Source organism: Dermacentor variabilis, chromosome 7, assembly GCF_050947875.1.
Source record: "Dermacentor variabilis isolate Ectoservices chromosome 7, ASM5094787v1, whole genome shotgun sequence".
Lineage (NCBI taxonomy): Eukaryota > Metazoa > Arthropoda > Arachnida > Ixodida > Ixodidae > Dermacentor > Dermacentor variabilis.
This window is the reverse complement of record NC_134574.1, coordinates 153,624,108-153,768,286: the sequence shown is the minus strand read 5'-3', so window position 1 is coordinate 153,768,286 and position 144,179 is coordinate 153,624,108. Positions and strand designations below refer to the sequence as shown.

The 144,179-nt window shown below is 44.0% G+C and overlaps 4 protein-coding genes across 10 annotated transcripts in view; 3 read left to right on the top strand and 1 right to left on the bottom strand.

The window, feature by feature from the left end:
• LOC142588189 (hypoxia-inducible factor 1-alpha-like) overlaps positions 1–23,050 on the top strand; it is a 245,344-nt gene extending 222,294 nt beyond the window's left edge. The window contains exons 7-15 of the mRNA XM_075699711.1: positions 4,099–4,249; positions 6,084–6,364; positions 8,640–8,723; positions 9,281–9,579; positions 10,084–10,226; positions 10,847–11,053; positions 13,326–13,561; positions 15,932–16,032; positions 17,897–23,050. Of these exons, the coding sequence (XP_075555826.1) occupies positions 4,099–4,249; positions 6,084–6,364; positions 8,640–8,723; positions 9,281–9,579; positions 10,084–10,226; positions 10,847–11,053; positions 13,326–13,561; positions 15,932–16,032; positions 17,897–18,067 (1,673 nt within the window). The 3' untranslated portion in view covers positions 18,068–23,050. The remainder of the gene's footprint in view (positions 1–4,098; positions 4,250–6,083; positions 6,365–8,639; positions 8,724–9,280; positions 9,580–10,083; positions 10,227–10,846; positions 11,054–13,325; positions 13,562–15,931; positions 16,033–17,896) is intronic.
• Positions 23,051–29,197: 6,147 nt separating this feature from the next.
• On the top strand, positions 29,198–35,660 carry LOC142588192 (uncharacterized). The gene is made up of 6 exons (XM_075699715.1): positions 29,198–31,111; positions 31,200–31,268; positions 31,401–31,515; positions 31,958–32,227; positions 32,896–33,031; positions 35,251–35,660. The coding sequence occupies exons 1-4, from the start codon at positions 30,764–30,766 to the stop codon at positions 32,014–32,016; spliced, it is 591 nt and encodes a 196-aa protein (XP_075555830.1). The 5' UTR covers positions 29,198–30,763; the 3' UTR covers positions 32,017–32,227; positions 32,896–33,031; positions 35,251–35,660.
• Positions 35,661–46,609: 10,949 nt separating this feature from the next.
• Positions 46,610–52,086, bottom strand: LOC142588187 (uncharacterized). Of its 3 annotated transcripts, none has more exons than XM_075699705.1 (2): positions 51,991–52,086; positions 46,610–51,179 (listed from the first exon to the last, which is right to left on the bottom strand). In XM_075699705.1, the coding sequence occupies exon 2, from the start codon at positions 50,600–50,602 to the stop codon at positions 46,823–46,825; it is 3,780 nt and encodes a 1,259-aa protein (XP_075555820.1). In that variant the 5' UTR covers positions 50,603–51,179; positions 51,991–52,086; the 3' UTR covers positions 46,610–46,822. The 3 variants fall into 3 exon arrangements, with proteins under 3 accessions (XP_075555820.1, XP_075555818.1, XP_075555817.1); XM_075699703.1 differs by lacking the exon at positions 51,991–52,086 and adding an exon at positions 51,828–51,979; XM_075699702.1 differs by lacking the exon at positions 51,991–52,086 and adding an exon at positions 51,658–51,786.
• A 793-nt stretch (positions 52,087–52,879) lies between these two features.
• spri (Src homology 2 domain-containing protein sprint) lies at positions 52,880–108,175 on the top strand. Of its 5 annotated transcripts, none has more exons than XM_075699706.1 (19): positions 52,880–52,967; positions 57,652–57,757; positions 62,392–62,575; positions 64,911–65,051; positions 69,445–69,632; positions 70,034–70,125; positions 71,773–73,271; positions 76,111–76,255; positions 76,332–76,404; positions 77,767–77,869; positions 88,459–88,548; positions 89,501–89,616; positions 90,659–90,734; positions 93,771–93,902; positions 95,676–95,733; positions 97,094–97,335; positions 97,522–97,669; positions 97,763–97,837; positions 99,567–108,175. In XM_075699706.1, exons 1-19 carry the CDS (start codon positions 52,895–52,897, stop codon positions 99,698–99,700), a joined length of 3,675 nt encoding a protein of 1,224 aa, XP_075555821.1. In that variant the 5' UTR covers positions 52,880–52,894; the 3' UTR covers positions 99,701–108,175. The 5 variants fall into 5 exon arrangements, with proteins under 5 accessions (XP_075555821.1, XP_075555825.1, XP_075555823.1 ...); XM_075699708.1 differs by having other exon boundaries at positions 52,953–53,228; positions 62,392–62,453; XM_075699707.1 differs by having other exon boundaries at positions 52,953–53,228.
• The last annotated feature ends 36,004 nt before the right edge of the window (positions 108,176–144,179 follow it).

Sequence of the window (144,179 nt, the reverse complement as noted above, 5' to 3'; positions counted from 1 at the left end):
TTGGTTGGTTTTGTGGGAGGAAGGGGGCTTCCCGCGGGGCTCGGCGGTTTTATTTATTTTTTTTCTCAGCATGCTGAGATGAGCGCGCCGCAATCTCGCCGAAAACACTTTGTTGCGTGGCCTCATCGTGGCGCAGCGATAAGGCGGCGGAGGAGGAGAGGAGGCGTCATATCGGCCGGCCGTCGCAACCCCCTCCCCCTCCTCACCTCCGCGCGGTGCGACGATAAGCCGGCGCTGCTGATAAGGGCCCTCGTTTCTTGGATGATACGGCCCTTCTCCTCCTCTCCCCTCGGTTCTCTAGTACATCATCTCGGAGCCGTTACAAGCGTGTTCAACGGTTCGAAGCGGCGGCACTGGATGCCCGCTGGATAGCATTTTGAAAGTAAAAAAAAAAAAAGTTTACGCTGGGATATAATTGCCGGATCGACTGTTTTGGGTGAGTCCCTCCACCGAAAGGGGCGTTGTGTAAACAAATTTTTTCCCGCTTTCGCATTTTCCCCTTTTACTCGTGAACGGTGGCTTGATGAGATCAACCTGTAATTGATATCCATTCAGGACTCGAAAAATTATATATGTAGAAGTGTCATTAAACCTTCTATTAATGCACCAACGACCTTTGTTTAGCAGATTGTTAACATTCCAGTGAGGCTTTCTTTTTAATTCTTATTTAGCATATATATTTGGAGGCATTGTTTGCTCAAGCGTCTTGCATAGTAAGCATTGTAATGCTGCGCAATCTAAGATATTTAAAACGCTGCTGAAGCTTCAGGAAATGTTAAAGACAATGTATAAAAATATTTCTCTATGTTTAAATCAAAGTATTTCTCACTCCATTTTCATTTGCAGAAGGTATTTTTTTAATTGCAAATGAACGTCCAACTGAACATTGGAATGCGAGAACATTGTGAACAATATTGCAACACGTTTCACCAACATGGCACTGTAATTTCTTGATGCATGTTAGCAATCAAAGTGGTACCAATTATGTGAGCAGCCTGTTTTTCATGCTTTCGAGTGCAGCGACGCAGGGACTGGAGCTTACCTTAAATTTGTACTTGACGTTTTCTTCCAATGGTTCAGCCACCTGAAGTTTTACACTGAATCTTCAGTCCTAATTTTCAGAATTTCCTCAACAGTCGTGGTGCCATAGATCATTTATTAGATACTACTTGTTCATATGGCAATTAGCATGGTGTCCGTTCTACTCCTGTTAGACTTGCTCCTTCTCTCTTCCACAATACTGCTTCAATCATTGTGTCATTTCCTGCCCGTCCTTCTAAAATAGTTCTGGCTGTTTGCAAAATGCTAAATATAGAAGAAGCTTGCTACAAGATGAGTGAAATGAAACAAGAGAAACTCTGAAAACAGCAGCGCTGTATAGGAATGAAAGACTCATATAGAAGGTAATAAATTGCCAGCTAAACAGGTGTAGGCGGCAGCCTTTCAGGGCATTTTGTTTTGAACATTGTCGACGGACATGAATATCCGCGTGCATCAGTCAAGCTATTTTCCGAGTGGGATGGGGGGGCAGGTTTGGTGGGGCGAGGGGGAGCGGGCCGTTGTCTGCAGTATTCAGGTATAGCGACTGTGTGAGGAGCATGGGGAAGTTCAAGAGCTGTGGGCGTTGGAGGCAACGTTTGGTCCCAGCCTTGAAAGCGTGCCAGTCTGTATGGAATGCCTTCTTCCGTTGCCTCCTCCTATTAATGGTCTCCTCTCTGGTGCTCCCTCCTGGCATCCAGCAAGGGGCCACTCACTCCTGCCTGGCAGTGTGTATTTTGGGCTTCGCTTCTGGCCACTGACGCAGTCCAAGCTTTTGCCTCTGCAAGCCATCTGTCTAGCGCTCGGGTCATTTTTTTTTCCCTTTCTTTTTTCTCCGGAGGACATGTTTTCCTTTGTCTTATTCTTGGCTCCTCATTTTTTTTTCTTACGTTCCCTCCCTTCTTTTTTTTTTTTTTCTCTCCTGGCATTGCAGAATGGCTATCGCTGAGTTTCTTGTCTGTGCAAGTTTCAAATTTTTTTTTCTTACTCTTTCTTTTCTTTTTGTTGATTCCAGTTCAGCAGTCGGCGTGTGTGCATTTTTGCCCACACTTCTCGTGGCGTTTTGATGTGGCCTTTGTCCTCGCAAGAAGTGATAAAAATAGGTCTACAAATTGCCACTCTTTCACGGTTGAAAATGGCATTTTGATACTGCACCTTGCATTTCATGACAGTGGAGCCTTCCATGCTGTTGTGGGATTCTGTTGTGTCGGTGGACTGCTTAATTGGCAAAGGGTATAGCACTCAGAAAACGACTTTGAATGTCTTAGTTTTGGCATTAGTCTATTCTTTCTTTTTGATAGATCACTATCACATACACCAAACACATTATGCACACTTGTGCTTAAGCTTTTTAAGAGTTAAGCATTGCAAAGTTCAAGAGGATGGCACAGGCCTAAGAGGACCATTGCTTCTGACATTGTGTTTCAGTTAACTCCAGCGCTTGCCATACTTTGTGCAGTAACCTCAGTGTTGATAAATTGAATAACAGTTGCATGACAGTACCATTATATGCAAACTGATAAATGACCTGTTAATGGTTCTCTTCATCTTGTGCAGATACCAAATGAAATTTTAACAAAGGCAGTGAACAATGTACAGTTGCAGTGTACAGCAACTCCTCAGCCTGACCAGTTATGTGAATTGCATACAAGCCCCACGCTTCTTAGCATAATTGAGACATGCTCACATGCTCCTTAGTGTAAGGTCTGAAAGGTTAATTCTTGTAACTAAAGTTTCAAAGGTATACAAACTCTAGTGTACTAGCTTATTTCAAACACTTCAATAACTTGAGCAGGTAAAGGTGATCAGACACATTAAATAGCCTTGAGGCAGCAAGCACACGGCAGTGGAGTTCTCCAGCTGATGTTACAGCTGAGAAGGTGTCTCTTAAATTTTTCAATGCTAACTACAACAGCTCAAATTATTAACTCAACCCATTGATGCTCTCTCACATTTTCATTGAACACCAACAGAAGTTTAGTCTGTCTTATTTTGCAAGACATGTTTGTTGTGCTTTTTGAAAAAGGCCATAATTTGCATGTCCATTGCAGTTGTATCTAAGCGTTTCTATCTTTTTGTTATTTTGTGTTTGCACGTCTGTGTGACTTTTTTTCTTTTACTATGATTAAGCATTAAAGTCAATTGTTAGTACTCCATTTGGAGAGGAAAGGGTGCGAGGGTTATTTTCTTGCATTTGGGTATAGGACACTATAGCTTACACCTTATATTCTAAATTTATTGGATTCGTGTGCTCATCTAATCATCTGTTGAGCACGAGAGAGAATTCGACAAGCCAGTGCAAACACGTGATGGAAAGAAAAAAAAAAAAACCGGCTCAATAAGGGCAAGTACAAAGGCAAATAACACAATGCCACTGCTAGTACTGCTCACATTCGTCTGTCTTTACCAAGCTGTTGCATAGTTATGCCATATCTTAACATTTTCAATTATATCAATTCTTTTGTTTCACCATGGCTTTTGAGTTAAGCTTTCATTGTAGTTATGTTCTGTTTCATACTTATCAGGCAACAATGTGGAAGCTGTGCAAGTGGCGCAGTCACAGAAGTCTCGCTTCACGCATTTCACAGTGCAGTTGTTTTTAATCTACAACGTTTTATGCAAGGTACCCATTTCACATGTTATAACTACAGCTTGTGGAAGTACAGTTACATCAAATCACATGTCATTTGTGCACCTTTAGGCTTCCAGTTTGAGATGTACTATGTGGCCACTGATCGCAGAGACATGTCACACCTCTTGTTCAGGGGTAAAATAGCTCAGATGTCTAACAAGTTTCATGTAGTAATTACATGCTGTATAAAGGTATGAGACTTAATGCTACGTTGAATTACAAGATGTATATCTACATCTTTCATATGTCATGCACTATGTCTTGGTCACAAGTTCAATCCGTGAGAGAAGTCTCTCTAGGTTTCAAAGCGTTGCCTACTGTGTATCGGAGTACTGCAGGCATTCGTATTACCTGCTGCAGTGTACGGCTGAGCTGAAGTGAACCAATGGATTGCTCACATGTTCATTGCGCATGCATTCTTTGCACAGTGTTTGCCAAAGGCCAGTGCCAGACAGGCCAGTACCGCTTCCTGGCCAAGAATGGTGGCTGCGTGTGGGTGCTGACCCAGGCGACCCTCATCTACGAGAACGGCAGCTGCAGCAAGCCACAATGCGTCGTCTGCGTCAATTATGTGCTGAGGCAAGTGTGCTCCCCCCCCCCCCCCACTGTTCCTTCTTGGCAGTCGATGGCTGCTTGCATTGTGATGTCACTCAAGGCATCCCTGTTGCCCGCTACAGCCATTGTTGCTCGGTGCTTGCAGCTCTGGAAGGGCCTTGTTGTTTTCATTACGGATGCTCGTAGTAGTTCCTGCCTGCCCATGCTTGTTGCAAGTGGAACAGATTGCTGTGTGACCCTAATGTCGAAGGGTTAAAGAAGCCCCTCCTCAATTGCTTTCATGGGTGATGTTACAGCCACAATGTTTAAAATATGTTATTTTTACGATGCATATTGCAAAGATAGTGCCTCCATTCTCACATTTTCTCCCTCCCCACCCCTCTGTCTTTTCAAATGTAGTTCTGCAAGCGGTCACATTTCCACTCAGTCTTTCTGAACTTGTTTTTCAGAATAGGCTAGACACAAAGTTCTTTTATGCACTTGATGACAACGAAATACTTTATTAGGCATAATGTTAAGAGACGGGAAGAGAGCGGTGTGGATCGGAGAGTGAACAAGGATAGCCGATATTTTGGTTCACGTTTAAGGGAACAAAATGGAGCTGGGCAGGCCATGTGATGCATAGGATAGATAACCGGTGGACCATTAATGTTGCAGAATGTAAGCCAAGGGAAGGGGAGCACAATCAAGGATGGCAGAAAATTAGGTGGGGTGATGAAACTAGGAAATTTGCAAGCAGAAGACGGACTAATTGGGATCGCTGGAATTCAACAAATAAGTACATGCGATTTCCCCTATGCTGTTGTCGGTGTCTTTGTTTGACTAATAACAATCGGTGCCTGGGTTTCATTTCTTATCCTTCATATATATATATATATGGGTGGGGTCCAAAAAGATGGTCTGGCTGCAGCCAGCCCCAACCCCCCCGCCCCCTTTCGGAAAAATGAAAACTTTCCACCTATGCAATGGTGCGTACCCATGCTGATGATGATAATAAAATATTTGCTTAACATTTATTTTTGTTAGCATGCTGATAATGCTGATATTTAATTTACAGCATGGGCTGTTAAAACAGCAAAAGTGAACAATGTTAGCGTTTGATGTAATAGCGAAAAGACAGGTCGCAGGATAGGTAAAGTTATCATGGGACATTAGTAGCTTAAATTTCCATATGTGTGCTTGCATTCAGGTGGAAGCAAGAATCGTGGAGAGTCAAGATGCAGGGAGTTTGGCTGGTTATTTCGGCATGATTTGGAGTCCAGCACGTAAAACAGGACAAAGAAGTGTACACCATATGCACAATTTATGTCTATGGTCTCAGCTTTGTCTTGTGTCATAGTCTTCGATAGTCTATGGCCAAAAGTTGTTTAAAGAGTTTACTCTTCAGTGGAGTGAACTAGCAACGGTGACCCTCTGTTTTCATGCTTCTAGAAATGTAGCACCTGCCCTAACCCCACAAAGCCCACCGTATCACTTTTGACAGGCTGATCATGATACTTCAGAAGTCTGATCTAAGCACGGAAAATCTAATACAAAGCCCATAGTAGCATTTTTTATTAACTGATGTGAAGTTTCAGTTGTGGATAGTTTGTAAAATGGATTACTATGTAATTATTTGCTAAATGAATTACTTTATAATTCATATAATTTCATTGTTTCTTTTTTTTTTAAACAGGTGTACTCACATGGCCAGAAGTGAAGGTCATCAAGTTGTTCTAATTTTACTTGTTGTGGAGTGGTGTTTAATGTAATCTCTCTGCACTAGTGCAGCTGAGGGACGTCGCACAATCAGCAGGGCTAGTCCATGCATCAAGTGCCCCTACCGTTGTTCATGTTTCCTTTCCGCCTTCATATGCAGTGGTGCCAGCGAGGGGCATGAAGTGCTCGCGGAGCAGCAACTGACCCCCGCTGTGCAGCCGGAGCCGGGGCCAGAGCCCAAGTTGCAGCCACTGCCGTCCACCCCTGTAGCTCAAGTAGCAGCAGAGGAAGAGGAGGAACAAGAGGAGGAAGAGGAAGAAGAGGAGGAGGAGGGGGAGCCCCTGTGTTTCACCAGCAGCACGAGCAAGATCTTTGCTCCTCTCACAGCGGACATGAGCAAGGGCTTCCTCATATTCCCTGATGAAGAGAGCCCCGCCGCAGGTGGGCCTGTGCACCAGCACTTCGCTTCGTTTTGCTTGGTCATCAAGTGGAACCTGGTGGCTGCTCGTGTATTAAACTGAAGCTTTCTTTGCCTCTTCCTTCTACTTTTCTACTGCTGCTGCTGCTGTCTTGCACACCGTGTTGGGAGGTGGTTCAGGGCATGCATATGCACAGTGGAATCGAGCTGGAGAGGGTAGGCAACACGAGAAACTCATTTGGATATCTGCATCACGTTGCATGAGCACAGTGCCCTCTGAAACTTCCTGGGCGTTGCCACAATAGCCTCTTGATGGCCGTAGTTATCCGTGACCCCCCGCCAAAGCATTGCAGAAACTGCAGCGCTTACCTTTCCACTAACGTGCAACCGTCCAGAAAGGAGATGGATAGAATGGAGGGGAGGAGGTAGAGAGAGCAGGCAGAGAATGGGTAGAAGAATCAACGCAGCCATAAAATAAGTGAATGGCAGCCTTGGCACTCCTCAGTCTTAGTTCCCATACATGGGGCGAAGGTGGGAGAGGGAAGGGGTGACGTGAGAAGGCGAGGAAATGCTACTGCTAGACACAGCAGTGGTAGCGGACAAATTGGATAAATTTAAGGTCAAGCTACAGTACAGTACATTTCTGCTATTTCTGAAAAATAAACGGCATACAAATTTGTCAAGCAGACAACGTATACATGGTGTGCAGACTCAAAGCCGCATTAAAGCTCTGTAGCATCTAGGTAATACTATGGACCCACGTCATGTCAACCCTTCTGTGTCTGTCGTGGTAGCTTTGAGGCTATGGCATTGTGCGAGGTGGCAGATTCAATCCCAATCATGGCAGCCGCATTTCAGCGGGAGCGAAATACAAAAACGCTAGTGCACTTAGGTTTAGGTGCACGTTAAAGAACACTAGGGTGTCAAAATTAATCCTTAGTTTGCCACCATGGCGCGTCTCATAATCCGATTGTGGTTTTGGCACATACAGCCCCATAATTCAATTAATGTTTGACACTTCTGCCGCAATGAAATGTGCCATGTCAGGTACTGACTGCTAGCCTTCTCGTAGGTTATGAACAGTGACGCACATCACTCAAGCAAACACATCTCACTGCGTGTTCTGTATGCTACACAAACAAACAGCAGGGGGTGCACGCAAGGTTTTGGCACGTACAGGCCCATACTTAAATTAAAGTTTAACACTTCTGCCACAGTGCAATGTGCCGTGTGAGACAATGACAGTGCTAATGTGCTAGCCTTCTCGGACGTTATGAACAATGGCACGCAACAATGCCTCAAGCAAACACGTCTCTCTGTGTGTTCTGTGTGCTACGCAGACAAACAGCAGTGTTGCACGCAAAGGAACATTCGCCATCAACTTGCCACTCTCGTATTGCACTTAAACGCTGAAGAAATTAAACATTCACAGTCAGAATCACCGTTCATTATCGTCAATCAAAGCAAACAGCACAGAAAACTTTGCTTATGTCAATTCCCACAGCGTAGAATTCGCATAACTTTTTTACTGCTTTTAGTGGGTCATGTCAGTGTCATGCAGATGATTCGATAACAATGTCTGAATGAGACTTTATCCAACAATGCCTTGATCTGGCAAGGGCATAGGACAAAGAGGAAAAGAAATGTGTACAACAGCAGCGCCTATCCTGTCGTTTGCATTTCTTTGTTTCTTTCTTTGTTCTTTGCACTGTTGGAACACTGTCAGCGATAACTTATTCCCTCCCTTCAGTAGCATATTATGCTGAACTGTCAATAAATTTGTGAAAGTTGCAATAATTTACTCTGAGGTGCTGCAGACTTCATTGAAGAAAAGTCACGGTGGTACAGATGATGCCTTGTGCATCTTCTAGTGAGTCCTCGTAATTACAGAGTGACTAAACATTAGCTTGGCCTACATTCAGTAATTTTCTGTTTTTCCCCAAAAGGAATTGAATCACTGGCTCAAAGCATATGCACAAGTCTTTATTTGCTGCGGTCATTGCAAGAATTGAAAATGCATTTCCTGGATGTCGGTGCGCTGACCAATTTTCCATCACTTGTTCACAGACTGGATGCAACCACGCTACCTGCCTGACATTATAGGCCTAAAGAACAAACATGTTTATGTGGTCGCAGGAGTAACCCTGGTCTTGTCCAACAGATACTGAAGCACACCGGCACATAGACAAAAGGTTACAAGAGGTGCCGGTGTGCGTCAAGATCTTTTCAACGTGAACCTTAAACAACTAGTCCAACTCACCACCTTGTAACTCTGGTCTTTCTGTCTTTCATGTGCAGTGCTGAAAGATGAAGTTGATGACCTGACTCACTTGGCACCACGGGCTGGTGACGACAGCATTCCATTGGAGGGTCTGCCTTCTGGTACGCATTCGCTCCTCACACTGTATAGAAGAACCTGCAGTGAGGATCATACGTCTTTTAGTACAGGCTGCATTTGCAAATAGTTTCGCTTTGTACCGAGAAAAAAAAAGTATTATAAGGTTGCTATGACATTCCATCAATGTTCAGGTAAAGCTGTAAAGGTGAAAACCAAATTAAGGGAAAACGCATTGTTTATGCTGAAGTTACTACTACTAGGTGGCCTACTGTTTGTTTCATAAATGTAAATACTCATTCCCATGAAAAATAGGTATAGGAATCTGAGTGCAGTTATGCTTCCAATGCGGCAGCTAAACAAGTTTTTGATTATATTCAACGCTCTATTCAAGAAAAAGACATTCAACATCCTCACTGCCTCACACAAACAAGCAAAAAATTGAAGTTTGCTTGAAACCCTGTGTCAGTCATCTATCCTTTGTAGTGCATTGCATGTGGGGAACAAATAGCTAGCCTCCTAGTAACTAGTGTTTTTGAACTATGACATCTGTTCCAAGTTCTAGAACCGACCTGATGCATTGACATTCGCATCTCATACGCAGATGTGCTTGGTGACACATTTTCCCTGTCGGACATCTATGGCGATGAACCCAAACTGCTGCCAGACTATGCACTGCTTCCTCCCGAGCCCGAGGAAGACTGCCCGCTGGGTCGGAAGGATCCCTTTCTCAGTTACCGCGAGGACAGCGACCCATTGTCATCGCCAGGATCATGTGGCACACCACCGTCTTCGGATGGCGAAGGACGAAGCAGCAGTTGCTCGGACGTTCCCAGCCTTGAAAGCCCTGTGGACCGGTTTGCTGGTCTCGACCTAAAACCAGAGGGGCATACAGATCTCCAGGTGGGCTGCACAAGTCATTGCATGTTTGATTCTTTGTTTGCATTGTCATCAGCCAAAGGGGCCATTACCAGAGTGGCAACGCAGGGCATAACATGAAATGTTTCACTTTCATCTGAAAGTTGCCTTATCACAGCAGACAAAGGTGGTGCACAAACTTGGTGCAAGCAAGGTGGTAAACGTTTACATTGCAAGCCTCCCCTCCTTCCCCTCCTCTTTGAATAAATCAAAGGAGGCATCGCAACAGATGGTACATCATATAGCAGTGACAGCATAACTAAAGATCATCAATTGACAGCATGGTGTTGATTTGAACCAAGCAAAAGTGCAACTGATGTTTCCAGAGTGCTTTATGATCAGTAACTGTTCAGGGCAGGGACTAGGTTGGACTTCCTCTTGGTGCCTGGCAGGGAAAATAAAAGCGTGTGTCTTGCCCTACTGTTGATTTTGTATGTTACCCTACTGCCACTAATTTGTTTTTGTTTTTTCTTCTTTCTTTCTTCACAGGATGATGACTTTGACATGCGAGCGCCATACATCTCTATGACTGGAGATGACTTTCCCCTGCTCAGTCCTCCCGACTCGGTCATGTGGGGACCCCAAGACTCTCCTACTGGAAGCTCCTCCAGTCGGAGCTCTCTCTGCAACAGGTGCGGATACAGCCGAGAACTGTGGTTTAAAGTGTGTGCTGCCATAACCCTGCTGTACCTACATGGTGTAGTTGCTCTTTCCCTGGACGTAGACACGCCCAGATCCGCTGTTTTGTAGCCAATGCTGTTTCCAATACTGGTCTCTTTCATGCTTCGTTAGTGGTCAGAGCGATGCTCCACCTGTGTTACCAATGGGATCGGCTGGTCGTGAACAGTGGATGACAAGAGTGGCATAGAATCGAGAGGAAGGCATTGCATTGCATGCGGTGTGCACCAGCAAGCCCACTATGTATAGCAAATACCAGCTGCCTTATAAATTGCACCTCCATTTTTATTAACTGGCAGGTTGAAACCCTAGGCTCTGAGCACTTGTTAATAGTGCACCATGACATACGGTAGTGGTTTTCAAAAACACATCCTATGCCCTGTAAAAACCAATCTGGTGTATCTCTAGTTTGCAAACTTTCTGTCAGTGCGATCGTATGTACGAGTCCAGAAATCCTTGCAGAGTACACTTGTTGACGTTGGGTATCTGAACCTTGAGGCAGGCTTTTGTAGCTTCCATCGCTTCAGCCCTTTCTGCCTGCTTGGAGTAAAGAATCTGTGGCCACTGCTTGCAGCCCGACATTCTTCGCCACTTCACCGTCTCCTCCGAGCCCAACATTAGGCTCCCTAGGGCCCAACCCAAAGTCCAGCCTGGCTGCCCTCCTGGCAGCTGAACTCCCACCACCTATAGCGAGGTCACGGGAGTGGACCAAACATCGAGCACGAACGAACCATCCCAGGTCATTAGGAGCCTCTGGGCCACCACGACAAGACTTGGCAAGGTGAGGGGGGCAACTGAAAATGTACACAGAGTCGTTTAGGCATTTTTTCTGTTTTCTGCAAGGTCAATGCTTGGAAATCTAAACCGTGACTTGTGTGGTGCTAACACACTCAAACCTCGCTATGACGAACACAGATATGACAAATTATTGGGTATGATGAAGTGAATCTAAAAATGCTGCTTACTGATATCACTACAATGAACACTATTGGGGGCGAGGACCTGCGGAGTCGCCATCTGTCGGAAGCGCCACCCTTGCATAGTATGAGGGATCACGCAGCGCGTTCCTCATAGGTTTGGCTTACGGCGCTTAATAAAAACACCACGCGGCAGCCCTCCTGTACATTTCTGTAAGTACTCTCAAAACAAGGGAACTTTATTGCTGTCAAAATAATACTCTTGGGCAAACTGAAATCACAGAATCGTTTACAGGCGCCATCTCTTTGTCAAATATGTACAGTGAAAGCCACTGCGCACGGTCGCCGCGATGGAGTCTCCCGAACCAGCTTGCGTGAAAGGTCGGCAATCGCTGAGCGCAAACTATGTGAAATATGTTCTTACAGTGGGCGGTCTGTATAACCAAATGGCGCATAACAGAACGAAGCCTCATTGCATGCAGCGATCGAACGGGCTTGCGGTGACCGCTTGCACGTCTGCATGCATGTCCGCGCACAATGTTTCACTTTCACTGAGATCGTTTTCGCACCGTGCCATGAGCTTTAGGCCGCAGAATATGAGCATTTGGAGTCCACAAGCAACCATTGTTGTGTGGACGTTATCAGAGCTGTTCAAACACAATTTAGTTTTAACAAGGGGCTTCGACGCCTACGGCGACTGTGACGTGCCGTCACGACGATTCAATATTTTTCTTCTTCTAAATTCTTGGACATTGCAATATTATTTCTAAAGTTGCGTCGCACTGTATGCACTCAGCGGGCGATTTCATGCTGCTTCTTTTTCGTAATCCAGTGTGTTAATTCATAACACAAACATGACCATATGCCATGCCTTTGTTTAATGTGCTTCTTACCACTCCCTTTCAATTCCAGTAAACTTGCCAGTGTCTAGCATCAGCAAGTTCATAGGCCAAACCGTCGTGACATTAGCCGGGCAGGGAGCGCGGGCGAACGTCTCAGTGCGCGTTTTCTGCTACTCACCGAACATCGCAGTCCCGGCGTCGTAGCAGAAATATTCCTCGCATCTGTGCTTGCTGCATACCTGAGTTGTAGCCGATGGCTGTTTGCTGGTCCTATGTTTTGTGAGCCAAGCTTCACGCAGCCTCTTGTCCTGCGGCTACTTGTGAATAAGGCTGACACCAGGCTCTGTTGCGTACGTCCGGCACTGTGGCACCGAGGAGTAGTCTACCATGCTGCACGCCTCCAAAGGCAGCCACTACTTACTATAGTGATTTCAAATGTTGTCAAGCGGACACCCAAGGCGGGAAAGCCTCAACACTTAATCAGAATCGCAGCGCAGGTGGAACTTTCGTTTTCAGCTCGCTTCGGCGCTTCCGACGCAGCCGACACGGCCGCTGTGTCCACATGCTCCCTCATGTCACGTCACGCCGACGGTGGCGCCAGCTTTTCCAGTGATGGAGCTCGCCCCCAATACAATTACCAATCCGACTTTAATTTCTCCTGTAGGGGGCGTGGATGTATTTTTTCTTGCAGACTCTCCATTGAGACATGAAAAATGATTCTCATAACATTAACACATTTGCTGTGGAAGAGAAACATGGAATGTGCTTCAGTTTGATAATTCGGCAGTCTTGACTGGCTAGTGCAAGCATTTGCTTGTTACTGAATTCACTTTGATGGTTAATTTTTCTCAGAGGGTATATAGGTATTTCCCTGGAGTATGCATTTGCGTGAGTGATGCATTTTGACATACAAATTAAGTGAAGCTTTAAATTTAGCCAGCTTACATTACTGCACTTTTCACGCAGGCATTCATGTAGCTGCAGCAGTCAACCTAATTAGCAAATGTTACGTACAAGCACAACATGTTAGCTTCAGTTTTGTTTCGACAAGAGCGCTTTGTAGCTAGAGGTAAGGCTGACAAAGTATCAGAGTGCGCTAACATTGCTTGTGTGTACATAAAGCATGACCACTTTGTAAACAGTTATGGCGTAATCTGTGGTAGTCGAAAACGTGCAAGGCTTGTGCATTGAGAGTGTCTGCAACGTAGACAAGAGAAAGTGCTAACTAGAGCCTTACTAGCCTACTGTGCAATGGAGCCTGAGAGTGGACAAGATTTGTGTCACTGTTTTACAGGTCATCACGCTTGACACATCCACACCATCAGCAGCAAACAGCAGTGCGAAATCACCTGACAAGGGGTCTGTCTGGAGCGACTGACTTTCGGCATCATGCGTATGTGACAACAGCGCTGGAGCAGAAGATGGGGATGCCTTCCCCCCCGGACCCACCGCCAAAGCGTGGCTCTTCGGAGCAGGCCCTAGGGGCTGGACAGCTGGCCAGCCCCAAGAGGATGCGGGTCGACCTGCGAGGTAAGTGTCCCTCCTTGCCAGAACTTTCTCGTGGGAATTTTGGAACAGAGAAATCAAAACTTGACATGTAATTCACGCTTTAACCAATTAATGCATGCCAGGAAGAGAGAGAGAGAGATTAAGGGTCAACTGCAATGAAATTTCATTTTGGAAATATTGGTTATAAATGAACACAGTCGAATCTTGTTAATTTGAACACGCTTAATTCGAACTTTCAGTTTTTTCGAGCTGACGCTGTTGTCCCATCAAAGCTATGAGTATTCCAATGGGCGAAAACGCTCGGTAATTCGAACGCGCAAGCATTTGCTACGGTTGATTCGAACGCACTCCGCCCATAGAGGAAAAGCTTAGGAGAGACTTCTCAGCGTCGCGCACGAAGAAAAAAGAAGCCATGGCGAGAATTTGTGCGCAGGCATGTGCAGGCGCGCATTACCGTTTACTTCTGTTCGTGATGGGTTAGTGACTTCTGTTAGTGTCGCAGCGTCGCCATGTACCCCATAGAGTCAGTGTATACGAACATCTGAAATTTCGGACGCAAATAACCTTCGCCAGCTGACTTTCCGGACTTTTTGCCATGACTGCTGTTTCGAAACGGCATTAATCGAAGCCACCACCACCGCCATTTTGATTATCGCACCGCCTCGAGCCGGCGGTCTCGCACGCAGATCCGCTGGCAGCCGTAGCCACATCACAGCAACGCTGGGCCTAGCTACTTCGACGCTTGCACGAGACGTTCATTTGAGCGTTTGCTAAGGTGCTGACTTCTACATTTTCAATATATGCGGCCCGGCCTCTGTTACTGTCTCTACTGCTCGCATGGAAACATCAGTGTCCAAGGTACATGGCCGTAAGTCGCAACAAAGCTATGGTCCAGCACGACTGACTTGGCACGAGTGCCACAGGTGCGAGACAGTCTGTCCGACACAGCGGTCACCAAATGGGACGTCAGTGCCCACTGCTTCACCTATTTCATTGCGCTGGCAGCCACCATCTGAGGGCAAACTCGACCCCACTCTGCAATGCCGGCATGCCTAGGGACAAAAGCATACAAAGCGCTCCAACAAACCTCGTCCGTAATGCCTAGGCAGAGACGTATATTCAAGGAGCAAAAGCCCCCAGATGTTCTCTATCGCGCCCGCTCTTACTCACGCCTGAGCCCGGACGGCTGGCGATCCCTCAAATGAACATCTCATCGACGTTTGCTACCAAGCTTCTTGCTGTTCGGTGCTGTGTTCTTCATTGAAACAATTTGCCACTGTTAGCAACGGCGCCAACTCTGCCTTTGTAATCCTCACCAATGTCTTTGTCACAGGACATGTTTCCTTTTATTATACGTTTGCACCCGCCGACTCCTATCACAGTGCGAGCACCGATACGCCTAATAACTGACTGTAATATATAAATACGTGTGAATAAATCTTGTGGAACTTCCCACTCATGTATTAGTTAGCTCTGTGTGCATGTGCCGCTGCAGGTAAGTCCTCCATTCAGTTAGCTTCCTTCAATTCAAACTTCCTTTAATTCTAACAAATTTTCAGGACCCTTCAAGTTCAAATTATCGACATCTGACTGTAGTATGTATCATTGAGGTAGTCTTGGCAAAGGTGCAGGGCCCAATTTTCTTATTAACAGCTATTAAGTAGTACCTAAGTAGGCGTGTGCATCTGGTGGTCAGCAGCTACAGCGCAAATCCTCAGACCATGGCCTCCAAGATATCTCTTGCTGTGACGATGCTGTTAACTTACTTTTCTAACCATTCGGCACCTTTGTCTTTCTTTTTTAATCATTGGTGTAGAGCGACTTATCGTGCCTCACAACCTGTTTCTTTCTTACTTTCCTTCTTTCTTTAAATCTTTATTGTAGTGTCTTTTCTTTTTAACACTTTTAGCATTGAGAAATTTTAACATTGGGCATTGAGGCTTCTTTTATGAGGGGATTGTGCCGCATACCATCGTCTATGAGCATTCTGCACTGAGTGGCACATGCTTGCCAAAGAGAACTTTCGTCTGGTGTTGGTAAAGACACTTGTTCCAAGCTGTTCCTGCGTACTTGTGGCAGTATCATCCACCCACTTGCTCAAGTATATCGTTCACGAAAGAGAGAATGCGTAGCCCGTAATTAATTAGGCAGACTGTACATAACGTCGATTGAAATTTGCGTAGTGCCCATCATTTTCAGTCTGTATGGCCCCTTGTTTCACAATATGTGGGGCTGTGACCTTAAGCATGATAATTTTGTGTCATAGCTAACCTTCGTTTGCATAACTACTACACTACTCGAGCTTAGGTAGCCGGTCTACTCCCTCTTGCTAGGAATGCACTGTATTTGCTTCCTTCCTGAAGCCTCTATAATATGGGTTTTTCATTTCAGGCTTGCAGCTCCAGAACAAAGACAGCGTGCTGCTTAACTTGCTGGTAAATGGAGAAGACGCCTGCCATGGATACCTGTGCCAAACCTTGCGCTATGACAAGGTCAGTCCTCGACTGCTTGGCAATCGTTCCACATTCAAATGCCGCATTCAGTCACCTGGGCCTTCTCCAGCTGCCTGGCTATTCATGAAGTGTGTGCATATTAGTGTTTGCAAAGGCACAAGTTGAGAATTAACAGTCACTGAGACACATTGGTGTTCAAGCAAAGTCCAGAAACAAGCACTGCTTCTGTAAACATTTGTTTGGTCTTATGACAGAGGTTGTCATGTTGTGCAAAGGGGGGGCATCAGTGGCAACGCACGCAATGCAGCGAGTGACAGTTGGTCAAAGGCACGACGATCCTCCACTCCGCCTGGAAGATGCTATGGCCGTGTTCTTCGGCTCTCTCACACGATGCAGATGATGCTCTGGAGTCAGATCGCCAATATATACATAGCTTTATTAGCACATGATAGCACACCAGAGTATGACAGTCATGGCTTGTGGGCAAAGGCTCTTGCGAGACCAATCGAGTAAATTTGACCGCTTTGCCAGGCTAAACGGGTAGCAATTCACCAAGCTCGAGTTGGCAAATGACTGTCATAACGCATGAGCTGGGGATGAGGCATTGAAACGCAGCACCTCGATACCCACAGTGACTTTTTTTCTGCATAGACAACCATGCCGTCTCTTCTTGGCGCAGCATATTGCTGGATGCTCATGGTACACCGCTTGTCTGCTGGTGTCAGTTGCACTGGCTGTGCTCTTGTAAGCTCAGACTGGTACTAGTATTCAGTTTGTCTGTGCACTTACAGAAGCTGCATTTCTAACGTGGCATAAACTGCCGGCATTGCGCAGTCAAGGTCACACTTCACAGCATTACAACCATGCACGACAGGCAAATGCAAAATGCTTCTACAGCCTAAACCACCACAAAATTTTAAGTAAACTGAAACAGAACACTAAGCAAAAAGCCTGTAAACAAATTTTCTGAGTTGTTGTAGTTGTAAGAGATGTTGAACTGGATGAAAGTATCTGAATTGTCGCACTTTGAAAATAAACTGATTCCAGGGATGAACCTGTTTGCTTTTTTACAAGTAAAGACCAACTTTTTGTTTTAGATTTAGCAACATCAGGCACTTATGTGAATGTTTTATGCAAATGCCAAAACCATTCAAACTGTTCGCTTCAAAATTATTTTACACTAATTACTGTTCGCTTCGACTTTGCTTCGAACCCAAAAATTTATGTTTGCACAAGCCTACAGAGTTTCTAGCTGTGTTTATTTCCATGGCAGCTGGTTTTGGCATATGGCTTCTCTGAGTTTAAAAACTGGCTGGGAGAATAAAAAGAATGTAGTAATTCACTACGTCAAGTTTTTCGGGAAAGCCCAGGCTGTACATTGTTGTCCAGATGTCGAAACATGAAATTCAACTTGCAATATGACCATCTCCTTTCAGTGCTAGTTTGTGTTGGAGGGACTATTACTTTCATGACTCGGAGCGCATGGGATTGCATATTTACAAAGTGTGCCAATCTATGTACAGAACAATCCAGCGATGTGCAGAGCAAGTAAACCTAGATTTGTGTGTGACAGCTGGGTTTAAGGGGCTAGGTTTATGCACGGATGGGGCTACATAGGTACGCAACCCAGTGTCTGTGTCTAGAGCAATCGAATAATGTTGTGCACAGCAAATAAACCTGGATTTGAGAATCGCTGCTGGGACAAAGAGCGGAGTTGGCTACGTGTACACACAGAAACCAGTATTGCAGTGTTCCTTGAGCCTGGTACCAGCCATAGTCAGATCAAGCCTCTTATTCCCAGCAGAACACTGCTTCGTTTCAGTGCTCAAGATAGGAGTGACACACTCCTGACGCTTAAGTTTGGCAGATTTATCATGTCGCCCATGTTGTTTGGTTTCTGCAGAGGTGCCCACCGTTGTCTCCACGTCCCGCTCCTCTCCTGCTTGACGAGCCAATCCCAACTCTGCAGGACCTGAGCCAGCTGGATGCCGAGGTCAATGCCCCAATCCAGCAACTGCTCACTGGCGAGGACCTGCTCAGTGCCCTCGACCAGTCAGTGCCTGCGCTCGTCTGAGCAAGTGGCCTGGACACCCAGCTCCCCCCCCCCCCTCTTTCCCTCCCTCTCTCTGTCCTCCTTCCTTTCTGGCCAACCCTCGGCTGTCGTCTCAAGAGGCCCAGAAGTCAGGGAGCATCTTCTTACATTGTGCCCCATAACTGAGGCAACACGGTCATCGCGATGACGCCGCTTGTGTGGAAACAGCGTGCACGTGCTTGCGCTTTTGGAGAAGTTGCCGAGTGCCCCACATTCCGAAAAAGTGGCGCTAATTCATGGCGGCCAAACAACTTCTGGTGCCCTCCATTCAAGAGCGTTGTGCTGCTGTTGCTGGCCACCTGCGCAGTCTTGTCTTTTGCTGTCCCATCATCTGTGTGCACTGTCTTCTGGCAGCCCATTTCTCTCCTGCACGGCCTTCCATTTCTTCCGTTGCACACAAAGGCATGAGTTCACCAAGAGCGTTGCCACAGGCCTAGGTTTGCTGCATTGGTTGGCGGAACACTTGTCTGGTTGCAGCTGTCCTGCCATGTCACGCCTTCGGCGCTGCCGTCCCGGCAGCCCGAGTTCGTGCGGTCTAATCCCATCCGCTACTTGGAAGACCTTGCCCCCTCCTCTCTTACTGCCGCCTTTACAGTGGCCAGGCTGTCTCGCAAAGTGACACATTCTACTGCCACACACACTCTTTGCCACTGCCTCTGCGCATCTGACAAATGCACCTCATTCGCAGATGCTGTTTCAACATTGGAGGCCGTCTGCCTCGGGACACAGGATCAAAGAGAGCTTTGGCATGTGGACATCTTGCTTTGGCTTTACCATTTCCGTCTCAATCTTTCACCTTCATTTGAGCCTCATGTTGTGGGCAACCGTGTCTGCTTGGTAAAAAGGTGCTTTCATCTTGCCCACTCAGTCTTTTCTCTTTTCGTTCTCTTTTTGATGTTGGATTATGTTCAGTACTGTCTTCGATTTTAGGGCTGAGCTTTCCTTTTAGCTGGGCAGCACGAGGCTGCGGGCTTGTGTAGGCCACATTACGGGTACACAAGCAAACACCTGTACATAGCTTTCTTTGTGCCCTCCTTTCCCGAGTTTCTTCCCCTCCCCCCCCTCCCCCCCGCCGTTTATTTTTCTTTTGTGCCACATGTATCACTTCATCCTAGAGTACAAATCTCACGAGGTCTCTGTGTGCACATATGTAAAACAGTGGTCAGGTGGTTCTCATAATCAGCTGTTCGACTGCACCCCGGTTTGGCGGTGATGTTTTTGACGGGAAGAGCACACTGCCCGAGACGATGACAGCTGCAGTTGTGTTTCGTGCGATTTTGCCGGTGTTGTCGCGAACATTTTCTGTGAGGCTAAACTGATGCTCCTGCTGTCGATTGGCAGTTGTGAAGTACTGAACGATTATCAGACGCTGAGAAAAAAGCAGCTTACAACAATGTGTCCTTGCTTCTTTTGCTGTCAGTGCTGGGCAGATCATGACAGTAGCTTGTGCACATGTGCAAGGGAAAAATACCTTTAAATGCTTAGTATAATTGAGTGCTGCTTTTGAATGTGTGAAATCGTGGTGGTACGATGGACACGCTGTGTCAAATTATGTCACGAGCTCATCAAACGCGAAGTGAATAAATAACAGCTACGCAGTTCCAATAAAAAAATATTTTGCTGTTTGTTTTGCAACCTTTTGTAGGCCGGAATGCGAGATATTTAGTGGCCGCAAGGACCTTTTCTTTTTAATGCTGTAGTTATAGCGAGCAGCAAGTCAGAATGTCACAAGTCACATGAACAGAGTGCTGCTCATTGTTCATTGTGTGCTCATTGTGGTTTTAAGCTATTAAATTGACTGCTGTGGTTTTGTGTGAAGATAGAGAGGAAGGGAGTTAAGCAAGGTGGCTTGTGCAGTTTGGCTTTAGAGACAGGAATGTTTCACTCTCATGTACATGCTGCTTCACTAGTTAATATTAATTGATTAAATCTTTCACCTCTCTTGGCTGTGTTCAGGGATCGAAGCGAGAACCTGCATGCCTCTACTCAGGTAAGGGCTAGTCAGCTAGAGCTCGAAGCATTAAATGATCAATGAATCTAACGAGAGAGAAACCGTAGCCAGTGTTGTGCAAGCACATTAGCTATGCCAGGTATGTAAATAACGAGCGCTGTGATGCTGTGATAGGGTCTGAGCGCTGCGATACGGTCTGCCACTTTGGAGTCAGTTTCTTGAGACGTCGGCAGCCTGCCTTCGTTTCTCGCAGCCAAGAATGCAATCTCCATTCTTCATTCTTCAGTCGTTCTGATCCTCGGCAGTCTTTAAAGTTGCGGCTGAAAGAAAAACAAGCCTAAATGGTGCTGTTCCCTGCTTGTTCAGGAAGTGCTGAGAACATGCAAGGGAGCCGTGCAATCTTGCAAGATTGATTGTAGCTTTGATTACTGTGAGAGTTATTCTCACTGGTCACAACATAAATTTTGAAGTTTCTGTGCATTTTTGACAAGCTCCGCAAGCTTGTCCAAATGCCCACAAGCTTCACTGTGGATACTTATACAAAAGCTGAAGTGATAAAACTGATCTGTCAGCTACACAACGCCCATCCTATTTTCCAAATGCAACATTGCCACTTCTCGGCAAACAACCTGCAATCTGCCTTTTGAATCTTGGCAGCTAGCATTGCACACAAATGCAAATAACATTGCTCTGACAGAAGATAGCCACATGTACCATTGTACCATCAAGGCTTCACTCATTAACATACCTTTAGTGTTTTAAAGTCTAGCTTCTAAGCATGTCGTGTAGAGTCAGAAAAAAAAATACTATTTCACTATAATAGAAGTCGCCATAGCCATGTCATAGCTGGCCTGTTGCTCAGCTGCTAGTCGTTCTTTACTTTTTTTCTCTCTCTCTCCTTTTTTATTTTTGAATCGTTGGTACTTGCGAATATTGGAAACAAATTCTGAGGATTGCACCGTCTGTTGAGCACACTCAACCAAAGTGCCTGGTCTGCGCAGATTCAGCGCGCCGCACAAAACGTCCAAGACTTGCATGCTGTGGCCCCGCATGCCTATTTTTCTCATGCGATGCAACAGTAGACTACCGTTAACTCAACTAACTGTGATTATTGGGCACCAGAGAACCACCTTGACCCAAAAGTATTGTGTGCTGCATTCTTTGTAAAGACCTGAAAGTGTAATGAAAATTTTTGCTGCAAAGTGTGTGCATTATCCCTTTGCACATTCCGCCTTGTATGTTGCTAGCGATGTGTTGTATGTGCTGTTATCTCCGGCATGTTATGAAAATTGTTGATTGCGGAAAAAAAAAGAACTGTATAACAAAGCTTCATTGCTTATGAATGTTTGCACAGTGCTCTGAAATGTTGGTGCACCTAAGCATGGTTACCATCATTGCGACGGATGTGATCACACTCGCAAGAAGTTTAGGACATAGTTTGCTCCATGGTGGCCGTTTGCAAAATGAAACTCAGGCATCGTCTCCAGTTAACTTAGAGCTGCGACAGAAAATGAGAATTTTGCTCTGCTGAAGAGCTTAGTGCTAAACAAAAAGCAAAAGGTTTTCCATTTTTGCATGAGGTTGTAACTTGCACATAACTTACATGGCATCAGCACATTCATTATGCTGTGGCACTGATTTCGTTCCCATTGCAGACCCCAGAAAGCTGTTTATGAGCAGCCTTGCTTTGTTTTGAGCAGAATGAACCATCAGCAACAAGGAGAGTATGCTTGCATTTGTCCGTCAGTTTCGCATCAGTGTTTCATTCAAGTATGAGCCGCTACAGCGCAAATCTTATGCAGCACTTGGTGGAATGCAGTGCTTGACTTATCAGTAGTCTACTGTACTTCTTGATGTGGGCTTGTAGGCTTTGTGCATGCTACAGGAAGCTTTTCAAGCTGGTTATTCTGGGCTCACAGTAACATAAATACCATCTGCGTAAATTGCTGCATTGCAGTGGCGTAGCTAGTAATAACTGCGCCGAAGGAGCTTGTCGGCGGCTGTCCAGATGTCGCAGAAGGCTTGCAGACTGGGCAGTTTGCTTTGCAATCGGGGGCGCGGAATGTTCTTCGACAAGCATGCAAGTGTTCGTGAAGAAAGCCTGGCCTCGGAACCTTTTCTTTTTCTTTTTTTTCATCTGTATTATTTTTTTTCTTAGAGAATGTTGTGTACATAGCCGCACCTTTGTATTGTTCTGTTCTTTCTCGAGCTGCTGCGAGCCCCGCCATTCATTGGAAGGGAACGAGCGTTGTTAGCTGCCACCATATGTTGTGGCAGCAGATTGTTGTTAACATTTCAGGCCCGATTGTGTATCTGGTTCTAATGTTATGTTTTATGTTCAGGATAGCTGGTTTGTTAGGGTGCGCGCCTTCCTCACATTTCTTTCTTCCTCTGGTAGAGTCTTGCCTCTCTCGAAAAATACAAGTGAGAAAAGTATGGCAGCGTGCATCGAAAGTTCTGTCTAGTGAGAGCGAGGAGCCATTTTGTTGGCTAGCAGAGATATAAATATATATATCCATGTGCGTATTCCCGACAGTCTCCATGTTTCAGTGTGCTGGCATAGGCCTTTTTTCTTCGATTGTTTCTTGCCTCGTACATGTAGACTGTCTTGAGCAGTTTTCATTTCTTTGTCATCACCACCGGTTACCGGACATGGCCACCACTGTGCGCATCTCCTTGTTTGTCCACACAGCCATGGCTAAGCTGCCGGATAAAAGTCATTTGGTCTCTCTCCATGTCTCGCATTTTGTTTTACCTCTTGCTTCAGGCAGAGTGATTACTGCTGCTGCTTACAGATGGCATGGACTACATGAAGTGACACTAAATATATATTCTACCATCAAGCAAAATGTTTTGAATGGTATTTTTGTCAGGCTGAAACTTAAGACAGGAAAGCAGAGTTGTTGGACATTGTTAACTGTACGGACACCCACGCATCAATACTCTTGCATTACACAAGCTGTTGTAAAGTACAATGTAGTTACAATGAAAAATAAAAGTATCTTTTCCATTTAGTATGTGCTTGATCAGTTCTTGGGTCTCTGAAAGCAATTGTGAGCGATGAATGTGCTCTTGTAATTTTTATTGTTTGCCTTATTGCTTGTTGATGCTAATTTAATATCGATGCCAGAAATTTGGGCCCCTAGCAGCACAATTGTTTAGCTGTTGTGGCAGCGTGAATTAATTTGTTTGTGCCCTTTAGTTCATTGCAGTAAATGAGTGATATTCACTTGCGAGTGTTTCAGGGAGTGTCCCTCACATTTATACCGGCTTTGGCTTCAGTGGCTTTCAGCTATCTTTGAATAGTTTTACATGTATGGGAAGAGTCCTGTGAAAGGGTGCTCGCACATGTCTTGTGCAAACCTCTGTGAAGAATTCCATTACCATATTTCTTTTGTCAGGGCCCCAAGTGCAGCACAACATACACCACCTCTTATCGCATGCTCAAGGAAACACTAAATTATACACTGTAGCAGGTGCTGCAGTTACAGCAGTAACCAACTTTATGGAACATGTTGCGATTGCAGAATTTAAATTGGTAATAGATACTCCAAGCCAACGTTTCTAGATACTTGGATTACCTTACCTTAGAGATTACCTTACCTTATCTTACCTTGCCTCACAATACCTTAGAGTGCTACAGGAGCAAGACCCCTCAAACATAACTGCATAGCAAGTGGATAGATGCAACAGCCACTGTGTGGGAGCCCTATGGCAGATGACTGCAATGTCTCCCTGCTTATGCTGTGGTGGATGCATACAGAGTTGAGGCAATGAATGAATTTTGAAGAGGTGTGCTACAGGACCTGGGGCCTTATAGCTACCATGCAATAGGAAGCTTTTGCACTCCGTATTACACACATGGCTCCCAACAAAATACAAACCAACACTCGGTAGCCATAAAGCTGTTTATTAATGCTTTGCATGAGGTTTTTGATAACACAGAAATGTGAACATAAACAAAGTTGGATTTCTCAGCAGGCGACAGCGAAGGCAACAAAGTACATAAGATGATACAAAGTTATGCAAAAGAATTGCTACGTCTGCAACAAGTATGCCCAACATGCATACAATCACTACAGTAATTCAAGTAAGAAATGAAGCAATGGCACTTGTTAAAAATCCTTAATGAACAGGTTTCCAAAGTTCTTTACAAGCACATTAAGGTTGTGCTGATGAGAAAAGTTACGCAGACACACACATACATCAGGAGCCCATGGAGCCACCACAGAAATGTCACAGGCATTTTGTAAGGACCACTGAGTGCTAGAGACGTTGCTTCCTGTTGTTGGTGAGCTGACGTCCAAGTACAGTGAAAGTGCTTTTCAAAGGTAGGTGCTTCTTGCTTGTGTGAGCAAGAGCCTGATCCTTATTCATTAGGCCCCGCCACAGGTATCGCACACAGCATACGTATAATGTTTCACAACCAGGTGATCGAAGAAACTCGTTCTTGACTGAAACTTCAAGCAACACTTGCGACATTTGTGGATACTGTCTGTCTGCTGCAAACCAGATGTAAGAGTAGTCATGTTGACCTGGCTTGCAGATTGAGAAGACTTGTGAGGAACACCAGAAGCTGGCACAGAATATCGGTGAGGGGCCAGAGTCAAGATATTGGAGATTGCTCTAGCAATGACGGCTAATGACGGCTGCGTTGGAGCACCTGCGTGCTCCAACGGAGCACCTGCGTGGAAATTGACCTCATGAATGTGTAGCAGATGTGCTGATGAGGCCAGGAAATGGCACTGGCTGCACGAATACTGCTCTTTCTTCAGTGGCCATGGAGTGAGGCAAGTGGTGTCCTTTTGCCGACGCACCAGAGATATGCACCATCTCTGTTCGCAAACCTCTTTCTTTCGTTTCCTTGACCCCTCCACGCTTCTGATGGTTGGCCTGTGCAGGTCTTTCCTTTTAGGAACAACCAGTTTGGCTGCCTTGCCAGGGTGCGCAATCCTGGGGTGCTCACGAATGCACATGGAGTTTGGTCCCCTATAACTACACAAACCGCAAGCAAACAAACGTGAATTGCTCTTTGGTACAGGATGTATGTCACTACAGGAAGGATTCTTGGTACTGCTGGAGACGGGACTATGCTGCTCCTTAGAATGCCATGCAATGACATCGGTGCTGTAGGAGCTGAACTGGCAGCTAGCGCATGTCTTGCGCTGGCTCACGTGGACCATCAAGTGAATAGCACATTCATTTTGTATAGAAGATTCAAACGAGCATCCCTTCCATGGACACTGTTGCGAAGATGATTTCCCCAAAAGCTCTTGCACTTCTTTTGTTGCCATATCAATTAAACAGTCTACCTTTGTCTCCTTACTCTCAAATCTTACTTCTTTCGTTGAGTATTGTCCCACTACACTGTATGTCCTGCGCTGGTGCTGTTCGACTTCTTCTTGGCTAATGAAACACTCGTCACATATAGTACAGTGGTATGGGTAGTACTTCAGATGTGTATACAGGTGAAGTCTTAGTTCCTCGGCACTTTGGAATCGCCCTGGACAGTGGACACACTGATACGGTTTCTCAACTACGATACAGCGAGCTTCTTGTTGAGTGACAAAGTTTGTCACCCAGGACTCAAAGTCTTCATTTTCGCAAGTAGTAAACACTGGGCACTTTTCAGGATGGCTGGATGAAAAGTGCTCACTCAAGTGGGTTCTGCTAGAGGTGGAATAACTGCAGGCATCGCACTGGATAGGCATGTATTGAAACTCGTAATACATGTGATCCTGAAGGTCATCCTTGTTCAGGAATGTTGCTTTACAGAATGGGCAGGACAGGCAGCTCTCTTTGGCAATAGATGCACAGTACTTCTTCAACATGAGCTCCAAAATTTCTGAAATCTTAAGGATAATTTGGTGGGCTGCAACACAATCGTTTGCAATATCAGCCAGGGTCACAGCATGGTCTGGGCAGAAAGGGCAGGTTTTCTTGGCTGGGGCTTGTGGCAACGAATGGCATCCCATGGACATGTCCAGAGGAGCAGCAGATGAACTGGTGCCCAGCTCAGCAAGTTCCTGTGCTGAGCTGGCCCCAATTGCACGCAGTTCTGAAAATCCTTGAAATGTCTGCACGCATTTTTCAAGCTCTTCAACTTGCGGGCTAGTGCGGCAGATAAGTCTTAGGGGACTATCAGGGTGATGTTCACAAAGGTGCTTCAGCATTCGCTTGCACGTGGGCTCAGAATGGTGGCAGATGCCACACTGCACTACATCCATGTCATGAGTGACGCAGTACTGCACTAGTGCCCGTGGGCTAGTAGCAGACGAATCACAAGTAAAACAGATGTACTCTCTGACATTCGGATGGGATGCATTGAGGTGCCATTCAAACACATCGGGGTTTAAACTTTCGAACTCGCAATTTGGAGCACTACAACGGTAATGTACCAGGCTGACGTGCTGCGTATGGGCACCAGCAACATCGGCATGGCGCACGGAGTTTCCGTTCACAAGAAGCAGCAGCTCACGCCCCGCAAGTAACCGCTGGTTGTGCAACAGAATATGAACGGGCTGTAAGGACCTATAGAGACAGCGACCGCACTGGAACGCCATATGCCTGTGCGTTCCTTAACTTGCGTTGCACAGTTTAAGTATAGCACCGAAGATTTGTCGCAGGCAGTAGGCGAGGTCTCCCACTACCTTCAGACTCTGCGACGGTAGGTGGTTAGAGAAATCACTTGCCTGATTGCCGGTGTAGCTTTTGGGAACGGAGGTGCCTGCCTACCACGTACTTGACAACTTGACGTGCTTGTTTTGACGAGCTTGTTCTGCGAGAACCTCTACCCGAGACAGCGCGCTTGAGCGATTCTCCCGCGTTTTTCTATCATTGGCTTCTCCCTCCCGGCGTCCGGACGGACACGCGATCGCGTCGCAAGCCCCTATTGGTCGACCAGTGGCCGCTCTCTCCCCCTAGCTCTGCTCTGCTGGCACCGCGTCAGATCCTTAGAGAAAAAATTGTTCCGCGCCCAGGAGTTCATAACGAAGGGTGCCCTTTGCTCCTGCGACTTGTTCTCGAGCTTGGTGGAGCGCCACCCGGTTAGCGTAGCGCAACGGTCGCGTCCACTCGATCATGTCTTGCGGGTGGGCGCAAGCCGCGAGTGCAACAGGTCACATTGTGCTAGCACAGCGCGGTACGTTGAAGGACGCTGCGGCAGCGCTTGCGACTCTCCGACACAACGCGGCTTCTCCTCTTTGCAGCGCGCAGAAGGCGCTACGGCAGGGTATCGTCCACTGCGACGCCGCGCACCTGGAAAACCATTTATGTTCCATGATGTTTTGGACATCGCATATATAGATATCTCGATTTATTCAAACATTGCAAATACGTACCACGGATAATCTGTTCCAACCATATCACGTTGTTGTAACGTTGCAAGGATATCGCAGCTGCGCATATATGTGACCTCTAACAGATGTTCACTTTAGGCCTGCAGGTGTCTGTAGAACATCTAATGGATATTTTTTCAGTTCACGCTAGCGAGCCATACTTGCAGGTGCCACAGCAGATGTATTATCGAGTGCAAATTCAATATGCTGTTCGCAGCAGGCGCTGTGTGGCAGAGTGTCTCCGCACAAAGCAAGATCAGATACGTCGCGTACGCACATTAATGCACACGCCCGCGACAAGGAAGCGCAGCGTATCCTGGACACGCCGCGTGGCATATTGAGCATATTATACTAATTAAAATTTTAAAAGTAACTTCAATCAGAAAATAGGGAGAGTAGATAAACACATATAAGAGACACAGTCATGATGATTTCCAACTATAGTTTGAACAAATAAAACATAACTCTGTCGTTGGGAAACTGGGGGGAAAAAGGCCTATATATGAGGCGGGACAACTATTCGTGTGTGGTCCGAAAAAGTACTTCTGTCATGTTACGACATACGTTAGACGCCATGTGAACAGCAGCGCAACGCTCCATAGCCACGCGCGTTTCAGAAATTCGGAACAAAAATTATCTGAAAATTTCCTAGGAGCCTTCAGTGTCTAACCTGAGCCTATTCGGTTCCCCCTTTTACTACTGCAAAAATTTACGTGCCACATTGAATGACATTTCATGCGCAGCAAAACTCGGGGAATTCAACATTTTTCAAACATGATGTCGCATAAGAAATTCAGCTAAAACATTTTAATTACGCCCCCTTAACCGATGCTTAAATAAATCCTCAAGAAAACTTGAGAATGCCGCCACCTGATATGACGTAGCGCGTACATATATACGGCATCGATCAGTATGTAATGTCCATAAAGAGTCTCATTCTAAAGTAGAAGGAACGTCAATATGACATCGGCTACTTGATTTATAAAGTACATGTTAGTAGGACGTCCTTTATATGTTATGACGAGACGTGGACGAATGGATCATACCTGGATGTTGATAGGATATCGGTGGTTCACTGGGCAAGCGAGGATCCCATGTCAGGTCGCCTCGTACACTACAGTGATTGAACCAGTGCACAACTTAACAAGCCGTGTTGGCCGTCTTACTCTGCAGCCTTCTCCGCGCTGTGTTGTAGAGTCGACGAGCACTGCTGGCCGTATATGCCCCTTGTGCGCTGCGGAGTGGAGGAGCGTTTTCCGTGTCTGCACTTTCCGTGCATGTCCTGAGAGTGCCTCGATGTTCTCCTCCCCCTGCCACATAGGGAAGAGGACATCGAGGCACCCTATGTCCTGCGGACATCCATTGCACGTCCGAGAGGGAAATTTGGGGGCATGCTGCGTACATTTTACGGACATATGCCGGGGCCTTTTGCACATGTGTTTCCCCTAATATCCGTTATGGTTGCAGCACACACTGCATGACAGCTGATGCAACGGGCAGAGCGCCCACGCATCAAGAACATACATTGTGCGCACACGATACGCCCACATGCACGATTCGAGTGCGGAAGCGCAGCATACTACTCATATTTCCAGGCCTTCCGCCACGCGCAAGTGCCTTATTGAGTGAACAAACTGAAGTTTTCAAGGTAAATTGCGTCAGAAAACTCCAGACATTATTTATATATAGTTTCGGATTGTAATTTGGACGTGCGAGAAAGGATATTTCTTTACGAGGGAACTCGAAGACAGAGCCTAATTGGAAGACAAATTTATTCATGCGTTTGTCAAAAAAAAAAGGGGGGGGGGGGTCCATGTGGGAGAACTTTGGGACATGCATGGTAGCATATCCGAAACAGATCCATGTGCGATATCCTTAATTGGGACATTCTTAATAGGATATCTGAGACGTCCAGGACATCATTCGGATGTCCCATGGACTAGTGCTTTTACTGGCCGTCAAAAGGATATATGTTTGGCACATCGATAATGGCGACTCCCCCTTCGACCGTAGCCAATGTTTCCTTTTTCGACAACGCCGAACATGGCGGCTCCTCCAGCCCAACCAGGAATAGCGCCGACCACTATGCAGTCAGCATCGCGACAATGCCAGATTTGCCAATGTACTCCGGGGCCGACACAGACAATTTCCACTAATAGAAATCAAAGGTCCAGTCTTTGCGGCAGCGCGCAACCATGAAGTAAGCAACGTTGAGCGCCGCAATTTCACGACTCCGTGGGCGAGCATCAGCCAGGCACCGGACAAGCGGTAACCACTACACCGAGTGGCCAGCGTGGGCTACAGCACTTGTATGTATATGCAGATCGTTGTGATATACTGGCACGTACCCACCCTGGAGGACTGGCCAAGAATCAGGTAGGTCAAAGTGCCAAATAAAGGTCAAAATGTTATACGCCGAATGCAATAAGCAACTTCTTTTCTTCCAGCGGGTTTCCTTTGTCGACGCGCTATGCAAACGGCAAGACGAATTCACCACAGATTACGTATACACTCGTATCCACAGCACAGAACACCTATACACAGTATCTCCACAGTATCTCCACAGTATCTCCACAGCATCTCCACAGCATCTGACGTACAACATGCACCAACTGACGGACAACACAGCCAACTGGCTTGTGCAATGACCGCGATTTGATCACGCGAAACCTAGGCAAAACCTATACGCAAAATGAGAGTTACCCTCCACTCGAATTTTCGCGGCATCAAGGGACCAATGTTGTCAAGCGTGATATGCCAAGCCTGCTCGGCTGGCGCGCGCTTAAATCTCTGAGGCTATAACACTATTACGACTATGGTGGTTGATTCACGTTACCTTTACAGTTCCCGCGAGGCGGCTGTCAGTTCGGTATGTAATGCGACATTCCCATGGTTACAAGAACGTTTATAGTACTGTAATATAACGTTTAGAAATACATTTTCGTGTCATATCCTTTTTCACAGTGCTTGAGAGGGAGAGGAAAAACGCTTTAATTCGTAAATCACACCATACATTTTTAACCAATCATAGCGGCACTCATCTTAGGCGTCAAAATATTATTTCGAATAAGAGAGTTTTAGTAATAGCCTGATGTGCTATAATATAGCCCGATGACTACGTAGCAATTTATTATAATTTTTACTGTGGTACTCAACCAATCATAATGAAAAGATCAATGAATTGCATTATATGACAGAATAAAATGCTTCTTGCTACTTCTGTTTGATTCTTAGAAAAAAAATATATACATATGATTGACGTTACTCTTTGCCCCCTTGACACTCTCGCGTTTCAGTGGTTTCGTTATCGCATAGTGTTGCGCAGCTGGTTTATCCGGCTCGCGAAACTCGCAGAAACTGTTCTTTGTTCTATGCTGCAAACAGCAGAGAATGCCACGTCCATGTGATGTCGCGGGATGTCCAAACGGTCCCAGGAATGGTCCAGGCCGCTTGGCCAAGAGCAGTTGCAGCGGCGAATCCAACGTGACTTACCACAGTGTGCCAAGAAGTGAACCCCTGCGTTCGAAGTGGCTAAGTGCCGTCCCTCTGCGACAGTGGGATGGTAAAAAGCCGAAAAATTTCGTAGTATGCTCGCTGCACTTTCGCCCAGAGGATTACGAATGCAATGGTAACGTGAGCAAGTCGTGTGGAGTGCCTTTCCGAGCACTGCTTTCCCGTCGCGCTGTTCCGTCGGTCGTGCCCGAAATACAAGAACCGTTACAGGATGATAAAGCTGCGGTGAGTGCGGCATTTGGTTTTCAATAAGGAAAGGCCTATAAATGTGCAAATACGTGCAGCTGTGACATCAAGGTGCTTTTGTTTTCAGGCTGAACTTGCCGAAATGGAAACCAGCGATTCGATGACCGACACCTCCAACCAGAGCGACGTGACCGAGGTACAGTTACGTAAAGTGTGCGAAAACTGGCTATTTCTGGCGCTGGCGCTCGGAAACTGCACTGACAGAAGTCTCTGCATAAATTGGATGCGCGCCTGACGCGCAGCTTCACAAGTTGTTGGTTATTTTTAGGCGACCCGTGACGTGGGGACACAGGCAAGCCTTTCGTCGAGTACTGCCGGAAAAAGTGGAAGTAGCTTTCGATATGCTAAATATGCGCAAGTTCGTCTGCGCGGCACTAGCATTGGTGAGTGGGCTTGTGATAATCGCACTTTCCGAACTGGGCTTATCAGGCTACCATATACAATATCCTTTCTCTCTTTTTCTTTTCTTACCTTCTTTTTGCATTTATCCATGCTGTTATGTGCACATCTACACTAAATATTAATTCACGAGATGCAGTATTTTTTTTTGTATTTGTTGTTGCTGACGAGAAAAGAACCGAGGAGTATCACAGAAATGGCAAAAGTGTAATGCCATTGTGATTGGTCAGGTTAATGAAGCAAGTGTATTTCATGTAACTGTTGTGTTACTTAATCACTGGTATATTTTATTGGCATAAGCGCCTACTTTTACGACACCTTTACTTTGATCACAGGCAATTTTATTCCTATTTACAGTAATGTTTAAAATCATTCTCACTTTTAATGATCTCTTGATTAGCGTTTTGCAACATGATTTTATTGCAGGAGTTCAAGTTAACACAACAATGAAGAAAACAAAGGAAAAGGGAACGCAGGTTTTATAGGAGAAGGAAGCACATGATGTCAGCTCTGGTCAAGAGGCATTATGGTGCAAAGAGCTGAAGGAGCCAAGCAACGAGGACAGACATCTAGAGAGGAGGCCAGCTTTCTCATCTCACATAATGCCCCGCTGGTAGCATGCAAAGATGACAGGCATGACACGAGGCATGAGCCATACAACTCGACTCGTACCTTGAGTGCAACATTTGCTGATCAGTGAGTAGATTTCACATTGTACAGCATAAGAACCCATGCTCAAAACTGGTGATGCACACTAAAGACCAGCGCGTAAACTTTTCGAAAGCAAAGTAACTTCATTAGAGAATTTCCAAGGATTTGCATAGTTTTTCACATAGAATGAATTTCAACTAGCTATCAAGTTCGGATGTCAACGGTGTCACTGCTGCAACTGCGCTCCTACACTTGCATAACACTTGTTTTGACGAGTCCTACAGTCCCGAGTGAGGGGGCCCAGCTGAGTAGAACTATGGCAAGTCCAAGTCTGTGTAAATTCGGCTGACTAGCCTGTCACGATCTGATGTACTTTGTGTGCGCATACAAGTCTCGTTATATATTTAAGTCTGTGTTATCATCGAGGTTTGCCTTCCTTTTTCCTGTTGTTTTGTCATGTGATAGATGGATTCATGTATTTTTGGTTTGTATTTAAACAAGTGTTTTCTGCAAACAAACTATAGCTGAAGTTCAATGCTTATCCTGTGTAGTTCTTTGTCATCGTTGTTCGAGCTGCCTGCTACCATGCATCAACACAAACATGCCCAATTTTCTATTCGTTTGAGCGTCAGTTTATGTGCTCGTCCCAAGTCACATTGTTATGTTTTGAATAAGTGAGAAGCACAATGATTACCAAGGCGAATTCTTTACAGGTCTGGGATGAGCACCAGGGATCACTGCTGACACGGGTCAATGATACGACCCTGCAGCTTTATGGAGATGGTCACTGTGATGCGGCAGGTCACATTGCTAAGTTCCTCACACACGGAGCAACTTCAAGTGGAGGAGGTAAATCAAGCAAGAAGCAGTTACGATTTATTCTTACCCAGCCTTATTATGGAAGCAAGATTCACCTTTGCCAACTAAAGTATGGCATGCAACCTGAACAGCTCAGTGACTCATTGCAGTAAAGAGGGGGACCTTTCTTTTTTCACTTTAGTAAACTGTTCCTTGCCAAAAAATTTTTTTGTGTATATACATACCAGCAATGTTGTTGGTGCATTCCTGTTTTGAATAGTGAAGAAGTACTGGCGAGAGCTCCCAAATGGAAAAAAGAGGGCCTTGTAAGAGGTCTCAGATTTCTTTGAGCAAGGCACGACTGTGAGCTCATTGACAACAGACTGCCACTCGAGCATTAAGAAACACATCTTGCTCCAATGTCCAGAGATTCTTCACTACTTTGATGTGTGGCATGCTACAAAAGGCACAAATAAATTCCTGTCGCTCACCTACAATAGATGGCCTGTGATTAACCTAGTGCTCTTACTGAAAATGACATGTAACTGTATAAGTGACATGTAACTGTATTATGGATTGTTATTCAATAAGTATGCAGCACCAAGGAAACTGTAAATTAGTGCTAAAATCAATGCACAACACAAGACAACATAAGCTAAATTTTTAATGCGAGTAGCATTGTTTGGGAACTTCACACACTTTTAGGGGATTATGCTTCTTCCTGTCGGTCAGGCTGCATGTCTGTTTCCACATCAACTTAGGTCACTGGGTAGTCCATGATGTGATGGGTATGGCATTGAACTGATGTGGCGACAAAACGGTCTAAAACCAACCATTGGATTAACTCGAATCACTGAGTGTTTGCCATGTGGTATGTACCACATGAACCTCTTCGAACCACATGAACCTCTTCGATGAACCTCTTTGATGCCAACTTGGGTAACTGGGTACGGCCCACTTGCTATGTGCTGCTCTCCAATGACAAAAAAATATGCTTCAAAATTTATCCAATGCCGGGCCGAGTAAAAAAACCTGCAACATATATACAAGGTGATAATTTTAAAATTTTAATGCAATTTTTAAAAATCACCTGTGGCAGATAGCATAATTCTAGTCATTGAGGTGGATTATGCAAAGAGGCGGATGTTTCTTCCTCGAGAAATTGAAAGTGTCAATTAATTGATGAAAGTTCACTAGTTAACTTCTTAATTAGTTACTCTAGGGCACATATTGCAATTTAAAATTTGTATAACCACTTGGAAATAATTTTGAAGATGGCAGAGGTTCCGAGATATGTGCCATCCAACTAGCGCTAAAAATGCACTGCTGTTCCACTTACTTCTTTAACAAAACACTCTATAAAGCACTGAAGCACAAAAGTAATTGGAAGGCTCATGTAATTTGTTGCACACTTTGGCAATGAATGTCTCGAAATTGGTGTCATCCTGAAAGTTCATCCTAAATGGATATGCCTTACAAACTCACCAGCAATGTATAAATTACAATATGCGCTGTGAATTAATCATGAAGTTATTTAGTGATTGCTTTAATTAGTTGAATATGTGTTTCAATTTCTCCTGCAAGAAACATATCCATCTCTTTCAATAACCCAGCTTAAGGACTAAAGTCATGCCATCTGCTACAGGCCATCTTTAAAAATGTTAGAATTTATAAACCAGCAACACAGAGAGAGAGAGAGAGAGAGAGAGAGAGAGAGAGAGGGAGAGAGAGAGAGGGAGGGAGGGAGGGAGGGAGGGAGGGAGGGTCACAATAAAAATTCCTTCTAAGCCCTGATGACCGGATGATAATATATATGTGTGTAGTGATCATGTGAGTTTTCAAATCTTTTACAGATCGTCTGTTGCATATAACATAATTCTAGTCCCTAAGCTGGATTATTTAGAGAGGCAGACATACTTGCATGAGGAATCTAACCACATATTCAGCTGGTCAGAAAATTCATAAATTTCTTAATTAGTTACTTTATGGCAAATATTGCAATTCACGAATTGTAGCCAGCGAGATGGCAAGGCATGTCCATTTCGAATGAATTTTCAGAATGACACCAGTTTTGAGATATTAATTTCCAAAGTTTGTGGCAAATTACATGGGCCCTTGACACAAGAATTATGCTATCTGCCACAGGTGATTTTTAAAAATTTCGAACTACTTAAATATGATCACCCCATATATGCCATCTTTAAAAAAAATTTAGCCCCTCTGTCTCCCCTCTTTCCTCGCGTCTTTACAACATCCTTTCTTTATTTCAGGCTCGCGGCTCTAGAACAAAGACAGCATGCTGCTAAACTTGCTGGTGAATGGAGAAGACGCCTGCCATGGATACCTGTGCTAAACCTTGCGCTATGTCAAGGTCAGTCCTCAACTGCTTGGAGATTGTTCCGCATTCAGTTACCACATTCAGTAATTTCGGTCTTTTCCAGCTGCCTGGCTGTTCATGGAAGTGTGTGCATAGTAGTGTTTGAAAAGGTGGAAAGTAACAATTAAGTCATTGAGTGGTGCACAGTTCACACAAAGTCCAATCACGAGCATTGCCTATGGTAACATTTGTTCTGTCTTATGGCTGAGGTTGTTATGTTGTTGTTGTGACTGTTATGTTGTTATGTAAGGGGCTTAGAGAGAATGCGAGCTTAGCGCAGTCATTGACTTGGGGTGTCGGAGTCCGTGTCATATGCCTGGATGGGTTTGCAGGATGCACTTCCACTTTGCAGCTCACAAAATATCGTATGACTAGGTTCGTCGACTCTGACAGGGCACACAGAAGGTTCCAAAGCCAGATAGCCAACAAACACAGGTTCATTTACATATGGTACACCGTAGTACAACAGTCACGGCTTGTGGGCAAAGGTTCTTAAAAGACAAGTCGAGTGCTCGTGGCTGCTGTGCTAGGCTAAAGGTGCAACCACATGCACGCAATTTTCGAGTGATGGTGATGAGTGACAGGTTTTTGTCGCGAAGGGCGGTCTGTTGCTTGTCCCACACTGCCGATTTCTGGCCAGCCAGAAAAATTCACCTGTCGCCAGGAAGTTCGCGCGCAGCTTTCGCAGGTTACCGAGCGATTGCACAACATGGTAGTAACCAGTTCGCCCGCTTCGATCTGAATTCACTCTTGTTACTGGTTTTCCACAGTGATAGCATAAAGACATTCAACAAGAGCGGCCATTCACATAGAGCCCAGCAGCCGAATTGACTCTAGAGCACCAAGTGGATGGGGTTGATGAACATCTTCCGGTTTTGGTTTCGAGCGTATGCGTTTTGAACACCAGCTAGCATGCCTTGCGCCGGCTGTGCTATTTAGCGCAGCATTTTTAAAATTTTTCTTCCTTTCTTTCTTTCTAGTTTATTTTTTTTTTTTGCTTGTGCTGCTCAGTTACGCGAGTTCTTAGCACATAATCGTTTTATTTAGTACAAATGATTGTGCGTGATCTTCACTAGCCTCCATCGAATCTGTGCCTCATGCAATTTCATAAGGCAGATGCAAGACATGTTCTAAATGAGGAAGTGTTTATCTTACTCTATGTAAATGCTCGTTCCGGGCTTTTTGTGCGTTTATCCAACGTTGTGGCACCAAGTAAGCAGTAGTAGTTCTCGTATGAAGCTCCACCGGATGGCATCAGCTGAAAAAAATTGCAAGCATATTTTCTTTTTGGTGTTTAGACCTTTTAAGAATAGTATGCGTAGAGGCGAAGTGTGCAAAAGTCGTTAATGGGCAACATTACAAACGAAAGCAATTTGCCTCTACTTGCACATGGCGTAGAAAATACTTGACTCATCTCAAATAACACCACAAAATATGAAAACATCTGATTTGCAATCATTCCTCATTCCCGCTCGTTATTTTCTGCACTTTAAGAGCACAAATACACGGGTGACTGCTCGTTTCCAAAACAACTTGGCCTCAGCCGATGTGATGATAAGGTAAGCTACACACACAAAAGTGGCCACAGCACAGGCTCCCAGCCAGACCATGCTAGACGCTGGCAGAATTCTGTCTGCTCGCACTCAAGACAAATGCGTAGGTGCAAAGCCTGTTTTCAGTCGTTCAGAAGACAGAATTTTCAAGTTCTTCGTTTTTGAGCTCCTCGGCATTATCTGTTGCGCGTTCTGCTGGCGCAAGCAACACACTCCACTGTTATCACTCCTGGCAATCGCTCGTCGCGTCTTCGAAAGCGTGAGTACCGAAAGAAGGTATATGTTGTTGCGGGGCCAGAAAAAGTGTCACAAACTTGCCCCACTGAGATTCAGTACACACCACACTTTCTTACCACAACCAAGCTGCTTTTCGCTAGCTATTCACAATGCCAGGTGCGGTTAGTGTTCCTCGAAAGTATCCCAATAAGTAACAAAATTACGATAATGTTGGGAGTCAGAGAATGCATCACGAACTTGTCCCAGCAAGATTCAGTACACGCCAAACTTTCTCACCACGACCTAGCTGCTTTTCGCTAACTGTTTCACAACATCAGGTGCAGTGAGCGTGCGTCGAAATTCCAAAAAGTAACAAAATTACAATAATGTTCGAGTTCAGAGAAAGCGCCAAAAGTTGTTCCAGTAAGATTCGGTACACGCGCGAAACGAAACTGTGTCACAAAGCAGGGTGCGGCGAGCATGCCCATAAACTACTGGAAAAAGTTAAAATAATGTTGGGACTCGTAGAAAGCATCGCAAACATCTCCCAGCACGAGTCATTAACTAAAATTAACTACGCCAGGACGGCCGAGCTGTTTTTCGCTAACTGCGTCACAAGTCCTGCTTCCGTGCTGTAAAAGCCAAAATTGCTTGAAATGCGTCACAGACTGTCAAACAAAATTTCTCACCTTGCCGTAGTCCAATAGTGCAGTGGGGCTGTGTTGAAGTTCAGAAGGAACACAAGGGGGAATACACTGGGAACCCAACAAACACGCTACATCCAAAAGAGACTGCTCGCCACAGGTGAACTTCATATGTGCAACCTGCCTTGCTGGCTTCGGTGGTGTGTCTGGCACATGACGCATGCATCTGGCGCTGCTGGTGTGCTGTTAGCTTGTTGCTAGGTAAAGCAAGAAAAGTAAGTTGCAAAGTATAAGTTCATTCATACACAAAACTTTTTAGTTTTAGTTAAGTTAATTGCAAATGATGGTGCCGGGAAAATGTGCTTAACGGGAACGTATCAACGAGGTTCTACTGTATTGGTTAAAATGCTGGTCTTGTGGCACGTTTGCAATTATTTTACAGATGTTTGATTGTATTTATTCGTACAACAATGCAAATCTGTCGCTACTTTTTTTCGCAATGTCGCATCCATGTGGTTACCTCATGCTGTGACAGCGTGGTGAGGTCTGCTTGTCGCGTCGCTTCAATACTGCATGCATGTGGTTGCCGTTCAGTCGGGTCGCAGTCCACCAAGCTCAAGAAGTTGCAAGAGCAAAGGCCCCACTCTAACATGTAGTGGGTCTGTAAAACATCTGCTACAATGAGGAAGCACTTGGTGATTCAGAGCTCAGAGAGTTAAGAGGGTGTCCAGAGGGTGTCCAGAGGGCCAATCCGAGAAAAGCCAATTAGTGTGCATTGCAGTGACTCGCAGGGAGCGGTTCTAAAGGGTGTCGGGGCACCAATATTTCCTCCTGCTACTTTCAAAATGCTTTTCTCCTTGCAGTGCTGTTTCATGTTGCAGGGCATATTACTTTCGAGATTAAAATCGCGTGGAATTGAGCACTTACAAAATGTGCCAATTCATGTCTAGAGCAATCCAACCATGTGCAGAGAAAATAAACGTAGGTTTGAGTATGACTACTGGGATTAAGGGGCAAGGTTTAGGCACAAATGTTTCACAAATATTGCACAGATGCACTTCTGAGACTTTGCCTCCTACTGTGTTTTGAGATCTATCATACGAAAGCAACATTTTTATCCTTGCAACTTATGTAACAGCACTCTTTTCACTCAGTCTCCGTCGTTGTCCGTTCCTTTCTTTTTTCGCACTGTCACATAAGTTGCAGTGAACCAACTAGTCAAGCAAGGAACCATTCTAATCCTCCATAGTCACTCTTCAAATGCATTGACATTTCGCATTTGCAAGACTTTTTCAACAAATGTTTGCTGTAAATCGTACCTGTAGCATCAAGTGATTGCGATGGAATTGAGCTCCTACCATCCCTGGAGCTTCTGGTCAACCTGCATGGTTCTTGTTACAGGAGACTTTCGTTAATTAGACTCCGGTTAATTAGGTTTCTTTGGTTAGTTTGATCCTGGCCGGCACCCGTGCATTTCTGTGGGCACGAACCCTCATTATTTCGATCCTAAAATTGGCCTTCGCCGCATAATTCGAACTTGACCAGTCAGCATGCACGAGCCACACCCCTATAGTGACCTCGATAGCGACCCCTTCAGTGGCAGCGTCTGTCCCGACGGAGCTTAGGGAACGGTGAAGGTGTTGAACATGCGCCATCCCTCGTCGAAAACACCTGTTTTCGGCCCGCCTGAGGAAGATTGCTCAGCATGTCTGATAACAGTTTTTTACCCGATTCTAACGCGCACATTTCTCCTTAAGAAAAAAAAAAAAAGGCGGAAGATCGCCTGCGTGGTGCAATCGGACACAAACCCAAAGTCGCCTTTGCAATGGTTGTATGCTTTACCGCATAACAAGTAAGTATTGCGGTGGAGCTGACAAAAAAAAAAAAAAAAAACGCGTGGCGAAGCTTGTTATACGAAACCGGCAGCCTGTGTGCAACAATTTTTCTCTCTAAAAAGTCGGGTAAGTGTTAAAATTTCTACTTTGTGCAGGCGCGGTAATATCGTTCGTATGCTGGTTTTCTACTTCGGTCACATAGAAATTGGGCATGTGTGTAATTAGGGGGTGCGTTAAAATAGAGCAAATACTGCCAGATGAAGCAGCAGTGTGTTTCGGTGCTTTTCTTGCATATTGTTTAATTTGACCCTCCGGATAATTCAATCGATTTCGCCGGTCCCGCCAATTCGAATTAATGGAAAGTTGGGAATTTACTACCCCAGTGTTCTAAATATATTTGGAATCGCTGGGAAACTTGCTATCTACAGGTGTGCAAAAAAGAAAATGTTATTTTCGGATTGGATTTTTGGATTTTTGGTCGGCACTTAAACAGTTAAGATGAGAGCTGGTACTACGCACAGTAGTGGCTGCATAAGTACGCAATCCAATCTTGCAGTTTGCCTCGAGTCAGCTACCAGCTGCGGTTAGGCCAAGCCTTTTCAGCTCTGCAGCACACTGCTTCATTTCATTGCTCAAGACAGGAGTGACACGCTCTGAACTCTGAATTTTGTCGGACTGAGCATGTCGGCCATGTTGTTTCGCTTGTGCAGAGGTGTCCACTGCCGTCTGCACATCCTGTTCCTCTCCTGCTTGAAGAGCCAATCTCAACACTGCAGGACCTGAACCAGCTGGATCAACGCCCCAATCAAGGACTTGCTCGTGCTCTAGGCCACTTGGTGCGAGACAGTGGCCCACACACCCAGCTCTGTCCCCTTTCCCTCCCTCTGTCCGCCTTCCTTTCTGCCCAGGGACGGATAGAGGGGGGTTGTCTCGAAAGGGAGGGGGGGCATTGTTCGTGATAATGATGGTCTTTAATTTCACAAAAAACTTTCACAATTGACACAGCTTTTCGGAGTGAGGAAAATTATGGAGTTTTTTTTTTTAGTTTTTCTTATTCGCGAGTACGGTCTCAAACAAGTTCAGTAATTCTCAGTCTCCAACAATGCAGCTGTACATTCTATTAGCAAGAATTCTGAATGGCTAGTTAGTCCATAATTCGGACGAAAGGGAGGGGGGGAGTCGCTGTAGATCAACCAGCTCTCAATACCTGTCAGATTTCAGAGAACCAAGCCACTTATTCAATAACGTTTTTCTCTCGTGTAACAGGTACCTGCCGGTCGCGCACCTTGTGAGGGGAAGTGCATGGCTGTGGCGCAGGCTCTTGTCAGATATTTGCGAATGCGCCTGGGAGGCGGGAACAGCTAAGGGAAATTGTGTGTCCACTTTAAAGAAATGCCTCGACACTGGCCCGTGAATGAAGTTTGGGCCTGCAAATGACCTGCAAATTTCTGTAACCTCGTTCTATTTACATTAATCAGCTCAATGGCCGATTGCATGCGCTCATAAGCTGCGCTTGCTTAGGAGGTGATATATCACTGTGTAAGTTGCGTGAATAGTCACTGTAATAAATACTGTTGGTTATTGTCAATAGTCTTCCTTCTCTCCCCTGGCTCTCTGTACTTCCACCTATTATGCTCCCTTCATATTTTAATTATGTGGCATAATGATTTATTTCTCATATCAGTGCATGTTTAATTGATGGAGGTGGCAGGAATAAATGGGGTGAACCACTGGACAAAGTTCCTACCTGCTGTGCATTAGGCAGGGAGGTGCAATGACCAAGACAAGCATAGAATGATGAATTCACAATGCGATATAACTTTTCCAACATATTCTTAAAACCTATCTGAGTCACGTTCTGCAGCATAAACGAAAACAATAACATCACCTAGTTTACATGTTCATTGTGACATACAGTACGTCATGATAGAGAATGACAAGAGTAGCCTATGTTGCCACCACCTGTACAATGACAGCCTACTGTGACGTCATAGGGCCAGAGCTATGTCGGCGTACGAATGTCAACTTGAACTTGTGCAGCTGTTGTGACGTTATTTCATTAGGCATAAATCAACCAACCAACCAACCAACCAACCTGGTAAGGCATAAATTGCAGTTAAGTGTAACTGGTGTGTCAGGATTGGCATTTCCTTGACAAAAAATTCAGAGGGGCTTCAGGATGTCTGGATAAACCTCCTGGATCCACGCCTTTCTGCCCATTCCTCGGCTGTCCTACCTTCTTACATTATGCCCCATAACTGAGGCAATACTGTCATTGGGATAACGCTGCTTGCGTTTTTCTCATGTGAAGGAACAGTGGACTGCCGTTAACTGCCTAACTGCGATTACCAGGCACCAAAGAACCACCTTGACCCAAAAGTCTTGTGTGCTACATTCTTTGTCAAGAGTAGAGAAGTGTACTGCAAAATATTGTTGCCAGTGTGTGCATGCACATTCCACCTAGCATGTTGATTAGAAAAATTAAGCTTTACTACTTGTGAATGTGCTCTTAAAAGCTGGTGCACCTAATCATGATTACATTTATTGTGACACATGTGCTCATACTTACAAGAATATTGAGAGTTTAGGACACATTTGTTCCTCAGTAGCTATTTACAACATGAAACCAGCGCATCCTCTGCATTTAATTTTAGAGCTGTGACTAAAATGACAATATTGCTCCCCTGAACCGCTTAGTGCAAAACAACAAACAGGTTTCTTTTTTTGAAAGTGGGGGGGGAGTTGAAGTTTGCACAGGACTTGGATGACAATGATTATGTTGTGACACTGATTTCATTCAGATTGGAGACCTCGGAAGGCTGCTTTGTGAGCCACTTCTGTTTGCTTTGAGCAGAGAGAGAGAGAAGGAGAGACAAGCTTTAATGATATGCTGGAGATGTTAGCCTGGGTGTCCGCATGACATGCTACTGCAAGTGCTGGGTGATGATTTTGATATATGTACAGTGATAAACACTTTACAGCATCTACAGTCACACACACTAGTGAACCCATCGGCAACAAGAAGCATATGCTTGCATTTCTCCATCAGTTTCACATCATTATGTTTCATTCAAGTATGAGTGCCGCTATAGCACAAGTCTTGTGCGGTGTTTGATGAAAACCAGTGCTTGACTGCTTGACTTGGCAGTAGTAGTCTACTGTACTTAAGTGGAACCTGTAGCTCGGGCCCAATTTTGATGCCGCCTATCCTAATAGTATATGTAAGACACAGAAATGATTTTATGAGACAACCTCTGGACCGACCTGAATGAAATTGGTTGCATTTAATCTTTTGTTGTAAAGTACAATGTTAGAATGAAAAATATAAGTATCTTTTCCATTTAGCATGTGCTTGCTCAGTTCTTGGCCTCTAAAAGTGGTTCCGAGTTATAAATGTTCTTTTGTAATCTCTGTTGCATACCTTATTGCTTGTTGATGCTAATTTAGAAGCACAATCGCATAGCTTTTATGGTAGTATGAACTAGTTTGTTCATGCCCTTTAGTTCATTGCAGTAAATGAGCGGCATTCACTTCTAAGCATTAAAGCGAGCATCACTCATCTGGACAGGTGAGGGAGGCAGGGCAGGTGGGTGTTGTTGCACGTCCCTTTATGCCATGCATCTCTTCCACGCAGGAATTTCGGCATATGTGGAGTGTGTGTCTGTGTGTGTGGAGGCATGCTGATACTATCCACTGTGTTATTTACAATGGCCCAGCCATTTGGAGTTGCAGAAAGTTGCACTACCGCCAGTAGAATTGGCAAATCGCGTAATCTAAAGCGAGACGTCAACAAACAGTTGCTCACTGACATTTCTAGTGTCTGTGGCTGACATGAGCAGATGCATACAAAATATTGTCAAGCGCGCAAACGTTGGAGTTAAGTATTCTATATGCCGTGCTGTTTTGACAGCTTAACTTGCAATACATGTGCCGAGCGGTATTCATAGAAAGCTAATGCGCAATTCAAATGTGCCACTCACTCATTGAGCATGCTAGTGCATTTGCACAGCACTAAACATATCTGGATGACATTTTAGAACCACCATAGCAGGGTTTATTGCCATCGCAAGATAGCAATGTGCAGGAGCTGTGATGTTTTTTTGTGCAGTGGAAGCTTTTAGCAGAGACTCGGCTCACCCCAAACTGAAACATCGCCAGGCAGTCATCTAGCAACAACTGCAGACACACATTCCCCAGTCCAGTGCAATTGCGGCACATTTTCCCCACGCAATACCCGAGTGCTCTCGCTCATGTCGTGGGAGTATCCTGTTATAGCAGCTAAAACGGCAGTAGCTCTGGAGGCTGTCGCGTCAAAGTGGGCTGCTGCTCTGCGCAGCTCCAACCTGAAGACACAAGAGAGGGCAGTCCAGCAGGCCTGAGAGGCGGCGACGAGGCAAGGCCTCGAAGTCTCTCCCCTCTTGGGAGACCTGAGCCCGGGTCGTTAAATTTTGCCGGATTTTCTATGAAATTGTTTCCATCCATCCATGAACGAAACAATTTGTTCCTTCACTGTTCAACTAAATTGTGAAAACTCTCGTTTCTGTAACAATAGCCTAGAAGTAGAGAATCTGCCTTGCATGCGGGAAGTATACCGGGTTCAAATCCTGGTGCCGCCAGAAACCCACCGGTTTTTCTAATGGGTAGAGCTGTCCCTTGGCTTGGTGCTCGGCTACTTGTGGGGGTTTATCCTGAAAGGCGGTCTAGTAGAGATTATGTGCGTGGTCTCTGGGCATCTCTTGTCCAACAGTCAATGGTTTGTTGGAGAGCATCTGCCGTGGCTGTGGGAAGCAGACCATAGCTTCCACCAGGTACCTACTGTTAAAGTAGGTACAGGTGCTCTTACGGCCAGGTGCTCGGCCATTATCGGACCTCAACGCTTGTAACGGGGTGTTTTGTCCCCAAACTGAGGGCGGCCCCGCCTAGTAAGTGCATTGGGACGCCACGTCGGAAATGGCAGCTACGACTAACAAACTGTACGTGAAGAAACAGCATACGAGTCTGAAGTAGTCTAGTGGCATGAGCAGTTGTTGAAGCTGGCAGCTTTGCTAAATATAATGGCAACTGTGAGAAAAGCTCCCTACGACAATTCCAATGTCACATCAATGCCATTGCCTAAAAAATGGGCAGGTGCAGACGAAGCAGCACCAGAATGTCACGACAGCTCAAGTGATGGTAGTGTGAATGTGCCTGTTTTTTGATGGTGATGAAGCAACATTTACTGGGCCCGAAATAAATTGGTGGTGCACGCAGGCACCAGACGGGGTGGTTCCCTAGTTACGGGACCCATATGTTCCCAGCAGCTCCTGGCCCCTGTCCGTCAGTGCGAGCTGAATCGGTGGGGTGGGGCTGGATAACAAGGTCTCCCATGGCTTTTTTTTGAGAAAGCCACTCTAGAGCAGCTAATGCATTACGATTGCCCCTGCTCCGAGGAGAAATCTGAACAAAGGTGTTGGGTGAGTGACAGAACGAGTACTGGATGACCTCGTTTTCAAGCTTGTCGAGCACGAACTTTGCACGGTTAGTTTGCAGTCAATGCCGTACGCAAAGACCTGCAAAAAACATTCCGGGGTTTATTTCGCCCATTCTTTGTGCCTACTCGTACAGCTTCCCAGCAGCGCACTCTGTACTGACAAGCAAGAAAAAAGCGTTCTACCCCATTTGTTTCACTGCCCGGTTCTGTCCTCAATGTATGCAACCTTAAAGGAATACTAAAGTGAAAACTGATTTCTTCTGCATCGGTAAATAACCGTCCTACAACACCAAAAACACCACTCTTACAACGATAAGCGTTCTACCCCATTTGTTTCACTGCCCGGTTCTGTCCTCAATGTATGCAACCTTAAAGGAATACTAAAGTGAAAACTGATTTCTTCTGCATCGGTAAATAACCATCCTACAACACCAAAAACACCACTCTTACAACGATAAGACGTTTGGTAAGCCAGAAAAAGCGCAAGAATGAAATACGGGTGGCAACGCCTACTTGAGTTCCCGCACCTGGGCGCTGCGACGTCTTGGATTTTGATGCCGTATTCTAGGGCCTACTAATTATATGTAGCAGTACAGATTGACTACATTGTGTTCTAAAGGAACCAAATATTAAACATGGCAAGTTTTGGGAACCTTTATTCAGCGAACGTGGCCCAAATGCGAAAACATACATTGGAATTCCTGACGTCACGCTGACGTACCTGCGCTGGGGTTTCGGCGCGAAATTCAAATACTGATACTTGGGCCTCTCATCTTGGACTTGGATTTTCTCATCTAATAATCAAACTATTTTTTTTAAATGACTGCCTGCATGGTTCTCAAACAATGCTTCATTAGTCTAAACTGATTTATTGTTTCGCTTTAGTGTCCCTTTAAGCTTGTACTCTCCCAAGACTCCTACAGCCCAGCTTGACTAAGTGCCATCACTGCTCGCACTTACTAGGATACGTTAGGAATGACTAGGAATTACTCGTTAAAGGGAAACAATTGAAAACCCCTATCCCAATCATGAAAAAAGTTCCACGGGTTATGCAGTCTTTTTCAGGCAGGGAGAAAGACGCACTGCTTCTTCCAGTGTAGAGTGCATGTGGCCCCGGACATCTAAGACCTGTTATTGCTCAGTTTTGTGTGGCCAGGAGCCACTTGTCCCCTAAAAAGGTTGCAAAGTGCTAGCAACCCCGCACCTATTTATTAGGCTAGAGTACCGTTTGTTATCGGAATTAACCAGACTAATCGCTTTAACTAAGAACAGCCATGCACCACCGTCCACCGAATCTAGAAAGAGCTTAACAAAACCTTAACAAAATGCAAACAAAATTACAGCGAAGTCCCGAGAAAACTGGACACCCTGAATTCCCCCTTTACGACCCTTATATATATTCTCTGTGCTACCAAGCTAGCATCAAGACCACATTCTGAAATAAAATTACAGCAATGCGCATGTTAACTAACAACGGTGTTAGCTGAGGCTGCTTCTTGGTACATGCACCACAGGGAATGGAACACGCAGCAACACCATCATGAAAATGTTTATTACATCTTTTCACGAGGTTCTTGGTTACACAAAAATGTGAGCATGAACATTACTTTTCTCGGCAGGTGACAGTGAACACCACAATGATCTCCTATAAACAAACTTACATTGATGAATTACATCTGCAACAAGTATCCCCAACACATACACTGATGCAAGTAAGAAACAAAGCAAAGGCACTTTATTAAAACCCTCAATTGTGCAGCTTCCCAAAATCATTTACAAGCACACGTGCATTAAGGTTGTGCTGACGAGAGAAGTTTAGCAGAGGGATTCTTGCATCAGGAGCCCATGGAGTCACAACATAAACGTCACTGGCATTTTCCGAGGAGTGTTGAGTGCTAGGGACATTGCTTCCTTTGCTGTCTAATTTTCTTGCTGCTGATATGGACTGCTGATTGCCTCTGAGTAAAGTGAAAGTGCTTTTCAAAGGTAGATGCTTCTTGGTTGTGTGAGCAAGAGCCTGAGCATTGTTCATTAGGCCCCCACCACAGGTATCGCACACAGCATACGTACAATGCTTCACAACCAGGTGATTGAAGAAACTCGTTCTTGACTGAAACTTCAAGCAACACTTGCGACATTTGTGGATACTGTCTGTCTGCTGCAAACCAGATGTAAGAGTAGTCATGTTGACCTGGCTTGCAGATTGAGAAGACTTGTGAGGAACACCAGAAGCTGGCACAGAATATCGGTGAGGGGCCAGAGTCAAGATATTGGAGATTGCTCTAGCAATTACGGCAGCGTTTGTATTAAGCCTCGGAGCACCTGCGTGGAAATTGACCTTGTGAATGTGTAGCAGATGCTCTGATGAAGCCAGAAAATTACACTGGCTGCACAAATACTGCTTTTTCTTCAGTGACCATGGAGTGAGGCGAGGGACGCCCTTTTGAGGACGCACCAGAGATATGCACAATCTCTGTTCGCAATCCTCTTCCTTTGGTTTCCCTGTTCCCTCCACGCTTTTGATGGTTGGGCTGTGCAAGTCTTTCCTTTTAGGAACAACCAATTTGGCTGCCTTTCCAGGGTGCGCAATCTTGGAGTGCTCACGAATGCACATGGAGTTTGGTCCCCTATAACTACACAAACCGCAAGCAAACAAACGTGAATTGCTCTTTGGCACAGAATGTATGTCACTGCAGGAAGGATTCTTGGTACTGCTGGAGACGGGACTATGCTGCTCCTTAGAATGCCACGCAATGACATCGGTGCTGTAGGAGCTGAACTGGCAGCTAGCGCATGTCTTGCGCTGGCTCATGTGGACCATCAAGTGAATAGCACATTCATTTTTTATTGAAGATTCAAACGAGCATCCCTTCCATGGACACTGTTGCGAAGATGATTTTCCCAAAAGCTCTTGCACTTTTTTTGTTGCCATATCAATTAAACAGTCTACCTTTGTCTCCTTACTCTCAAATCTTACTTCTTTCGTTGAGTATTGTCCCACTACACTGTGTGCCCTGCGCTGGTGCTGTTCGACTTCTTCTTGGCAAACGAAACACTCGTCACATATAGCACAGTGGTACGGGTAGTACTTCAGATGTGTATAGAGGTGAAGTCTTAGTTCCTCGGCACTTTGGAATCGCTCTGGACAGTGGACACACTGATACGGTTTCTCAACTACGATACAGCGAGCTTCTTGTTGAGTGACGAAGTGTGTCACCCAGGACTCAAAATCTTCATTTTCGCTAGTAGTAAACACTGGGCACTTTTCAGGATGGCTGGATGAAAAGTGCTCTTTCAAGCGGGTTCTGTTAGAGGTGGAATAACTGCAGGAATCGCACTGGATAGGCATGTATTGAAACTCGCAATACATGTGCTCCTGAAGGTCATCCTTGTTCAGGAATGTTGCATTACAGAATGGGCAGGAGAGGCAGCTTTCTTTGGCAATAGACGCACAGTGCTTCTTCAACATGAGCTCCAAGGTCTCTGAAATTTTAAGGTTAATCTGGTGGGCTGCAACACAATGGTTTGCAAGATCAGCCAAGGTCACAACATGGTCTGGGCAGAAAGGGCAGGTTTTCTTGGCTGGGGCTAGTGGCAATGAACGGCATGCCACGGTCATGTCCAGACGAGCAGCAGATGAACTGATGCCCAGCTCGGCAAGTTCCGGTGCTGAGCTGGCCCCACTTGCACGCTGTTCTGCAAATCCTTGAAATGTCTGCACACACATTTCAAACTCTTCAACTTGCTGGCTAGTGCGGCAGATAAGTCTTAGGGGACTATCAGGGTGGTGTTCACAAAGGTGCTTCAGCATTCGCTTGCACGTGGGCTCAGAATGGTGGCAGATGCCACACTGCACTACATCCATGTCATGAGTGACGCAGTGCTGCACTAGTGCTCGTGGGCTACTAGCAGACGAATCACAAATAGAACAGGTGTACTCTCCTACTTTCGGATGGGACTCCCTAAGGTGCCATTCAAACACTTCAGGGTTAAAACTTTTGAAGTCGCAATTTGGAGCACTACACCAGTAATGTGTCAGGCTGACGCGCTGCGTAGGGACATCGGCAAGTGCAGCATGCCACACAGGGTTCGTACACGTAAACAGCAGCAGCGGCTCCTGGCCTGCATGTGCCCACTGGTGGTGCAGCTGAACGTGAATGGGTAGCACTGACCTATAAAGACAGTGCCCACACTGGAAAACCATATGCCGGTGACTGCCTTCCATGTGTTGCACAAGCACTGATATAGCATCAAATATTTTGCCACAGTAGATGCAAACAAGGTCTCCCATTTCTTTCAGGCTGTGTGACGCAAGATGGTTGGAGAAATCGCTTGGTTGATTGGCTGTGTACCTGCACTGTCCGACTGTGCATTTAAAAAAAGAAAGCAAGCAATCTGAACCCACTAGGTCCGGCCTTAGCAGCCAGTGCGACTCCTTTCCGGCTGCAACTTCGTTGGAAGGTGGTGTATTTTGACGTGCTCTGGCATCGTCATCGGCAGCAACACAGCTCGCTGGCAAATCGCAAGCTTTTTCTCCACTTAATGAATCACCTTCCTGGATGAAGTTGGAGCTTTTACTACACTGCTGTACACCACGCGGCTCCTCTAGTCCTGCAGCTGTATGTGTGCGTATGTGGCAACCAATATGATCCCTAAGTTCTTTTCGTGTGGGAAATTTTCTATCACAAAGTTCACAACTATGACTAAATGGCTTGACATGAGCGATCATGATGTGCCTTTCCAAGGTCTTTTGGTCAACTGGTCCATAGTCACACTCGCACTTCACAAGCACATTATCACTGCTAACAGTGGGATCAGGATTTGACGCAGCTGGCATGCATGACTCTTGTTTTTCTGAAAATAAATGCGTGGGCAATCTCTCTGTTGAAGAGGGCACTAAAAAAGACTTGAGAACACTGTCTTTGAGGCTTGAATGCAGTAACGCCATCTGTCTGTCTCTGCGTGCAGTCTCAGACTCACTAGGCACTGCTGAGGTCCTGCTTGGTGAAGCACTGGCACTGTTCAGTACATATGGCATCATGGCTTTTTCTTTAATCACAACAGTGTTGCTGTTTGACACATTTCTTGAAGCAATGCGGTTGCTGTTGTATGCAAAGGAGGGAGGCTTGTGAACATGAAGCTCGCTCCATGTTCTTAATGATGCAGGAAGGTGCGAGCCAAAATTTGATTCATGCTTCTGGCCTGAAGCAATCGTTTGAGCCACAGGTGAAGCAGGTTTGCTTGGAATATCTAAGGCAGTCCGAGACGAAGCTGAATTCATGCTGGGAGCATGTGTATTGCCTGTGACCAACACTGTTCCAGCGCCCCCAGGCACGAGCACCAACTTTGTTTTTGGCGTGTCTGCTTCTGCTTTGGAACCTCCCTCAGCTTCATCAGTGGTAGCAGGTGACAAACCACCAGAACTTTGCAAAGCAGGCATCAGCAAGGATGTGCATTTAGCTGCAATGTAATTACCTTTTGTACCTTCTGAAATGGAATCCAGACTTTGAGTGCGTGTGGCTGACATAGCACCTGGCTGAACGTGTGGGAATATTGATGCAGGTGCTTCCTTGCAGCTTGCCCCCCTTTCTTTCTCCAGTTAGAAGGAGCACTTTTTACCACCGTTTGCTTGCATAAACCTGTGTTGAGCACAACACACACTAACAGCAACTCCACCTAAACTGAATACGTGGTCCGCCTGAGTTCACCAACTTGTTATACTGCTGACAAAGCCTTCTGTGATGTAAACAAATGGAATGCAGTGGTTCCAAGGTCACTCATCCTGTTTATGATCTGGCACAACCTGCTTCACATCTTCACCAACCAGTCTTGCTGCACAGCGATCTTCAAAACTGCCTTTTTTTTTTTCAAGAAGCGCGTCTTTGACTGCGTTGGCACACGCAATCGTTGAAACAGTTCAGTTTGAAGATTGCCTGCACAGAGGCTTCTTCCGACAGTTTCAAGTGGCAGCAGTCAACACTTCGTCCGCGCGAAGATTCCTTGCGCGCAACCGCAGCACTGTGAAAGTACGATCACGTCGCCAAGTGGTCATAACCGTACTGGAACTTCAACTGTTGTCTTAGTAGTCATCCGGCCCACGGTCTCTGAAAAACAAGACGGATGGCTTCAATGAACTGCCACTTCTGGCTAGCCCACGCACATACTAGAGCACAATGCACTTGAAATATGCAGGTATTCACCTATTGATACACCACTTCACACGGCGTTTCAAGAGATCCTGGCTAAATAAATTTACTGCCAAAAACACGACCACAGAGAAGGGAGCAAAAGACAGGTCGAGCGCTTGTCCTGTCTTTTGACTTTCCCTCATTGGGATAGTGTTTTTGACGATAAATTCATCGTTATTTGACATATACCAACTGGCCCAACAGCAAGTACTGCTAGATCCTGACTATACTAAGAATTTGCTTAGGTGGTTTCTGGTGCTGGCAAATCGGCACCGTTTTCTTACTATGTTCAATATGTTCAAAAAGCATTTCAGGGCCCCTTTAAGCGCGTAGGTATACGAAATATAGGCATCAATATCTCGACAGTGCGTGACCAACCACCGAATTTACTTACGCAGAGAAGGTTCTTGCTGTACTACAGAATCTGTAGCGCTTTGGCGTGCGTAATGAGATCACAGCTATGCCAATCATACTGACGATTAAGCTCAGCCACAGAACACTCTGATGCGCAGAATAAAGATCAAGGACAAGCACCTATGCATAGAATAAAGAACCAACACATACGCATAGACATATGGCCCCACGGTAACAACACAACTCCACTGCGGTTGCCGCCGACTGCTACATCTTTACCCTCAGTGAACACGGAACCAGATTACTAGTGCCGTTGCTAAATTACAGAATAACCTAGTCCCGACTACCACAGAGCTACATAGCAAACACTTACTGCTTCAACCTGGAGAAAAATATATAATTAAGGAAATGGTTAAGAACAAGCCGCAATAGGTGTTCTAAATATGGCGGCCGTGACGTGTTCTGGCCTTTTTCTTCTTTTTCTCCTGTCTACACGAAAGCACGGCTTTCGAGATTTGTCTCTGCGTAGCTGGCCCCGAAGGAGTGCAATTTGGAATATCCAAAACACGATGGTCACCACCGGTCGCGACATGTTTTCTGATTAATTAATTTGAACCCCACCAGGTAGTCCAATTTAATCCGGAGTCTCCCATTACGCCGTGATTCATAATCAGATGGTGGTCTTGGCGCGTAAACCCCATAATTTAATTTTCTTTAAATTTGCTTTCAGCGCCTACAGTCTGGGTGGCTACCTGTATTAAAATAAAATCACGGCCTTCAAGATTAGCTTTTGTTAGTCCGAGCCGTCATAACCTCCGATAGCCTCCGAGCATGGAAAACAAAAACAAAACAAAAACATGGTTAAAATCGCTCCGATAAGCCGCCGCTGCCGTGGCAGCTGTACCATGGCTAGTACCGCCTCTGGAGATGCGGTAATTTGTGTTTCTGGTGCCTGCAATCGCTTTTCGGGCCTACAGCCTGCTGTGCTTCCGGAACAGAAAAGCACGGCGTTCGAGATTCGCTTCCGTTACTTCGAAGATATTGCGCCAGCAAAGCTGATTCGAAGAATAACGGAAGTGGAGAAATTTACATGAACAGAGAATTTCACTTTCAACTGCGAATGAGCCAGGAAGAGGGCAGCTCTACAGGCAAATTGGCGCTCTATACTCTACTCCTTTGCGTACGCTGATGGCTGATTCAAGAACGTACGCAACGTGCCTAGGGCAACGTTGGGTGGACAGTTTCGCTTCGCCCTTCGAGTGCGAGATGTCAGCCTCATGACGTCACTAAGGCATTGCATGACGCATTTTTATTCGCACCGCGAACACGAGGAGTTAAAATGGGAAATAGGTGAGGGCAGTAGGCGACTGTTGCAAGTGTGTTTGGGCCGTCCTAGCACAACTGGGTCGATGTTTCAGTAGTTTCAATGTGTGTTTACTGTATGCTCTCCGAAGCTCGGTCTTCATCGTTTGTGACAGTCGATTTTGCCGTTGGTGTTGTGCGTGCGTTTCGATCAGCCAACTTTATTTCAAGTGCAAACGCTGGTTTTAGCGTAGAATGTCGGAAGCGCTAACGAATCATCCGTTGAGGCCCGTGAATCGCAATCTGTAGGTGAGTTTTTTGTAATTTTACGGCTACGTCGTTTATGCCTTAAACTCATGTTTTGGCTGTTTGTCACCGCTCAGTATGTCGAAACGTGAAATGTTCCGTTCGCTTTTTGTCACCGGATAGCTGTTCGGATGCGCTTACCGCGCAGGTGCTGCGCATATTTTTTAGTGCAGGGAGCGTTTTCGTTGCTGTCATGCCATGAGGCGGTGACAAAAATACGTGTCTCCTGCTCGCACCGCACTTTGAAAAGGCGTCTGTGTCATGTTGGTCAGCCAGCGGTCAAGCGCTTCCGTCGCTGGAACCGTCGCGGTCACTCGTGCGTCACACATAACTTCACAGCCGTGGCACGTTCGCCGCATAGTCGTGCTGCCTTTCTCAGCTTACTCTGACAAAGCAACCCGCACTGTCAATTTGTATGTGTGACTCTTTCTCGCGTTAAAAAAGAATAGGCGCTGTATCTGATTCTGCAGATGCATTTATTTAGCAGGCTGCGGTGCAGTGCACTAGAACGTGCCTAGCGTCGCCTCGGGAAGCGGATCACACTATCAGTGACACCAGCGTGAACGCACTACCATGCTCTGCGTGTAGTGGCATACTCTTCGTCCTGCAATCATCTGTCCTTGAAAATGATTATTCGAAAAGTTGCAATATTAAATTGTGTCGCGGAAGTTATGCCGGAGTAAACTGTTGCAAGAATGAAGCGCAAGCCATAATCACAGCAGCATACAATTTAGCACAAACAATGCATTGGCACAGAGGAGGAACTAGCGCTAATTTCTAGTTGCACTAAATTGAACGGTTTTGTTCAACAAGCCAAAATTACAACCTTGATTGACGTGACATCAGCACTAATTCAAAAAGAATAATGTTAATCAGCTGTTCATAAATGGCAGTGTTCACCTCGTGTAACAGCATACAGACACATGGTCCTGGTTCAGTGCTGCTGCTGTTGAACCTATTGAACTTGCCACTACGTATTTGTGTTGACAAGTTTAAAATACGGCTTTTATTGGCATTGCAGCAGCACCAACACAGTAGGGATAATGTTAATCAGCTGTTCATAAACACCAGTGTTTATCTCCTGCAGCATACAAATACTTTACCTTGGTAGGCATTCAATGATGCTGCCATCGGACCGATTGAACTTGTCACTGCTTACCTGTGTCAATAAGTTTAAATTACTACCTTTATTTGTATCACAGCAGTGTCAGCATAAGAAAATAATAATGTTAATCAGCTATTCACAAATATCAGTGTTTATCTTAGGTAACAGCGTACAAGCACTTTATCTTTGTTGCCATTCATTGCTGCTGCCATTGAAACCATTAAATTTGCCATTGCACACTTGTGTTGAAAAAATTGCTTATGTTTCTGTGCATTGTGGCAACATCTAGGGAGTATAGAGCGTACACTACGCATTCCGATGTGCCAGGTCTCAGAGCATGCAATTCAGATGCATATGCACACAGTCTAGTCTAAACTAGAACAAAAGTATGCTCTGGCAGCATTTAAGGGGAAAGCCTTACCAGCAGTGGGGTGTCCTTTCCAGTTTAGAAAACCCTCACAGAGTTGCATAGACTCCTAAGATTGTTTGTTTTTCTTGTGCTTGTCTTAGTCGTGCACCCATAAGCATTTTTCCATGCTGAGCAAATCCCTTCCTATATCAGGATGTTGCTTAAATTGACCGCAGTATTAGGTAGAGTAGGGTGGACACTAAAGCACTGTGGGCAAGGTAGCTTTGTACAGTATTGGTCGAGTGCACTCTGACATCAGTGATATGTGCACTAAGGAAAGAAAAAAGCAAGAAAAGGCAGAGTGGTTAACCAGACACTTCTAGTTTGCTTCCTTTCATGGTAAAAGAGGAGCAAGCAGAAAGTAGCAAAAGAGCAGATAGCTCGCATGCATACTGGAAGACACTGCATGCCTGTAAGCGATCCATCAGGTCTTTTAATTTTTTAAATGTCATTAGGGCATGCATAGATTTCTGGCTGACGACATGTGAGGCCCTGCACCCAGAACCTTTGCCTGCATGTGAGATTGGGCACCTTGTTGTTTATGTGCCTGTAGTAGGCTGACATTTAAACCTCTAGCAAGGGCAGTGGCAGAGGATGCCTGATGGTTTAGCCGCATCTGCAGCGGTCACAAACAGAGCAGCTATCCGTTCCAGCGAATAAAGAATATCCTGATGAGGAAGAAATATGAACTTGTCAAGGCTACAGTCATTGTTAAGCGACACGCAATTCAGTGTCACACTGGAAGAGGCATGCCGATTATTGTAGCTGCATGCATGTCACATACATCTAGAGACTCATATTATTATGAGTCTCTAGATGTTATGAGTCTCTAGATGTTATGAGTCTCTAGATGTTAGAGTCTCTAGTTATTCATATTCGATTAAATAATTAAATATTCAAAATTGCCAAATATCCGAACCTTTTCGAATACTATAAAAGATAACCAGAGTTGTTTTATCTATAGGAAGAAAGTATGATGCAAGCAGAGATGGATTGTCTCGATTTAGGAAACATAATTTATGTTTTTGGCTAATTTCACCATGTTTGCGCCCTTTAAAACAATGTTTGCTGCCATGGTATTACACTAAACTCTTATTCAAATGCAACTCTTCTAGGCTGTTTCTTTGTTCTGTTGCTGTAATTGTCACTGGTGCAACTTTCAGGTGTTCTTCATTTAAAAGCTTCTCGACTGACCTGAGATCAAGTTGTTAATGGTATTACACGTATAAGTTAATGTAAGAAGCGCTCTTATTGTTATTTCTATTTCCCCAATTGACTCCATGAACCTTTTTTATTTCGCACTCTTTAGAAATTGGAAATATTGTGTATTCGATATAAATGTCATTGTCGCATTGTCGATATAATATTTGAAGGTCATCTATCTGGAATATTTCTGTTTGATTTAATTAAATAATTTTGCTGTTCGAGCACACCATTAAGGAGAACCAAAGAAGAAACTACCGAGCTATACCTGTAGCACCTGTGAAGTAGGACGTGCAGGAGAGAGAGTGTGTTTGTGTGCGTATGTGTGTTTGGGGGAAAAATAGGTGGGTGGTGATTTGAGATTAAAAATTATGGGGTTTTACATGCCAAAACCACTTTCTGACTATGAGGCATGCCGTAGTGGAGGACTCCGGAAATTTCGACCACCTGGGGTTCTTTAACGTGCACCTAAATCTAAGCACATGGGTGTTTTCGAATTTTGCATTTCGTGATTTGAGATGAGACACACAAGCTTTTCTGGGTGTCTGTCTTGTCCCTTGTCACCATTCCCTAGTTTGTGCACAAAAGCCTGTCGTCTTGTGTAAACACTTCACATGTGAAAGAAAAAAAATCTAATTTAGGATCATATTGGTTGTAGGTTTGATCTCATGAATGAAAATGATGTTCTTCAGCTGTGAAGACTAAATGCTACCTGTAGTATTAACATTCATGATAGTTTTCATATGCCTGCCTTGTACATAAGCATTCCCTGTATTTTGAGTCAACCTGGATGTAAGTTCCCAATTTGGAAGCCTATCTTTGCAGAGGTGGCTTTTCCCCAAGCATGACTTGCAGCGCATACGTAGACAAGGGGACAGAAAGAACAAAGAAGGCAGTGCTTGTTTTCGTCGTTTTTTCTGTCCCCTTGTATACGTATGCGTTATAAGTCACGTTTGCTATGGAATACCAACTAGCCAGTATTCAAACCCTTCTCCCCAAGGCGCTGTTTGTCTCATACGTACCAAGTTAGCTGTGCTCACATAGAAGTTTATTGTCCTTCTTTAAATTGCCATAATCCTTTCCACCTTAATTATTTGACTGAAACTTGTGCGAACACTCAAATCCAAACTGTTGTACCTTCTTGGGACACATGATCTTTTTCGTGTGAAGTTTCTCGCGGACCCCTTTCCTGTTCCAACGTTACAGCACACATTCCTGCCAATGTTGATAATTTTATTGTAAAATGCCCGATTTTTAGAGCCTGTTTACGATTGTACTAGAGACACCAATGATTTCATGATTGTTCACTTGCGTCCCGGGCAGAATTTATTTTAAAATATACCGCAGTTGCTTACTGGTTTTTAAGGCTGGATTTCTCGAATTTTCTTTATTGTAACTGTAGCACCACCAATCCAGTCTATTGCACCAGTGTATAAGAGCAACCAAATTTTTGGCTGCTATTAGGTTAAGATTTCATGGATATTTGCATTTGTGATGCAGATCATTTTATCTAAGAGTGCCTGTTCACAGTGTCTACAGAACAATTTGCAAATTACTGTAATAAACAATCAATATCTTTTGTACTAAAGCAATTTTTAGTATTTCAAACATCTTTAAGTCATGCAACTTGCTTCTCTGACCACAGTTTGTCATCAGCATTCCCATATATTCCTGCTACAGGCTTGTGCGTACACTTTTGTCTCTTGTAGGCTGTAAATGTGGACCAAAGGTGATGCTGCAAGGTCAGCTGTCTGACGCAGTGTCATCTGTGTGCGCAAGTCACCATGGTCTCTCCCATGACACCAGTGTTCACAGGTACCAGTTTTGCATTGCATTGTTGAATAAGAGCTCAGTACGAAGTGGGAAAGCTATCAGCAACTCCAGATTGCTGTATGCGTGTGAATAGCTTTGACTACATAGTCTTTTTGCCAGCACTGTTGTTTACTACAGTCACTGCCCAATGGCACTCAGTTCATCCTTTTATTTAACTTGGTTGTGTGCAGAAGTTCCAGGGGGTGCACAACATAATTGGAGCATAGCAAGATTGAGCGTAGTGTAATTATAATGGAAATGGATTACCTGGTTATAAACGCTGCTAGAGAGGCCAAAGATTTAGTCATGAACATGCTCATACAGATGTGGAAACGTTGGTCAATGTGCAGCAGTCACAAGCAGGAGCCAGCTGCATGGTGGGATGACGAAACAGTCCTGTGATCAAATAAGAGACTTCACAGAGGACTTATATTAGACTTGCGGTAGCATGCAAAACCTTTTGCTCGACTAGCATCGCCAGTTATTTCTCTCACTAGCACTGCTAGTTCAGTTCTTATAAAACCCTCATATGCAACATGCAGTTGTGAACAAGGTGATAGGGCCTTGTTTTCTGGAAAAAATTTGTCACCTACATTTTTAAGCTATCAACTGTTATTCTTTCGATAGTGTCAGAAAGTATGTGCACTGCTGCTGCCAGGGGGACAGAAAGGGAAAAAAGTTTTTTGAATGCCAGTGCCTATAGCTGGACATCTCATTTCTTCATTTCATGGTGCTCACAGTTGTTTACATAAGGGTTGTTTTTTTTTTCTTCCTCTCTTTCATCCCTTATTGCATATTAGACCTGCAGTAGCATGCGTAACCTTTCACTTGGCTAGCATCACCAGTTACTTAACTTTCTCTCACCACAGCGTGCATACATTTGGACATACTGGTTGATGTATACAGTTTTATTATGATACCTTCTTGGGATGCACAAGTCATGTACATGATGGGTAGGCTTTGCGGTGCCAATAACACGGCAGCAAAAGTTCAAGAGGCTAGCACTCTGACATAAAGGCTCAAAGTTCAAAGTAACATGTCCTTTTTGTCCACTACTGTATGTGGTCCACTCGCCCAAGGTGCAGCCTTTTCCTAGAGCACCCAGCTGTGACAGTGAAGAGCCTCGCTCACACACTTTTGTTTTTTTTGCTTCATCCCGTCAACATGTTGGCGCTGACTTCTGTCAGAGAAGCAGCAGCTGCCAAAGTTGTTTCTATATTGAAAACGGAATATTGGCAATGAACATTGGCGTTTTGCACTTGTTTTTCTGGTACAGTGATCATGACAAAGATCCTGATCACTAGCGAACATCCACAACTGCTCTTGAATGCTGCCCCTATTTGCTTTTGAGCCTCTGGATGCGGCAGTTGCTAATGCCATATGAGAGGAAAAAAAAGCATGTCAAAATAATTTCATTTTTATTTGAGCAATGAAAACATATTGTTGCGTCGAAGTACGAAAAAGAGATGCAGAGATCTAAAAAGGAAAGAAGGACAACTGGGGGCGCAGTGGCCATTTTTGCTGTTTGTAGCCGACTTCAAGACCTAAATAAATCTTTTCCTTGTGCTCGTAACAGTTTGGTGGACATGCAGAATATGCTTCGTAACGACTGAGCTTGTGCTCCTACAACTTCACCGAAGCATTTGACTTGCCACCGGGCTTCCACCACCCTCATTTGACATACCTGAAGAGGCTGGCCAGATTCTTGAAGGCTCTGACGCCACTGCGAGGCCTGCACTGGCTGTTTTGTGGCATTACTACTGGGTGCCACTCGCTTTCGAAGGAAAAGCTGGAGAATATGTTGACGAGTGGCTCACGAAGTACTGAAGGCTGAGCCTGTCCAACTGTTGGGATTCCACCACACAGCTGTCCAATGTTGTGTTTTCGTTTACCGACACAGCACTTGTCCGGTACTAGAACCATGAAGACATGGTCACCTCATAGGAGCTTTTTGTCCAGGAGCTCAAAGCATGTTTTGGAGACCAGTGCAAAAAAATAAAATACACCGTACAGACACTTTCGCAAGGGGCCAAGGTTCCCGGCGAGACCTGTACTATGTATGTTGTAGAAGTGCTTAAATTGTGTGATATAGTCAACCCTCAAATGTCCAATGAGTATAAAGTTAACCGTTTGTTCAAAGAAATAGCTGAATACATTTACTATTTTTTGATTGGCAGAGAAAGCTAGAACTCCATGTCTGATGTCATTCATCACTGCAGAAGCTATAAGATGCTGAAGATGAGTTGGATAACTGAAGTTTGGCCACATGGCTAGCATCGCAACAGTGGCGAGTGTGGATGTGAGCTCGTGCATTGACCTTCTATCAACTGTACGGCAGATTGTTCGCGAGGAGCTGCTTTGCTAAGAAGAGATGTCATGTCGCATGCCCGGCGTTGCTGATGCATACACGGCACATGAGATGACAAACACGGCTGAACAATAGACAGACATAAATTTGGAGCCACTCTCTACTACCGTCAGTTGTACTACAAAAAGCAGCTACTGTGTACATGACAGGCTTCTGTACAAAAGGAACTACTCGAGCACGGGTGTACGTTTCCTTTTAAGGGTGCCAAGGACTGCCAATAGTGTGCAAGAAAGTGTCACCCATTCTGCTCGTATTTCTGTAAGACGGGATCGATTCACTAACGGTGACATATTGGGCATGGAAAGAGATGCTCAGACAGAGCAATTAGTGACCAAGTGTGCCACGGTAACCCATTCTGTAGCAGCAGCATCACCATCACTACCACAATTATTCATATAGAAGTACAGTAGACTTCTGTTAAGATGAATACAGATAGGCTATTTTTGGATTGGAGGAGCAGTGTGTGAACCTTTGGTTGGTTGCCTATAGACTCAATGCAAAAAATGCCTTTGGTCTAGCTTAACTTACGCAGCCGCTACTGGCACCTGTTGTTCGGCCCAGCGAAAGGCCCAGGTCAGCAGATTTGGAGGAGGCAATGTTCTGGCTGCACGAGGAGCAAATCGTGTTTCTGCAAACATGAATAGAGCTTTGCCAGTGTCACTGATAGTATGGAATCTTGCAAGGGTTATATCATAGAAACAATAATTGAGGAAAACCTTGGTGCACTCCTGCATGCTGGTGGTTGGGTGAGGCCAGTTAATTTGTGAAGGATGCACTTCACACTCGAAGAAGATGAAAATGCTCCGAGTACCTTCGTGCAAGTTTTCAATAACTTGAAGGCGTCAAATTTTTTAGCTACCTAGGTAAAGTGTCAGTGTTCGTGACAGCACACAAATTTTCATAGCATCACCAACCAACAATCTTCTGTAGAAGAGTGCATAAAGCAAAACTTTGTCTCCTTTTTGGTTTTAATGCTGTCATTCATTATTTTGCATTGTGCATATTTGAGTGCACCAGAAATGACTGAATTAACAGAACATGTCATTTTGGCATTCTGGTTCTTTTGGCATGCAGCTTTTGATGGTAAGGAACAAAATCAGAAACCATGTGCATAGTAGGAGAATGGTGTAGGTTCTGTGCAGGATGTACAGGTCTTGTTGGATTGTCTTTTTGTCCAGTGTGTCCATCTGAGTGAGCTGAATTTCTGCTTGGCAGTGTATTGCACTGTTGTCTGAGCATAGTGCGGAGTTTGCAAAGTCTACCAATTTTATAGAAATTCTTCATGCTGCAATTTCATGGAGGTGTAATGGCACGAGGGTTCTAAGCTGGGCTATTTATAAGGGTTGCCAACATAACAGATGCGTTATCAATAGACTTTCATTCGGAGTCATATAGTATGTAAGGCAGACAACACAAAAGCACACTGTTGCCTATAAGATGCTTGGTCAGTCGTCAAGAAAACCTCCCTTTCTTTTTCTTTCTTTATTTTATGGTAGCATTGTTGCTTTGTGTCATCTGCCTTAACCCTTTCAGGCACTTTGTGCAAAGTTGTGCACACCAAGATAGTGCATCAACAGCAAAACATTAATGAAAGCAACTGTAACTAAAATGTGTTGCACACATTTTGAAAGTTCTTCTAACTGGAATAGTGCTGCAAGTTTAGTAAAATGGGCAAAATGTTTCGGTAAGACTAGTGGGAAAGTAGTTGGGTGTCAATATGTCATTGTATGTAGGCGGGTTCATTTCTTTCATTTTTTTTTTCACAATGTCTTGCACTAGGCATTGTCAAGTGGCTGTATAGGTGTTTTTCAAGCCTGCTGTACATGAATTAGTTGATGTTATAATATTTGGTGTTTCTGTAGTGAGTTTTCACATGGAGTCCACATTGTGTAGACTTGACAAAACTCACTGAAGAACTGAAAATTCTTAATCTATTCTGCAAGGATTAAACACTGCACAACTCCATATAAAGATCAGTTGATAGTGCATCTGTCCTGCTCATACCACTTGTCCTGATGTCCGCACTGTTCACCACGTTGGGTACAATGACTCTACTGCCATAGGCAGTGACCATCTTCCAAGCAGACCACAGACCTTTTCGAGAGGAGAGGAATAACATCATAGCACTTGGCGTAGTGCAGCATATTGTTGCAGTACTCTTGCCAAAAAAAAAGGGGGGGGGGGGGCATTTGTGCAATCACAGCCAAGTGATGCGCAGAGCTGCAAGTTCAGCCAAGTACATTGTTTGCCCCTCACCCATTGTGTGTAGAGTCTCCGGAGGCTGTGGTCCCCCTGTACGAAGAGCCGCCCGGGAGCCCACAGGAACGGAGGGTAGGGAGACGCCTCCGCCGCCTATCCCACCGCGTGCCCCCGTGGTGCGGACTGGCAGCACGTATGCCTCTCACTGTGCTGCTCCTCTCTCCTCCTTCTCCAAGCCTCCTCCTCTCCCTCAGGTATTGGGCTCACTCCTTCTTCCCCACACGCGCTCTCCCTTGCCTCAGCAAAGCATGACAGCATGTCACTTGGGAATCATCTCACCTTGAATGCCCCACAGGTCTGGCTGGTCTTGTGACAAGGCACCCTCCTACTAATATTTCGTATGACTGGTCTGCATGTTGTGCTTTTGCGGATTCACGTCAGCTGAGAACTGAAATGGCAAAGCAGAACCTTGTTATAACGGAAGTCACATCTGATGTGAAAATACCTTCGTTATACCCGATGCTCACTATAAGCACATATTCATTGCATCCTAATACTGGCGAGATACATTTTAGATTTAGGTACTTCATTGTATCTGATTATTCATCATATTTGTGTTGATTATATTGAGATTCACCTGTGGAACCAAACAGCATGCTGGTCACTGGCACCAAGAAAGACCTCTTGGTGTCTAAAACGCAAAGTGGCAACATTAAGCAAGTGTCACGGCTTCAGTATTCTTGACTTTTGCACACGTTCAGCTTGAAACTGGGCACTAATAGCAAAGTTTGGCATTCTACTGACAGCACAGGCTCAAAGAAGGTTATAAGCTAGTCAGCTCTCTTGCTTAACAACACCCAATGTGTGTGCTTGGCAAATGTCTGCAAGCTTGTTAATATTTATTTATCTTTATTTGATTTATTAAGGAATATCCCTAAAGGCCGATTGTTGCATAATTTCATGAATATTTTGTTTCCCAATTTGCTGTTCTGTCATATCTCAGTTGCCAATGGTATATGAACTTGCTTTGGTGAAAACAAACAAACAAACTAAAAACAAATGTTGCTGTAAGAAACACAGTAGATTGCAACTGACAGAGCTGTTTAATGTGTATGCGAGGACTGTCGTGATTCTGACTGCTCTCCAGGTGAGCTTCAGCAAATGGAGCAATGCCAGATAACAACCATAATAATGCAACATTTGCCAAGAAACTGACCTCTGATTGTTGCATATCCCAGCTAACCTATATGGCAGATGTGGTGCAAAGTAGTAGGGTCATCAGTGTTACTGTTCGCATAAAATTGTTGTACTTATCACCCTGAAAAAAAAAGAAAGAAAAAAGGCCAGCAGATTTTGTGTCTACTTGTAAGTCTCGCATTCAAGTTTCAAGGAATAAATTTTGAATGTTTTATTTAGCACCATTTGCACATTCTAGAAAACTGTGCAACAACAATAAACAGACGCTACAGTCACGTAGAAATTAGGTTCTGCCACCATGTTTTCGTAGCGTTAGACAGAAGGCAGAGAACAATAATCATGCCTTGCGAGATGTAATTGTGAAAATTCTGTGAGAGTGGGCTTGCTGCAACTGTCATCTGTAGATTAATTGCACAATTCTCGCGCCCAACGTTGCCAGGCATAGGCATTTGCGAAGCAGTGGAATAACGCTTTGCATCACTTTTATCTGGCTAATCCACACTAATCCACACTTTTCTTTCTGCCATGACCCTGGCAGCAAAATCCAATGCCTTTGCAAGTTTCCCATGCTACACAACATATGCTGAAATTTTGGAAACTCTGCTGGGGCGTTTTGTAGTGCATCCACCATGTAATATTCATTGCACGAAAGTCGTGAATAGCCAAGCACGCATAGTGACTGCACGTCTGCCATTGTTCATCATGTTAGCTCGCATTTCCACACTTCATAATAAAAAAATTAGAGCTTGTAGAGAAGCATTTCTGACCTGTGCATTCGTAAAAGTGCGGTGAATCACATGTAGCAGCACACTTTTTCAAAGGGCAAGTTTTGTAGTTTGGGGAAAAGTGTTTCGTTCTAGTTTTGTATCACACGGAAGAATTGGCCGCAGGCTGTCCTACAAAAGTCATTGTAAATGTTCAAACCCAAATGGCGTCGTAAAAATCACGTGAAGCGTGATCATTAAATGCGATTCTATGCTTGCCAGTGGTTGAAATATCTCAGCCTAAAGAAACCTGCAGGACTAACGGATTGAACCACGCTACAATGCATCAGTCGGCACACTTCTGCACAGCTAGGCCATTGAGTGGTTTAGCTCGCTGTACGTTAAGCTGTTAAAGAACGGGGAAAATATTTTGTTGCCTTAGTTCAGAATATAACACAGGGCTTTCTCCAACTAATAAATAAAAATGATGTGGATTCTATATAACGATGCTTAACACATTTTTAACTGATTCAATTCACTTCGTAAGCAAATGGCTAGCAGTTTAGCGAGCGATTCCGGCAAGGAAATTCTCCTGACAGATTTTCAGCCATCTGTTGATCTGAGTAGCATTTGTGCCAGTGCTATGACCTATGCCTAAAGAAATCTGGAAAAAAAAAAAATTCTTCAGGGTTCTTCAGCCAGCAGTGCGGATGACCCGCACTGTTCCATGACCCTCCTGGAGCGTCTCATTCGCACCAGCAGTATCTGGTTTCTGCCAGATGTGGGGCGTACCGGTGCTGTGCACTACTTGCAAGGCAAGGAAGTCGGGGTAAGTGGCCAGCGTGGTGCTGTCAGTATCGTACCAGATCTCCAAACGTTTGCTTAATGTTTACAAATTTGGGCTCGTTCTACAACTTTAGGAAGGTTGCACCAAACCTTACGAAAAATTCTGCTCGTGAAAAAGTTTCCGGCGATGACCATACCCTTGAAGTTGTCTTATAATGGTTAAAGGCCGCCAGAGGGGTACCTGCTTCGAGCCAGTAATTAAGAGTTCCTAAAACAGGCAAAATCAGCAACAGAAATATCACTGAATAAGTTACTGTGTTTAAAAAGAATTAGTTTCTTGTCAGTTTCTGCTGACCCAAGTTAGCTGTTGCTTGTGTGCTGCATCTAAAGGTAAATCATCATTAATAAAGTGTGTATGTATCCCTCGAAGGTTCTGTGCTCAAGGCAAATTTATAAAGGAAATGTGTGCTAGCCCTCCCCCCCTTACGCATGCACTTTACCGGCGTCGTTTTGTGGGACGTTTACGAATTTCAATATTCGCAAGCTGGTAGTTATGCATTATGCGCGGGGCAATACCATCTGATGCACAGCGTACCACATGCCCTATTTTAAAGCTAACGGAATTTTTTAACATCTCATATATAGCGCATATCCATTCATTGAACTGGACTATGTGAAGTGGTTGCACCAGAAATAAAAACGCATAATTGGCAAATTAACACTCAAAAAGGTGAGCATAACTTGTACAAGAAATAAAAATGCGTAATTTACAAATTAACAGTCTTATTATTCAACTTTTCAACTAAGTATTCAAGCTATTAAACTGGGAAGGAATAGGAGTAAGGATCAACGGCGAATATCTCGGCAACCTTCGATTTGCAGGTGACATTGTCCTGTTCAGCAACAGTGGAGACGAGTTACAATAAATGATTGAGGACCTTAACGGAGAGAATGTAAAAGTGGGGTTGATGATTAATATGCAGACAACAAAGATAACGATGAATAGCTGGGCAAGGGAACAAGAGTTCAGGATCGCCAGTCAGCCTGTAGAGTCTATGAAGGAGTACGTTTACCTAGGTCAATTAATCGCAGGGAACCCTGATCACGAGAAGGAAATTCATAGAAGAATAAAAATGGGTTGGATCGCATACGGCAGACATTGTCAGCTCCTGACTGGAAGCTTACCATTATCATTGAAAAGGAAGGTGTACAATCAGTGCATTTTACTGGTGCTGACATATAGAGCAGAAACTTGGAGGCTGACAAAGAAACTTGAGAACTTAAGGACCGTGCAAAGAGCGATGGAACGAAGAATGCTAGGCATAACGTTAAGAGACAGAAAGAGAGTGGTTTGGATCAGAAAGCAAATGGGTATAGCCAATACCCTAATGGACATTAAGAGAAAAAAATGGAGCTGGGCAGGTCATGTAATGCGTAGGTTATATAACCATTGGACCGTTAGGGTTAGCGAATGGGTGCCAAGAGAAGAGAAGCGCAGTCGAGGATGGCTGAAGACTGGGTGGAGCGACGAAACTAGGAAATTAGCTGGTGCTAGTTGGAATCGGTTGGTGCAGGACAGGGGTAATTGAAGATCGCAGAAGGAGGCCTTTGTCCTGCAGTGGACTTAAAATAGGCTGCTGCTGCTGCGGATGATGATGACGACGACGACGACGACTACTTTAAAGCACACATTGCAGTTTACAAAATGAAGGCATCCATATGGAAAAAGAATTTTTCATCTAGCACCAGTTTTGAGATAAGCACCGTCGAACTTGCAGTAAAAATGCAGGCTGGTTTCTCTTACCTTTTTAACAAAATGCCTGCTTTATTTGCGTTGAAGCACAAATATAACTGCAATGCAATCTGAAATCTTGCAAATGAATTTCATCACACGCAGATATCTTGAAACTAGTGTCATTCTCAAAATTTGTATTGGATTTGCCTTGCGGAGTCATTGGCTACAATTTGAGAATTGCAACATGTGCTGTGAATCAATTGGTTGTAAACCTCATTTGTGAAATTTTGGTAATTAGTCAATTATGCATTTTAATTTTTTGTGCAAATAATGCCCTCCTTTTAGACTAATCTAGCTCAGGGAGCGTAATTGTGCCACATGCGACAGGCATTTTTTAAAAATTCTTGTTACCTCTAAAAGAAAACATCCTGTATTTTTCATCATATAACAAGCAATCAAAATAGACTGAGAACTTGCCAAAGGCTGCTGATGTGTAAGTAGTGGATAAAAGCGACAACTACTGTGTGATCTGGGCGTGCATCCATTTTGAAGCCAAATTTAGTGAATTTTTTAGGCCTAAGGTGGTTTACTGGGGGGTGGACTGCAGAAATGATAGTGTACCATACTTTTGGTGCGCATTAAAGAACTCTCGGGTGGTCACAATTGATCCAAAGCATTGCGCAACAGGGTTCCACATAACCGCTCTGTGCAGTTTTGATACTCTGAACCTCGGAATAAAACCTTTTTTAAGGTAGTTTACTAAAAATTGTTCAGAAACTGCAATGAAAGAAACAGCGTACGTAATATATTCTGAGCAAATATATGTAATTTTGTTTGAAATATCGTTACTTTGTTGTATTATTATTTTTAACTATTTTGTACCGTGCGGTAAATGGCCGTTTTTTTCTAGGTCAGACTTAATTTTCATCTGAGAAAACTATTGTACTCAAAATTTTACGCAATACATAAAAGCAAAGCAGAATGTATCCGCTTTTCAGGCATACAGTCTTTACCAACAAGATTTATGTCACACACACAAAAAAATATATATATAAATTGCCTAACTCAAGATTGTGCTATAAAATTGAACAAAACTTGTAAAATATGCTTGTACATTAAAAAAAATCGAAGAAAATTTTTAAATATACGAAATGTTTCACTATTTATTCGCCACTATCTGTGAATAAACCAAGATTTTTTTCTTAAAAACTACTTGCCCTTCAAAAACTCGCAGTTTTGCCCGAAAGGCGAAGCATCGAGTGCAATAGCAAATTAGTGGACAGCTATACGAAGTAAGAATAGTAGTTTTATCTGCCGTATAAACTTGTAAACATAGTCATACTAACTAAATTAATAAGCATGGTGCCACACACGCACAAGCCAGCATGAACACATCCCACTCGATGACCGCAGAAATTTCTGTCAAAATGCCGCAGTGAGGAAACGCGGCAGCAGAAGCAGTAGGTGAATTGACGTTCGTGTTGCCGCTTGCCTCAACGCGAACTACGCCGCAAATACACAGCACAGAGCAGAGTCCATACTTGTCGCAGATGGCTTTCAAGCTACAGTGGGAGTATAACGCATCCCCCCTCTGTGCCCCCCTCCCCCTTCCCATAGGCAGTGCACTTTGTCCCCGCCATCGTCCGTTGCATGCGCAAGATTTAGCCACGATTGCCGTCTCACCCTCGCACGCTTTCACGCGCACATACAGCATATGGCTTGCAGCGACGATTTCTTTGCCCTTAACCTTCATATGGAAGTGTCCATATAATTGCTATCGCAATAAAATTTAACTGAAGACTTTCAGTTGGCTGTGCCATGCAGCAAAGCAGTCCCTCGATGTGAAACATAGGGAAATGTTGCAAGTCTTGCAGTAAACGTTTGTTTGCTGCTGCATTTTACTGCAGTAACATTTTCTGTAGTTGTCAACAGATAACCAGGTGTCAGTATGTCAGCTTGTTAGCTGGCTAGCGATGAATGGCATCAGTTGGTGGAGAAGCTTGAATTAGCGGTGCATCCTCAAGCTACAGGCTGATGTTCATCGTTGTTGCTCTCAGAATCAGATGAAAAGGCAGCGTGCTCTAACTCACTGTTGCTTGGGCCCTTGATAAAATCGACGACAGACGCAGCAGAATTGCAAGAACTGCAATGTTTCGGAGCACACATGCCATTTCCAGAGGCGATCGTTCTCACTTTTTACTCTGACAAGCATGCGTGTGACTTCGTAACCCGTTTAAAAATCACTTCCAAGCGGAGATATACCGTAATAAACTTTATAAAAAACAAACGTTTACTTCTGCAAGTATACGTCTGCTGGCGCAGTGTGTCCATGAGCGGCGCGGAAGGTCTCGAAAACAGTGCTTGAAATTTAAAGCTGAGAGTTGGGCTAGTTGGTTCTGCATTAAATGCAAAGCGTTGTTTGTATATTGGTACTGCATTATGTGCCTGTGTTTTTTCACTGGAAATACTTGCAATGTGCTTAGCATTTGAAACCGTCGTTAGCAGGCCAACTATGCCCATGGGGCCCGGTAGGGCAGAAGATAAGTCCTTAAGTTCTCAGATAAACCTTGTCCACATAATACATGTAGATTCCCTTTTATGTTGTAGTGCCCGCACGTTATGGTATTGGCACTGCTGTCTCGTATGCAAAGTGTGTGCTGCTTGTGAGGCCTGTAGCCAATAAACATTGATTTCTTACCAGAACTTCATAGTGCGCCAGTCCAGCAAGAAAGGCACTCTGGCTCTGTCCGTACGACTTCCTGTTGATGCGGGGCCATACATCGAGCACTACCTCATTGAAGCCACGGCCGAGGCCAAGCACTGCCTCGAAGGGTCCGAGAACCATTTTGCCTCAATACCTGTGCTCGTCTGCCACTACTGCCAATGCTGGTAGGTGTTTGTATTGTGTATAACCTCCCAGCAATTTAAACAAGTTCTTGCACCATAAATTGAGTCTCGGTGTACTAAAAAGCTTGTTGATACCACATTTACAGGATGCTAATTTGCCTTTGGCTTTAACACATGCCCAATTTTCATGATGAGAAAGGGGAAAAGCGCAACTTTCTTGATTTCAGCATGCAGCTTGGCATAAACTCCCGCTTCCACAGCAAGCATTACTGTGAGCCACCAACAAATTAACAGTTCATTACATTATAAAACTAGAATGTTCATCGCACGTTCACATCATGACACAAAAAGGGGCCTTGCTTTTTATGTGATTTCAATGTCCACAGTCTTATTGCTCTAAAAAAAAAGTCAACAAAATGTCATTTTTCTTTTTCTTTCTGCAGTGATGAATTACCTGTACAACTATGCCTCCCAGTGGTTTTGCTCGAGGCAACTACACGGCAGGAGCTGTCTGCCTTGTCACTCCTGGGCCAAGGTACCTGTGCGCAGTCACACATTTCAGCAGACTTGGTTTTGTCGATGCATACTTCACTGTCGCCAACCATTTTCAGTTCTATTGGGTAAATTGGTTGCTCACACCACCTGATTTATCATTTCCTTGCTGTTTGTGCAATTAATGTCAGAAATCAGCTTTTGGTTTCAAGTGAAATTGCAAGTTGCAAGTGAAAGAGTTTCAGTGTGGGAGCGAGGCTGTGAACTTTTTTTGTGTTCAATCGTTGACTTATTTAAATAAATGTGGTTGCTTGCTGCTCCAATTGATAAATATCCGAGGACAACTAAAGACTTTTTACGAGTTGTGGATGTGGAAGCATTAAGGTCCTATTGAACGTCGCTGAGTGGCCCTTCAAGTTTTGAACTTCTTGCGGGCAGGCGAGTGCGTTCAGACGCTTGGGCCGTTTTGATTTCGCCTTAGTGAAGTGCAGTTAGAAAGCAGGCGAGAGCTTGCGTGGACAAGGAACACGCAGATAACACAGGCTTCCAAGAGCAAGGGTGATGTGGTGTCAATGCCCTCTCTCCTCACGCAACACCTAGCACGCTGGTGTTCCGTTTTGCTCACTCTCCTCCATTGAGGCATGCTCGGTCTGTTGCATTGCAGGCAATGGGAGCTCCATCGAGGTGCGCTTGTGATGTGGCATCGCAGCCAGGGGGAAATTATACAGATGCTGGCCACCACCTTTTTCGGTCAATGAGTGATTTGACGCTGTTGTATCATATATAAAACAGAGTGCACATTAATACACGCTGTCTGAAAACAGTGTATATAACGGCGAGTTTGTGATGTTGTACGTCTTTCATCTAGCAACATGTGCTGTCGTTTCTTTCTTCTTTTCTTTTTTTCTTTTTAATAGCGTTGCGTTCATGGTGCTGCAGACGTGCTGTGATGGGGTTCATGGCGACCAGTAAATTGCCACCTCTTTCAAACTGCCGAGTCTTCTCAGCCTGTTCAGAAATCGCCGCCAGGTGGAAAGGAAGTGAACTGCATAGAAAATGAAACTGTAATGGCTCTACTGTAAGATAGATGGCGCAGTGTACTTGTGAGTGCCATGGAATGTCTCGAAAATGGCGCTCGAAACCATCGTTAGCTGGCTAAAGATTCCCAATGGGTGCAGTAGGGTATAAGTTAACGAGGCTCCACTGTATCAGTATTTAAGTACCACTGGTTTTCATAGCAGATTTTGAAAAGCAGCTCTTTCCGAGTGCAAACAAAACATTTGGTAATTTGGCCTTTTGCTTGGTTTCAAAAATCGGTGCTTCAAGCTGAAATTTGTTTCTTTTCTGCGATGTTTTGTAGGTATTTTGGAAGTACCATGACAGTTACGAAATACTTTTTGTGAGTGTTCGAAGTCATTGTACTACAGCCGCCAATTTTTGGCAAACGTAAGGAAAAAAACATCACACCTGCATCACATCAGTGCTTCTAAGGGCCTGCACACATATTTATTTCAGCCAACCATAATGTACCCAACTATTTAATGTCACAGTAAATTGCAGTAATCCTCAGGTGATACTACATGTGCAAAATATTACGCAGTCACTTTTAATTGGGACACTGCTGTTTATTGACATGCTTTCCAAGTGTTCTTGATGCATGTGGTGATTGTCCTCGCATGTGTGTTTTCAGAGCTGTGGGTGTCCAGCTTGCTCAAGTCTGCACCGTCAAGTGTGGGGTCCAGCGTGTCGTGTGCCTCTTCTCAAGCATCTCCCAACCCAGACCATAATGCCAATGTCCATGTGTCAAGCTTTAAAAAGACCTTGCCTGTCAACCCAGTGGTCACCTCTCCAGTGGCTGCAGTCAGGCCAAACTTTCTTGCGCTTCAGAGTTCGACAGCTGACATTGGTGAATTGGCAGCTCAAGTTCCTGACACCCCTTCCCCACCTGCAGAAAGTGAGGCTGGCTTTGTGTCCGAAGTGGCTGGCAGGTCAGCATTCTATGTGGGTGTGGACTCGACTCAAAATGCACCTAGCAAAGCTGCACCCAGCAAAGTTGCACCCAGCAAGGCTGCACCTAGCAAAGCTGCACCTAGCAAAGCTGTACCTAGCAAAGCTGCACCTGTTAAGTCTCCATCCAATAAGAACAAGCCGTCTCCTCCAGCGGAGGAGGAAAAACCTCGGTGCCTCATGAAGCCATCACCGCGCAGGCGGCGGAAACTCCCAGAGTCTTCACCTGAAACTTACTACTCCAGCAGTCTTGCTGACAAAATTAGCGACTATGAGGACATTTGGGGCACAGCCAATGGGCGTGGGAGTGACAGTCCTGCTCCTGTGCTCTCCACCTTTAAGCCAGAAAGTCTCGTGTGCCAGTCTACACAGACAGAAGTACACGGTGGCTCCTTGCCCGAGGGACTCGATGTTGCTGGACAGATGCGGAGCTTGTCTCGTTCTATGCCTGGCATGGTTAAGAATAAAGCCCAGCCAGGACAGTTTTCCAGCCCTTTCTATAGTGAACCGGTGGACTCTCTGTTCCTCGTGGTGTCATCTGCAGTTGAACCACTGCAGATTGATGAGGTGTCGCCATCTGCATCAGCACACCGAGAACGACCCCTGATGCGGCATTCGGAACCTAATGTTCACTCTTTGCGAAGCAGTACACAGCGCTCTTCTGACCTGACTACCACATTTGACGATACGAACTCGTGCACTTCGGACCACTTGTTGGCAGTGTCTGCACCCGCTTTGCATGGTAATTCAGGTGATGGACCTCCAAGTCGTTGTGGTCGGTCGTGGTCGGTAGACCCCTCTTGGAAATGGCTTGTATCAAGTGATGAGGATAACGACAGTACTGCTGGAGACTTGAAGTTTCCCACCGAGGACGTAGACGACTCCGAAGTTGGCGGGCTTGAGGAAAACGTGTCTACAGTAGAAGAGATCATTGGCATCTCCATGCCGGACTTGAGAGTGCCTCCAGCCCCTACGCTGACTGAAGGCAACGTGCTGAGAGCATCCCGTTATGACAACCTTGATGCAGTGTCGGTAGCTGAAAGTGTGGCTACTGATGGCAGCAGCAAGCACAACCATGGTGAGGACGATGCATTAACAGAGTTCTGTGAACCTTGGGACAGTCTGCGATGGGAAAGGCTTCTACGATTGGTGGAGTCTTCTCCGGATGCCCCGGAAAGCAAGGTCAGAGATCTGGCATAAGCTACCAGATTTTTGTAGTGCACAAAACGCAGACATTTTCAATGTTAGTCACTTTTGCCTATATTTTTTAATATGCCTGGACACATTATGCTGAAACATATTACAAGATCTTGCTTATATCTAAGGCTTCTTAGAAGATGAGGCAGTTAGCCACACAAGGAATGCCAACAACATTCAGCTCTTCCAGCTCATACAATGTGTGAGAAAAGGGCCTTTATTTTACAGGTACAAAATAAATATTTGTCCTCTAGGAGCTGCAGCTACAGATCTGTCACCCCATAACATGCGATCACAGCAATGTTATGGGAGAAATGCAGGGGTTTATAGGCAGTGATAAATTAGTTTCGTATGTTTGAGATGTTATTTAGTTTAAAAGAAGACATGCCAACGAGAGGGATCAATCTCATGATCTTTCACATTGTGTGCCGTGCTCTTGTGATTCATCTGTGGTGTTGCCTGTTTCTTCCCTACCCCTCTCCTTTGTGTCTTTTTGGCTATGTTGGTAGGCTTAACTACGATTGCTCTCTTAATGAAACCCTTGCTTCACTGTTTTCTGCCCATCAGTAGCAGTCGACTGGTTTTAACCAGTCTAATGGCAGCTGGCAATGTCTTGTGGTTAGAAATTCAAGCTTCCATCTCTTAACCCAGTAAGACTCAAACACAGTTCCATATCAAGGCTAATTAGAGCTTGTTCACATTTATTTCTGGCCATTTGTACAAAATAAGAATGAAACCTTATTTGAGTAAGAACTTTTTAAGAACTTTAGTGTAGTATCTAATTAATTAGTTAATTATTTAAATAATAATGTGTTCGCAGTACTGTTCACATTTGCAAAGCGCACTCATATGCTGGAATGTGTGCTATAGGCTAGGTGTTAACTTTTCTATGATTATGTCAGAATCTTAAGGTATCAAAATCAGTGTAACATAAATGGCACATTGGGCTGCAATGTCCTGACAAGCTTAAATCTCCTTAAAGCTTGAATAATGAAAAATGTAATTTGTTAACTAGTTAATGAGTGTTAGTTGTACAGGTCTGTGTGGGCACTGTGTGAAGGATTCACGGCCCAACTTTTTCCTTGTTGCAAGAATGTGTAGCCACTGTGAGATGTGCAATCATCTGGTTCTTGCATGCCATTGTTTGCCCAAGTCCCAGGCCTTATCTGGTTCAGAGGGGAAAAAAAATTAGCAGACATTAACTATACTGTTTCTTGTGTATTTCTGCTGGGCTGTTTTTATTTGTTGAATCCTTAAAGAAATGGCCCATGTCTGGCCAAGTGCATTAAAAAATTCCGAGTTAGCTTAGAAGGAAGAATTTTATGTGCCGTCCAGGAGCCTTTTCTGGCTTTTGCTAGGAAATCTGGGCTTTTTCACTGGTCGTAAATCCTTTAAAAAATTAAATTATGGGGTTTTACATGCCAAAATCACTTTCTGATTATGAGGCATGCCGTAGTAGAGGACTTCGGAAATTTCGACCACCTGGGGTTCCTTAACATGCACCTAAATCTAAGTACACAGGTGTTCTCGCATTTCGCCCCCATCTAAATGCGGCCGCCGTGGCCGGGATTCGATCCCGCGACCTCCATGCTCAGCAGCCAAACACCATAGTCACTGAGCAACCACGGCAGGTAGTCGTAAATCCTGCTCTTCACATGTGCCTTCCACTCCCGGCAGACTTTCTCTCTTTCCATATTTTGTATTAGCCAAAGTGATACCCATCAAATAAAACATTTATTCAATCAATCAATTCTAGCTGCACAGCTCAGCCTTTTTTATACAGTATACTGAAAAAGTATTTCTCTTATATTTTTTCCCCCTCCAGTTTCAGCTGTACCGAATGCCTTCACATGCAAAATTTAATAAGTGTTAGGGGAAAAGGTGATCCTAAAACTGAAGCTTTTCAAGAGGGGGTGACTGCTGAATGTTGGAACAAACCTTCATGACCTGGATGGTACAATGGCTATTAAAGAAATTCCATATGGCCTCAGCTATGAAGAATGCAGTTTGTTTACTATATTTATTATCGGTTTTGGGAAATAAAGTGTTTCTTGCTCTGAATTTTTGGGGTGTGCGAATATTCAAAACTTTCAAATAATGAATAGAATAATGTCCTGTTCGATTTGGTCTTCAAATCGAATAGTCGCTATTCGTCAGTGCAAATATTCTTTTAATACTTTTCAAATACTTCAAAATGTCAACTGTGGCCAAATAAGCATGAAACTAGAGCAAAAGCGCAGTAAATTTTTGCCCCCGCGGGCACAGTATAGGCATAAAACATGAGAACTTTCATAGTGTAGTTGGCTACATCAATTAGGTAGCCATACTTTACAGGCTGTATAGTGATAATTCACTCTCTGAAGAGCCCTATGCATGCGAAGGATGTACTTGTTGGCTCCTAATTCTCCATTTGTACTCTTATTGAACAATGCTTCACAACATACTATCTAATAACAGAAACTTGCTAACTTTAAGAAAACTGGGATGTGAACATTGTTTTATATTACTTGTGGTAGTGGCCATTCATTGTTCGAAAACTGTTTGCTATTTGATTCAATTCGATTTGATTCTGGCACTATCCGATCCATATTCTATTCTGTCTCAAAAATCACTATTTGCACACCCTGCTGAATTTATTTGTCCTCTTCATGTATGCTTCATAAGAGAAAATGGTAGAAACTTGAGCATAACCTTCACTGGTTCTTGCTTTCTCTTTTTTTCTCTACTGGTCATTGAAGGTAAGAGATTAAGGGTAAATCAGTGTTCCTCCATAGAAATGACATGCCCTGAGCCTGATTGCAAAGTTTTGCCACTGTTATTCTAGGCTGAAGAGTCAAAGATATCCACCGACTCCTTTGATACAGCGTCGGCAGTCAGTGGGGAGGACTTGCTCCTTTCTGAATGTCCAACCCTGGCATTGGAGCACAAGCGGTCGAGTGGTTTTCAGGAACACCTGGATATGCTTCTAGGTCAGTATTTGAAGCACTACACTTGTATAACACATGGCTCTCCATCGTGTTTGTAATCTTGTCCCTTGTCTTGTAGCTTCGAGGAAATTGGGAGGGCTGTACAAGAGGGACTCGACAGTGGGCGCCGATGTGAAGAGTTATATATTCAAGTAAGTTGACTCTAGCCATTTACTCAGTTTGAGCAGGCTGCATAAGTATACGAAGCATTCTAATTGCATGTAGGAGTTTAGCAAAGCACCTAATTGTGTAAAGACCTTCATTGAACAAAAGTTATTCTGCATTGATCATACTCGATGACGAAGTCCTCAGTGGCAACTCTGCTTGCCTTAGCTATTGAACATGAACCTCTATTAAATTTTTGGAGTTTCGTGTAAGTGAACAAAGCGGTTGTTATGATAAGACACCTATATTTAGGTAAAATAAATATAGCTTGGTGCAGTGTAAAACATGCTGTTGAGAAATTTTCCAGCAGTCATGCTCAGCTTCGAGGAAGTTGTAGTAGTGAACAAACAAATGAAGTTTTGTTCTTTGTGAAAAAAGTTTCAGAGCTATGTTTAAAAAGGTGTCAGTTTTGTGTTCTTCTTTAATGTTGTCCTACAGAATGCTTAGTTTTGTTAGCAGGAGCAAAATTATGCATAACATACTGTTCATTACCGCTGTTGACTGCACCACACACGACTTTGTTAATTTCGTTTGTATGCTGTGTTTTTCATGTGTGCATACGAGTTTTTAATTTTTTCTCATTCTTTTATCTCTCATTATCTACAACACCTGGAGTAGCACGACAAACTTGTCGCTAGACTAATCCCTCTGGTTATCATCAAACGATTTCTTTTGCTTGCGTTTTTTGCTATATGCTGGTTGACACATGTGGTTTCCTTGATATTTATTCATCAAATATGCGAGCTTTGTGGACATTAAGTAGGCTACGTGATGCGAATAACATGGCACTGAGTGTTGAAGAAGCTATTGTCTGAGGCTAGTGAACTGGGGTGATGCAGCGCAAAGTTTCTGACTGGTTTAGCTCTGAAGAGCAAAAATGTGGAATATGTTTTCTTTTGTCCAACACTGTATATTCCACTCTTTCTGTACCTAAAGACAGCCTGAAATGTGTTACATTAGCAAGTTCTTTTGCATTACTCATGATGCCACTTTATTTTTCAGCATTCATGTGAAATGTGGAGCTTTCTGAAGTGCGAAACAATGTAGTCAGGCCATTTACAGTGTACACAGCCCCACGCATGAGTACAAATTTTATCATCAAGAGCTGATAAGAAGGCTGGGAAAGATAAAACCAAAATAAAAGGCTATGAACGAAATGCAGAAAGGGCGACTCGCCAATCTTCAAAGCATGGTCCCCCCCCCATAAAAAACAAAGAGAAAAGAACCTTTGCATCTCCAATCTAAGGTGCACCTTCCAAGAAGCTGATTTCTTTTTTGCTCAGTCATGTACATGTTACCATGATTATGACTGCACTAAGCCATGCTGAATATTCCATTTTTTCCTTTAGATTGGTGCAAGAGAGGAACACAACCTTTGCCATGACAATAGAGAATTTCATCCAGTGCACACGTGAGAGCAGTGAAACATCTCCTGCTGTGGTCATGCGAAATGTGAGCATCTCCTGTTGGCCCTTTCCTTGTCATGCTAGATTGTGTCAGGTACAGTGCGGTCCACTGTTAAAGGAAACACTCAAATGTGTGGCTCTCTCGTTGCTGGTGCCCTAGCTGCAAGTGGCTGTGGAAGCAATGTCGGCGCACTGCACAGGTGTGCCGAAAGGTGTCGGAGCTATTGACTACAAGTTGTGTGTTGCAAATCCAGGCGATTGTACTGTTGCGAGAGAGGAAAATCTGGACAAACTCTGCACTCAAGTGTCACCATTTAACAGTGGACCCCTTTGTACATGTGTACCATGCATAATTAATGGCCTATAGTTGGGATCACACCACTTGGCATTCTGCAATTGCAGATGTCACCACTTGGCATTTTGCAGTCGCATATGAATGTCAGATTTTGCATTGCCATATTCTTTGCATTTGTTTTTCTCATTAAGCTTGCAGTTTACTTCAGTAAGAGGTTATAGCAAGCATAAGGCAAGTGACACCTAAAGGGCCCATCGTCAAGTTTGGGCATTGTCAGGCAAGTGCAGTGTGTAGATCGTGTGCTGATGATTGTGTGTGCGAGGTAACACATCGCTGTATGCTGGGAAAACTGCTGAAATTTCAAACGGAAGCCTGTGCACCCTGTCTCTCGAGCGAGGCTCGCTTCCTGCCCAAGAGTCAATGCAACATGCATAACTGCCTCTATGTCAACGTACTGCCCAAAGTGTACTGCCCTCATCACAAGTTTCTTTGGTAAATTATTCAATGTTACTGTAGTTATTTGTCTGGTTGTTTCATTACACAGTTTAACGTTCAGAGGAATACAAAACCTGTAAACCGAATGTCTACGAGTCCTCTCCATTTTTCTTTGTCCCATAGCAAATAGCGACAGAATTCCTTGTCATCTTGTCGTTCCCTCACACACATGCTCATGCAAGCAGATAAGCAGTTTGTCCTCTAAATTAACTTGAAGTAACTATTTTTAAAAATTTTGCTAACGTTCTTTGTGGCGTCAGCTTACGCAGCTCGGGCAAGAGCAAACATGTGACCGTCGGGCATCGGATACGCTGTGGTTTTACAAGGCACGGCTACTGTAAACATTCACTTGGGAAAGGTTGGTGTTTCGTATGCGAGGAACCTGCACTGCAAGTTAACCAAGGGAACAGATTGAAAAGTTGGCAGGGCTCCTGATGTAAATGTAATATGGCCTCGACTCAGGTATGGGAGAACGTAGGGAAGGAATCTTGCTTGCGAAGGCTGTGCGAGGCAGTAGGAGAGCACCTGTTGTGTGGAGGGTAGCCCACCTCCGGGCACCACAATTTATCAACTTTTAAATATGAAAAATTCTCACAGTAGAACACTCCTTGGATGGCTGTTTATAACTCGTAGATCATAACCAAATTTCTGGCAGGGCCTGGTGAGGGACTTTTTAAGTAGGGGTGTGCAAATACTCGAATATTTGATTTGAAGTCGAATAGTGAATGTTCGAATAATACAATTCACAAATTTAATGCCTAGAATTAAATGTTTCAAATATTCAGTTCGACCAGGTCGGCCTGGTATGGAAAGCATGGAAGCATGCGCAATGGTTGGGTCAGTTAGCCCTGGGAAGGTGCGCTGATTGTATTAGATACACATGTTCAGTGCTTTTGCACGCAAATTCAAGCAGTTTGGAGCTTTCTGCCCATATGCAAACGCACAGATCAACTTGGCATGCGTGCTCGTGGTACTTGGTTGCTTGCATGCGCATATGATGCTTCAATGTCCATTAATCTAACCTGTACACATGGTCTTGCTACCGATCACGGATGAGCCACCCATTGGTACTGTTTTGATCCGACCGCTGGTACGATCTGTTGGGAACTCGGCGCTGACGCCCGTGGTTGTATCTGGGTCGCAAGCCCCAAGGGTAGCGTTGGCCTGGCGGCCTGGGGTACAACTGGAAGCATCCGAAGGTCCCGGCAAAGCATGAGTCGACTGGTAACAACGAAACAACTTGTTTATTTTAACATCGCAAAGAGTTGGCGGTCAGGTTGACCGAAGTAGAGAAACGGGAGAGCACTTTTCTCAACAGAAGAAATCGGAGCCCTCCTTTTGGCGTCCGGGGGCAGCTGTTTTTATACTCTCGCAGTTGAGGGCAAGAAGGAACCCCTCAAAAGACGAGCACGTGAATGTACAATGGGCTAATGGTGACGCACACTGTCGTAGCGATGCCGTAGCACCATGTCGAGCACGATCTCGTAGCACCCTGTCGTGGCGCTGCCGGTCGGACACAATGACTGTAATGAGAGGATGGTCCCTGCTTTGGCATCGCCTGTTTCGGGCACAATGACTGGAATGAGATCCCTGCTTTGGCATCGCCTGTTTCGGGCACAATGACTGGAATGAGATCCCTGCTTTGGCATCGCCTGTTTCGGGCACAATGACTGGAATGTGAGGATGATCCCTAGGCGGTCGCATCGCCGCAGTCGCGCCTGGAAACACCTGGCGATGAGTGTTGCGGCGACGACGATCGGGCCAAAATGTCTGCCGCCCCGCCGCAGTCGCGCCGGCAAAACCACGTGTCGCAGGCGAAACGCAACAGACCGCCCCGCCGGGGGAAGGAGATCCCGATGGACAGGGGACTGCATCCGCTGTCCGGAGGGATGTCGCTCGATGATGCTCATAACCGAAGTCGGGCGTCCCTCGACGTTTCTTGAGCGCAGCGCACAGAGAAGGCCTCGTTCTCTTGTTCAGGTTCGCACGGGACACTGCAAAGTGACTTCGGGAGAGTTCACATTTTTGTTCTCGTTCCCGGCAAGCGTTAGAACTACGCTGAAACTCAACCGCTCAGTCAGCAAGCACGGCACAACCCTCACTAAGCCCTACCAGGCTCTTTCCCCTTTTTATACCACTGCCTAATTCCTTACAGTAGTCTAGCATCACTCAGAACGCGTCCACAAATTGGAAAATTGCACTAGAAAGCATATCATCACTTTGAAACACTAAACAAAAGCAATATGTTAAAAAAAAATCCTGCCTCAGGAAGAAAAACATCAGTAACCAACAATTTTGAGGCTGATTCCTACGTTAGGGGCTTCGACTTAAGCCATCGGCGTTACCGTTGAGACTCCCCTTTTTGTAACGCACCTCAAAGGAATATTGTTGTAAAGCGAGGCTCCAGCGCAGGAGGCGGCCATTTTTGGGAGAGATGGTCTGCAGCCATTGGAGAGGGCAGTGATCCGTCTCAATGATAAACCTTGAGCCGGCTAGATAGCATGACAATTTCTGAACGGCCCACACGAGACATGCACACTCTTTCTCGGTGGCGCTATACGCCTGCTCACGACTGGTCAGCTTACGACTAGCATACAGGACGGGGTGTTCTACTTCTCCATTTTCCCGTTGGCACAGTACAACGCCCATGCCTCGCTCACTAGCATCGCACTGAACAATGAACCCTTTTGTATAGTCTGGCGATCGTAGCACAGGCTGGCTTGTTAGGGCACTCTTTAGGGCGCTAAAAGCTCTTTCCTTTGTCTCGTCCCAGACGACTGTTTGAGGCTCTGTCTTTCTTAGAGCATCCGTCAGGGGAGCCGCGATATCAGAGTACCTAGGGATGTACCTCTGATAGTAGCCGGCGACACCCAAGAACGACCGAATATCGGTCTTGGTGCGCGGTTGCGGAAAGTCTCGCACAGCGGCCACTTTTATTTCAGAGGGGCGGCGACGACCCTGACCAATCACGTGACCGAGGTAGACAACCTCGGCCTGTGCTAACTGGCACTTAGGAGCCTTGACTGTCAAGCCCGCTTCGCGCAGGCGGGTTAGCACTGCCCGCAAGTGTGCCATATGCTCAGACCAGGATGCGGAGAATATCGCTACGTCGTCTAGATACGGTAAAGCGAATTCTTGCTGTCCCCGCAACACTTTATCCATGAGGCTTGAAAAACAGTATGGCGCGTTCTTCAAACCAAAACTCAACACTTTAGGACGGAATGTTCCCATTGGTGAAATGAACGCCGCATACCTCCTAGCCTCTTCTGTAAGTGGAACCTGCCAATAACCCCTGACAAGATCTAGGGTGGAAATAAACTGAGCGCTACTAACTTTCTCAAGGCGCTCCTCGATGTTAGGGATCGGATAAATTTGATCCTTAGTGATGGAATTAAGCCTGCGGTAGTCGACGCAAGGACGAGGTTCCTTGCCCGGTACCTCAACTAAAATCAAAGGGGAGGTATAATCACTCTCACCTGCCTCAATAACACCGAGCTGTAGCATTTTCTTTACCTCAGCCTCCATAATATCGCTCTGGCGGGGTGACACCCGATACGCCTTGGATCGTACTGGCTCTGGGGAGGTAAGTTCTATATCATGAGTAAGTACAGAAGTCCTACCAGGCCTCTCAGAGAACAGACCTTGAAACTCTTGTAATAGCTGGTGTAGTTCGGTTTTCTGCTCAGGCGACAGCGGCGCTTTACTGATAAGGTCACTAATGACTTGACCGGTGTCTTCCCTGTTCGTCATTGAGCCTAGTCCCGGAAGCTCGACCGGAAGCTCTTCAGGAACGTTTACCATCATGCACACCACTGCTTCCCTTTGTCTATAAGGTTTGAGCAGATTACAGTGGTAAACTTGCTGTGCTTTCCGCTTTCCTGGCAGACTTACCACGTAGTTAACGTCCGACAGTTTCTGAACAATTCGCGCTGGGCCCTCCCACTGCACGTCTAGTTTGTTGTTTAGCGATGTGCGCAATATCATGACCTCATCGCCAACCTCAAAACGACGGGCCCTGGCTGTCCGATCATAATAAACCTTGGCCCTTTGCTGGGCCTTTGTCATTGCTTCACCTGACAACTCCTGTGCCCTTCTTAAGCGTTCGAGGAGCTTAAGCACGTACTCCACCACGACTGGGTCGTCGCCCCTACCTTCCCATGATTCTCGAAGCATGCGAAGCGGAGATCGAAGCGAGCGACCGTACACCAGTTCAGCTGGCGAAAACCCCGTAGCCGCATGCGGCGCGGTCCTTAAAGCAAACATCACCCCAGGCAGACACAGCTCCCAGTCAGTTCGATGTTCAAAACACAACGCTCTCAACACGCGCTTCATGACGGAGTGGAGCTTCTCAACGGAATTCGACTGTGGGTGGTACACTGAGCTGTGTAACAGCTTTACCCCACACCTTTCGAGAAAAGTTGTCGTCAAAGCGCTAGTAAACACTGTGCCCTGATCTGATTGAATTTCTGCAGGAAAACCAACTCGCGCAAATATGGACAGTAGTGCATTGACTATCTCAACTGAGCTGAGTTCTTTAAGCGGCACTGCTTCAGGGAACTTTGTCGCTGGGCAGATCACAGTCAAAATGTGTCTGTACCCCGTGGCTGTTACCGGCAGAGGTCCCACTGTATCAATAACGAGCCGTCTAAAAGGCTCCATAATGATAGGTACCAATTTCAACGGCGCCCTTGATTTGTCCCCTGGTTTGCCCACCCGCTGACAAGTGTCACATGTCCTCACGAAATGGTCTGCGTCCCGAAAACACCCTGGCCAATAGTACTCTTGCAAGAGACGGTCCTTAGTTTTCTTAACTCCTAGGTGTCCGGACCACGAACCCCCGTGTGACAAGCGCAACAGATCCTGACGATAGCATTGAGGCACGACCAGCTGATCGAACTCCACTCCTCGGCGGTCTAGATACTTCCGGTACAGGACTCCACCTCTTTCCACAAAACGCGCAGTTTTCCTGGCGATACCTTCTTTGACATTGCAGCGCACGTTTTCCAGGCTGCCATCCTTTTTTTGCTCGGCTATCAAAGCCGACCGGCTGACTTTTAGCAACCTATCAAGTCCGTCTGACGTAGGCGCGATGAGCAAATCAGTAGATAGCTCTTCTAACTTTCCCGTGTCGGGCGTTTCCTCTCCAGTATCTGGCGCCTTTAACGTTACAGACTCAAGTTTATTCAGTTCGGGCGTGCTCGGAATATCAGCTTGCTGCGCCTCTGACCCTTTTTCGTTGTTTGATAACGTCGGCCCCGCAACTACCGCCTTTGCAGCGAGCTCCCGAACCTTCGATCTGGTTAAGGCCTGAACACTAGCTTCACCAAACAAAAGCCCCTTCTCGCGCAGGAGGTGATCGGACCTGTTTGAAAATAGGTACGGGTACTGGGGTGGCAGCATAGATGACACTGCCGCCTCTGTCTCAAGCGCTCCGAAAGGTCCTTCAATAAGCACCTTTGCTACTGGCAGACACACGCTATGAGCTTCCACGGCTTGCTTGATCCACGCGCACTCGCCCGTGAACATATGGGGTTCTACGTAAGATGGGTGAACTACATCCATCGTAGCTGCGGAATCGCGAAGCACTCGGCACTCTTTCCCGTTCACGAGGAGGTCTCGCATGTAAGGCTCGAGAAGCTTCATGTTCTCGTCAGTGCTGCCTATTGAAAAAAACACAACTTTTGGTGTTGTTTCCGGACACTGCGCCGAAAAGTGACCCGGCTTCTGGCACGTATAACAAACGCCCGCTCGCCTCATCTCGAACCGCTTTCTGCGTTTGGCTGCCGCCGTCTCTTTACGTCTGGTCGGACTGCTTTCACTCGCATCCGCACTACGCGTGTCCCCCTTTAATCTCATGGGTGTGAACTTCGGCCTCTCAAACTTCGAGCCAAATTCACCCTTTTGACCGTCCTTAGCTCCGCGAGCTCGACGCGTCACAAACTCCTCGGCTAGCTCAGCGGCTCTAGCCACCGTACTCACGTCTGGCCTATCCAAGACCCAGTATCGCACGTTCTCCGGTAACCGACTATAAAACTGTTCTAGCCCGAAACACTGCAGAACTTTATCGTGGTCACCAAACGCTTTCTCTTCTTTGAGCCACTCCTGCTTGTTCGACATAAGCCTATACGCAAACTCTGTATATGACTCACTTCTGCCTTTCTCATTTTCCCGAAACTTCCGACGGAACGCCTCCGCAGACAGCCGGTACTTTTTTAGCAGACTCGATTTTACTTTGTCGAAATCCTCTGCTTCCTCTCTATCCAAGCGAGCGACTACGTCGGCCGCCTCGCCGGGTAACAAAGTGAGCAAGCGCTGTGGCCACGTTTCCCGAGAGAACCCCTGCTTCTCGCACGTTCGCTCAAAGTTAACCAGGAACAAACCAATGTCCTCTCCAAGCTTAAACGGCCGCATCAGGTCAGTCATTTTGAACAATACGCGTTCTCCTGCACCGTGTGCCTGACTTCCATTACGAGCGCGTTCCATCTCTACCTCAAGACGCTTCATTTCCAAAGCGTGTTGACGGTCACGCTCTTGTTGCTCTCGCTCTTTCTGTTCTTTACGTTCACGCTCTTCTTTTTCTTTCTGTTCTTTACGTTCACGCTCTTCTTTTTCTTTTTGCTCTTTAAGTTCGCGCTCCTGTCTTTTTGCAGTCTCTCTCTCTTCAATGGTCTCAAGGCATTCCGACAGCTCGTCATCCTCAGCCTCTAACTCAAGAATAGCCTTTATCAGTTCTGGTTTTCTGAGTTTGTCCGAGACATCCAGACCCAACTCTCTTGCAAGCTCCAACAATTTCGGTTTGCGCAACGACTTCAAATCCATGGCTGCTCTGAATGCTGCTTTCTCTACTGCTTACTATTGTCTTGCCGCAAACTAACCCGGCAGCAACGACAACCACAATTACCAGCTCTGTTTCTAACACTAACAAAAGCCTGGCAAAGCTCAGAAGAAGAAAGTCCCGCACTCACCAAACCTCGCAGGCAGGAATTCCGCGCAGTCGTTCCGCTGCAGGCAACCAGTCATCACACAGGGCTCGTTGCACTGCTCCCGGATCGTCGTTGAGCTGCTCAGCATACCGTCAACTGCATCTCTTCGCTGCTGGCCTCCGTTGTCGCGATCTCACCGCTGGCAGACAGTTGTTTGAAGTCGGAGGCGATCTCACCGCTGCCAACCAGATGTTTGGGATCGGACTGCTGGTACGATCTGTTGGGAACTCGGCGCTGACGCCCGTGGTTGTACCTGGGTCGCAAGCCCCAAGGGTAGCGTTGGCCTGGCGGCCTGGGGTACAACTGGAAGCATCCGAAGGTCCCGGCAAAGCATGAGTCGACTGGTAACAACGAAACAACTTGTTTATTTTAACATCGCAAAGAGTTGGCGGTCAGGTTGACCGAAGTAGAGAGACGGGAGAGCACTTTTCTCAACAGAAGAAATCGGAGCCCTCCTTTTGGCGTCCGGGGGCAGCTGTTTTTATACTCTCGCAGTTGAGGGCAAGAAGGAACCCCTCAAAAGACGAGCACGTGAATGTACAATGGGCTAATGGTGACGCACACTGTCGTAGCGATGCCGTAGCACCATGTCGAGCACGATCTCGTAGCACCCTGTCGTGGCGCTGCCGGTCGGACACAATGACTGTAATGAGAGGATGGTCCCTGCTTTGGCATCGCCTGTTTCGGGCACAATGACTGGAATGAGATCCCTGCTTTGGCATCGCCTGTTTCGGGCACAATGACTGGAATGAGATCCCTGCTTTGGCATCGCATGTTTCGGGCACAATGACTGGAATGCGAGGATGATCCCTAGGCGGTCGCATCGCCGCAGTCGCGCCTGGAAACACCTGGCGATGAGTGTTGCGGCGACGACGATCGGGCCAAAATGTCTGCCGCCCCGCCGCAGTCGCGCCGGCAAAACCACGTGTCGCAGGCGAAACGCAACAGTACATATTAGCTATGAGTTTTCTGTGACGGTTTGCAGCCTGTTATCACATCCGCTGTCGGTGAGTTTTTGTGACAGGTGCACCTTTGGCCACACTGCTGCCTAGCCCGGAGCTGTGTCATTAAATGTGAACGACTAAAGTTACGGTTTTGTATAGAGTCAACACAGATATAATCACAGCGGTTGCACAACCCTCAGAAAGCCAACAAACCACCTCGCCAACGAAAGCGAGTGTATGGGATGACTGTTGAATTTATGGGCGCCATTCTTGCGGAACACTGTGGGGTCGCCCCCTCTTTCCCTAGGCACACATTGGTCTCTTTTCGTAGCTTCGAGCGACTTGTCACTAGACTAGCTTTGGATTTACATGGCGGACTTGAAAATGTCATGTCACCAGTGCGCCTACACCCAGCTGCAGACACATTCACACAGACAGCAGATGGACACGGATGGAAGAGAAAAAGAAAGGGCAGGACCGGGGGGGGGGTGGAATCATGCAAGCTTGCCATGGGCCTCCCACTTTTAGAACTTTACTGTCGGCACCAACCGCGGTTGTTCCATGTGGCGCCAATGACTGCTCGAAGCGGTGGTGGGTCATGTGATGCGCATTCTCTGCTTTTGTCTGTTGTGCAAATTGTCCTTAACAAGCTGCCGATAACCCACAGCAACCACCTGTCATAAAGATGGAAAAATCCACCTGTATTATGGAAGAAAATAGAAAGCAAAACTTTCTAAGCAATAGAAGATTGCCATTAAGTACAGTATATGGCCCACTATTAAACTGAAAGCCTCATTGGTATTTAGGACAGCTTCGCTATCTCTTCAGCTTCAGAGGGGAAAAAAAGCACTTCATTCTATTTGACACACATTCTATTGTAAAACATATTTTCCAGGCCTTTTTATACAAATTGAGTTATCAGTGCTGGCATACTAATTTGGTGTTCCCTTTAATAAAAGTAGCGCATACTATGGATCTCGATTCTTGTTATAGTAATGTGAGTAGGATCCTGAGCTTGTGAAACACCGTATCTCTTGAGAAAAATTTGTAAGCATAAATGTTTGTCAAGTTTTCTCATGTTTGATATTTGATTCGATGTTTCCCTTTCTTTCTTGATTTGATTTGATATTTGATTCGAAACCTACTATTCTATATTCGCACACCCCTACTTTTAGGTGTTCTGGGAGGCTACTTAAGACACGTGAAAGCACAGGGAGGTATACAAATATGACAACGATGATCAAATCTGAGCAGAAGAATTGTGCTACCTTTGCAGAAGGATTGAAATCCGGGCCAGTTGGTACATAGGTGAAGGAAAAACCAGTCGCAAAACACAAAGGACAAGAAGAGAGGTTCACACCGCACCGACTGGTGGTGTGAACCGCCTACCTCCTATGAACTTTTGTGATGAGGGATAAGCTGTGCGGCAGAGAAGTGCTGCAATTCTGAAGCTAGTTGCAGAAAGGTCTAGTTGCATAAAGTTAAATGTCTTAACTGGGCTACAAATGAAAAAGAGAATAACCTTGATATGCCCAACGTATCATATATGCTACACTGAGTTTGATACTTGAAAATTAGGTTTTTTAAAGCACTGGAAACCTAAGGCATAGCCTATAGTTGTGTTTAGCCTATAGCCTATCATTTTTACATGCTGGAGCAAGTTCTTGGAAAACTTCAGTAACCTGATTACAAATTATTCAGTTCTGTACTATAATTCAATTTTAACATGAGTAACTTTCTTTTCTCATAAATGTACTATTTATGGCCAGAAACAAAGGCAAATAAGTTGTTCTAATAGTTATTGATGTGGAACTGTGTTTAGGCATCACAGGTTTAAAATTATATCTGGTGATGCAGTCAGCTTAATATTTTTTTTTAACCAGATCCCAAATGTGCCTGTTGGCTATGCTTCTTGCAGATCCGGCAGTTCATGAGTGGCATGAAGAACTATCTGCTCAAGCATGGAGAAGGCCAGTTCGAGCAACTGGTGCAAGAAGAACAGTCCAAGGTAAGTCCTGGACAAGGCTTGTTGTACCAGTCAGTCTTGAACATGCGTAGAAGTTGCTGAGGTGTTCTGCAATAAGCCACTTCTGTTGCTGCCATGTGAAGGTAATGATAAATTGGGCGCCAATTCCTACAACTGCCTATTAACCAGTTCTGTTCTGCTGTTGCAATGTTTTTGAGCTTGTCACTTGCAGCATGCTATGCACAGAGTACAGGAAAATGGCAAGTGTATTTAAAGGGACATATGTCCTTGATGTAAAAGCTTTATGCAGAAATCAAAATTCGAAGAATTGCAGTTTATAGTCCTTAAAAAACATATCTGCCAAAAATATATATATTTATATTGGTAAAGTACAGTGCCAAATAACATCAAGAGTGCTGTTATTTCCGACGCAGAAACGCTAGCCCAGCTGAAATTCTTCAAGGACATTGGACAGTGTATAGGACACAAATAATATCACTGACAGAAATGTATGCATGCTTGATATTGGCACTTTGAAGTGCCTGCTGAACCTTGGAAGCTGCTAGCGCTACCACTCACAAGTCATATCTGCTGCAAAGCCACTTGCCAGAGAAGAAAATTCTCCCATGCTCTACGTTCATGTGTTCTTTTTAACAGTGGGGCCACGGTGTACCAAGCAACTTTCTGTTGAATGCAGAGGCACTAGCCATGTTGCTGATTTTGCTGGCTCTGTTGGTGTTATGATGAACATGCTGTAAAAAGCTTCAGGAGTTCCGATTTATTTTTGTTGCTCTCAGATATTCAGAAAAGTAAACAAATAAATGTCAAAGGCAATGTTGTTTGACAATTAAAGCTGATCAAACTATAGTTGCTGCACAGTCCACGAAAGACTGCAGCTACTGAAAGTCTCCAGCAGCATTGACACGATTGGAGTCGTAGTGGACTGAGCCTGTTACAATGTGGAGTGAACCTTTGCTGATGCTTCTTCTTCTAGCTGAAACCAGATGAGTTCATGAATATTGATGCAATCATCGAAGTGTCACTGCATCGCTTGGTCATCAAGCCTTTGCGGCGCTACCTGTACCAGCTTTTTGTCAAGCAATACACGCAGTGAGTGCACTATTTTTATTGTTAAAAATTTAATTATGGGGATTAACAACCAGAAGTGCTTGCAGTCTATAAAAACAGGGGCCCGGGAGGGGGGTGGTGCAAACGGGCATTGAATTAATTTTTACCACCTGGGGTTCTTGAATGTGCGCACAAGGCACACATTCTCGTAATGAAGCGATACCAACCCATTCAGTTCACTGCATATCTTAGAGAGTTAACTGTTGCAGTCTGTTTGACAGTGCAGTTTAGCCAAACAGGCCAAATGAATAAGGTTGGACATGTCAAAATGTAGCCAGCCACCAATGTTTTCAGAGAACGCAAGCCATAAAAACGTGGAATTTTTTTTTTCTGACTTCACCTTGCAACAGGGAATAAGAAGGTACTTTTGCATTGTGGTGATTACACATAGAAGTGCGCAACTTAGTTCTAAGGTAAAGGAATTCACTGACTTGTTTCTTTTTCAAAGGTTTATGTGTTCTGAATGTTTTTGAATGGTAAAGTGCCCTGTAAATAGCATGAAAAGATAGCGCTGTGAATGTTGTCGATTTCTTAGCTTGCCTACGTAAAGGATGCAAGATGCATTGTAGAACCAAAAGGTAGAAAGCATGCTTTTGTCTCTTTCATGCCTGCATTCTGCACTGGTTCCTTTACACAAAAAGCTAAAGCTTCCAAGAAGGTTGTCAGATATTTTGCCTGACATGCTTTGACCACAGTGTCCTTCCTGTCATATTGAAATTGTACAGCGGGAACTGCTGCCCAGCAGCCATCCCACTTTTGCAGTAACTTTTTGAGTATTGAAAAGTGCTATCACAGCAAGTTGTTTTAATTCATTTTACAAGCTTTGTACCTTGCTGTGTCCACTGCAGCATAACATGGTGTGTTGAGAGGTGCCATCCCATTCTTCATTGCTGCATTGCATGGAGGTAAATGCTTATGAATGGCTTTTCAGATGAAGTTGCAATGTCTGGCTGTTCGTAGTGTTTCTGGTGGCATACTCAGTCTCACCAGAAGGCATCTTTTTCTGGTGTTGCCATTTTTCCAGGTCTGGTGCTTTGAAGCTGTTGTCAGACAGCATGAAGTATGCCCGCACCAAAACAGCTCAGGAGCTTGGAATAAAGGTATTCAAGTTGTGAACTTCGTCTGCAATATAAGCTGAAATGAAGTTGTTTTGTTGTAACTGAAAAAAAAAAAAGAAAGTGAATAATCAGGAGAAAAGAAAGAAAGTGGCTGAATTCTTGCTTATGAGATGCCAGTGCACAGTTCTCTGAACATGTGTCAGTAGCAGACTATGTGGGAGGATGGTGCTGTTAGGTTTGCCAACCATCCCAGACATAGTGCCGTCTTTGTCCACTTACAAAGTTGGCAACTGTAGGTGCTGTTGGCTTCATGTTTGCACATATTAGGTATACCTAGACACTGCTCAGTCAAATTATAAACTTGCCTGTCCTTGTTTTGTTTTGTGAGAGTGCTACTACGGCAAGTCTGTGCTTTTAATTATAAAGTGCAGAAAGTGTCAGTGTATGCTATTTTCCAGCTAGCAGTGTTGTTTGCGTGTGATAACCTCCTCATGTCTAGGCTTGCATGAAGTTGCAGGGATGGAGCCACATGTGTGAGGCACCTTACTTTTGTTAAAAGTATTTGGTTGCACACTTTTGCATAAGGGACAGTTATAATGTGAGTGTATGCTGGGGTGTTGCTCGTTTAGTATTTCAGCCAGTGTAGAAATGGTTGGTTGCATATTTAGTGTTCTTGTCTTGCAGCAGTGTTGGCTCCAAATGTCCATGACTTCTGATATTCACCTTCTGTCATAGATTAATTAGATGCTAATGATTAGTTCCATTTACCCTCAGAGCTTCCCACAAGATAAACCATTTCAACTACAGTCAAATCTCATTAATTCGAACACGCCTAATTCAAACTTCCGGTTTATTCAAACTGACGCTGTGGTCCCATCAAAGTTATGTGTATTCCATTGGGCGAAAACACCCGGTAATTCGAACATGCAGGCATTTGCAATGGTTAATTCGAACATACCACATTCCAACAGTGCTCTCAGCAGTGCACCAAATCACATGATGGCGCCCCCAACCAGCATTGTCCTGATCCCGCCATAGAGGAGAAGCTTAGGAGAAACCCCCTTCGAAGTTCCCGAAACTTGTGCGCGGAACGGGTGCATACAGGAAAGTACGGCACAGCCGTGCGGCCCCTATCTTGAAAGCGATCTGCAATGGAGACAGTCTACACATCTAGGCGCACCGTGCTGTGATCTCGTCGCTTAGTTCATGTTGAAGCAAGAGGCCGCACAAAGGTCAATTCGCTTGCTTCTGCTACCACACGTCCTCGCTCCAGCGTTTTGATAAACAATTTCTGCGGTCATTGAGACGTGTTCATGTTTGCTAGTGTGCGTGTGGCACCATGCTTGTTAATTTAGTTAGTAAGTGAATGTTCAAAAGTTTATGCGGCCAGTATAACTGCTATCCTTACATTTCGTATAGCAGTCTGCTAATTTGTATCGCAATCGATGCTTCGCCTTTCAGGCAAAACTACAACTTTTTATTTATCACAACTTTGGTGCATTGGGAATAAATCTTTGTTTTTCCAAAAGAGAGAAAGTTGTATTTCTGTGTGAAAGAGTGAGGTGCACAGTACTGTAAAGGACTCTTCTTTGTTTAGGTCACGGCAAACAGATGCGAGTTACAATCAAGGGCGGGTTTTTTTGTTCTTTTTTTGGTCATGGAAAATGGGTGCACATTACAAATCGAAGGCGCATTAGAATTGAGTAAATACGGTAGGCGGCAGAAGTAATTAGCACCATCCATCAAACTGGCGGGAATGCAAAGTCGCTTCCCTCCCACCCCTCCTCGTGACTTCGCTCCCCTCGCCCTGTCTCTCGACTCCTTCACCTTCGATGGCCCCCCGAACACACCTGCCTCTGTGCTCATCTCATCTCAAATAGACCTGAAAACTCGTCACAAATAGACCTGACACATGCGCTGTCATAGCTAGTTGCTTGTTTTGTACATTCCAAGTCATAATTGAGGTACTCAGACCTCACACCTTCGTGGGCAACATTACGTTAAAAATAAAGGAAAAATTAATAATGGGCTGAAAGTGAGCCATAGCAGTTAGAGTTACTGGTTTGGCTAGCATAACGTTACACTTGGACAACAGAAAGAAAAGAACACCATTGTCCTGTGTCATCCCCACTTACGTCATCCCCGCTTCCTTCGTCCCTGTGTGATGTCGCACTGGCTGAACCAATCAATATACACAGACTAGCTGAGAAAAATTCATTCATTCACTCGATTCATTCAATCATTCATTCACTCATTGATTTTTATTTCTGCATTTCGTACAATAGAAATGCAGAGAACATGGACGAAAAGCTTGTCTTATGACAGCTCAACAATGTCCACATAACCAGGCACAAATTCAGTTATAATGCCCCTATACCACTTAGTGGTCTAGCAATGAGGATATCTTTAATGTAGCTCTGTGTGTGTTTTTTAAGTTTGAGTTTGTTTATAAAAACAGAAATTGCAAAATGCATGTTTACAGGCAAGGGTTCTACAGTAGCGATGCCAAGAATGTAACCCTCGGTTAAAAATTACAACAAAACTGTATAAGTTGCTATAGGTTGGCAACAATTCAACACAACAGCAGGATGAACTAACAGCAGAGAGGACACAAGCAAATCGACTCCTAAATATGGAACCAAGCGATGCTTTATTGCAATACAGTGTAAGCATAGAAAACATTGGAAGAGGCAGAGCGTATGCAATTTGAGTAGTAGAGAAACAAACAAGCTAATGACACAGTGTAAAAGTTGTGAAAAAATGAGGAAAAATACAATGTGGCAATGAAAGTACAACAAAAAAACAGTAACTACTTAAAATCACAAGCAAGAAAATAGGGTAAATTATGAGAGGTTCGTATAAAAATTTTTAATGAAACTTTGAACCACGTTTCACTAGGCAGGTAGGTTGTGGAACAGGCGAACTATTCCAGGATGCAATGGTAGTGATTGCAGATGTGCTTTAACTGTACATAGCTAGTGTACACGAATGATAACAAGAAATCATAATTAGAAGCAAACCTAGTGCAGGGGGAGGTATGCTTAGTGGTTGTCATGCAGTATTTCTTGCCCCAACCAGAGTGACTTCGAGCCACCACGGGGCGTCACATTGGAGCTGGTGCAGCATTTCCTGCTCAAGCTGCAGAAGGCCTACTCACCACTGAGGAAGCTGGAGAATCTTCTGTCAGCCATATCCGTCATATATAGCAGTGTGAGTGGCCTTCGTTTCATCCTCTCCCCTATTATTTCATTCGTTTCTTTCTCCTTTTTTTTTTGGAATTGATTCCATTAGTAACAAATGAAGAGCAACTTGAGGTGGAAGTTCTTTGCCCACTTGCATGTGCAAGTATGATGGCATGCAAGAATGTCTGCCAAAAAATATCGAAGCCAAAGCAACAGTTATGCAATGAAATTGGAAATGAAATTCGAGGGCCCTAAAGCACCATGAAAATAAGTGTGCTCCTTGAATTACAGTAGAACCTCTCTCACACATTTTGAAAAAAAGAAAAAAATGTGAGAAAAAGCGTACTAACAGGGAAAATGTATGGTCCAAAGTAACTAAAAATTTCACAGACGCAACAGCGTTGTGCAGATCTTTGCGGCATGAGACGCCGACGTGCATTGAGCTGGTGGTGCTTCTGCACCACCATAGTTTTCACTGTAATCAAAAATTTTGGCCACTGCATGGAATCTGTATTAGTTTTCCAGACGTGATTCGTGTGCAAGATGATGCGAATGCTACAGCTATGAACAAAATTGCTGCTGTGCCCTTGGTTTCATTGGTGAGGCTATATCTTGGGTTTTCGAGTGCCACTTCATTGCAGAGTATAAGGAGGATCGCTACAAGGTATTACTGCAAGAAGAGGAGGCTTACTCAAAGAAAAATAGGGGTAACACGGGGAAGGTGGAAGATGGAAATTTAAGACAGTGAGTAAAACGAGAGCAAAGTAAAGGTGGGAGCCCTTGTTTCGACTGGTGGAGTTGTCTTCTTAAGGGCGACATATGCTTTCGTCGGCACAGTATATACAGGTAGGGGGAGGGGTTAAGGTGGGTGGGTGAGGCAACGACCGAAAGTGTGTTAGCAATGAGGGTGCAGAACTGAAAAGAAAGGTGTGCTATTTCAACATCGGTGGAGGAATGTGAGGCAGCCCCGTGTGTCAGCCGGCTGTGGGTTTTCTCATGGAAGGGGCCTGGACCATAGGAGGGGTCATCTGTTTCGCTGGAGGTCAGTGAGCTATCGCCTCTCTGAAAGAGAGAATAAAAGAAGCGGCAGAAAATGGTGCTCTTGAAAAAAAAAATTACTGAAAATGCAATTAATATATGAATTTAAAAAAAGAAAGGAAAGGGAGGAAAGGAAATATAAAACAAAACACTATGCATCCTAATAAAAATAATTAAGTTAAAATTACAAAAAATAGTTAAATTATAAAATAATTATAGAATTATGTAATTAATAGTTATAATTATAACAATTAATAAATTATAGAATTATATAAATAATTATAAATAATTATAGTTAAAATAGTTAAATTATAAAAAATATTAATAATTAAATAATTAATTAATTAACTATAGCTTGAAATTTAGCATAGCAAATAAATTCTAAAGCTCCCTTTGAAATGTTTATGCATATTGATTGCGATGTCTTGAACTTATGGATGAGGTATGATTCTCTGTATTTTCTGTCTCACACAGAACGTAAATTTGACTCTAGGATGTCGAGTTTAAGTTCATCAAAGTTATGGCCTGGTTGGCTGAAATGCTCGTCAACGGCTTTGGGAAGCTTTGGATTGCTTAATGCTTTGTTTGTTCTTTTCTTTCCTCCCTTTCCTTCTTTTATATTTTTATTTATGTATTTATTCCATTTTAGTAATTTTTTCCAGGACCACCATTTTCTGCTGCTTTATTTATAAGCAGTTTGCTCTTCTGAGCCTTGTGTTCTGCAATGCATTTAATAACCACTCAAGAGTTTCTATGGGTACAGGTGCAGAGGGACCGCAAGTCGCAACCTGAGGGCGAGTCATTTTCATTAGGTGCTGATGGTAAGTACAAGGAGGATTTTTGTATCGTCCTTTTGCTGAACGTAATTTGAAGTCATGTAGTGCAAACTGATAATTAAACTGGTTCTCAGCAGCCCATGAGAGCCTTGGACACGCAAGTTAAAGGGGCCCTGAAGCACTTTTTGCACATAGTAAGAAAACGCTGCTTATCTGTGTGCAAGGCTCCTGTTAACCCTTTGAGGTTCAATTTTTTTCACCTATTGTGACCTCTCACGGTCACTCTAGTCCGCATCAAAGCAGTCACAGTTTAACTCGCTCACAGAAGAGCAACCGGCACATTTTCATAGCGTAATCGAACCGTGTATGTGAGCCCATGCAAGAAAACTCAATGGTCGTACACCCATCAGAAAAACCAAACAAGTTGAAAACTCGCAGTAATCAATCCTTTGTCCCATCACCAACGAGGGGCAGCCAGTTCTCGCGAGCCTCAAGAATAGAAATGCAGGCATGGCAGCATCATTCATGTATGGTGGCATCGTTTGTATGTATGTCCAGCATTTAGCACTGACACTTTGAGAGATTATAAATCAGGTAGACATCCATTTTTACGAGCACAATGAACAGAAACAGCCTGCAAGACAAATCCACTTGAAATGAATCTCCAAGATCGCATCAGTTCCTAGATATAATTTCCCAAAGTGTAGGACGAAATACATGTGTGTTCCAGTTACTTTTGTACTTCAGTGCATAAAATAATATTTTGGTAAATAAAGTAAGTGAAACCATAGTGCATTTTTCGGCGAGTCTGATCTTGCATATCTACGAACCGGTGTCATATTGAAAATTCATTCCAAGTGGATACGCCTTGCAGACTCACGGGCTACTATTTGTAAATTGCAGTATGTGCCATAATGTAATTAAGAAGTTAATCAGTGAACTTTTTACATTAGTTTAATGTGTGTTTTGATTTCTCATGCAAGTAATGTCCACCTCTCTCAGTATGGGTACCTAGCTCATGGACTAGAACTATGTTATCTGCTACAGGCGATTTTTAAAAATTGCAGAGAACCTATAGCTGATCACCCCATTCACGCACGCACACATGCGCGCACACACCCACCCACACACACACACACACACACTTACACACGTGCACACCTCTACCATGTGACCAGCTTCCCACACTTCACACCCAACACTTTTTTCCACTTAGACACTCCTAATGCTCACACATGAAAAAATCGACAAATTAATAGTTCGTGTACAGTTAGCATCAGTACAGCTTTTCTTTCATTTTTTAGCTTTTATTTGCTTCATTGGCTGCTTGGGTCGCTTTACGGGGCCCCTTGTCTGCCGTACTTTCGCCTGCTCACCTCACAAGAGTGCTGATTGGTATGTGCAGACTTCCTGCCCATCTTTCTGCACGTTCTGGTGCAATGTGGCATGGTGTCAGCTGAAGTGGAAGCCGACTACATGTGGGGGCTGTTGCACCCTTCTCTGCTCACCGGTGAAGGCGGCTACTACCTCACCACCTTGAGCAGTGCTGTGCACGTCCTCAAGTCTTTGCGAGATGGTGATGAGCAGGCTGGTGCTGCTACTGCTGCGACCACACCCCCGCAGTCCACGCAAGGTTCTTCCGGCAAGGTGTGTCTCGCCACCTTTCCTTATCATGTAATACTTCCCTTCTCAGAGGAAACCAAACTTTTCAAAAATGCATTACCGCTCACTTGTACAATTTGAAGCAAAAATGCTGAGCCTTAATCATGAACCGTTCCATGCACTTAGTTGGTGTCAAGCAGTCATGCCCCTGGTGTCTGTCACTGGTTGTAGGAGGCCTCTGCCCAGCCACCCATGTTTCGCTACCCTCGAATGGCTGACCTCCAGGGCTTCATGCAGATTGTCATCCCGGATGAGCTCAGTGGCAGCATTGTGGCCAAGACGCTGCCTGTGCTGCCCCACATGACTGCCAAGGAAGTTCGTGAGTACCCAGAGACGGTCTAGTTCATGTACCAAGAACATTGCCCACCAGCAAATGTCACTCAGTGCAACCTTTCTACTCCTTCCTTTGCAGGAAAGATGATAGCACACAAGTTCAGGGTCACAAATCCTGAAGATTATGGCCTCTTTAAGCTAGTCAAAGGAGAAGGTGGGTGCATACTCTATACTCCATTTCATTCTTAGCAGGTAACGCTGCAGCAGTCTCGAAAGTAGTGCGGTCATGGAAGTCTCACTCTGCGCATTTTTGCAGTGCGGTTGTTTTTGATTCGCGATGATTTGTGTGGAATAACTGCTTCATGTACAGTAGACTTCCAGTTCGATTCCGGTTAATTAGATTGAATTTGCTGAAGAGTGAAATTGCTGAACACACGTCATCTCCGTTTGTAAACGCCTATTTTCAACCTGCCCGAGGAAGATTTTCAAGCAATAACTGTAGCCCACAGTGTCTGATTACGGTATTTACCCAATTATAATGTGCACTTTTTTTTTTTTTTTTTCCCCTGGGAGATTGGGCCAAAAATTGCCTGACGGTGCAATCGGATCAAAATCGGCTTCATAGCGTTTGTATGCTTTACCGCATAACATGAATTTATTGCGGCGAAGCTGCCTTTAGAAAACCGGCCGTCATTGTGCAACACATATTACACTCTTGCTCGCTTTTCTTGCTAAAAATCCAGTGTGCAGTAGATTTCTGCTATGTTTTGGAGGTTTAATGTCATTTATTCGTTAGTTTTCTGCTTTGGACACATAGAAAGTGGGCGCACATTTGATTCAGGGGTGTGATAGAATTGGACAAGTACTGCCTAATGAATCAGATGTGTGTTTTGCCGTTTTTTCTGTATATTGTTTAATTCGACCTGCCGGATAATTCGGTCATTGTTGTTAGTCCCGTCAGGGTCGAATTAATGTAAGTTGGCTGTATTAGAACTGGAATTGGTGGATGCAAGTTTACGTCAAATATGACGTAATATTCGTGCACTGTTCTGCTACCAGAATGTGAAGTGTGTAGCACTGTGCTGCCTACAAGTGATGCGCACGAGTGCTGTGCTGTCGTCACTGGTTACAAAAACATCTCGCTCCACTCAGTCGGTAAATGGGTTCAATATGCCGACGCCTTTCCTGTAAGAAATGCGTAATGCTTTGTGACAGATAAGGACAGTGAAATCTTGTTAATACGAACTTGCGGTTTATTCAAACTGACGCCGCACCCCTGTTAAAATTATATGTATGGAAATGTGCGAAAACGGCCGGCAATTCGAATGCGTAAGCATTTTGAACCTGTGATTCGAACATACTGCACCACAGACCGTGCTCTCAGTAGTGCGCCAACTCACGCGGCGGCTTTGTGCAGGCTGCTGCACCAGTCTTGCATTGCAAGTACTGTATTTTGGCATGAATAACCCTCACCAACAATTATAACAGTAAAGTCTGGGTGCAGGTTATATGCAAATTTTTCCTAGACATGTAGCTTCATAGCAGCGTGCACTGCCCAGCCATGAAGCCGCACTTCAGGAAATTGTCACTTACATATTAGCACACTATGCACATGGGCTACCTAACCCAGCGCAGCATGTAAGTCCTCTATTCAATGAGCCTCCTATAATTTGAATCCAGCTTAGTTCAAACAATTTTCAAGCCCTTTCGAGTAAGAATTATCGAGGTCTGACTGTATGAGACTTAATTTCACATCAAATCACTCAAAACGTGCCGATATCTTTCCTTCATTTGTGACGCACTATTTATTGGCCGTGAATGCAAAGAGTGGGACAAGTCTCTCTTTAGCCTTTGTAGCGTTGCTTGCTACGTTTCAGAAGTACTGGCTTGGGAACCTTCACACAAATTTAGAATGGCAATTTTTTCTTCTTTTCCCTTTGCAGAGACACAGCTGACTGACAATGACTGTCCTCAGGCAATCAAGGCAGACCTTCTCACGAGTGGTGTTGAGTGTCGCTTTGCTTACAAGCGCTACGACGTCAAGTTTGTGTGGCCGTTCAGTGAGAAGCCAGCTTGAACCACTCTTTGGTCAACCATGTCTGGGCTGGCCATTGGGGTGCTTCCGAACAAAGCTCTATGGCATTGCACATTTTGCTATTGCGGACTTGCAATGTGCTCTCGCTTTTGGCTTATTTGGTGGTAGATCGTTTGCTCTGCCAGAAAGAAAAAAGAAAAGACAGAAGTGCACAGGTTGCAGAATTATTTGTTTGTGTTCCCCGGTTACTGGCATGCATAAGCTTACCATTCCTATTTGAGAACAGAGCTATGTGTGAAACAATGTTCTCTAGGTACGGATGTACAATATTTCAAAGCAAGTAAGACGCAGCGTGCATTCAAAACTATGCTCTGTGTAGTCCATTAATGGGCTGGCTAGTTGGCTAGTTGCCCACTTTGTTAGGCCAACACTCCAAGATGGTTTCACTGTGTGAGAAAAATCTTGTAATGCTTGTTTTTATCATGTTTTCTGTCCCCATATGAACCACTCTTCCTTATGACAAAGAGGTTTGAGCATAGCCTCCAGAGTGAAAATTATAGGTTTAAATTTGTAGTACGTGGCCTGCCTTGCTGCCTGTTCCCCCCCCAAGTGTGATAAACAGGCTTTATTGTGGAGGATACAACTTTTTAGTTTGAAGGATGCTGCTGCGCAGGTATATATTCTGACAGGGAAGTGCAAAGTAGTGTTTTAAACTCAACTACCACATCGAGATGAATTAATACAGGGTATATAGGCTTGCGGTTCAAATACTCATGCATGCAGTTGCACTTAAGGAATAATACAGTTAAACCTTGATATAACGAAGTCAGAAAAATCATCACATAGCTATGTTAGATCGAAATGCCGTATATTTTTGTGTAAGGACAATAACCCTTGTACTGCACGCCTGAATAACTCGTAAAAAATGTATATATAACAAATTATCTGTACATGGGCTGCATTCCTATTTCCTGAGAACATGCCTTGCCAGCTCTGACAGGTGGCACATACAGTACCATCTCTGCGCAGCATCAACCTGATGCATAGAGGTGGATCAGTCTGTTCTTTGGTTGTTTCTGCAGTTGATAGTCCATAGGCGGGAAGCATATAGACTTAAACATTGGCGTCATCACAAAATTTCTTTCCCATGTGCCCCATAGCTTGTCCCATTGCGTTTTCCAGCCATGCTGCTTGTAAGAGGCGGCTCTTGCAGCTGCACACTGTCCTGAGCTTCATGTGTGCCAAGTACCAAGGCTTTCCATGCTTCTTGCATAATTTGTACGCACTGTGAAAAGTAAGAGAGTGTTACCAACTGCAACATTCCGTACATATTTTGCGAGAAAGCTTTTGTGGCTTTTCTATGTTGTGCAACCTCACACAACGTTCAAGGATGCCTTCACCGTTGAGCAGCACTTCGCTGGAGCGGTGTATTTGTCTTCTTTTTGGCTGTGTCCAAAGTTGATCTTCAAAAGGAAGGCCAGTGACTAAGTATCAGCAAAATTCGTATCTCAGTGCCCTCCAGTGTGTCCTTTCTTGTATGTTTGTGCAGCATATGTATGCTGCTTTCCGTAGGAAGCGCCTGTCAGTGCATGCCACACTAAACATTATGCATGTGCTTTGCGCTTTGGAAGCACTGTACATGTTTGCACCATGAGCCTTCATCACTGCCGCACCACCTGAAGCATACACAAGCACTATCAAGTAAAACACTTCTTTCACTTTTCGCTTGAAGACAGCAGTAGTCCTTTACTGTGCAAACTTGCAAGCCATGCTATGTCAGAGCTTGCGTCTGAATAATAATACCATCATAGTATGTCAGCAAACAACCGCATGCAGTTAAATCATTTGGCCACAGGCGCCCGCAACACGGTTTCCATTTAATGCCTCGCTCCTCATTTGAGACGGAAGTGAAGTATTGAAATTGTAGATAAACACACTTACATTATGTTGAGCCTAAAAATGGCTTTCTATGGACATCGAGTTGTGAAAAGTAAAAATGAATCATTACATCAAAAATCTGAGTCATTGAAACTTGTTACATTGAGGTTTAACCGTGCCTATGAAGCCCCAAATACAGCTTTGGACTATATTTTATACTACCACTAGTGCCAGGTCTGAAAAAGCTTTACTGCATCAGGCTCTCAAACCAAGTGCAACTGCAGCAGTACTTTGGCAATCCCGACTACTCATCTTTAGCAGCCTATAAGCAGCCTTTAAGCAAAAACACAAGAAAGTAGGAAGTTGGTTCAGTGAAAGTGCACAAAGAAAGCCTGGAAGCTGCATGGCTGCAAGTCTGCATGGTTGCTTTTTTGTTGCACATACAGGGTCTTTTTCTCTTCCTTAATAAAAGAAAGAAAGAAAAAAAAAAGCTACTTTATCTTGGTCCTATGTTCATGGCTTTGTTATAGTAAAAGTAATGGCCATAAGAAGGAGAGTAGGTTGTGATACTTGGCTATTGTCAAAGGTTAGTTTCATTGTCTTAATAGCCCATTTTGTGTAATATTTGCCTGTGTAGCTAACCTCATTGTTTCGTAACATAATCAAGAAATGAAACTGCATTATCTGGCAAATGAGCAGTTACTCAGCTTGGATCTTTATGTAAGGAAGCTGGTTTTAATTGGTTGTGAGATGTTGAATTTTACATACATTCTTTTAAGAAGCCCCTCTGGAAGTTTGTCTAGCTGTACTAGTTGTGCACAACTGGTTGAAAAGAACACGGGATACATCTCTGACTTATGAAGTACATAATAGAGAGATGCTCTGATGTAGCTGTAAGCAATTAAGTTTTGCTGCTTGAACCTTTCTCAAAATGATTAATCCCAACTTGTTCCATCTTGAACCATTTCAAAGGGTCTGGCTTCTCTCCTGCAATGTGGGTGTAATGCCTTTTGTTATCCGAGGTGCGCAACAGTTGCTGCGTCATGTTTATTTGGCGGTTGTTATCTTAGTTAGCAGCTTGGCAGTCTGCTTCCAGCTACATTATTTTTGCATGTCCCACGTGGAAGAGCCAGCCTTGAAAACATCAACAAAATGTGTAAATAATTTCATCCTCTGATTGGTGGCACATTTAAGCAACTTCATAAGAAAGATACTGGGCAATAATAAAGTGCAGCCTTTCGGTTGAGCTTTTTTTTTTTTTTTCACAGCTTCTCCTCCTGCACATTTTAAACACAGGACGGGGCGCCACAGTCACTAGCAAGGCTACAGCAAACCAAATGCAGCAAGGCACACATAGTCAGCATTGTGGCATGATACAGTTGCTAGTAAATATTTGCAGCCTTGCAACCACATCCATGCTTTCGATTAAATGTTTAGTGTCTGTGATTTATTTTTATTATTGGCTGTACTTAAGGAGAGTGCTCATCTTCTCTAACATAATCGTGTTCAGAATGGTCCATATAAGTGATCACAATAGAAGCAATGATTAGAAAAAAAAATGTACAGTACATGTAACTGTTCATGTACGGAACAAGTGTTCCTGGGCCCATGCAAATGAGGTCTCCTCTAAGTGCCACGTTCCAAGTCCTACATTCTGACAATGGCATGCATCCGAGGTACGAAGACAGCGCAGCACTGAATGTTTTGTAAAGCAATACAAGTGGTGCATGTCACCATGACCCTGTCATTATGTTGTGCTTGCAAGTAATGCACAAGTTCATTTTGTATCAATCACTTTGAGTGAAAATTTCATGAGCAGAAATGACGTAGAGAAGTGACAACTCAAGGAAGAAACTTGCTTGCAATGGTAAATCATATACAATTATTCAGGGTAGGCGAGCTTGCGCGCAACAACGAAACCTAGCAGGAATTCTTCCTGGTGAATGCTACATGCTGCCATGCTAATTCTCTTTTCTCTAAGCCAGATTGTGCGCTTAGAAAAGAGTAAGCCCTGAAAGGGCTTAGTAAAGTGTGTCTTTAGCGCTTTGCATGTTGTGCTTGCCTTGTGTGTAAATAAATTATCATCCCGAGGCTGCATTTGTAAGATTTCGCACTTTTACAGAGCCGATGGCACCATGTGGGAACGACATAACCACTTTCCTTGAATTTTCTACTGAACTGCTGATGGTTGTGTAACAAAGCGAAGTAACAGTGACATGGTACAGACGTGGCTGTTACAATGGCTGTTTTGACACAAGCTAAATTCTACTTTGTTGGCCACAGTAACCTAACCATCAAGGAATGTAACTTGCCATTAAAAGGAAGGTGTGTATGAGCCGAGGATTATGTGACAGTACAAAATGCCACAATGAAATACTGTAGAATCTACATGCTGTGAACACAGTTGTGTTTACCACACAATTAATGAGACATTTCTAACGCAAAGCCTTCAAATTTTGGCGCGGTAGTACATAGTTATTAGCGTAGATGTCTATGTAGACCTCAGGGCAGCTGATTAAAATTTCTGTCGCTGGCAGTCTTTCCTTGCCCCACAAAAGCACTGTCCATTGTGCAAAGAGCAGTGAAACCCTTTGGATGGCTTCAACTTCTTTGCCCACCACCAAACAGTCGCTATCAGTGCTAGTAGCACCCCATCTTTGTAACATCTATGAATACAGGAGCTCTACATGCCTAAGACTGGGTTTGCACAAAATGTTGGTGTTTGTTTAAGCTATGTCTGCATGCTTGCCGTCCAATAGCAAATCACATGCTGAATTTCATTGTCATAAGTGCTCTTGATGACTGCTGGCTGAATGCAGCTAAGACAGCAGTGCTGTAGCAGTTCATGTAAGTGTCTAGTCTGCTAGCGTATAGCTCTGGTGTACAGCCAACAGTGTGAAATGGCGACCGTCCCACTTTGGAAACAAAACTTACTGTTTCTTTTATGTGACTATTTCCTTGCTTCTGGATATTACAGTTGTCTGCTGGGCAGGGCACTGACATGGCAAATTAAGCAATGTGTTTTTCGGATCGCACGTAGTGCTGGTATTTTGCCAAAAGGCATCTGAAGGCTGGAGTGGACTTGAAATAACTAGTGTGTACTATTTGGATACGAGCACCATAATGCATTCACATACAGTTCACAGACGTTTTTCACCAAGTCACATTCTTGGCTTAAGTGAAAATGCCTCCTAACTGGTATTTCATGCCCTAAGTGTCTTTATACCATGGAATTTAGTTTGATTGACATGTCAGTGTCTGCTGAGGAGTGTTTGGTGGAAGTGCACTTTTTGAAATCTTCAGCAAAAGGTGTCTGGTTCTTATTTTTCACTGTAACTTAACATAAAAATTATGCAATAGGTCATTGATCTTTTTCACGCACTGTGCGCTAGCGTTGCTGAAAGTGTTCTATGTTTTCAGTGGATTGATGTTTAGAAGCATTGAAATTGCAAATTATGTGTACATAATATCCATAACTATTGCTGCTCTCAGTTAAGATTTTTTGGCAAATTTGCTTGTGCGTACAGTAGCCTGTATGCAGTGCATTGCGACTTTTTTGCTAGGTGTGTGGTAGCTGTGTGCTGGCATTGCTACAAAGTAGCAGATTGATGTTAATTGTTTATGTACCATGAATGAGCTGCCCACAACAGTTTGTACCCCTAACTCAGAGGACTCTGCTAAAAATATCCAAGGACACCTAAGCACTTTCCACGAGTTGTGGATGCGAAAGCATTCATGTCAACTTGAACACCGCTGAGCGGCCTTTCGAGTTATGAGCACCTCACAAGCAAGCGAGCACATTGGGGTGCTGGGTGCATTTTGATTTAGCCTTACCGAACTGCAATTAGAATGCAGGTGAGAGTTTGCAGAGACAAGAAACATGCTGATGACACAGGCCTCCAAGAGTGAGGCTGGTGTGGCGCCGCCGTGATACCCGCTTCCCTCACGCAACACCTGACACGCTAGCGCAGTAGCAGGTATACCGTTTCGCCTGCTCTGTTCCGTCGAAGTGCGCTCGTGACGTAGCGTCGCAGTCAATGAGAATTTACCTGCCGTTTCGATTCTACAGATGACACACAACTGCTTTTTCGCTCAAAGGGCCATTTAATGCTTTCACATAAAAAAAAAAGAAAGTAGGCGAGAAAGGTCCTTTACCAAACTTTGTGTTATTGAAAATACTGTACCAGGCAGCAGGTAAAACTGCCTACCAGCAACTGTTGCCTCAAAATCGCATCGTCAAGCTTCTGGCTGCACCCAAAACATGGCACCAAGCAGATAACTCTCAGTGTACGTGATACAGGTGCGAAAGTGTGAGTTAGTGCTCAGAGGGCAACAGTACAGTAACAGAGTTGCATTTATGTTTCTGCATTACGATGGTCAGTGCCTGCCTTCTCAATGTGCACACACTTGATGAAAATCGACTTGAGAGCCACACCTTGTCCAACTGCATGACTTTAGTTCACTGGTGTGCCTTTGGTTACTGAAGAGCCTATCTTAAGTGCCAGCTCGCGAAACGTCTTAAAATTTGGTAGCGAGACCTTGAACCAACAGCAGAAATGACAATTTCCGAGTGTGCCTTCCTGTATAGCAAGGCATCAAGCCAGACTACAATTGTAACTCAAATATTATCGCTGACAGCAATCAATTAGGAGCACAGCCCTAGTATAAGCTAAACATTGGTCTGCCCACTACTCCTTCTTGACTGGATTTACTCCTTTCGGAAGCAAGTACAATGCATACCTGCCAAGCCTCCCAGTTTCCCCATACTTTCTATAGATGCTCGGCAAATTGTGGGGCAGGATACTTGACAAGTGTGACAAAATGGCATGAAATACTGGCGTGCGAGCCTGCTTTGTTTGCCATGTTCAACAGGCATGAGTAAGAAGTGCAGCATATTGTGGTTCTTCACAATTATCGTGGACAGCATATAATGATTTGGGAATCGGAGCTATTTGCTGCGTTGCCGCTCCCACACATAGTGGTCACGAGGAAACCTAAATTGTGTCTCCAGCACTATAGTATGTAAAGCGAGTTGGATGAGCTGGAATTATTTTACTAGAGTGAAAGAAATATGTAAAGTGCTGCTGGTCATGCTGAATATGCTGAATTTGTCTGCAGTGCCTGTAGTGGAGAATCTGTTGTTACACCTAACAATTTAATAAATGCTTGACAGTTTTTGGAAGTTGTGCTTCTCATCGAGCACTTATAGGAGGTTTGTCCATATTAATGCTTCTATTGTACAAAGCTTGTCCCTGGGTAGAGCAGTATAAAATTACGTGAATGCTACTGCACTGATGTGATGGAAAGACTATGTCATGTTTAATACAATTGCTTGAAAAACATTATGCAAGCTTGTTGCTCTTGGTATCTGTCAATGTGCAATTTTCCTTATGTGTATGGCGACCAGACTTTGGATTACAAAACTATAGGAGGAAGAGGAGGAAGTTGTGGGAGGGGGGGGGTCACTCTATCGTAGGCTTGTGAGATGTGGAGCCTTGTGACTTACCAATGAGTGTAGCTTGCCGAAAATTTCATCTCTTCTTTATATGCATTGGTTCTAGCATAGACATATTTGGAACTGGCTGTGTGCATGCAAACAAGTACCAGATTTATTTCCTCCACGACACAGAAGTGTTTTGTTTCCACTCTGCCTTTGCACCCTGCTTAACTGTTAACTAGCTGGCTAAGGTAAATTTCATGCTTTGGTTGTAAACAGGCTAGTGCCAGTGCTCTCTAATCATTGAAGGAGGCCATGTGAATTTTTGCATACTTTTGCCAAGGTCAATTTAACAACATCACATTGCTAGTTTGCTCACAGCATTGAATGCCAGTGCCTATGTTTTGGAATTACAAGCCTATCTTGCTGGTACAGCTTGGGCCAAGGCATGAGGACGAAATCGGGGCACAACTTTCCACTATCAGTACAGCAGGCATGAAACGCCAGATATGTTATATCTATAGTATAAGTCTGTCTGGTCACATTACTGATATGCAACTGCTAATCGTCCTGCTGGCCATGGCATATTCTGCTCTGTGATTTCATGTTTTATTGATAACTTTTTTAGCATAACTGGCATTGGTGATGTGTTTATATGTATTACACTTTTGTCTTGTTCTGTGTTTCATGCTTAGAAATGGTGCATGTAATTAAACAAGCGTACTCGTCAATACTCTACTGTGCTGGTATATAGGCTGCCTTCCTCATGTCAACTTCTTCTGTGATCGACAAAGCCGAGTGTGAGGTTTTCTTGTGCACTTGACATTTTTAGTTTCTGCAAAGTTTTAGGTATATAAAGTGTGCTGTACATGACTCTATTTTTTACAGCTTTTTATCTTGTAGCTTGTTTGTTTCATGCGATTGCAGTGTTCATTGCTGCTATGCTGCAGCCATGTCTATTTCCTGGGCATGATTTATTATGATTGTCTCATAGTATTTACGTGACTCCTGCCACCTTGCATTTTGTGAATTTGTTGTTTTGAAACGAACATCTCTCTCTCTGCTTTTTGACTGCTGTGACTGGGCTGGATTGGCTGTAATTTTGGCAGTGGTGTTCTTGTTTGCAGGCGAACAAGCTAAGGTTACAATGACTATATTCGTGGGTATCACTTAAATGCCCGATTAAACTTCCTCTGGCAAACTGTCGGTTGTCTGTTTTCTGCCGTAGATGGCTTTGCCCGCAGTTGAAGTGGCGGGAAGAGTGGGAACATGTATCGTTTTTCGCAGACTTAGCTTTGGCACCTGGCAGGTAACCTGTCAGCTGTGAAAAAGGCTTTTGTATGCTCAGACAGGCAGCTTTATGCAGTGTTTCCTGGTTTCTAATTTTTAACCCTTTAACTGGCACCTCAACCAATATGTTGGTTCTGTCAGAAATTCTGCAAAGCAGCTTATCAAACGGTATTGGTTTCAGTCCACTTAGTTTATTGCAGTAATCAGTTGACAAAATGTGCACATTTTGTATGTATTATACCCTGGATGACCTGCAGTGAACAGACTGCAAAGGGGACCTCTTGTCAGTATTGTCTAGAAAACCTAAGTACACAGCAGCTAGACATGATAAAAAAAGTATTGCTGCAATCAATAGCTGACACAAAAAATTATTTTAAATAGTATAGAATAGTTATTGTAAAAAATGGTAACTGGTGGAATGATTGTCGAATGCAATGATTTGCAGAGGTTTCATTTATTAAACATGTCAAAGTAAAATCCTGCATTAAAATGAGCTGGTAATGAGTTCCACCGCAACTTGGCTGAAAAATTTGTAAATTTGCCATAATTCTCCGTTTTGGTAATAAGTATCTGTAGATAACTTAGCTGATCAGCCTTGTTAGTGTATTTTATGTGCTGTGCAGGGGAAAGACATATCCGAGTGATCTCGTGTTCTGTGCTGTGTCATCAGACTCCATTCCATCTCATGCCTGCAAAAAATTGCCTAATACACTCCACCTAAGCTTCTACAGCAGTTACTTCCTTTCCCTCATCACCCATTAGGTCAACTTAATGGTCACGAGTTTCCTGCCCTATGCACAATATTTGCTTTGAAATAATTGGGCCCTCAAGGACTGCATAAACTATGTGTTACTAATATATGGCCCATCAGTATTTTTGGTTTAGTCTCGAAAATAAACAACAACGAAATGCACAGCCTATTCGGCTGCTTTTTGCGTGGCTCAAATCTGCTGACGGCCAATGTTGCCACGACTTCGTGATAACGTCTGCAATTATTCACTGTCTGGACTTCTCTGAATGTTCGACAAATCGCATTACCGCTAAAAATTAAAACATTTCCGCAAGGTAAAGAAAATACTTGTGGGGCACCGTAGTTGTGTGGCAAGCTTCCTTCTATTGACGAGTTCTGCACGCTGTGTGCGACAGTAACTCCTTTTCCGCTCAAAAAGTAGATTCGCGATCTCCTTTCCCGCAAAGTAACTTGCTTTAAGGGAGCTACTCCTTTATGGTGTGTCACTGCGCTTGAACGCCTTTCCGGTAGATTTCCCCTTACCTAAAGGACTTTAAGGTGTCCGTGTTTCAGGCGTATAAAATTGCAGGGAAGGCAGATCCCTTCACTTCTCTGGAAAGTGCGGCGCCGTCACATACATAACTGTCACGAGTAAAACAAACGTTTCCGCCTAGTTTACGCGATGAATGGGCTGATTTCGCAAATTGAGTTCTGTGAAAAAGAGGTAAGGCAGAAAGGTAAGTGAAACTTCAGGGAAGCCAGATCCATTCACTTCTCTGGAAAGTGCGGCACCGTCACATGCATAACTGTCACGAGTAAAACAAGCGTTGCCGCCAAGTTTACGCGATGAATCGGCAGATTTCGCAAATTAAGTTCTGTGAGAAAAAAAAGGTAACGCAGAAAGGTAAGTGAAACTTCAGGGAAGGCGGATCCACTCACTTCTCTGGAAAGTGCCGCACCGTCACATACATAACTGTCACGAGTAAGCGTTGCCGCCTAGTTTACGCGATGTATGGGCTGATTTCGCAAATTGAGTCCTGTGAGAAAAAAAGGTAAGCGAAACTTCAGGGAAGGCAGATCCACTCCTCTGGAAAGTGCGGGGCCGTCACGTACATAACTGTCGCGGCTAAAACAACCGTTGCCGCCTAGTTTACGCGATGAATGGGCTGATTTCGCAAATTGAGTTCTGTGAGAAAAGGCAGGGCAGAAAGGTAAGTGAAACTTTAGGGAAGGCAGATCCACTCACTGCTCCAGAAAGTGCGGCGCCGTCACCTAGATAACTGTCACGAGTAACATTGCCGCCTAGTTCACGCCATGAATGGGATGATTCAATTATTCAAATTATTCTGGGCCTATTCGTTTATTTATCGCGTAAATAGGCATCAGGGCGTGCGCGGGGATCGATTTACGCAAAGAACGAACACTTTCCAGCCAATTTATTATCCGACCCTGCAATTAATTTTCCTGGGCTATAGCCCTACCATTTTCTCCGTTTTTTGGGGAAAATTATTGTGGGCCTATTCGTTTATTTATCGCGTAAATAGGCATCAGGGCGTGCGCGGGGATAGATTTACGCAAAGAACGAACACTTTCCAGCCAATTTATTATCCGACCCTGCAATTAATTTGCATGGGCTATAGCCTTACCATTTTCTCCGTTTTTTTTGGAAAATTATTCTGGGCCTATTCGTTTATTTATCGCGTAAATAGGCATCAGGGCGTGCGCGGGGATCGATTTACGCAAAGAACGAACACTTTCCAGCCAATTTATTATCCGACCCTGCAATTAATTTTCATGTATAGCCTTACCATTTTTTCCGTTTTTCGGGGAAAATTATTCTGGGCCTATTCGTTTATTTCTCGCGTAAATGGGCATCAGGGCGTGCGCGGGGTTCGATTTAGGCAAAGAACGAACACTTTCCAGCCAATTGATTATCCGACCCTGCAATTAATTTTCATGGGTATATAGCCTTACCATTTTCTCCATATTTTGGGGGAAAATTATTCCGGGCCTATTCGTTTATTTATCGCGTAAATAGGCATCAGGGCGTGCGCGGGGATCGATTTACGCAAAGAACGAACACTTTCCAGCCAATTTATTATCCGACCCTGCAATTAATTTTCATTTTGTCCGTCTTTTGGGGAAAATTATTCTGGGCCTATTCGTTTATTTATCGCGTAAATAGGCATCAGGGCGTGCGCGGGGATCGATTTACGCAAAGAACGAACACCTTCCAGCCAATTTATTATCCGACCCTGCAATTAAATTTCATGGGCTATAGCCTTACCGTTTTCTCCGTTTTTTGGGGAAAATTATTCTGGGCCTATTCGTTTATTTATCGCGTAAATAGGCATCAGGGCGTGCGCGGGGATCGATTTACGCAAAGAACGAACACTTTCCAGCCAATTTATTATCCGACCCTGCAATTAATTTTCATGGGCTATAGCCTTACCATTTTTTCCGTTTTTCGGGGAAAATTATTCTTGGCCTATTCATTTATTTATCGCGTAAATGGGCATCAGGGCGTGCGCGGGGTTCGATTTAGGCAAAGAACGAACACTTTCCAGCCAATTTATTATCCGACCCTGCAATTAATTTTCATGGGCTATATAGCCTTACCATTTTTTCCGTTTTTCGGGGAAAATTATTCTGGGCCTATTCGTTTATTTATCGCGTAAATGGGCATCAGGGCGTGCGCGGGGTTCGATTTAGGCAAAGAACGAACACTTTCCAGCCAATTGATTATCCGACCCTGCAATTAATTTTCATGGGCTATAGCCTTACCATTTTCTCCATATTTTGGGGGAAAATTATTCTGGGCCTATTCGTTTATTTATCGCGTAAATAGGCATCAGGGCGTGCTCGGGGATCGATTTACGCAAAGAACGAACACTTTCCAGCCAATTTATTATCCGACCCTGCAACTAATTTTCATGGGCTATAGCCTTACCATTTTCTCCGTTTTTTGGGGAAAATTATTCTGGGTCTATTCGTTTATTTATCGCGTAAATAGGCATCAGGGCGTGCGCGGGGATCGATTTACGCAAAGAACGAACACTTTCCAGCCAATTTATTATCCGACCCTGCAATTAATTTTCATGGGCTATAGCCTAACCATTTTCTCCGTTTTCTGGGGAAAATTATTCTTGGCCTATTCGTTTATTTATCGCGTAAATAGGCATCAGGGCGTGCGCGGGGATCGATTTACGCAAAGAACGAACACTTTCCAGCCAATTTATTATCCGACCCTGCAATTAATTTTCATGGGCTATAGCCTTACCATTTTCTCCATATTTTGGGGAAAACTATTCTGGGCCTATTCGTTTATTTATCGCGTAAATAGGCATCAGGGCGTGCGCGGGGATCGATTTACGCAAAGAACGAACACTTTCCAGCCAATTTATTATCCGGCCCTGCAATTAATTTTCATGGGCTATAGCCTTACCATTTTTTCCGTTTTTCGGGGAAAATTATTCTGGGTCTATTCGTTTATTTATCGCGTAAATGGGCATCAGGGCGTGCTCGGGGATTGATTTACGCAAAGAACGAACACTTTCCAGCCAATTTATTATCCGACCCTGCAACTAATTTTCATGGGCTATAGCCTTACCATTTTCTCCATTTTTGGGGGAAAATTATTCTGGGCCTATTCATTTATATATCGCGTAAATAGGCATCAGGGCGTGCGCGGGGATCGATTTACGCAATGAACGAACACTTTCCAGCCAATTTATTATCCGACCCTGCAATTAATTTTCATGGGCTATAGCCTAACCATTTTTTCCGTTTTTCGGGGAAAATTATTCTGGGCCTATTCGTTTATTTATCGCGTAAATGGGAATCAGGGCGTGCGCGGGGTTCGATTTAGGCAAAGAATGAACACTTTCCAGCCAATTTATTATCCGACCCTGCAATTAATTTTCATGGGCTATAGCCTTACCATTTTCTCCATTTTTTGGGGAAAATTATTCTGGGTCTATTCGTTTATTTATCGCGTAAATAGGCATCAGGGCGTGCGCGGGGATCGATTTACGCAAAGAACGAACACTTTCCAGCCAATTTATTATCCGACCCTGCAATTAATTTTCATGGGCTATAGCCTTACCATTTTCTCCGTTTTGGGGGGAAAATTATTCTGGGGCTATTCGTTTATTTATCGCGTAAATAGGCATCAGGGCGTGCGCGGGGATCGATTTACGCAAAGAACGAACACTTTCCAGCCAATTTATTATCTGACCCTGCAATTATTTTCAAGGGCTTACCATTTTCTCCATTTTTGGGGGAAAATTATTCTGGGCCTATTCGTTTATTTATCGTGTAAATAGGCATCAGCGCGTGCGCGGGGATCGATTTACGCAAAGAACGAACACTTTCCAGCCAATTTATTGTCCGACCCTGCAATTAATTTTCATGGGCCTTACTATTTTCTCCGTTTTTGGGGGAAAACTATTCTGGGCCTATTCGTTTATATATCGCGTAAGTAAGCATCAGCGCGTGCGCGGGGATCGATTTACGCAAAGAACGAACACTTTCCAACCAATTTATTATCCGACCCTGCAATTAATTTTCATGGGCTATAGCCTTACCATTTTTTCCGTTTTTCGGGGAAAATTATTCTGGGTCTATTCGTTTATTTATCGCGTAAATGGGCATCAGGGCGTGCGCGGGGATCGATTTACGCAAAGAACGAACACTTTCCAGCCAATTTATTATCCGACCCTGCAATTAATTTTCATGGGCTATAGCCTTACCATTTTCTCCATATTTTGGGGGATAATTATTCTGGGCCTATTCGTTTATTTATCCCGTAAATAGGCATCAGGGCGTGCTCGGGGATTGATTTACGCAAACAACGAACACTTTCCAGCCAATTTATTATCCGACCCTGCAACTAATTTTCATGGGCTATAGCCTTACCATTTTCTCCATTTTTGGGGGAAAATTATTCTGGGCCTATTCATTTATATATCGCGTAAATAGGCATCAGCGCGTGCGCGGGGATCGATTTACGCAAAGAACGAACACTTTCCAGCCAATTTATTATCCGACCCTGCAACTAATTTTCATGGGCTATAGCCTTACCATTTTCTCCGTTTTTTGGGGAAAATTATTCTGGGTCTATTCGTTTATTTATCGCGTAAATAGGCATCAGGGCGTGCGCGGGGATCGATTTACGCAAAGAACGAACACTTTCCAGCCAATTTATTATCCGACCCTGCAATTAATTTTCATGGGCTATAGCCTAACCATTTTCTCCGTTTTCTGGGGAAAATTATTCTTGGCCTATTCGTTTATTTATCGCGTAAATAGGCATCAGCGCGTCTCCGGGGATCGATTTACGCAAAGAACGAACACTTTCCAGCCAATTTATTATCCGACCCTGCAATTAATTTTCATGGGCTATAGCCTTACCATTTTCTCCATATTTTGGGGAAAACTATTCTGGGCCTATTCGTTTATTTATCGCGTAAATAGGCATCAGGGCGTGCGCGGGGATCGATTTACGCAAAGAACGAACACTTTCCAGCCAATTTATTATCCGGCCCTGCAATTAATTTTCATGGGCTATAGCCTTACCATTTTTTCCGTTTTTCGGGGAAAATTATTCTGGGTCTATTCGTTTATTTATCGCGTAAATGGGCATCAGGGCGTGCTCGGGGATTGATTTACGCAAAGAACGAACACTTTCCAGCCAATTTATTATCCGACCCTGCAACTAATTTTCATGGGCTATAGCCTTACCATTTTCTCCATTTTTGGGGGAAAATTATTCTGGGCCTATTCATTTATATATCGCGTAAATAGGCATCAGGGCGTGCGCGGGGATCGATTTACGCAATGAACGAACACTTTCCAGCCAATTTATTATCCGACCCTGCAATTAATTTTCATGGGCTATAGCCTAACCATTTTTTCCGTTTTTCGGGGAAAATTATTCTGGGCCTATTCGTTTATTTATCGCGTAAATGGGAATCAGGGCGTGCGCGGGGTTCGATTTAGGCAAAGAATGAACACTTTCCAGCCAATTTATTATCCGACCCTGCAATTAATTTTCATGGGCTATAGCCTTACCATTTTCTCCATTTTTTGGGGAAAATTATTCTGGGTCTATTCGTTTATTTATCGCGTAAATAGGCATCAGGGCGTGCGCGGGGATCGATTTACGCAAAGAACGAACACTTTCCAGCCAATTTATTATCCGACCCTGCAATTAATTTTCATGGGCTATAGCCTTACCATTTTCTCCGTTTTGGGGGGAAAATTATTCTGGGCCTATTCGTTTATTTATCGCGTAAATAGGCATCAGGGCGTGCGCGGGGATCGATTTACGCAAAGAACGAACACTTTCCAGCCAATTTATTATCTGACCCTGCAATTATTTTCAAGGGCTTACCATTTTCTCCATTTTTGGGGGAAAATTATTCTGGGCCTATTCGTTTATTTATCGTGTAAATAGGCATCAGCGCGTGCGCGGGGATCGATTTACGCAAAGAACGAACACTTTCCAGCCAATTTATTGTCCGACCCTGCAATTAATTTTCATGGGCCTTACTATTTTCTCCGTTTTTGGGGGAAAACTATTCTGGGCCTATTCGTTTATTTATCGCGTAAGTAAGCATCAGCGCGTGCGCGGGGATCGATTTACGCAAAGAACGAACACTTTCCAACCAATTTATTATCCGACCCTGCAATTAATTTTCATGGGCTATAGCCTTACCATTTTTTCCGTTTTTCGGGGAAAATTATTCTGGGTCTATTCGTTTATTTATCGCGTAAATGGGCATCAGGGCGTGCGCGGGGATCGATTTACGCAAAGAACGAACACTTTCCAGCCAATTTATTATCCGACCCTGCAATTAATTTTCATGGGCTATAGCCTTACCATTTTCTCCATATTTTGGGGGATAATTATTCTGGGCCTATTCGTTTATTTATCCCGTAAATAGGCATCAGGGCGTGCTCGGGGATTGATTTACGCAAACAACGAACACTTTCCAGCCAATTTATTATCCGACCCTGCAACTAATTTTCATGGGCTATAGCCTTACCATTTTCTCCATTTTTGGGGGAAAATTATTCTGGGCCTATTCATTTATATATCGCGTAAATAGGCATCAGCGCGTGCGCGGGGATCGATTTACGCAAAGAACGAACACTTTCCAGCCAATTTATTATCCGACCCTGCAATTAATTTTCATGGGCTATAGCCTAACCATTTTTTCCGTTTTTCGGGGAAAATTATTCTGGGCCTATTCGTTTATTTATCGCGTAAATGGGAATCAGGGCGTGCGCGGGGTTCGATTTAGGCAAAGAATCAACACTTTCCAGCCAATTTATTATCCGACCCTGCAATTAATTTTCATGGGCTATAGCCTTACCATTTTCTCCGTTTTTTGGGGAAAATTATTCTGGGTCTATTCGTTTATTTATCGCGTAAATAGGCATCAGGGCGTGCGCGGGGATCGATTTACGCAAAGAACGAACACTTTCCAGCCAATTTATTATCCGACCCTGCAATTAATTTTCATGGGTTATAGCCTTACCATTTTCTCCGTTTTTGGGGGAAAATTATTCTGGGCCTATTCGTTTATTTATCGCGTAAATAGGCATCAGGGCGTGCGCGGGGATCGATTTACGCAAAGAACGAACACTTTCCAGCCAATTTATTATCCGACCCTGCAATTAATTTTCATGGGGAAAATTTTTGGGGAAAATTATTCTGGGTCTATTCGTTTATTTATCGCGTAAATAGGCATCAGGGCGTGCGCGGGGATCGATTTACGCAAAGAACGAACACCTTCCAGCCAATTTTACCATTTTACCTTACCATTTTTCCGTTACCTTACCTTACCATTTTTTCCGTTTTTTGGGGAAAATTATTCTGGGCCTATTCGTTTATTTATCGCGTAAATAGGCATCAGGGCGTGCGCGGGGATCGATTTACGCAAAGAACGAACACTTTCCAGCCAATTTATTATCCGAACCTGCAATTAATTTTCATGGGCTATAGCCTTACCATTTTTCGATTTTTGGGGGGAAATTATTCCGGGCCTATTCGTTTATTTATCGCGTAAATAGGCATCAGGGCGTGCGCGGGGATCGATTTACGCAAAGAACGAACACTTTCCAGCCAATTTACTATCCGACCCTGCAATTAATTTTCATGGGCTATAGCCTTACCATTTTCTCCGTTTTTTGGGGAAAATTATTCTGGGTCTATTCGTTTATTTATCGCGTAAATAGGCATCAGGGCGTGCGCGGGGATCGATTTACGCAAAGAACGAACACTTTCCAGCCAATTTATTATCCGACCCTGCAATTAATTTTCATGGGCTATAGCCTTACCATTTTCTCCGTTTTTGGGGCAAAATTATTCTGGGCCTATTCGTTTATTTATCGCGTAAATAGGCATCAGGGCGTGCGCGGGGATCGATTTACGCAAAGAACGAACACTTTCCAGCCAATTTATTATCCGACCCTGCAATTAATTTTCATGGGCTTAGCCTTACCATTTTTTCCGTTTTTTGGGGAAAATTATTCTGGGCCTATTCGTTTATTTATCGCGTAAATAGGCATCAGGGCGTGCGCGGGGATCGATTTACGCAAAGAACGAACACTTTCCAGCCAATTTATTATCCGAACCTGCAATTAATTTTCATGGGCTATAGCCTTACCATTTTCTCGATTTTTGGGGGAAAATTATTCTGGGCCTATTCGTTTATTTATCGCGTAAATAGGCATCAGGGCGTGCGCGGGGATCGATTTACGCAAAGAACGAACACTTTCCAGCCAATTTATTATCCGAACCTGCAATTAATTTTCATGGGCTATAGCCTTACCACTTTCTCGATTTTTGGGGGAAAATTATTCTGGGCCTATTCGTTTATTTATCGCGTAAATAGGCATCAGGGCGTGCGCGGGGATCGATTTACGCAAAGAACGAACACTTTCCAGCCAATTTACTATCCGACCCTGCAATTAATTTTCATGGGCTATAGCCTCACCATTTTCTCCGTTTTTTGGGGAAAATTATTCTGGGTCTATTCGTTTATTTATCGCGTAAATAGGCATCAGGGCGTGCGCGGGGATCGATTTACGCAAAGAACGAACACCTTCCAGCCAATTTATTATCCGACGCTGCAATTAATTTTCATGGGCTATAGCCTTACCATTTTTTCCGTTTTTCGGGGAAAATTATTCTGGGCCTATTCGTTTATTTATCGCTAAATGGGAATCAGGGCGTGCGCGGGGTTCGATTTAGGCAAAGAATGAACACTTTCCGGCCAATTTATTATCCGACCCTGCAATTAATTTTCATGGGCTATAGCCTTACCATTTTTTCCGTTTTTTGGGGAAAATTATTCTGGGCCTATTCGTTTATTTATCGCGTAAATAGGCATCAGGGCGTGCGCGGGGATCGATTTACGCAAAGAACGAACACTTTCCAGCCAATTTATTATCCGACCCTGCAACAAATTTTCATGGGCTATAGCCTTACCATTTTCTCCATTTTTGGGGGAAAATTATTCTGGGCCTATTCATTTATATATCGCGTAAATAGGCATCAGGGCGTGCGCGGGGATCAATTTACGCAAAGAACGAACACTTTCCAGCCAATTTATTATCCGACCCTGCAATTAATTTTCATGGGCTATAGCCTAACCATTTTTTTCATTTTTTGGGGAAAATTATTCTGGGCCTATTCGTTTATTTATCGCGTAAATAGGCATCAGCGCGTGCGCGGGGATCGATTTACGCAAAGAACCAACACTTTCCAGCCAATTTATTGTCCGACACTGCAATTAATTTTCATGGGCTATACCTTACCATTTTCTCTATTTTTTGGGGAAAATTATTCTGGGCCTATTCGTTTATTTATCGTGTAAATAGGCATCAGCGCGTGCGCGGGGTCGATTTACGCAAAGAACGAACACTTTCCAGCCAATTTATTGTCCGACACTGCAATTAATTTTCATGGGCCTTACCATTTTCTCCGTTTTTTGGGGAAAACTATTCTGGGCCTATTCGTTTATTTATCGCGTAAATAAGCATCAGCGCGTGCGCGGGGATCGATTTACGCAAAGAACGAACACTTTCCAGCCAATTTATTATCCGACCCTGCAATTAATTTTCATGGGATAGCCTTACCATTTTTTCCGTTTTTTTGGGGGGGAAAATTACTCTGGGCCTATTCGTTTATTTATTGCGTAAATAGGCATCAGGGCGTGCGCGGAGATCGATTTACGCAAAGACCGAACACTTTCCAGACAATTTATTCTCCGACCCTTCAACGATATTTGCATGGGCGATAGACTTACCATTTTCTCCATTTTTGGGGAAAAATTATTCTGGGACTATTCGTTTATTTATCGCGTAAATAGGCATCAGGGCGTGCGCGGGGATCGATTTACGCAAAGAACGAACAATTTCCAGCCAACTTATTATCCAACCCTGCAGTTAATTTTCATGGGCTATAGCCTACCATTTTCTCCATTTTTGGGGGAAAATTATTCTCGGCCTATTCGTTTATTTATCGCGTAAATAGGCATCAGGGCGTGCGCGGGGATCGATTTACGCAAAGAACGAACACTTTCCAGTCAATTTATTATCCGACCCTGCAATTAATTTTCATGGGCTATAGCCTTACCATTTTCTCCGTTTTTTGGGGAAAATTATTCTGGGCCTATTCGTTTATTTATCGCGTAAATCGGCATCAGGGCGTGCGCGGAGATCGATTTACGCAAAGACCGAACACTTTCCAGCCAATTTATTATCCGACCCTGCAATTAATTTTCATGGGCTATATAGCCTTACCATTTTCTCCATATATTGGGGAAAACTATTCTGGGCCTTTTCGTTTATTTATCGCGTAAATAGGCATCAGGGCGTGCGCGGGGATCGATTTACGCAAAGAACGAACACTTTCCAGCCAATTTATTATCCGAACCTGCAATTAATTTTTATAGCCTTACCATTTTTTCCGTTTTTCGGGGAAAATTATTCTGGGCCTATTCGTTTATTTATCGCGTAAATGGGCATCAGGGCGTGCGCGGGGTTCGATTTAGGCAAAGAACGAACACTTTCCAGCCAATTGATTATCCGACCCTGCAATTAATTTTCATGGGGATAGCCTTACCATTTTCTCCATATTTTGGGGGAAAATTATTCTGGGCCTATTCGTTTATTTATCGCGTAAATAGGCATCAGGGCGTGCTCGGGGATTGATTTACGCAAAGAACGAACACTTTCCAGCCAATTTATTATCCGACCCTGCAACTAATTTTCATGGGCTATTGCCTTACCATTTTCTCCATTTTTGGGGGAAAATTATTCTGGGCCTATTCATTTATATATCGCGTAAATAGGCATCAGGGCGTGCGCGGGGATCGATTTACGCAAAGAACGAACACTTTCCAGCCAATTTATTATCCGACCCTGCAATTAATTTTCATGGGCTATAGCCTAACCATTTTTTCCGTTTTTCGGGGAAAATTATTCTGGGCCTATTCGTTTATTTATCGCGTAAATGGGAATCAGGGCGTGCGCGGGGAACGATTTACGCAAAGAACGAACAATTTCCAGCCAACTTATTATCCAACCCTGCAGTTAATTTTCATGGGCTATAGCCTACTATTTTCTCCATTTTTGGGGGAAAATTATTCTTGGCCTATTCGTTTATTTATCGCGTAAATAGGCATCAGCGCGTCTCCGGGGATCGATTTACGCAAAGAACGAACACTTTCCAGCCAATTTATTATCCGACCCTGCAATTAATTTTCATGGGCTATAGCCTTACCCTTTTCTCCATATTTTGGGGAAAACTATTCTGGGACTAGTCGTTTATTTATCGCGTAAACAGGCATCAGGGCGTGCGCGGGGATCGATTTACGCAAAGAACGAACACTTTCCAGCCAATTTATTATCCGACCCTGTAATTAATTTTCATGGGCTATAGCCTTACCATTTTCTCCATATTTTGGGGGATAATTATTCTGGGCCGATTCCTTTATTTATCGCGTAAATAGGCATCAGGGCGTGCTCGCGGATTGATTTACGCAAAGAACGAACACTTTCTAGCCAATTTATTATGCGACCCTGCAACTAATTTTCATGGGCTATAGCCTTACCATTTTCTCCATTTTTGGGGGAAAATTATTCTGGGCCTATTCATTTATATATCGCGTAAATAGGCATCAGGGCGTGCGCGGGGATCGATTTACGCAAAGAACGAACACTTTCCAGCCAATTTATTATCCGACCCTGCAATTAATTTTCATGGGCTATAGCCTTACCATTTTCTCCATATTTTGGGGGATAATTATTCTGGGCCTATTCCTTTATTTATCGCGTAAATAGGCATCAGGGCGTGCTCGGGGATCGATTTACGCAAAGAACGAACACTTTCCAGCCAATTTATTATCCGACCCTGCAATTAATTTTCATGGGCTATAGCCTAACCATTTTTTCCGTTTTTCGGGGAAAATTATTCTGGGCCTATTCGTTTATTTATCGCGTAAATGGGAATCAGGGCGTGCGCGGGGTTCGATTTAGGCAAAGAATGAACACTTTCCAGCCAATTTATTATCCGACCCTGCGATTAATTTTCATGGGCTATAGCCTTACCATTTTCTCCGTTTTTTGGGGAAAATTATTCTGGGCCTATTCGTTTATTTATCGCGTAAATAGGCATCAGGGCGTGCGCGGGGATCGATTTACGCAAAGAACGAACACTTTCCAGCCAATTTACTATCCGACCCTGCAATTAATTTTCATGGGCTATAGCCTTACCATTTTCTCCGTTTTTTGGGGAAAATTATTCTGGGTCTATTCGTTTATTTATCGCGTAAATAGGCATCAGGGCGTGCGCGGGGATCGATTTACGCAAAGAACGAACACCTTCCAGCCAATTTATTATCCGACCCTGCAATTAATTTTCATGGGCTATAGCCTTACCATTTTTTCCGTTTTTCGGGGAAAATTATTCTTGGCCTATTCGTTTATTTATCGCTAAATGGGAATCAGGGCGTGCGCGGCGTTCGATTTAGGCAAAGAATGAACACTTTCCAGCCAATTTATTATCCGAACCTGCAATTAATTTTCATGGGCTATAGCCTTACCATTTTCTCGATTTTTGGGGGAAAATTATTCTGGGCCTATTCGTTTATTTATCGCGTAAATAGGCATCAGGGCGTGCGCGGGGATCGATTTACGCAAAGAACGAACACTTTCCAGCCAATTTACTATCCGACCCTGCAATTAATTTTCATGGGCTATAGCCTTACCATTTTCCCGATTTTTAGCGGAAAATTATTCTGGGCCTATTCGTTTATTTATCGCGTAAATAGGCATCAGGGCGTGCGCGGGGATCGATTTACGCAAAGAACGAACACTTTCCAGCCAATTGATTATCCGACCCTGCAATTAATTTTCATGGGCTATAGCCTTACCATTTTCTCCATATTTTGGGGGAAAATTATTCTGGGCCTATTCGTTTATTTATCGCGTAAATAGGCATCAGGGCGTGCTCGGGGATTGATTTACGCAAAGAACGAACACTTTCCAGCCAATTTATTATCCGACCCTGCAACTAATTTTCATGGGCTATAGCCTTACCATTTTCTCCATATTTTGGGGGAAAATTATTCTGGGCCTATTCGTTTATTTATCGCGTAAATAGGCATCAGGGCGTGCGCGGGGATCGATTTACGCAAAGAACGAACACTTTCCAGCCAATTTACTATCCGACCCTGCAATTAATTTTCATGGGCTATAGCCTTACCATTTTCTCCGTTTTTTGTGGAAAATTATTCTGGGTCTATTCGTTTATTTATCGCGTAAATAGGCATCAGGGCGTGCGCGGGGATCGATTTACGCAAAGAACGAACACCTTCCAGCCAATTTATTATTCGACCCTGCAATTAATTTTCATGGGCTATAGCCTTACCATTTTCTCCGTCTTTTGGGGAAAATTATTCTTGGCCTATTCGTTTATTTATCGCGTAAATAGGCATCAGCGCGTCTCCGGGGATCGATTTACGCAAAGAACGAACACTTTCCAGCCAATTTATTATCCGACCCTGCAATTAATTTTCATGGGCTATAGCCTTACCCTTTTCTCCATATTTTGGGGAAAACTATTCTGGGACTATTCGTTTATTTATCGCGTAAATAGGCATCAGGGCGTGCGCGGGGATCGATTTACGCAAAGAACGAACACTTTCCAGCCAATTTATTATCCGACCCTGCAATTAATTTTCATGGGCTATAGCCTTACCATTTTCTCCATATTTTGGGGGATAATTATTCTGGGCCTATTCCTGTATTTATCGCGTAAATAGGCATCAGGGCGTGCTCGGGGATTGATTTACGCAAAGAACGAACACTTTCTAGCCAATTTATTATCCGACCCTGCAACTAATTTTCATGGGCTATAGCCTTACCATTTTCTCCATTTTTGGGGGAAAATTATTCTGGGCCTATTCATTTATATATCGCGTAAATAGGCATCTGGGCGTGCGCGGGGATCGATTTACGCAAAGAACGAACACTTTCCAGCAAATTTATTATCCGACCCTGCAATTAATTTTCATGGGCTATAGCCTTACCATTTTCTCCATATTTTGGGGGATAATTATTCTGGGCCTATTCCTTTATTTATCGCGTAAATAGGCATCAGGGCGTGCTCGGGGATCGATTTACGCAAAGAACGAACACTTTCCAGCCAATTTATTATCCGACCCTGCAATTAATTTTCATGGGCTATACCCTAACCATTTTTTCCGTTTTTCGGGGAAAATTATTCTGGGCCTATTCGTTTATTTATCGCGCAAATGGGAATCAGGGCGTGCGCGGGGTTCGATTTAGGCAAAGAATGAACACTTTCCAGTCAATTTATTATCCGACCCTGCAATTAATTTTCATGGGCTATAGCCTTACCATTTTCTCCGTTTTTTGGGGAAAATTATTCTGGGCCTATTCGTTTATTTATCGCGTAAATAGGCATCAGGGCGTGCGCGGGGATCGATTTACGCAAAGAACGAACACTTTCCAGCCAATTTACTATCCGACCCTGCAATTAATTTTCATGGGCTATAGCCTTACCATTTTCTCCGTTTTTTGGGGAAAATTATTCTGGGTCTATTCGTTTATTTATCGCGTAAATAGGCATCAGGGCGTGCGCGGGGATCGATTTACGCAAAGAACGAACACCTTCCAGCCAATTTATTATCCGACCCTGCAATTAATTTTCATGGGCTATAGCCTTACCATATTTTCCGTTTTTCGGGGAAAATTATTCTTGGCCTATTCGTTTATTTATCGCTAAATGGGAATCAGGGCGTGCGCGGCGTTCGATTTAGGCAAAGAATGAACACTTTCCAGCCAATTTATTATCCGAACCTGCAATCATATTTCCTTGGGCTATAGCCTTACCATTTTCTCGATTTTTGGGGGAAAATTATTCTGGGCCTATTCGTTTATTTATCGCGTAAATAGGCATCAGGGCGTGCGCGGGGATCGATTTACGCAAAGAACGAACACTTTCCAGCCAATTTACTATCCGACCCTGCAATTAATTTTCATGGGCTATAGCCTTACCATTTTCCCGATTTTTAGCGGAAAATTATTCTGGGCCTATTCGTTTATTTATCGCGTAAATAGGCATCAGGGCGTGCGCGGGGATCGATTTACGCAAAGAACGAACACTTTCCAGCCAATTGATTATCCGACCCTGCAATTAATTTTCATGGGCTATAGCCTTACCATTTTCTCCATATTTTGGGGGAAAATTATTCTGGGCCTATTCGTTTATTTATCGCGTAAATAGGCATCAGGGCGTGCTCGGGGATTGATTTACGCAAAGAACGAACACTTTCCAGCCAATTTATTATCCGACCCTGCAACTAATTTTCATGGGCTATAGCCTTACCATTTTCTCCATATTTTGGGGGAAAATTATTCTGGGCCTATTCGTTTATTTATCGCGTAAATAGGCATCAGGGCGTGCGCGGGGATCGATTTACGCAAAGAACGAACACTTTCCAGCCAATTTACTATCCGACCCTGCAATTAATTTTCATGGGCTATAGCCTTACCATTTTTTCCGTTTTTCGGGGAAAATTATTCTTGGCCTATTCGTTTATTTATCGCTAAATGGGAATCAGGGCGTGCGCGGCGTTCGATTTAGGCAAAGAATGAACACTTTCCAGCCAATTTATTATCCGAACCTGCAATTAATTTTCATGGGCTATAGCCTTACCATTTTCTCGATTTTTGGGGGAAAATTATTCTGGGCCTATTCGTTTATTTATCGCGTAAATAGGCATCAGGGCGTGCGCGGGGATCGATTTACGCAAAGAACGAACACTTTCCAGCCAATTTACTATCCGACCCTGCAATTAATTTTCATGGGCTATAGCCTTACCATTTTCCCGATTTTTAGCGGAAAATTATTCTGGGCCTATTCGTTTATTTATCGCGTAAATAGGCATCAGGGCGTGCGCGGGGATCGATTTACGCAAAGAACGAACACTTTCCAGCCAATTGATTATCCGACCCTGCAATTAATTTTCATGGGCTATAGCCTTACCATTTTCTCCATATTTTGGGGGAAAATTATTCTGGGCCTATTCGTTTATTTATCGCGTAAATAGGCATCAGGGCGTGCTCGGGGATTGATTTACGCAAAGAACGAACACTTTCCAGCCAATTTATTATCCGACCCTGCAACTAATTTTCATGGGCTATAGCCTTACCATTTTCTCCATATTTTGGGGGAAAATTATTCTGGGCCTATTCGTTTATTTATCGCGTAAATAGGCATCAGGGCGTGCGCGGGGATCGATTTACGCAAAGAACGAACACTTTCCAGCCAATTTACTATCCGACCCTGCAATTAATTTTCATGGGCTATAGCCTTACCATATTTTCCGTTTTTCGGGGAAAATTATTCTTGGCCTATTCGTTTATTTATCGCTAAATGGGAATCAGGGCGTGCGCGGCGTTCGATTTAGGCAAAGAATGAACACTTTCCAGCCAATTTATTATCCGACCCTGCAATTAATTTTCATGGGCTATAGCCTTACCATTTTCTCCGTTTTTTGGGGAAAATTATTCTTGGCCTATTCGTTTATTTATCGCGTAAATAGGCATCAGCGCGTCTCCGGGGATCGATTTACGCAAAGAACGAACACTTTCCAGCCAATTTATTATCCGACCCTGCAATTAATTTTCATGGGCTATAGCCTTACCCTTTTCTCCATATTTTGGGGAAACTATTCTGGGACTATTCGTTTATTTATCGCGTAAATAGGCATCAGGGCGTGCGCGGGGATCGATTTACGCAAAGAACGAACACTTTCCAGCCAATTTATTATCCGACCCTGCAATTAATTTTCATGGGCTATAGCCTTACCATTTTCTCCATATTTTGGGGGATAATTATTCTGGGCCTATTCCTTTATTTATCGCGTAAATAGGCATCAGGGCGTGCTCGGGGATTGATTTACGCAAAGAACGAACACTTTCTAGCCAATTTATTATCCGACCCTGCAACTAATTTTCATGGGCTATAGCCTTACCATTTTCTCCATTTTTGGGGGAAAATTATTCTGGGCCTATTCATTTATATATCGCGTAAATAGGCATCAGGGCGTGCGCGGGGATCGATTTACGCAAAGAACGAACACTTTCCAGCCAATTTATTATCCGACCCTGCAATTAATTTTCATGGGCTATAGCCTTACCATTTTCTCCATATTTTGGGGGATAATTATTCTGGGCCTATTCCTTTATTTATCGCGTAAATAGGCATCAGGGCGTGCTCGGGGATCGATTTACGCAAAGAACGAACACTTTCCAGCCAATTTATTATCCGACCCTGCAATTAATTTTCATGGGCTATAGCCTAACCATTTTTTCCGTTTTTCGGGGAAAATTATTCTGGGCCTATTCGTTTATTTATCGCGCAAATGGGAATCAGGGCGTGCGCGGGGTTCGATTTAGGCAAAGAATGAACACTTTCCAGCCAATTTATTATCCGACCCTGCAATTAATTTTCATGGGCTATAGCCTTACCATTTTCTCCGTTTTTTGGGGAAAATTATTCTGGGCCTATTCGTTTATTTATCGCGTAAATAGGCATCAGGGCGTGCGCGGGGATCGATTTACGCAAAGAACGAACACTTTCCAGCCAATTTACTATCCGACCCTGCAATTAATTTTCATGGGCTATAGCCTTACCATTTTCTCCGTTTTTTGGGGAAAATTATTCTGGGTCTATTCGTTTATTTATCGCGTAAATAGGCATCAGGGCGTGCGCGGGGATCGATTTACGCAAAGAACGAACACCTTCCAGCCAATTTATTATCCGACCCTGCAATTAATTTTCATGGGCTATAGCCTTACCATATTTTCCGTTTTTCGGGGAAAATTATTCTTGGCCTATTCGTTTATTTATCGCTAAATGGGAATCAGGGCGTGCGCGGCGTTCGATTTAGGCAAAGAATGAGCACTTTCCAGCCAATTTATTATCCGAACCTGCAATCATATTTCCTTGGGCTATAGCCTTACCATTTTCTCGATTTTTGGGGGAAAATTATTCTGGGCCTATTCGTTTATTTATCGCGTAAATAGGCATCAGGGCGTGCGCGGGGATCGATTTACGCAAAGAACGAACACTTTCCAGCCAATTTACTATCCGACCCTGCAATTAATTTTCATGGGCTATAGCCTTACCATTTTCCCGATTTTTAGCGGAAAATTATTCTGGGCCTATTCGTTTATTTATCGCGTAAATAGGCATCAGGGCGTGCGCGGGGATCGATTTACGCAAAGAACGAACACTTTCCAGCCAATTGATTATCCGACCCTGCAATTAATTTTCATGGGCTATATATAGCCTTACCATTTTCTCCATATTTTGGGGGAAAATTATTCTGGGCCTATTCGTTTATTTATCGCGTAAATAGGCATCAGGGCGTGCTCGGGGATTGATTTACGCAAAGAACGAACACTTTCCAGCCAATTTATTATCCGACCCTGCAACTAATTTTCATGGGCTATAGCCTTACCATTTTCTCCATATTTTGGGGGAAAATTATTCTGGGCCTATTCGTTTATTTATCGCGTAAATAGGCATCAGGGCGTGCGCGGGGATCGATTTACGCAAAGAACGAACACTTTCCAGCCAATTTACTATCCGACCCTGCAATTAATTTTCATGGGCTATAGCCTTACCATTTTCTCCGTTTTTTGTGGAAAATTATTCTGGGTTTTTTCGTTTATTTATCGCGTAAATAGGCATCAGGGCGTGCGCGGGGATCGATTTACGCAAAGAACGAACACCTTCCAGCCAATTTATTATTCGACCCTGCAATTAATTTTCATGGGCTATAGCCTTACCATTTTCTCCGTTTTTTGGGGAAAATTATTCTTGGCCTATTCGTTTATTTATCGCGTAAATAGGCATCAGCGCGTCTCCGGGGATCGATTTACGCAAAGAACGAACACTTTCCAGCCAATTTATTATCCGACCCTGCAATTAATTTTCATGGGCTATAGCCTTACCCTTTTCTCCATATTTTGGGGAAAACTATTCTGGGACTATTCGTTTATTTATCGCGTAAATAGGCATCAGGGCGTGCGCGGGGATCGATTTACGCAAAGAACGAACACTTTCCAGCCAATTTATTATCCGACCCTGCAATTAATTTTCATGGGCTATAGCCTTACCATTTTCTCCATATTTTGGGGGATAATTATTCTGGGCCTATTCCTTTATTTATCGCGTAAATAGGCATCAGGGCGTGCTCGGGGATTGATTTACGCAAAGAACGAACACTTTCTAGCCAATTTATTATCCGACCCTGCAACTAATTTTCATGGGCTATAGCCTTACCATTTTCTCCATTTTCGGGGGAAAATTATTCTGGGCCTATTCATTTATATATCGCGTAAATAGGCATCAGGGCGTGCGCGGGGATCGATTTACGCAAAGAACGAACACTTTCCAGCCAATTTATTATCCGACCCTGCAATTAATTTTCATGGGCTATAGCCTTACCATTTTCTCCATATTTTGGGGGATAATTATTCTGGGCCTATTCCTTTATTTATCGCGTAAATAGGCATCAGGGCGTGCTCGGGGATCGATTTACGCAAAGAACGAACACTTTCCAGCCAATTTATTATCCGACCCTGCAATTAATTTTCATGGGCTATAGCCTAACCATTTTTTCCGTTTTTCGGGGAAAATTATTCTGGGCCTATTCGTTTATTTATCGCGCAAATGGGAATCAGGGCGTGCGCGGGGTTCGATTTAGGCAAAGAATGAACACTTTCCAGCCAATTTATTATCCGACCCTGCAATTAATTTTCATGGGCTATAGCCTTACCATTTTCTCCGTTTTTGGGGGAAAATTATTCTGGGCCTATTCGTTTATTTATCGCGTAAATAGGCATCAGGGCGTGCGCGGGGATCGATTTACGCAAAGAACGAACACTTTCCAGCCAATTTACTATCCGACCCTGCAATTAATTTTCATGGGCTATAGCCTTACCATTTTCTCCGTTTTTTGGGGAAAATTATTCTGGGTCTATTCGTTTATTTATCGCGTAAATAGGCATCAGGGCGTGCGCGGGGATCGATTTACGCAAAGAACGAACACCTTCCAGCCAATTTATTATCCGACCCTGCAATTAATTTTCATGGGCTATAGCCTTACCATTTTTTCCGTTTTTCGGGGAAAATTATTCTTGGCCTATTCGTTTATTTATCGCTAAATGGGAATCAGGGCGTGCGCGGCGTTCGATTTAGGCAAAGAATGAACACTTTCCAGCCAATTTATTATCCGAACCTGCAATTAATTTTCATGGGCTATAGCCTTACCATTTTCTCGATTTTTGGGGGAAAATTATTCTGGGCCTATTCGTTTATTTATCGCGTAAATAGGCATAAGGGCGTGCGCGGGGATCGATTTACGCGAAGAACGAACACTTTCCAGCCAATTTACTATCCGACCCTGCAATTAATTTTCATGGGCTATAGCCTTACCATTTTCCCGATTTTTAGGGGAAAATTATTCTGGGCCTATTCGTTTATTTATCGCGTAAATAGGCATCAGGGCGTGCGCGGGGATCGATTTACGCAAAGAACGAACACTTTCCAGCCAATTTACTATCTGACCCTGCAATTAATTTTCATGGGCTATAGCCTTACCATTTTCTCCGTTTTTTGTGGAAAATTATTCTGGGTCTATTCGTTTATTTATCGCGTAAATAGGCATCAGGGCGTGCGCGGGGATCGATTTACGCAAAGAACGAACACCTTCCAGCCAATTTATTATTCGACCCTGCAATTAATTTTCATGGGCTATAGCCTTACCATTTTCTCCGTTTTTTGGGGAAAATTATTCTTGGCCTATTCGTTTATTTATCGCGTAAATAGGCATCAGCGCGTCTCCGGGGATCGATTTACGCAAAGAACGAACACTTTCCAGCCAATTTATTATCCGACCCTGCAATTAATTTTCATGGGCTATGCCTTACCATTTTTTCCGTTTTTCGGGGAAAATTATTCTGGGCCTATTCATTTATTTATCGCGTAAATGGGCATCAGGGCGTGCGCAGGGTTCGATTTAGGCAAAGAACGAACACTTTCCAGCCAATTTATTATCCGACCCTGCAATTAATTTTCATGGGCTATAGCCTTACCATTTTCTCCATTTTCCGGGGAAAATTATTCTGGGCCTATTCGTTTATTTATCGCGTAAATAGGCATCAGGGCGTTCGCGGGGATCGATTTACGCAAGGAACGAACACTTTCCAGCCAATTTATTATCCGACCCTGCAATTAATTTTCATGGGCTATAGCCTTACCCTTTTCTCCATATTTTGGGGAAAACTATTCTGGGACTATTCGTTTATTTATCGCGTAAATAGGCATCAGGGCGTGCGCGGGGATCGATTTACGCAAAGAACGAACACTTTCCAGCCAATTTATTATCCGACCCTGCAATTAATTTTCATGGGCTATAGCCTTACCCTTTTCTCCATATTTTGGGGAAAACTATTCTGGGACTATTCGTTTATTTATCGCGTAAATAGGCATCAGGGCGTGCGCGGGGATCGATTTAGGCAAAGAACGAACACTTTCCAGCCAATTTATTATCCGACCCTGCAACTAATTTTCATGGGCAATTTTTGGGGGAAAATTATTCTGGGCCTATTCGTTTATTTATCGCATAAATAGGCATCAGGGCGTGCGCGGGGATCGATTTACGCAAAGAACGAACACTTTCCAGCCAATTTATTATCCGACCCTGCAATTAATTTTCATGGGCTATAGCCTAACCATTTTTTCCGTTTTTCGGGGAAAATTATTCCGGGCCTATTCGTTTATTTATCGCGTAAATGGGAATCAGGGCGTGCGCGGGGTTCGATTTAGGCAAAGAATGAACACTTTCCAGCCAATTTATTATCCGACCCTGCAATTAATTTTCATGGGCTATAGCCTTACCATTTTCTCCGTTTTTGGGTGAAAATTATTCTGGGCCTATTCGTTTATTTATCGCGTAAATAGGCATCAGGGCGTGCGCGGGGATCGATTTACGCAAAGAACGAACACTTTCCAGCCAATTTACTATCCGACCCTGCAATTAATTTTCATGGGCTATAGCCTTACCATTTTCTCCGTTTTTTGGGGAAAATTATTCTGGGTCTATTCGTTTATTTATCGCGTAAATAGGCATCAGGGCGTGCGCGGGGATCGATTTACGCAAACAACGAACACCTTCCAGCCAATTTATTATCCGACCCTGCAATTAATTTTCATGGGCTATAGCCTTACCATTTTTTCCGTTTTTCGGGGAAAATTATTCTGGGCCTATTTGTTTATTTATCGCTAAATGGGAATCAGGGCGTGCGCGGCGTTCGATTTAGGCAAAGAATGAACACTTTCCAGCCAATTTATTATCCGAACCTGCAATTAATTTTCCTGGGCTATTATAGCCTTACCATTTTCTCGATTTTTGGGGGAAAATTATTCTGGGCCTATTCGTTTATTTATCGCGTAAATAGGCATCAGGGCGTGCGCGGGGATCGATTTACGCAAAGAACGAACACTTTCCAGCCAATTTACTATCCGACCCTGCAATTAATTTTCATGGGCTATAGCCTTACCATTTTCTCCGTTTTTTGGGGAAAATTATTCTGGGTCTATTCGTTTATTTATCGCGTAAATAGGCATCAGCGCGTCTGCGGGGATCGATTTACGCAAATACCGAACACTTTCCAGCCAATTTATTATCCGACCCTGCAATTAATTTTCATGGGCTATAGCCTTACCATTTTTTCCGTTTTTTGGGGGAAATTATTCTGGGCCTATTCGTTTATTTATCACGTAAATAGGCATCAGGGCGTGCGCGGGGATCGATTTACGCAAAGAACGAACACTTTCCAGCCAATTTATTATCCGAACCTGCAATTAATTTTCATGGGCTATAGCCTTACCATTTTCCCGATTTTTGGGGGAAAATTATTCTGGGCCTATTCGTTTATTTATCGCGTAAATAGGCATCAGGGCGTGCGCGGGGATCGATTTACGCAAAGAACGAACACTTTCCAGCCAATTTATTATCCGACCCTGCAATTAATTTTCATGGGCTATAGCCTTACCATTTTCTCCGTTTTTTGGGGAAAATTATTCTTGGCCTATTCGTTTATTTATCGCGTAAATAGGCATCAGCGCGTCTCCGGGGATCGATTTACGCAAAGAACGAACACTTTCCAGCAAATTTATTATCCGACCCTGCAATTAATTTTCATGGGCTATGCCTTACCATTTTTTCCGTTTTTCGGGGAAAATTATTCTGGGCCTATTCATTTATTTATCGCGTAAATGGGCATCAGGGCGTGCGCGGGGTTCGATTTAGGCGAAGAACGAACACTTTCCAGCCAATTTATTATCCGACCCTGCAATTAATTTTCATGGGCTATAGCCTTACCATTTTCTCCATTTTCCGGGGAAAATTATTCTGGGCCTATTCGTTTATTTATCGCGTAAATAGGCATCAGGGCGTGCGCGGGGATCGATTTACGCAAGGAACGAACACTTTCCAGCCAATTTATTATCCGACCCTGCAATTAATTTTCATGGGCTATAGCCTTACCCTTTTCTCCATATTTTGGGGAAAACTATTCTGGGACTATTCGTTTATTTATCGCGTAAATAGGCATCAGGGCGTGCGCGGGGATCGATTTACGCAAAGAACGAACACTTTCCAGCCAATTTATTATCCGACCCTGCAATTAATTTTCATGGGCTATAGCCTTACCCTTTTCTCCATATTTTGGGGAAAACTATTCTGGGACTATTCGTTTATTTATCGCGTAAATAGGCATCAGGGCGTGCGCGGGGATCGATTTAGGCAAAGAACGAACACTTTCCAGCCAATTTATTATCCGACCCTGCAACTAATTTTCATGGGCTATACCTTACCATTTTCTCCATTTTTGGGGGAAAATTATTCTGGGCCTATTCGTTTATTTATCGCATAAATAGGCATCAGGGCGTGCGCGGGGATCGATTTACGCAAGGAACGAACACTTTCCAGCCAATTTATTATCCGACCCTGCAATTAATTTTCATGGGCTATAGCCTTACCCTTTTCTCCATATTTTGGGGAAAACTATTCTGGGACTATTCGTTTATTTATCGCGTAAATAGGCATCAGGGCGTGCGCGGGGATCGATTTACGCAAAGAACGAACACTTTCCAGCCAATTTATTATCCGACCCTGCAATTAATTTTCATGGGCTATAGCCTTACCCTTTTCTCCATATTTTGGGGAAAACTATTCTGGGACTATTCGTTTATTTATCGCGTAAATAGGCATCAGGGCGTGCGCGGGGATCGATTTAGGCAAAGAACGAACACTTTCCAGCCAATTTATTATCCGACCCTGCAACTAATTTTCATGGGCTATAGCCTTACCATTTTCTCCATTTTTGGGGAAAATTATTCTGGGCCTATTCGTTTATTTATCGCGTAAATAGGCATCAGGGCGTGCGCGGGGATCGATTTACGCAAAGAACGAACACTTTCCAGCCAATTTATTATCCGACCCTGCAATTAATTTTCATGGGCTATAGCCTTACCCTTTTCTCCATATTTTGGGGAAAACTATTCTGGGACTATTCGTTTATTTATCGCGTAAATAGGCATCAGGGCGTGCGCGGGGATCGATTTAGGCAAAGAACGAACACTTTCCAGCCAATTTATTATCCGACCCTGCAACTAATTTTCATGGGCTATAGCCTTACCATTTTCTCCATTTTTGGGGGAAAATTATTCTGGGCCTATTCGTTTATTTATCGCATAAATAGGCATCAGGGCGTGCGCGGGGATCGATTTACGCAAAGAACGAACACTTTCCAGCCAATTTATTATCCGACCCTGCAATTAATTTTCATGGGCTATAGCCTAACCATTTTTTCCGTTTTTCGGGGAAAATTATTCCGGGCCTATTCGTTTATTTATCGCGTAAATGGGAATCAGGGCGTGCGCGGGGTTCGATTTAGGCAAAGAATGAACACTTTCCAGCCAATTTATTATCCGACCCTGCAATTAATTTTCATGGGCTATAGCCTTACCATTTTCTCCGTTTTTGGGTGAAAATTATTCTGGGCCTATTCGTTTATTTATCGCGTAAATAGGCATCAGGGCGTGCGCGGGGATCGATTTACGCAAAGAACGAACACTTTCCAGCCAATTTACTATCCGACCCTGCAATTAATTTTCATGGGCTATAGCCTTACCATTTTCTCCGTTTTTTGGGGAAAATTATTCTGGGTCTATTCGTTTATTTATCGCGTAAATAGGCATCAGGGCGTGCGCGGGGATCGATTTACGCAAAGAACGAACACCTTCCAGCCAATTTATTATCCGACCCTGCAATTAATTTTCATGGGCTATAGCCTTACCATTTTTTCCGTTTTTCGGGGAAAATTATTCTGGGCCTATTTGTTTATTTATCGCTAAATGGGAATCAGGGCGTGCGCGGCGTTCGATTTAGGCAAAGAATGAACACTTTCCAGCCAATTTATTATCCGAACCTGCAATTAATTTTCCTGGGCTATTATAGCCTTACCATTTTCTCGATTTTTGGGGGAAAATTATTCTGGGCCTATTCGTTTATTTATCGCGTAAATAGGCATCAGGGCGTGCGCGGGGATCGATTTACGCAAAGAACGAACACTTTCCAGCCAATTTACTATCCGACCCTGCAATTAATTTTCATGGGCTATAGCCTTACCATTTTCTCCGTTTTTTGGGGAAAATTATTCTGGGTCTATTCGTTTATTTATCGCGTAAATAGGCATCAGCGCGTCTGCGGGGATCGATTTACGCAAATACCGAACACTTTCCAGCCAATTTATTATCCGACCCTGCAATTAATTTTCATGGGCTATAGCCTTACCATTTTTTCCGTTTTTTGGGGGAAATTATTCTGGGCCTATTCGTTTATTTATCACGTAAATAGGCATCAGGGCGTGCGCGGGGATCGATTTACGCAAAGAACGAACACTTTCCAGCCAATTTATTATCCGAACCTGCAATTAATTTTCATGGGCTATAGCCTTACCATTTTCCCGATTTTTGGGGGAAAATTATTCTGGGCCTATTCGTTTATTTATCGCGTAAATAGGCATCAGGGCGTGCGCGGGGATCGATTTACGCAAAGAACGAACACTTTCCAGCCAATTTATTATCCGACCCTGCAATTAATTTTCATGGGCTATAGCCTTACCATTTTCTCCGTTTTTTGGGGAAAATTATTCTTGGCCTATTCGTTTATTTATCGCGTAAATAGGCATCAGCGCGTCTCCGGGGATCGATTTACGCAAAGAACGAACACTTTCCAGCAAATTTATTATCCGACCCTGCAATTAATTTTCATGGGCTATGCCTTACCATTTTCTCCGTTTTTCGGGGAAAATTATTCTGGGCCTATTCATTTATTTATCGCGTAAATGGGCATCAGGGCGTGCGCGGGGTTCGATTTAGGCGAAGAACGAACACTTTCCAGCCAATTTATTATCCGACCCTGCAATTAATTTTCATGGGCTATAGCCTTACCATTTTCTCCATTTTCCGGGGAAAATTATTCTGGGCCTATTCGTTTATTTATCGCGTAAATAGGCATCAGGGCGTGCGCGGGGATCGATTTACGCAAGGAACGAACACTTTCCAGCCAATTTATTATCCGACCCTGCAATTAATTTTCATGGGCTATAGCCTTACCCTTTTCTCCATATTTTGGGGAAAACTATTCTGGGACTATTCGTTTATTTATCGCGTAAATAGGCATCAGGGCGTGCGCGGGGATCGATTTACGCAAAGAACGAACACTTTCCAGCCAATTTATTATCCGACCCTGCAATTAATTTTCATGGGCTATAGCCTTACCCTTTTCTCCATATTTTGGGGAAAACTATTCTGGGACTATTCGTTTATTTATCGCGTAAATAGGCATCAGGGCGTGCGCGGGGATCGATTTAGGCAAAGAACGAACACTTTCCAGCCAATTTATTATCCGACCTTGCAACTAATTTTCATGGGCTATAGCCTTACCATTTTCTCCATTTTTGGGGGAAAATTATTCTGGGCCTATTCGTTTATTTATCGCATAAATAGGCATCAGGGCGTGCGCGGGGATCGATTTACGCAAGGAACGAACACTTTCCAGCCAATTTATTATCCGACCCTGCAATTAATTTTCATGGGCTATAGCCTTACCCTTTTCTCCATATTTTGGGGAAAACTATTCTGGGACTATTCGTTTATTTATCGCGTAAATAGGCATCAGGGCGTGCGCGGGGATCGATTTACGCAAAGAACGAACACTTTCCAGCCAATTTATTATCCGACCCTGCAATTAATTTTCATGGGCTATAGCCTTACCCTTTTCTCCATATTTTGGGGAAAACTATTCTGGGACTATTCGTTTATTTATCGCGTAAATAGGCATCAGGGCGTGCGCGGGGATCGATTTAGGCAAAGAACGAACACTTTCCAGCCAATTTATTATCCGACCCTGCAACTAATTTTCATGGGCTATAGCCTTACCATTTTCTCCATTTTTGGGGAAAATTATTCTGGGCCTATTCGTTTATTTATCGCGTAAATAGGCATCAGGGCGTGCGCGGGGATCGATTTACGCAAAGAACGAACACTTTCCAGCCAATTTATTATCCGACCCTGCAATTAATTTTCATGGGCTATAGCCTTACCATTTTCTCCGTTTTTGGGGGAAAATTATTCTGGGCCTATTCGTTTATTTATCGCGTAAATAGGCATCAGGGCGTGCGCGGGGATCGATTTACGCAAAGAACGAACACTTTCCAGCCAATTTACTATCCGACCCTGCAATTAATTTTCATGGGCTATAGCCTTACCATTTTCTCCGTTTTTTGGGGAAAATTATTCTGGGTCTATTCGTTTATTTATCGCGTAAATAGGCATCAGGGCGTGCGCGGGGATCGATTTACGCAAAGAACGAACATCTTCCAGCCAATTTATTATCCGACCCTGCAATTAATTTTCATGGGCTTATAGCCTTACCATTTTTCCGTTTTTCGGGGAAAATTATTCTGGGCCTATTCGTTTATTTATCGCTAAATGGGAATCAGGGCGTGCGCGGTGTTCGATTTAGGCAAAGAATGAACACTTTCCAGCCAATTTATTATCCGAACCTGCAATTAATTTTCATGGGCTATAGCCTTACCATTTTCTCGATTTTTGGGGGAAAATTATTCTGGGCCTATTCGTTTATTTATCGCGTAAATAGGCATCAGGGCGTGCGCGGGGATCGATTTACGCAAAGAACGAACACTTTCCAGCCAATTTACTATCCGACCCTGCAATTAATTTTCATGGGCTATAGCCTTACCATTTTCTCCGTTTTTTGGGGAAAATTATTCTGGGTCTATTCGATTATTTATCGCGTAAATAGGCATCAGGGCGTCTGCGGGGATCGATTTACGCAAATAACGAACACTTTCCAGCCAATTTATTATCCGACCCTGCAATTAATTTTCATGGGCTATAGCATTACCATTTTTTCCGTTTTTTGGGGAAAATTATTCTGGGCCTATTCGTTTATTTATCACGTAAATAGGCATCAGGGCGTGCGCGGGGATCGATTTACGCAAAGAACGAACACTTTCCAGCCAATTTATTATCCGAACCTGCAATTAATTTTCATGGGCTATAGCCTTACCATTTTCCCGATTTTTGGGGGAAAATTATTCTGGGCCTATTCGTTTATTTATCGCGTAAATAGGCATCAGGGCGTGCGCGGGGATCGATTTACGCAAAGAACGAACACTTTCCAGCCAATTTATTATCCGACCCTGCAATTAATTTTCATGGGCTATAGCCTTACCATTTTTTCCGTTTTTCGGGGAAAATTATTCTGTGTCTATTCGTTTATTTATCGCGTAAATGGGCATCAGGGCGTGCGCGGGGATCGATTTACGCAAAGAACGAACACTTTCCAGCCAATTTATTATCCGACCCTGCAATTAATTTTCATGGGCTATAGCCTAACCATTTTTTCCGTTTTTCGGGGAAAATTATTCTGGGCCTATTCGTTTATTTATCGCGTAAATGGGAATCAGGGCGTCTCCGGGGATCGATTTACGCAAAGAACGAACACTTTCCAGCCAATTTATTATCCGACCCTGCAATTAATTTTCATGGGCTATAGCCTTACCATTTTCTCCGTTTTTTGTGGAAAATTATTCTGGGTCTATTCGTTTATTTATTGCGTAAATAGGCATCAGGGCGTGCGCGGGGATCGATTTACGCAAAGAACGAACACCTTCCAGCCAATTTATTATTCGACCCTGCAATTAATTTTCATGGGCTATAAGCCTTACCATTTTCTCCGTTTTTTGGGGAAAATTATTCTTGGCCTATTCGTTTATTTATCGCGTAAATAGGCATCAGCGCGTCTCCGGGGATCGATTTACGCAAAGAACGAACACTTTCCAGCCAATTTATTATCCGACCCTGCAATTAATTTTCATGGGCTATAGCCTTACCCTTTTCTCCATATTTTGGGGAAAACTATTCTGGGACTATTCGTTTATTTATCGCGTAAATAGGCATCAGGGCGTGCGCGGGGATCGATTTACGCAAAGAACGAACACTTTCCAGCCAATTTATTATCCGACCCTGCAATAATTTTCATGGGCTATAGCCTTACCATTTTCTCCATATTTTGGGGGATAATTATTCTGGGCCTATTCCTTTATTTATCGCGTAAATAGGCATCAGGGCGTGCTCGGGGATTGATTTACGCAAAGAACGAACACTTTCTAGCCAATTTATTATCCGACCCTGCAACTAATTTTCATGGGCTATAGCCTTACCATTTTCTCCATTTTTGGGGGAAAATTATTCTGGGCCTATTCATTTATATATCGCGTAAATAGGCATCAGGGCGTGCGCGGGGATCGATTTACGCAAAGAACGAACACTTTCCAGCCAATTTATTATCCGACCCTGCAATTAATTTTCATGGGCCATAGCCTTACCATTTTCTCCATATTTTGGGGGATAATTATTCTGGGCCTATTCCTTTATTTATCGCGTAAATAGGCATCAGGGCGTGCTCGGGGATCGATTTACGCAAAGAACGAACACTTTCCAGCCAATTTATTATCCGACCCTGCAATTAATTTTCATGGGCTATAGCCTAACCATTTTTTCCGTTTTTCGGGGAAAATTATTCTGGGCCTATTCGTTTATTTATCGCGTAAATGGGAATCAGGGCGTGCGCGGGGTTCGATTTACGCAAAGAACGAACACCTTCCAGCCAATTTATTATCCGACCCTGCAATTAATTTTCATGGGCTATAGCCTTACCATTTTTTCCGTTTTTTGGGGAAAATTATTCTTGGCCTATTCGTTTATTTATCGCGTAAATAGGCATCAGCGCGTCTCCGGGGATCGATTTACGCAAAGAACGAACACTTTCCAGCCAATTTATTATCCGACTCTGCAATTAATTTTCATGGGCTATGCCTTACCATTTTTTCCGTTTTTCGGGGAAAATTATTCTGGGCCTATTCATTTATTTATCGCGTAAATGGGCATCAGGGCGTGCGCGGGGTTCGATTTAGGCAAAGAACGAACACTTTCCAGCCAATTTATTATCCGACCCTGCAATTAATTTTCATGGGCTATAGCCTTACCATTTTCTCCATTTTCCGGGGAAAATTATTCAAGGCCTATTCGTTTATTTATCGCGTAAATAGGCATCAGGGCGTGCGCGGGGATCGATTTACGCAAAGAACGAACACTTTCCAGCCAATTTATTATCCGACCCTGCAATTAATTTTCATGGGCTATAGCCTTACCCTTTTCTCCATATTTTGGGGAAAACTATTCTGGGACTATTCGTTTATTTATCGCGTAAATAGGCATCAGGGCGTGCGCGGGGATCGATTTACGCAAAGAACGAACACTTTCCAGCCAATTTATTATCCGACCCTGCAATTAATTTTCATGGGCTATAGCCTAACCATTTTTTCCGTTTTTCGGGGAAAATTATTCTGGGCCTATTCGTTTATTTATCGCGTAAATGGGAATCTGGGCGTGCGCGGGGTTCGATTTAGGCAAAGAATGAACACTTTCCAGCCAATTTATTATCCGACCCTGCAATTAATTTTCATGGGCTATAGCCCTACCATTTTCTCCGTTTTTGGGGGAAAATTATTCTGGGCCTATTCGTTTATTTATCGCGTAAATAGGCATCAGGGCGTGCGCGGGGATCGATTTACGCAAAGAACGAACACTTTCCAGCCAATTTACTATCCGACCCTGCAATTAATTTTCATGGGCTATAGCCTTACCATTTTCTCCGTTTTTGGGGGAAAATTATTCTGGGTCTATTCGTTTATTTATCGCGTAAATAGGCATCAGGGCGTGCGCGGGGATCGATTTACGCAAAGAACGAACACCTTCCAGCCAATTTATTATCCGACCCTGCAATTAATTTTCATGGGCTATAGCCTTACCGTTTTTTCCGTTTTTCGGGGAAAATTATTCTGGGCCTATTCGTTTATCTATCGCTAAATGGGAATCAGGGCGTGCGCGGCGTTCGATTTAGGCAAAGAATGAACACTTTCCAGCCAATTTATTATCCGAACCTGCAATTAATTTTCATGGGCTATAGCCTTACCATTTTCTCGATTTTTGGGGGAAAATTATTCTGGGCCTATTCGTTTATTTATCGCGTAAATAGGCATCAGGGCGTGCGCGGGGATCGATTTACGCAAAGAACGAACACTTTCCAGCCAATTTACTATCCGACCCTGCAATTAATTTTCATGGGCTATAGCCTTACCATTTTCTCCGTTTTTTGGGGAAAATTATTCTGGGTCTATTCGTTTATTTATCGCGTAAATAGGCATCAGCGCGTCTGCGGGGTTCGATTTACGCAAATAACGAACACTTTCCAGCCAATTTATTATCCGAACCTGCAATTAATTTTCATGGGCTATAGCCTTACCATTTTCCCGATTTTTGGGGGATAATTATTCTGGGCCTATTCGTTTATTTATCGCGTAAATAGGCATCAGGGCGTGCGCGGGGATCGATTTACGCAAAGAACGAACACTTTCCAGCCAATTTATTATCCGACCCTGCAATTAATTTTCATGGGCTATAGCCTTACCATTTTTTCCGTTTTTCGGGGAAAATTATTCTGGGTCTATTCGTTTATTTATCGCGTAAATGGGCATCAGGGCGTGCGCGGGGATCGATTTACGCAAAGAACGAACACTTTCCAGCCAATTTATTATCCGACCCTGCAATTAATTTTCATGGGCTATAGCCTTACCATTTTCTCCATATTTTGGGGGATAATTATTCTGGGCCTATTCGTTTATTTATCGCGTAAGTAGGCATCAGGGCGTGCTCGGGGATTGATTTACGCAAAGAACGAACACTTTCCAGCCAATTTATTATCCGACCCTGCAACTAATTTTCATGGGCTATAGCCTTACCATTTTCTCCCTTTTTGGGGGAAAATTATTCAGGGCCTATTCATTTATATATCGCGTAAATAGGCATCAGGGCGTGCGCGGGGATCGATTTACGCAAAGAACGAACACTTTCCAGGCAATTTATTATCCGACCCTGCAATTAATTTTCATGGGCTATAGCCTTACCATTTTCTCCGTTTTGGGGGGAAAATTATTCTGGGCCTATTCGTTTATTTATCGCGTAAATAGGCATAAGCGCGTGCGCGGGGATCGATTTACGCAAAGAACGAACACTTTCCAGCCAATTTATTATCCGACCCTGCAAATAATTTTCATGGGCTATAGCCTTACCATTTTTTCCGTTTTTTGGGGAAAATTATTCTGGGTCTTTTCGTTTATTTATCACGTAAATAGGCATCAGGGCGTGCGCGGGGATCGATTTACGCAAAGAACGAACACTTTCCAGCCAATTTATTATCCGAACCTGCAATTTATTTTCATGGGCTATAGCCTTACCATTTTCTCGATTTTTGGGGGAAAATTATTCTGGGCCTATTCGTTTATTTATCGCGTAAATAGGCATCAGGGCGTGCGCGGGGATCGATTTACGCAAAGAACGAACACTTTCCAGCCAATTTACTATCCGACCCTGCAATTAATTTTCATGGGCTATAGCCTTACCATTTTCTCCGTTTTTTGGGGAAAATTATTCTGGGTCTATTCGTTTATTTATCGCGTAAATAGGCATCAGCGCGTCTGCGGGGATCGATTTACGCAAATAACGAACACTTTCCAGCCAATTTATTATCCGACCCTGCAATAAATTTCATGGGCTATAGCCTTACCATTTTTTCCGTTTTTTGGCGAAAATTATTCTGGGCCTATTCGTTTATTTATCACGTAAACAGGCATCAGGGCGTGCGCGGGGATCGATTTACGCAAAGAACGAACACTTTCCAGCCAATTTATTATCCGAACCTGCAATTAATTTTCATGGGCTATAGCCTTACCATTTTCCCGATTTTTGGGGGAAAATTATTCTGGGCCTATTCGTTTATTTATCGCGTAAATAGGCATCAGGGCGTGCACGGGGATCGATTTACGCAAAGAACGAACACTTTCCAGCCAATTTATTATCCGACCCTGCAATTAATTTTCATGGGCTATAGCCTTACCATTTTTTCCGTTTTTCGGGGAAAATTATTCTGGGTCTATTCGTTTATTTATCGCGTAAATGGGCATCAGGGCGTGCGCGGGGATTGATTTACGCAAAGAACGAACACTTTCCAGCCAATTTATTATCCGACCCTGCAACTAATTTTCATGGGCTATAGCCTTACCATTTTCTCCCTTTTTGGGGGAAAATTATTCAGGGCCTATTCATTTATATATCGCGTAAATAGGCATCAGGGCGTGCGCGGGGATCGATTTACGCAAAGAACGAACACTTTCCAGGCAATTTATTATCCGACCCTGCAATTAATTTTCATGGGCTATAGCCTTACCATTTTCTCCGTTTTGGGGGGAAAATTTTTCTGGGCCTATTCGTTTATTTATCGCGTAAATAGGCATAAGCGCGTGCGCGGGGCTCGATTTACGCAAAGAACGAACACTTTCCAGCCAATTTATTATCCGACCCTGCAAATAATTTTCATGGGCTATAGCCTTACCATTTTTTCCGTTTTTTGGGGAAAATTATTCTGGGTCTTTTCGTTTATTTATCGCGTAAATAGGCATCAGGGCGTGCGCGGGGATCGATTTACGCAAAGAACGAACACTTTCCAGCCAATTTATTATCCGAACCTGCAATTTATTTTCATGGGCTATAGCCTTACCATTTTCTCGATTTTGGGGGGAAAATTATTCTGGGCCTATTCGTTTATTTATCGCGTAAATAGGCATCAGGGCGTGCGCGGGGATCGATTTACGCAAAGAACGAACACTTTCCAGCCAATTTACTATCCGACCCTGCAATTAATTTTCATGGGCTATATATAGCCTTACCATTTTCTCCGTTTTTTGGGGAAAATTATTCTGGGTCTATTCGTTTATTTATCGCGTAAATAGGCATCAGCGCGTCTGCGGGGATTGATTTACGCAAATAACGAACACTTTCCAGCCAATTTATTATC

Bases quoted from the DNA above. Each gene is read 5' to 3' on its own strand.
- LOC142588192 (XM_075699715.1), top strand. From the start codon at position 30,764: ATGCCACGTCCATGTGATGTCGCGGGATGTCCAAACGGTCCCAGGAAT. The intron at 31,112-31,199 runs GTGAGTGCGGCA...TTTTGTTTTCAG, and splicing joins TACAGGATGATAAAGCTGCG to GCTGAACTTGCCGAAATGGA. The intron at 31,516-31,957 runs GTGAGTGGGCTT...ATTTTATTGCAG, and splicing joins TCTGCGCGGCACTAGCATTG to GAGTTCAAGTTAACACAACA.
- LOC142588187 (XM_075699705.1), bottom strand. From the start codon at position 50,602: ATGTCAGCCACACGCACTCAAAGTCTGGATTCCATTTCAGAAGGTACA.
- spri (XM_075699706.1), top strand. From the start codon at position 52,895: ATGACGTCACTAAGGCATTGCATGACGCATTTTTATTCGCACCGCGAA. The intron at 70,126-71,772 runs GTACCTGTGCGC...GTGTGTTTTCAG, and splicing joins CTTGTCACTCCTGGGCCAAG to AGCTGTGGGTGTCCAGCTTG. The intron at 76,405-77,766 runs GTAAGTTGACTC...TTTTTCCTTTAG, and splicing joins GTGAAGAGTTATATATTCAA to ATTGGTGCAAGAGAGGAACA.